Genomic DNA, 144,179 nt, shown 5'->3' with positions numbered 1-144,179 from the left:
GGCCCATCAATCTCACTTCCACAGCATATTCTGAGGGGTCTCAGTCTCAACCCCAGCCCATCTCATTGCAGTCAGGAATCTATCCCACCCATGCAGATACCTGCTGGGAGGTATGCCAGTATGAGCCACTGAGGCAGTCTTCTGGACTCAGGTATTTGTCCAGTGTGTGCTCACAGCCTTGGATCTTTCCCAGGTTCATTTGACTGCAAAGCCATGTCAACCTCAGATTTCTCATAAGACACATGGCAAGCATGGACTTAGAGGGTCCTTCAGTGCTGAGATGGCTGCAGTGTTCATAGGTTCAGAGAACTCAACAGTCAGTCTGCTCAGGATAGCTAGAAAGATGTCTGAAGAAGGATAGTCACAAACAAAGATAGACTGTGAAGACTAAAATAAATATTTAATCCTTCAATCCATAGACATTGTCACATGTCCATAAGCATCAAGAACATTCAGGGAAATATGACCTCAAATGGACCAATAAAGTAAGAGAGACTGAACCTAAAGTAATAGAGATGTGTGATCCCTGAAAGGAAGAATTCTAAACAGCTGTTTTAAGAAAGTTCAATAAAATTCAAGAAAATACAAATAACCAATTCAGAAATTTAGGAGAGAGATTGAAATAATTTCAAAACATCAAACAGAAATCCCTGAACTGAAAAAGACAATTAATAAAATAGAAAATGAAACAGAGAGAGAATCAGCAGGAAAATTTATCAGACAGAAAAAAGCATCAGTGAGCTCAAAGACAGATTATTTGAAAATGCAGTCAGAAGAGAGAACAGAAAAATAACACAAAGGAGTAAACAAAGCTTACAAGATATATGAGACCACATTAAAAGAGCAAACATTTGGGTTATTGGAGTGAAATACAGAACTGAGAAAGACAATGTGGTAGAAAGTTTATTTAAAAAAAAAAAAAAAAAAACAACAGAAAACTTTTAAACCGTACAGAAAGATGTAAGCATCCACATTCAGGAAGGTCAAGGGTTACAATCAGATGGAACCCAAACAAAAATTTCCCAAGATATTTTATAATCAAACTCTCAAATATCAAAGACAAGGAGATAATCCTGAAAGTAGAAAAAGAAGCAAATAATATATAAAGGAAGGCTGATACACCTAGCAGCAGACATCTTAGCAGAAATATTATGGCCTGAAGGCAGTGGGAAAATATATTGAGTGCTAAAGTAAAAAATTACCAATAAAGAATACTATACTTAGAAAATGAAAGATAAATTAAAACTCCCAGACAAAAAAAAACCTGAGGGAATTTATCGGTACCAGACCTGTTCTACAAGAAATGCTAAGGGCAGTTTTTTGAATTAAAAGGAAAGGACACTAAAATAGGGTGACACTAATACTGTAATTGTGATGTGTAAACCACTTGTATCTTTCCTAAGAAAACTAAAAGGCAAAATGATTAAGAATAAAAATAACTCCAACAATTTATTAACAGATAGGTAATATAAAAAAATCAGATTGTAAGACCCAATGGTATGTTGTCTTCAAGATACTCATCTCACATGCAATGATTCCTACAGGTTAAAGGTAAAGGGCTGGAAAAAGGTCTATGAAGCAAATGGAAAACAAAAAGAGCAGGAGTTGCTATTCTCATTTCAGACAAAAGAAAACTTAAACCAACAATGATCTAAAAGCACAAAGAATGGCATTATTTGATAATGACATTACTTGATAAAGGGTCCAATTCAACAAGAAGAATTAAGTATCCTAAATATTTTATGCACCTAACACTGGATACCCACACAATGATAGTGGGAGACTTCAACATCCCACTGATGGTACTAGACAGATCATCTAATGAAGATATTTGGGACCTAAACTTGACATCTGACCAAATGGACCTAACATATATCTACAGAACATTCCATCCAAAAACAATAGAATATGCATTTTTCTCATCTCCACATGGCATGTACTCTAAAAGTGACCATATATGTGGTCATAAAGCAATTCTCAGAAAATACAAGAAAAACTTAAAATTATACCAACCACATTCTCAAACCACAGTATAATAAAAATAAAAATCAATGCCAAGAAGCTCTCTCAAAACCATAACATGACATGAAAATTAACTTATTCCTGAATGACTCTTCGCTAAACAATGAAATTAAGGCAGAAATCAAGAAATTATTTGAAACTAATGAAAACAAATATGGAATATACCAGAATCCCTGAGACACAGAGAAGTGTTCAAAGGGGAGTTTATAGTTCTAAATGGTCACATCAAGAAGTGAGAAACATCTCAAATTAACAACCAAACCTCACACCTAGAGAGATATGAAGAATAAGAGCAAACCAACTTCAATGCTAGAAGAAAAAAATAAATAACAAAAATCAAAGCTGAACTGACTGAAATGAAGACGAGAAAAGAATCTACAAAAGATCAACCAAACTGAAAAGTGGTTCTTCAAAAGAATAAATCAGATTGGTAGATTACTAGCTAGACTAACAAAGAAAAAAAGAAGATAAAAATAAACACAATCAGAAATGACAAGGGGACAATTACCATTAACCTCACAGAAATACAAAAAACACTCAGATGAACGTAGACTATTGGGAACACTTCTAAGCACATAAACTAGAAAACCCAGAAGAAACAGACAAATTCCACAACCAAGTGGCTTTATTCTTGGGAAGCAAAGTTGGTTCAATGTACATAAATCAATAAATGTGATTCATCACATAAACAAAACTAAAAACGAAAGCTACATGATCATCTCAATAGATGCAGAAAGTCCTTTGATAAAACTCAACATCCTTTCATGTCAAAAACCTTCAAAAAACTAGATATTGAAGGAACATTACTCAAAATAATAAGAGCCATATATGACAAACCCACAGCCAACATCAGACTGAATGGGCAAAAGCTGGAAGCATTTGCTTTGAGAAATGAAACAAGAGATGGATACCCACTCCTATTACTTCTATTCAACATAGTACTGGAAGTCCTAGCCAGAACAATCTGGCAAGAAAAAGAACTTAAAAGGCATCCAAAGAGAAACCAAGGAAGTCAAATTATCTGTGTTCTCAGATGAGGTGATTCTATACTTAGAAAATCCCATAGTCTCTGCCCAAAGGCTCCTAGACTGATAAGCACGTTGGCACAGTTTTAGGCTACAAAATTATTGTACAAAAATTATTAACGTTTCCATACTAATAATTTTCAGGCTGACAGTCAAATCAAGAACACAATCTCATTAAAATAGCAACAAAAAAAATGAAAATCTAAGAATACAATAAACCAAGGAGGCGAAAGATCTTACAAAGCACTGCTGAGAATTTCTCACAGAGACAATACAAATGAAAAAATCTTCCATGCTTATGAATAGGAAGAATCAATAATGTTAAAATGGCCATACTGCCTGAAGCAATTTACAGATTCAACGTGATTCCTATTGTATTAATCCATCCTCATGTTGGTATAAAGAACTGCCCAAGAGTGGGTAATTTCTATAAGAAAGAGGTTTAATTGACTCTCAGTTCCACTGGACTGGGAGGCCTCAGGAAACTTACAATCATGGCAGAAGGGGTAGCAAACACATCCTTATTTACATGGTGGGAGGAAGGAGAAGAATGAGAGCCAAGCAAAAGAGAAAACCCTTTATAAAACCATCAGATTACATGAGAACTTACTATCACGAGAACAGCATGGGGGAAACCACCCCCATGATTCAATTATCTCCAGTGACACATGGATGTTATGGGAACTACAATTCAAGATGGGATTTGGGTGGGGATGTATCCAAAGCATATCATTCCACTCCTGAACCATCCCAAACCTCATGTCTTTACATTTCAAAACACAATCATGCCTTTCCAACAGTTCCCCAAAGTCTTAACTCATTGCAGAATTAACCCAAAGTCCAAAGTCTCACTGAAACAAGGCAAGTCCCTTCAGCCTATGAGCCTGTAAAATCAAAAGCAAGTTAGTTACTTCCTAGATACAGTGAAGGTACAGGCATTTGATAAATATACACATTCCAAATGGGCAAAATTGGCCAAAATGAAGGGGCTCTAGGCCCCATGCAAGTCCGAAGTCTAATGAGGCAGTGATTAAATCTTAAAACTCAAAATAATCTCCTTTGATTCCATGTCTCACATCTAGGTCACACTGAAGCAAGAGGTGGGCTCCATGGCCTTGAGTAGCTCTGTTCTTGTGGCCTTGCAGGGTACAGCCCCCATCCTGGCTGCTTTCATGGACAGGCATTGAGTAGATGCAGCTTTTTTAGTGCATAGTAAAAGCTATAGGTGGATCTATCATTCTTCGGTCTGAAAGACAGTGGACCTCTTCTCACAGCTCTACTAGGCAGTGCCCCAGTAGGGACACTGTGTGGGGCCTCTGACCCCACATTTCCTTTCTGCACTGCCCTGGCAGATGTTCTCCATGAGAGCTCTGCCCCTGCAGCACACTTCTGCCCAGATACCCAGACATTTTCACATATCCTCTTAAACTAGGTAGAAGTTTCCCAACCTCAATTACTGACTTCTGTGCACCCACAGACCCAACACAGCATGTATGCTGCTAAGGCTTTGGGCTTGTACCCTATGAAGCAATGGCCTGAGCTGTAATTTTGCCCCTTTTAGTCACAGCTGAAGCTGAAGCAGCTGGGACACAGGACACCATGTCCTGGGGCTGCATAGAACAAGCGTGCCCTGGGCCCAGACCATGAAACCATATTTTCCTTCCTAGGCCTCCAAGCCTTTGATGGGAGTGGCTGGCATGAAAGTCTCTGACGTGCCCAGGTGACATTTTCCTCATTGTCTTGGTAATTAACAGTTGACTCCTTTTTACTTATACAAATTTCTGCAGCCAGCTTGAATTTCTCCCCAGAAAGATGGGTTTTTCTTTTCTATTTCATAATCAGGCTGCAAATTTTCCAAACTTATGCTCTGCTTCCCCTTGAACACTTTGCTGCTTACAAATTTCTTCTGCCAGATACCCTAAATCATCTCTCTCATATTCAAAGATCCACAGAACTCTAGAGCAGGGGCAAAATGCCACCTGTCTGTATGCATAGCAAGAGTGACCTCTACTCTATTTCCTAAGAAGTTGCTCATCTCCCTCTGAGACCACCTCAGCCTGGACTTCGTTGTCCGTATCACTATCGGCATTTTGGTCAAAGCCATTCAACAAGTCTCTAGTATGTTCTAAACTTTCCCACATCTTCCTGTCTCCTGAGCCCTCCAAGTCTCTAGGAAATTCCAAACCTTCCCATATTTTCCTGTCTTCTGAGACCTCCATATTGTTCCAACCTCTGCCTGTTACCCAGTTCCAAAATCGCTTTCACAGCAGTGCCCTACTCTATGCGGTACTAATTTACTGGGTTAGTCCATTCTCACACTGTTAAAAAGAGCTGCCTGAGACTGGGTAATTTATAGAGGAAACAGGTTTAACTGACTCACAGTTCTACAGAGCTGGGGAGACCTCAGGAAACTTATAATCATGGTGGAAGGGGAAGTAAACATATCCTTCTTTACACAGCAGCAGGAAGAATGAGTCAAGTGAAGTGAGAAGCCCATTATAATACCATAAGGTCTTGTGAGAACTTACTCACTATCATGAGAATAGCACTGCGGAAACTGCTCCCACAATTCAGTTACCTCCCACCAGGTCCCTCCCACCACATGTGGGGATTATGTGAACTACAGTTCTAGATGAGATTTGGGTGGGGACAGAGCCAAACCATATTACCTATCAAACAACCAACATTTTTTAACCAAATTGGAAAAACTATTCTAAAATCAATTGGAACCAAAAAAAAGTCTGAATAGCCAAATCAATTCTAAGAAGAAGGAACAAAGATGGAGGTATCACATTACCCACTACTACAAGGCTACAGTAACTACAACAGTATGGAACTGGTGAAAAAACAGACACATAGACCAGTGGTAAAGGTTAGAACTCAGAACTAAAGCCACACACCTACAACCATATGATCTTTGATAATGCTGACAAAAAGATTAAAGGACTCTCTATTTAAAAAAATACTGGGATTACTGGCTAGTCATATGCAGAAGATTGAAGCTTGACCCCTTCCTTTCACCATGTGCAAAAAAAAAAAAAAAAAAAAAAAAAAAACCTCAAGATGAATTAAACACTTAAATGTAAAGTCTAAAACTCTAAAAACCTGAGAAGAATGTTGGGTTGATCAGACACAACACCGGGCCATGGGGGCTATGAAGTCTGGCGGAGTTCAACGGAATGAGAAAAGACAAGAGTAAAAGTGGGACCAAGGGGCCAACACTAGTATGGAATCTCTAAAGGCCCCAAACTCTGGAAGCCCACACTGTTTATTGGTGATCAAACAAAGAAGCAGGTGGTGAGGATGTGGGGGTTGAAAGAAAGTGGTGTATCAAGTGCATGACCTACAGCTGTGACAGTTCAGCATTTTCTTTGGCGCATACGGAGCATGTTTTGTTACTTGAGATAATGGGAAACATGTTCATCTAGTTTAAGATACAGTCATTTTATGAGCCTGGGAGTGCTAGAAGCAAGAAGCCAGCAAGTCTAGACACATTCCAAATGAAGGGTTTTATGTCCTAAACCCTGGATTCCATCCAAGCCATGAGGGATTTTATGCCCTGGGCTTAGACTCTGGTGTGGCAGGGCAGCCTTCCACCCTTTGGCACAGAGCTTGTTGTTCCAAAGGCCACGAGGGGTTTTAGACCCTGGACCCCGGACATGTTCCAAGACTGTTTTACATTATGTCAGACATGCAAGCCCTGCCTCAGCTTTTTTCCCAATACTTAGCTTTTCCCTGACAGAAGAAACCTAGGAAATATTATTCTGGACATTGGCCCCGGCAAAAACTTCGTGATGAAGACTCCCAAAGCAATTGCAATAAAAACAAAAACTGATAGGTGGTACCTAATTAAACTTAAGAGCTTCTGCAGAGCAAATGAAACTATCAACATAGTAAACAGACAACCAACAAAATGTGAGAAAAAATTTCCAAACTATGCATCCAACAAGGGTCAAATATTGAGTACAAATAAGGAACTTAAACAAATCAACAAGCCCAAAACAAACAACCCCTTGGAAAAGCTGAGCAAAGGACATGTACAGACGGTTCATTAAAAAAATACATGTGTCCAAGGAACATATGAAAAAAATGTTCAATATCACAAATCATTTAGGTAAATGCTTCAAAACCACAATGAGATAGCATCTTACACCAGTCAGAGTGACTATTAGTAAAAAGTACAAAAATAACAGATGTTGGCAAGGTTACAGAAAATAGGGAACATTTATGGACTGCTGTTGAGAATATAAATTAGTTCAGCCACTGTGGAAAGAAATTTGGAGATTTCTTAAAGAACTTAAAAACAGAACTATATTTTTACCCAGGAGTCCCATTACTAAGTATGGACCTAAAGGAATATAAATCATTCTACCATAAAGACACATGCATATGTTCATTGCAGCACTAGTCACAAAAGCAAAGTCATGGTATCAACCCAGATGCCCATCAATGGTATATTGGATAAAGAAACGGTTGGACATATACACCGTGGAATACTAGGCAGCCATAACAAATAATGAGATAATGTTTTTTGCAGCAACATGGATAGAGCTGGAGGCCATTATTCTAAGTGAATTAACACAGGAACAGAAAACCAAATACTTCATGTTCTCACTTACAGCTGCGAGCTAAACATTGAGTATACATAGACAGGAAGAACGGAACAATGGACACTGGGGCCTACTTGAAGGCGGAGGGTGGAAGGAAGGTAAGGACTGAAAAAATCTCCCTATCGGCTATTATTCTGATTACCTAGGTGACAACATTATATGTATTCCAAATCCCCACAAAATGAAGTTTACCCAACAATCCTGTACATGTACCCCTTGAACCTAAAATAAAACTTAGAAAGAAAAAAATCAAACCGTGATATTACAAATTCAAAATGTAGGTGGAGAAGGGAGTTAATTTGTACAGGTTATTTTTGGTTATTTTATTCTTTTTTTCACAGTCAAAGTTAAGTTTGTATCTGTTTTAAATAACTTGTTTTAACTATAGGATATATTTTTGTAAGCCTCATGATAACCACAATACAAAAACCTATAATAGATATGCTAAAAATGGAAAACAATGAATCAAAACACACTAACAAAGAAAATCACTTAACCAGAAAGGGAGACAGCAAGAAATGGAAAAAATGAAAGAGAACAGTTACAAAACAACTAAAAAAGAAGGTAACAAATGGCAATAGGAAGTTTTTACCTATCAATAATAACATGTATGTAAATAGGCTAAGTTCTTCAATTTAAAAAGATGCAGTGGATGAATGGATTAAGAAGACCAAATTAAATGCTCCCTACAAGAAACTCACTTTGCCTATGAAGCTATAGAGGGACTGAAACTGAATAGACAGAAAAAGATATTTCATGAAAATAGAAACCAAAAAACGAGTGAGGGTCACTTACTTGTATCAGATAAAATACATGTAAAGTCAAAAATTTTAGCAAGAGATAAGGAAGGCCATTATATAATGAAAAAGGGGTCCATTCATCAAGAAGATATTATAATATATGCATTCAACACCAAATCACCAAAATATATAAGGCAAATATTAATAGATATAAGGAGAAAGACGGCAAGATAATAATAATAATAGAGGATATCAATACCTCACTTTCAGAAAATCAGCAAACACTGGAGTTAAAGTTAAACTAGCCTAGACCAAATGGACCTAACAAACTACTACAGAATATTTCATCCAACCGCTGCAGAATATAAATTTGCTCATCAACACATAGACTGTTTTTCAGAATAGACCATATGTTAGCCACAAAACAAATCTCAAAAAATTTTTTAGAAGCTGGAATTATATCAAGTATCTTTAGTGACTATGATGGAAAAAAAAACTAGAAATCAATAACGAGACAAATTTCGGAAACTACAAATACATGGAAATTGAACAATATGCTTCTGAATAACCAATGAGTCAATGAAGAAATTAAGAAGAAATGTTCAAAATTTCTTGAAACAAACTAAAATGAAAATACAACATACAAGAACCTATAGAATATAGCAAAAACAGTAAAAAGAAGGAAGTTGACTGGGCACAGTGGCTCACACCTGTAATCCCAGCATTTTGGGAGACCAAAGTAGGTGGATCACTTGAGGCCACAAGTTCGAGATCAGCTTGGCCAACATGGTGAAATTCTGTTTCTACTAAAAATCCAAAAAACAAAAAAAAAAATTAGCTGGTTTGGGTGACACAAGTCTATAATCATAGCTACCCTGGAGGCTAAGGCATGAGAATTGCTTGAGCCCAGGAGATGGAGGTTGCAGTGAGCTGAGATCTAGCCACTGCACTGCAGTCTAGGCAACAGAGTGAGACTGTCTCAAAAAAAAAAAAAAAAGGAAAGTTTATAGCAATAAATACCTACTTTAAAAACAGAAAGACTTCAGATAAACCACCAAACAATATATCTCAAGGAACTAGAGAAGCAAGAACAAACCAAACCCAAATTAGTAGAAGAAAATAAGAAATGAAGATCAGAGCAGAATAAATAAACTTGAGACTTAAAAAAGTACCAAGATCAATAAAACAAAAAGTTGATTCTTTAAAAATGTAAAAAATATCAGCAAACCGTTGGCTAAATTAACTAAGAAAAAATAGAGAAAACTCAAATAAGTAGAATAAAAGATGAAAAAAATACAACTCATGCTACAGAAATACAAAGAATCATTAGAGACTACTATGAGCAATTATACAACAAAGTGGAATAACCACAAAAAGCAAATACATTCCAGGATGCATACAACCTACTCGAGATTGAACCATGAAGAAATAGAAAACCTGAACAAACCAATAAGAAGTAATGAGAGTAATGAGATCAAAGCAGTAAAAAAAAATGTCTCCCATCAAAGAAAAGACCAGGACCCGATAAATGAGCTCCTGAAGTCTGCCAAATGTTTAAAAAACAACTAACACCAATCCTCTTCAACTAGTTCAAAAATTGAAAATGAAGGAATTTTCCCTAACTTATTCTATGTGGCCAGTATCACCCTGAGGCCAAAACTAGACAAGTACACAACAAAAAAAGAAAACTACAACCTAATATCCCTGATGAACAGAGGTGCAAAAACTTACAAAGAAATACTAACAAATCAAATTTAACAACACATTAAATAGATGATTCACCATGATCAAGTGAGATTCATCCCGGGGATGGAAGGATGGTTCAATATATGTAAATCAATAAATGTGACACATCAAATCAACAGAATCAAAAACAAAAACAAAAGGATTATTTCAATAGATGCTGAAAAAGCATTTGAGAAAATTTAACATCCCGTCATGATAAAAAACTTTCAACAAACTGGGGATAGAAGGGATATATTTCAACATGATAAAGGCCATATATGACAAACCCACAGTTAATACACTAAATGAGGAAAAATTAAAAGCCTTTCTGCTAAGATTGGAAGAAAACACGGATATCCACTTTTACCACTTTTTTTCAACATAGTACTGAAAGTTCTAGGCAGAGGAATTAGACAAAAGAGAAATAAAGGGCACCCAAATGGAAAAGAAAGAGGACAAATTATAATTGCTTGCAGATGACATGGTCCTATATTTAGAAAAACTGAAAGACTTCACAAACAAAACAAAACAAAACAAAAAACTCTTAGAACTGATAAACCAATTTACTTAAGTGGCAAGATACAAAATAAACTTGCAAAACTTAGCACCCTTTATACACATTAACAGCAATCACTGAAAAAGGAATCAGGAAGGCAATTTTGTTTACCATAGCTACTCCCCCCAAAATACCTAGAAATAAATTTAACCAAAGTAGAAAAGAGCTCTACAAGGAAAACTATAATACACTGATGTAAGAAATTTAAGGGAACACAAAAAATGAAAAAATATCTCCTGCTCAAGGATCAGAAAAAATATTATTGTTAAAATGTCTATACTACTCAAAGCAATCTAAAAATTCAATGCAACTCCTATCAAAATGTCAATAATTTCACAGAAACAGAAAAACAATTCTAACTTTCATATGGAACCACAAAAGAGCCCAAAGAGTCAAAACAATCCTGAGCATAAAGAACAAAGTGGAGGCAGCACACCACCTGATTTTAAAACACACTACAAAGCTATAGTAACCAAAAGAGCATAGTATTGGCATAAAAACAGACACATAGACCAATGAGACCAGTGAACCCATTCATTAATGGGTTTTCTATGATGTTTCATATCTACAGCCAGCTGATCTTCAACAAAGGCACTAAGAACTCACGTTGTATAAAGGACAGTCTCTTCAATAAATGGTGCTGGGAAAAAATGGATATCCGTATACAGAAGAATGAAACTAGATTCTCATCATTTGATGTATATAAAAATCAATTTTAGATATAACACTTTAATATAAGACCTGAAACTGTGAAACTAATACTTTAAAAAGCATTGGAGAAATGCTACAGGACATTGGTCTAGGCAAAGGGTTTTAGGTAGGACCTTAAATGCATAAGCAGCAAAAGCAAAAATAAATAAATGTGATTATATCCAAATAAAAATCTCCTGCACAGCAAGGAAACAAACTAAGAAATGAAGATACAGACTACATAATTGTAGAAGATAGTTGAATTTCTTCATCTGACAAGGGATTAATAACCAGAATATATAACTCAAACAACTCAACAGCAAAAATAAAAATAATCTGATTTAAAATTAGGTGAAATATTTGAATAGACATTTCTCTAAAGAAGACATATAAATGGCCAATAGGCATATGGGAAAAAATGCTCAACACCACTAATCATCAGTGAAGGGAAAATCAAAACCACAATCAGACATCATCCTACCTTCGTTGGAATGGCTATTATCAAAAATACAAAAAATAATAAATGCTGGTAAGGATGCAGAGAATGGGGAATTCTTATACATTGTTGATGGGAACATAAACTAGTACAGCCATTAAGAAAAATAGTTACTGAGGTTCATAAAAAAACCACAGATATGATTCAACAATCCCACTGCTGGATATATAGCCAAAAGAAATGAAATCAGTATATGGAAGAGGTATCTGCACACCCACGTTTATTGCAGCACTGTTCACAATACCAAAATATTGAATCAACCTAAGTTTCCATCAACAGATGAATAAAGAAAATGTGGTACATATACAACAATGGAATATTATTTGTAGCCATATCTAATATAAGGACCTTTCAGATATTAACAAATAAAAGAGAAGATGTGTATTTTAAGTTTTCAAAAATTTTATAAACACCAATAGAAAGAAAGGGGAAGAAAAAATCTTGGTAATATATTGAAATAACACCAAAGTTGACCATTGCTGACTGCCTCAAACTGTGCTCCATTCCTCTGCATATAAAATGGACAGGATTATTATTGGATAGAAATCTGGTATTTATTCATTTACTTTTAAAACATTTTTCAAATGTTTAGTATATGTCAGGAACTCTGCTAGGCACTTAGGCTCTAATGAAACTATTTGTGCAATACATAACCCATCCATGGAAGTGATATATTTCATTTACTTGTATGTTTTTGCCTTGGGTCATCCTTAAAAGAAGTAAAGACTTTTAGTATGGATACAAAGCTCCGGATGGCAGAAAAGAAAGCAAACACATAAAACAAAAACCCACAGAAAGAGTTGTTAGGTGCTATGGTCTGAATGCTTGTATATCCCCCAAAATTTATATATTGACATCCTAACCCCTAGGTGATGTTATTAGGAGCTCAGACTTTTTGAGAGGTGATTAAATGATGTGGGTAGACTTGTATGATTGAGACTGGGGGTCTCATAAAGACAGACTGCAGAGAGCTAACTAGTCTCTTTCTTGAGGACACAGCAAGAAGTCACCATGTATGAACCAGGAAACAGGCCTTCACTAGACAACAAATCTGTTATCATCTTGATCTTGGACTTCCCAGCCTCTAGAACTGTGAGATATAAATTTATCTTGTTTATAAGCCATCCAGTTTATGGTATTCTGTTATAGCAGCCAGAATGAATTAAGACATTAGCTTATTGGGACAGGAGGTGCAGTGGTGTGGGAGTGGTGGCAAGAACTTCAGATTGTTCAAAACTTGAGGCAGTCTAGGTCAAGCTGGGAGTTACAAGCTAATCAAGTGTTTTGAGAGACTCTACGGGAGTTTTGTTAGGTCTGAAGCTCTAATTAATGATTGTGGGTTGCTGACCTAAAACAGGCAGTCCTTAAAGTGTAAAGGTAAGACTATAGCGTTGCACAGATTCAATTAGACAGTAGATTTGCCTGACATAGAGAAACAGGATTTGATGTTGAAAAGCTTAAAGTAGTGCTTCAATATACTGATTCTGGAGAAAATGGGCAATACTTTTTGGGTAGATAGAATGTGTTAGCTCAGGGGTTGGTCAATGGTACAAGGGGAAGGCATGCCCTAGTTTCCAATTCCAGGTAACAAAAAACGTAATTGCAGCAAATTCTACTAGGTTCATTTAGATGACAGCAGTTGCAATCTAAAGACCTGAGCATATTCTAAGGTAATGATTAGACTAGCAGACTGTAGTTTCAATGTTTATTGTGAGAATGAACCTCCCACAGCAGTTAGAGGATTTTATAAGCTAGTCCAATTGTATTGCAATTAATTCTCAGTCCTTTGGTAACTTCCTGTACCAGGCATCATGGTAAACACTGACTGAGGATTTATTTGTATGTGCACAAGCTGAAATATTCGCCTTTGCTATATTATTTTGAATAATATGGCATTAAGAGAATGAACTTGGTATCAGTCAGATTCCATATTTGAGTCCCACACCTTCTGGGTAGCCATGGGCATGTTATTTAATGAACTAATCTTTAGTTTCCTTATGTGTCAAATGAGGATAATAATGTCTGGTTCGTAAGGCTGTAGCAGAAGTCAAACATGACAATGGAGTACATAATGCCTTTGCAAGTGCTCAGTAATTTTTAGCTGCTATTATTATCCTTTAATATTTTGCAGATGAGAACACACAAATTGTTGAGGACTCCACTGCATGAGAAACTTGTTTCACATTAATTTATAGCTGATGGTAACTGAAGTTTCCTCCTGATACATTTCTAAAAAATACTATTACAGCAGAACTTGAGTATCTCATGTTCAGGAACCCATCAGCACATCCCTAATTGGTAAAGTTGTCATCTCAGTTAGAGATTATAAATGCAAAAATAAAGGAAATACAAATACATGTTGTACAGAATAGTTAATGTACTAAGATGCCTCCTAAAAACTCAGAAGAAAGGCACAAACATCAGTAGTGCAAAGCTTCAAGGTATAGAGACACTGAAGAAAGTCAGAAAGAAGCACAGAGAGGTCCAAATGGAAGATATGTCAGGTCACTTAGACGCATTGTATGTACATCTTTGTCATTTAACAATGATTCAATAGTGGGGGACAAGGATTCCTGTGAGGGTGTGCCATTGGGGTGAAATTAGACTGAAAAATAAATAGCAGGGTGGTAATAAACAGGGCTACAAATAAAAAGCCTATTATTGAATGTGGTTAGCAATGAGTGGTTACCACGAGCTCACAGATGGAGGGGACTCTCAGTAAGAACTGGCAATTCTTATGGGAGAATTCCAAAGTCTAAATTGGAACGAAATAGAACTTGACATAGTTCTGGTCAAAATAAGATAAATTTCTATGGATGTAAGAGATGAAGGCTTTTTCTGAAGGTCTCCTGTCTTCAGGGAGAGTCTCTCCAAGAAGAAGAATGTCACATCTAAGACAATGCTACTTAAGAACTTTTCTGAGGACCGAAATGACATTGATACTTTATATAGTAAATATATTAGATCAGTTTAACTTCAGAGGAAAACAGTAAATGAGGACCTCAGGGGGTAAGATGCTAACCAGTTCTAGATTTAGATTGATGAAAAATGTTTCTCTCTTACTCCTTATTACAAATTTAAAAGACTGGTCCCAAAAAATTACCCTTTGAAGGCTGAAGGTGATTTGTATGGAAATTGTAAATCAACAGAAATTCATAACAAAAACCTAGGACAAATGCATATCATTTTGTCTATCAGAAATACAAGATTTCAACATGGTATATGCATACCAGTATTAATAAAAGTAAAATATTTTACTATTAACCATATTCTTATCTATCTATCTATCTATCTATCTATCTATCTATCTATCTATCTATCTATCTATTTTACTTCAAATGGAAACAGATTCATATAAGTTTATATTATTCTAATAATGCAGAAAAACAATTAGAATTGGAAATAATCCCAGTGAAGTTGATCCTATCATATCAAGAAAACCTTTCTCAAAAAAAAATCACTCAACAAATGCAATTTTGGGCTTTTGGGAGTTCCCAGAAGAAGGAACAGAATTAAACTGACACGGAAAAAGGATCAAGTAAATACAGACCATGTAGATATTTCTAAATTTTCCTTCTTGGTAAAACTTTCACAAGCTCCATTAGTCAACCAAAAGAATTAAAGGAATTAGCCCATCTGTTGTTCAAACATAGCCCATCAAAAGAATCGCCTAAAACTACACTTCAGATACACTGAAAGAAAAGGTTTCTGAAACTTGCATTATGTCCCAATTTATTTGCTTTAAATAAAAGAAAATGGTCCTTATTCTATAAATAGAAAACTGTTCCACATTGTTATCTTGGTTTGCTCAAATAAGTCTAATCCATTATAACTTATTAGCAGCGTATGAGACTGGGGAAGAGGCGAAGGATCTGAAAATTTTTATACTGTTGCTGCTGCTATTGAAGTCACAAACAGAATTTGTTTTGCATCCTTTCATACGTTTGATAATAATCATAATGGATGTGCAAATATCCTGGAATCCTCCAGAATAATAAACGTGTATCAAACAGATGATGACCCCTGAAAGAGACAAAAAGCACAGGACAATTAAATAAATAAATTTATTTAGGCTGTTGCAATAGTAAGAATGTACCATAACGAGAAACATCTTAAAAGGTGGTGTGGTGGCAGGGATTTCATGAAGGCAGATAAACAAGGAAGTCATCAGTTAGTGAATGAGGGTCATGAAGAAGGATGGAGATGAGTCCGATCTCAGTCAACTGAGACAGAATGAAGATAGGTTATATGTCAGTCGTTAAAAAGGGATGGAGATGGGTCCTATCTGAGTCACTGAAGAAGGGTGTACATTGGTCTTATACATGAGAAAGAAAAGTTATTGGTCCTATCTGAGTAAAGAAGAAGGATGAAAACGGTTCCTCTGTGAGTCATGATTAAGGTTGGAAATTTGTCCTATTGTTGGAGTTACTGAGGAAGAATGAAGATGGGTCCTCTCCAAGGTATTGAGAAAGGACAAAGGTGGGTCTCAGGCTGGGTGAGGTGGCTTATGCCTATAATCCCAGCACTTTGGGAGGTCAAAGCAGGAGGATTTCTTGAGCCTAGGAGTTTGAGACCAGCCTGAGTAACATAGCAAGACCTCATCTCCAATAAAAATAAAAATAATAGCCAGGTGTGGTGGCACATACCTATAGTCCCAGCTACTTGAGAGGCTGAGGTGGGAGGATTCCTTGAGTCCATATTGGTTCTATATAAACCCCTAAGGAAAAATAGGACCATGTCCTCTCTGAGTCACTGAAGAAGAGTGGAGTAGTGTCTTATGTGTCACTGAGGAATGATGGAAATAGGTCCAATCTGAGTCACTGAGGAAAGAGAGAAGGGTCCCATCTGAGTCACTGAGGAAGAGTGAAATTGTTTCTATCTGAGTCATTGAGGAAGGATGGAAATGAATCTCATCTCAGTCATTCAGGTGGGGTGAAGGTGATTCCCTCCTCAGTCATTGAGGAAGAACAGATATGAGTCCTATCTGAATTACTGAGGAAAAGTCGAAATAGGTCTTATGTGAGTCATTGTGAGGAAAGGTAGAGATGCATCCTATCTGTTTTATTGAGAAGGAATGGAGACGAGTCCTACTGGAGTGACTGAAGAAGAATGGAGATAGGTTCCATCTGAGTCACTGAGGAAGGGTGAAAATTTGTGCCATGTGAGTCATTGAAAAATAATAAAGATGGGTTATATCTGAATCGCTAAGGAAAAATGAAGATGGATTCTATCTGAGTCATGAAAGAAATGTGAAGATAAGTTCTATCTGAGTCACTGAGAACGAGTGAAAATAGGTCCTATCTGAGTCTTCGAGAAAGGATGGAGTTGGCTTCTATCTGTGACACTGTAAAAGAATAGAGATGGGTCATATCTTAGTCACTGAGAAATGATGAAGATAGGTCTCAGCTGAATCACTGAGGAAGGATTGAGTCTGTTACTTCTGAATCATTGAAGAAGGATGGAGATAAGTTCTATTTTAGTCACTGAGGAACTGTGGAGATGGGCTCTCTCTATGTCATTGAGAAAGGGTGAAGATGAGTCCTATCTGGGTCATGGGGGAAGGGTGGAAATGAATACTATCTCAGTCACTGAGGAACAATGGAAATGGGTCCTATTTGAATCACTGAGGAAACATGGAAATGGGTCCTAGCTTAAACGTTGAGGAAGGGTGGAAATGTATACTATCTGAGTTATTTTAAAAAGATGGAGTTGCATTCCATCTGTCACTGAGGAAGGATGGAAATAGGTCCCATCTGAGTGGTTGATAAAGGGTAGAGATGAGTTCTCTCTGAGCTCCTGCAGATGATGGAGATGGGTACCATCTGAGTCACTGACAAAGGATGGAAGTACACCCTATAAGTCCCTGAGAAAGTGTAGGGTTGTTTCATCTGAGTCACTGAGGAAAGGTACAGGTGACTCTTATCTTGGATTATGTAAGGGCAGTAATGTGGCTTTTTTAGGTTTGCCATTTCTTAGAATAGAATATAGTGGAAGCACAGGGTTCAGATAAAGTTCAACATGGTTACCCCCTTTTTATTCTTTAAAAAACCCAAAAATTCAATTGGTAGGTTTAGATTTCAGTAAAAGTGATTTTTATTTTACATACTGCCAAGTTAGTCTCACAATTTGAAATCAATTGAAAGAGTAAGCAGTACTACAAATATTACAAATAGTATATGTAGAAACATTGTGATTGCAATGCTTTTAAGTTTCTAGTTATAAACAATTGAAATAATAAGAAAAAAGCAAGATCTTTCCAAATATATATTTAACGTCTGTAATTTTTTAAATAGATGCTTAAAACCAAAGTACTGAAGTAACAAAGCCAACATACATTTTTTTTTTTTTTTGTCAACTAGGACAAATAATCCTCAGCCTGTTCCTTGAACAACAGTACCTTTCTTTCAGTAACTTTTTTTTTTTTTTTTTTTTTTTTTTGAGACAAAGTCTTGCCCTTTCACCCAGGCTGGAGTGCAATGGTGCCATGTCAGCTCACTGCAACCTCTGCCTCCCTGATTCAAGTGATTCTCCTGCCTCAGCCTCCCTAGTAGCTGGAATTAGAGGTGCATGCCACGACACCCAGCTAATTTGTTTTTTTGTTGTTTTTTGTTTGTTTGTTTGTTTGTTTTGTATCTTTAGTAGAGACAGGGTTTCACCGTGTTGGCCAGGCTGGTCTCAAACTCCTGGGATTACAGATGTGAGCTACTCTGCCTGGCCTTCAGAGACTTTTTATTATGGAAACTTTCGAACGTACACAAGGTCAACATGATAGCATAATTAAGAGTCATGTAGCACCATTCAACTTCAAGGATTGTCACTACTGTACTATTCATATTTCATCTATTTCCCTGGGGAATTTTGCTGAAGTATTTTAAAGCAAAACCTAAGTATCATATCATTTAAGCAATACTTTAGAATGGATATTTAACAAAGATTTATTTTTAAACAAAGCCACAATGCCATTATTACAACCTAGTAAAGTCAATAATAATTCTTTTTGTGTTATTTTTATTATTAATATTTTTTTTAGAGATGGAGTTTCATTCTGTTGTCCAGGCTAGAGTGCAGTCATGTGATCTCGACTCACTACAACCTCCACTTCCCAAGTTCAAGCAATTCTCCTGCCTCAGCCTTCCGAGGAGCTGGGACTACAGGCACAGGCCACCATGCCCAGCTAATTTCTTTTGTATTTTTTAGTAGAGATGAGGTTTCACCATGTTGCCCAGGCTTGTCTCGATCTCCTGAGCTCAGGCAACTACCCTCCTTGGCCTCCCAAAATGCTACATGTATTATTTATAAAATAAATTATTTAAATTGCTATTTTAAATCATTTACATACAATTTTCTAAAAATCCTTCTGAAGCTGGAACTAGTTTTATTTGTATTTTACACATAAGGAAACTGGGACATAAAAAGTTGAACTTGCCAAAGTGAAATAGCTAATAACTACTCAATTTGGGAAGTGAACATATGTTGATCATTGCTAGGTCCGAACCTCTCAGTTGCTAGACTCTGCTTTGTGTCCACACAGTACCAGGTGTGCTCTGCATTATTCACAGAAGGCATTATCTGAATAGTTATTTAATAACTATTTCTATCAGGCATAAGATTTTGTCTTTTTATGTTCAAGGTGGGGCCTGCTTCATAGATAGAATAAAAACTCTTTCTTTAAATCTTCTTTCTATAAAATATGGCATGTAATTTTGGAGGAGAAAGCATTCCTGGTACATTTATTTTCAGGAAAAAAAAGGATAAGAGTGGTTCTCAAGAAGTAGAAATGTTCTTCCACATTTAGACCCAGAAGACAGAACTTCAAGACCTCAGTAGCCTCCAACATCATAGCTTCCTTTTCCACAGAGCAGCTCATTTTGGAAATAATTTCAGTGCAACACAACAGGGAGCAACATTATGCCGAAAGGAAAACCCAGATGTTGTACACAGATTTATTCAGGTAGTGCTGGGGTGTAGAACCATATTCAGTAAACATCTGCTATCATAGGATATATGTAGGTTGCTTATGGGCTTAAAATCAGAAGATAAAAAGGATTTTATTTATTATGTTTATGGTTATGCTAGGAGATTTAGAATACATCAATTTTGTTTCAATGGCAATGTAAGGAGGGATGCTTGGAAGAGTGATTGGGATGTTAACTAAATAACTTGCAATTATTGTTGCATTGCCTCATTTTATTTTGTCCAACATTGGGATGTTAACTAAGTAACATGCAATTGTTGCTACGTTGTCTCATTTTGTTTTGCCCATATTATTGAAGGGATAATGTAGAATCCATATATGATGAGGTACCCATCAAAATTGGCTTTCACTTAATAATCTGGGCAAAAATGAAGATGGAATGCAGAGATGCCAATATGGAGGCAAGATGGTATGTATGAGCACTGGGTTGAAAATCAGTGGACTTGGATTCCAGCCCTGCTACCACATTCATGTGTGACCCTCAGCAGACAATAGAGGGGCTGAAACATTGGGTTTTAACCCTTTTTTAAATCAGAAATTGCTCAAATAAAATCCTATCCAATTTGTGAATATATTAAGTACATTTTTAATTGATTAAATTTCCTGAAGCACAGGTAAACCTTTAAAACCCTCACCTCACTTACTGGGCCTCTCTTTTTCTCACTATCCAAAGTGAAATTCCAAGAAACAGTTCTGAAATTCTATGTCTCCATACGTAGAGAAAAGTATGAAAATACATGAGACTAGATGATCTTCCTTTAATTTGATGTAATAGGGTCTAGGCAGAGAGAGATGCACAAAGCTAAACTTCAAGAGAATTGATGCCCACATTCACTTCTAGAGGGCTGACTTGAGGTAAAAGTGGGCTTTTGTCTTCCAAGATAGTCATCGGTCCTTTACCCTGTTTCAATTTTTGATGTGAAAATCACTAGATATTCATCATTTCCTTTTGACAATTTATCCTTTTCAAATGTAGGCTCTCTTAGGTATACTCTGAAGCGTTGTATCCAAAAATTACTTCCAACTTCCAGATACTATTAGGCTTTAAAGTGATATGCATCTTGATGAAGGTAAATCAATACTTCCGACTGTGATAAGAGCACATTAGAGAGTCTCTAGGACAGATCTTTAGGGCAATGAGAAGGTTGCACCAGAAGGCAGGAATAAGAAGGAAAGGGGAGAGAAAAGACAAATCACAAGTTCTTCATAGGTTGGCCAAGGTTTGGCCACACAAATCTTTTATCAACTTGACTTGTGTAAACCCTTAAAGAACATCACTTTGTTGCAGAGAAATTTTAAGATTCATAAGGCAAGAACATCAAACAAGCACCCTATGCTTTTTATGGGATTCACAAATTACATCTGAGTAAACATGGGAACAAATATTCCTTTTAATTTATCATTTGTTAACATCTCTTCCCTCAGCATCAGCACTTTATTTTCTGAATAAATTTTTATTCCTTTTCTGTGCTTGTATATCAATTTAGATAATACTGGCATGACTTTCCATGCTAGCAAGGTCATTACCAGTTCCTGGTTCTATTTGTTTTGCTTTTCTATTTTATCCATTTCCCACAGAAAGACTGTAACATCTAAATCATTCATTGGTTTTGGTAGCAAGCTAAACCTTTGCTTTTTATGTAATTTTTTTTAGTTGCTTAGATTTTGACCAACTTTATTCATTAAGATGAATAGAATGTGGTAGAAGAGTTTTGTGCTAATAGCTAATAAAGCTAAATTTTATTTGTGCAAAATGATGCAGGGTAGAGCTCAAAATTAAGATCATTATTAAATGTCCTAGATTTTAAAACACAGAACATTGGTAGTTAACTTGCCAGAAACAGAACAAATGGCTGGTCAACATCGCTCCGATTTTAGACATTTATGGGTTGGTACATCTTGTTTGTTGAACCGAGAGACCACTTAACACTAATGGCTATTTTCAAGGTTGAATTTGTTTTAAAACTTCAGTCATGGAAATGCTGGAAGTAAATTTTTATAGAATGGTGGGCTTTTAAAATGAACACGGTAAGAAAAGAGGTGCCCATTTGACCTAATACACAAGGAAACCATAATGTTGAGCCTACTCTGAAGATCACCCGGCTTACTGTGACTATGCAACAGGTTTAGAGAGCTTTTGCCATTATTTGACTAAACCTACATAAGCAATAGATTTCTGATATGGATAAGCTTCAATAGCCTTACCATATTGGAGTAACTTGCTTAACGATCAATTCAATAATAATTAGCATTCTGTTTATGACATTAAGATACTCAACTAACAGAATTATTTCTACCCACTGGGAGAGTGAAAATGGCAACATTTTCGAATAAGAAACAAATTTACTTAAGTCGAGGGCATTTGGTATAATATTTAAAATACAGCTAAGATATTCTTATCTTCAAAACAAAAGTAAAATGCATAAGGAAGATTTAAAAGGAATTGAGGTCTTGAGATGAATTCTAATACTAAAATATTTGGCAGGCTATTTTGTAATTAGCATTTGATTGTGTTATCAAGACATAATTCATATAACAAAATTTATCCATTTAAAATATACAATTCAATGTATTTTATATATACACAAGGTTGTGCAAACATCAACACGATGTAAATTTAGAACATTCCATCTCCCACACAAAATAAAACTCATACTTATCAGCAATCACTCCCCATTTTCCCCTTCCCTCAGCCCCTAGCAACCACTAATCCTCTTTCCATCTCTACAGATCTGCCTATTCTGGATAATTCACGTAAATTAAATCACATTATATGTGGTGTTTTGTGACTGGCTTTCATTTAGCATGTTTTCAAGGTCCATCTATGCTGCAACATGAAACATTAATTCAATTCTCTTTATTGCTAAATAGTATTCCATCGTAAAGATCTAATCCATTTTGTTTACCCATTCATTAGTTGATGAAAACTTGCATTATTTTTACTTTTTGGCTATTGTGAATAATACCACTAAGAACAGCTGTAAAAGTTTGCAAATTTTTTTGTGTGTATATTTGTTTTCATTTCTCCTGGTTATATACCTATGTGTATAATGACTGGGTAATACGATGCCTCTATATTCTTAACATTTTGGGGAACTGGCAGTTTTCCAAAGTGACTGTGCCATTTAACATTCTCACTGCATTATAAGAGAATTCCAGTTTCTCCACATCCTTACCAACACATATTATTATGTATCTTTTTAATTACAGGCATACTAGTAGGTATGAAGTGTTACCGCAATGAATTTTTGTTTTCCATTTTCCTAATGACTAAGTATATTAAGTATCTTTTCATGTACTTATTAGCCATTTGTATATCTCCTTAGAATAAATGTCTATTCAAGTTCCTTGATTATTTTTCTGACTGAGCTGTTTGTCTTTTTGTTACTGAGTTTTAAGAGTTCTCTATATGTTCTGGATACAAGGCCCTTATCAGATACATGATGTGTAATATTTTCTCCCATTCTTTTTTTTTTTAATTTTCTTCAGAGTGTCTTTGATGCACAAAGATTTTTAATTTTGATGCAGTCCAGTTTATTTACTTTTCTTTTGTTGCTTGTGCTTTTCGTGTCATAACTAATACAATATCAAGACTTCCAATCCATGAACACAAGCTATATGGAATGTTCTTCCATTTGATTGTGTTATCTCTGATTCTTTGAGCAGTGGTTTGTAGTTCCCCTTGAAGAGGTCCTTCACTTCCCTTGTTAGCTGTATTTCTAGGTATTTTATTATTGTGGCAATTGTAAGTGGGAGTTCATTCATGCTTTGGCTCTCTGCCTCCCTGTTGTTGGAGTATAGGAATGCTAGCAATTTTTGCACACTGATTTTTTATCCTGAGACTTTGCTGAAGTTGCTTATCAGCTTAAGTAGCTTTTGGTTTGAGATGATGGAATTTTCTAGATATAAGATTATGTCATCTGAAACAAAGGGAGTTTGACTTCCTCTCTTCCTATTTGAAAACTATTTGCTTCTCTTGCCTGATTGCCCTGGCCAGAACTTCCAATACTGTGTTGAATAGGAGTGGTGAGAGAGGGTATCCTTCTCCTGTGCCAGTTTTCAAGGGCAAAGCTTATAGCTTTTTCCCATTCAGTATAATATTGGCTGTGAGTTTGTCATATATGACTCATTATTTGAGGTATGTTCTTTCAATACCTAGTTTATTGAGAGTTTTTAACATGAAGGACTGTTGAATTTTATCAAAGGCCTTTTCTGCATCTACTGAGATAATCATGTGATTTTTGTCTTTAGTTCTGATTATGTGATGAATCATATTTATTGATTTGTGTATTATGAAACAACCTTGCATCCTGGGGATGATACCTCCTTGATTGTGATGCATAAGCTGTTTGATGCGCTGCTGCGTTCAGGTGGCCAGTATTTTACTGAAGATTTTTGTATTGATGCTTATTAAGGATATTGGCCTGAAGTTTTCTTTTTTTGTTGTATCTCTGCCAGGTTTTAATATAGAACAAGGCCAGCATCATTCAATTTTCAATTTTTTGAGATCATTTCAGTAGAAATGATACCAGCTCTTCTTTGTAACTCTGGCAGAATTCAGCTGTGAATCCATCTGATCCTGGGCTTTTTTCTTTTCTTTTTTTTTTTTTTTTCTGTTGGTAGGCTATTTGTTGTTGCTTCAATTTTAGAACTCATTATCAGTCTATTCAACATTTCAACTTCTTCCTAGTTCAGTCTTGGGAGGCTGTACGTGCCCAGGAATTTGTATATTTCTTCTAGATTTTCTAGTTTATGTGATTTTCTAGTTTATGAGGAGATGTTTATAGTATTCTCTGGTGGTTGGTTGTATTTCTGTGATAGGCTGAACTGACTGGGAAACCTGAACAGCCACAATGGTGGCCTGCCCCACCCCAGGAACTTTTTCCCAGGGGGAAATTAGAGCTCTGTTCATGGAAAACTGGCCGGAGTGACTGAAGCCCTGGCTGGGAGGTCTTGTCCAGTGATGAGGACTGAATCAGGGTCTCACTTAAAGAAACAGTCTGGCCATGATCTGGAAAAACAGTTGTGCTGTGTTGGGGGAGACCCTTCCTCATCTGGGCCATTTGGACTCTTCAAAGCCAGCACGCTGGAAAGGCTGAGTGGACCAAACCACAGAGATGACGGCTACACCTCCCACTGGGAACTCCTACCAGCCTCAGGCAAATTCCACCCTGTTGCCATGGGCTGGCTAGAATTTCAAGCCAGTGAGTCTTATCTCGTGAGGTGACATGGAAGGAGGTACCACAGAATTATGTTGCTTGGCTTCCTGGATTCAGCCCCCTTCCTAGGGGTATGCACGGACCTCCTGCCTTGTCTGAGTTGCAGACACCATTGTTGGGGATCCCCGGGATGGAGTATGTAAAGCTCCTGGGTCTCTGTGTGTGCCTGGTCAGCTGCTCTGCTGAGACTCCACACAGCTCTGTGTGTCAGACCCAAGGCCCTGGTGGCACAGGATCATAAGGGAATCTCCTGATCTGTGGTTGCAAAGATGTGGGAGGAGCGTGGGTTCCCAGGTGGGGTCGCACAATCACTCACCATTTCCCTTGACTGGGGGTGGGGGGGTGCCTTGGCTCTGTGTTGCTCCCGGGTGTGCCATCGCCTCACCCTGCTTTTCTTCCTTCTTCATAGGTCGTGGGTCAACTTGTTTGGCTAATCAGTCCCAATGCAAGAACCTCGATATTTCAGTTGAAGGTACTGTCTTCACTTTCCCCTTTCGTTCCTCTCCATGAGTACCGTGGACTGCAGCTGCTTCTCTTCGTCCATCTTGACCCGCTTCCTAGTTCAATGTTTAACATTAAAGTGTTTTGGGTCTTTATTTAGAAGTTTGGTGATGATTTTTTTGACCAAAAATATGATGTGGGAACTTAAATCTTGTTTACATCAATTAGCCTATGGTAAAATTGATTTTGTTATATGTCATTTCATTTAAACTTACAGCTTTCAAGAACTTATCAGTTATGTTAATGAGGACTGACTGTCCTTTTCCAAATCTATTGAGATCATCATGAAGCCTTTTTCTTTTATTAATATGATGGATCACACTAATTAATTCTCAGGTTTTAAACCAGCTTTGAATTCTTGGGATAAATCTCACTTTGTTATTGTGTAAATCATTTTTATATGTTGCTAGATTCAATTTGCTTATGTTTTGTTGCAGATTTTTGCTTTTATGTTTATAAGAATATCAGTCCATAGTTTTCTTTGTTGAATTTTTGCATAAGGGTACTAATGGCCTTGTAGAATGAGTCGAACAGTGTTCTCTCTTCTTCTGCTTTTTTAATAGTTTGTGAGTAATTGATATTAACTTTTCTTTAAATGTCTGATAGAATTCACTATTAAATCTCTCCGGTCCTGGGTTTTATGTGTGTGTGTTGGGAAGAGAAAATTTGTTTACAATTACTAACTAAATATCACATTTTGTATTTCATATTTTATCAGATTTCTATTCCTTTTGAGTCAGTTTAGTAGTTTGTGTCTTTCTAGTAATGTCTCAATTTCATCTGGGTTATCAAATCTGCTAGCATATAGTTGTTAACAGTATTTTCCTATAACACATTTTATATCATAAATTTTTTTTTTCTATATTTCTTGGTCTGGTATGCAAAAAGTTTATCAGTTTTGAAGTTTTCCGAAAACATCTTTAATTTCATTTTTTTCTATTGTTTTTCTATTTTATATTTTTACTTATGTCTGCTCTAATTTTTATTATCTTCTTTCTCTTTATCTGCATTGGGTTTGGTTTGCTCTTTTTTACCATTTCTTATGGTGAAAGATTGGCTTATTGATTTGAGATTTGCCCTCTTTTTTGACATAGACATTTCCAAATACAAATTTCTTTCTAAGCAGTGATTGTCTGTATCCCATAAGTTTTTATGTATTGTGTTTTTATTCTTCTGAAGGGACTTCCACTGTGACTTTTTCTTGACCCATTAGTTGTTTAGGAATGTCTTGTTTAATTCGCACATATTTATAGATTTTCCAAATTTTATTCTGTTATTCTATTTTAATTGTTACTCTGCTCTGAGAACAAATTTTGTATAATTTTAATCCTTTTATATTTGTTGAGGGTTCTTTTACAGCCTCACATATGATCTTTCCTGGAGAATGTAACAAGAATGTCTATTTTACTGCTGTTGGATGAAGTATTCTGTAGATGTCTGTTAGGTCTAGATGGTTTATAGTGTTCATGTCTTCTGTTTGCTTGTTGATTTATGCCTAATTCTATTTTTAAGTAAAAGAAGACATTGAAGTCTTCAACTATTATTGTTGAATTATATATGGATCATATTTTTCTATTTTTATATGTGTTTTAATTTTTTGTTTTAAACTGGGTATTTAGATAAAATTTAGCAACTTCCCCTCAGTAAAGAGGAAGGATACTGTTGTTGATGGTTTGATCATTTGTTTATTTGTTTAGTGACTTCGCTGAACTCTTGAACTCCTTCTGCAAAGTCTATTTTCTCTGTCATGTGGATTCTCTGTTGTCCCTATTCAGATATTTTCCCACTTGTTTTACCCTTTATCTTGGGCATCTAAGAGTTATTCCTAGGTTACAGGTTGTGTTTAAGCCTCATTACCTAATTATGTTTTTACTCTTTTAATGCTGGATGTGTGTGTTCCTTCGAGGCTACTATTGCAGTTGAGAGAGTTTATTTTGTTTGCCCAATGTCATCCAGGGACTATCAGTTTGGATGCCCCCACTCTCATTGCTCCAGAGAGGAAACAGTCTCAGACACGCAAACAGTCTTTCAGACTCCCAGGGATACATGTGATTTTAATTTTAGGTCTGGCTTCTTAGGAGTTGTCCCTGCATTTGAGTATCTAATTGTTAGTCAATATTTTGTCAGAGGTTATGTTTAACCCCCTTTGCCAGTGAGGTTTTTCCCCTTTGTGGATGGATATACGTGTGGCTTTGGGAATGCTATCTTGGCTGCCCCACATCATGCTATAATTTCTCCCTAGTGTGTAAAGCCTGGGACATAGTACATAGCCGCTCAAATCCCCAAGGTTAGCAGTTGTCATGGGCAATTATGTCCCCCACAAATTCATATTTGAGGTCCTAATCCCAAGTACCTCAAAATGTGACTATATTTGTAGATATGACCTTTAAAGAGGTAATTAAGGTTAAATGAGAGCATTAGGGTTGGCCTTAATACAATATGACTGGTGCCTTTATAAGAACAAGAGATTAGTAAGCAGACAACCCAGACAAAGGGATGATCATTTGAAGACACAGCAAAAAGTTATCTATCTGAAACTCAACCCTAATAAGGAACTAATTCCACCAACACCTTGATCTTTGACTTTTAGCCTCTGGAACTGTGAGAAAATAAATTTTGTTTTTCAAGTTGCCCCGTCTGTGTATTCTGTAATGGCGGACTAATACAGTAGTGATAGTAGGAGGCTGTATCTTTCTCTGATTCTATTAAACTTCTGGCTGCTGAGCCATTTTTCTCTTATCATTGTGCTGTTAGCCACCTCTTAACTGCTCTTCACCAACCTCTCTATTGTTTTTGACAACATTTTTAGGTATTAAGTTCTCTGAGCTCTGTTCCTAATAAAGTCATTCTTCCCAGGCAGAGGTATGAAACTTCTTCATCTGTACTTATGCCTGCCTTTACCCCTGGGCAGAACTCCTATGTACCAGAGATGGGGGAAAGACCCACTATTCCCAAAGTGAGAGCTCTTCTCTATAAGAAGGTATTGGGGGTGGTGTCCCTAGTCTTCTTGGATTGACTCTCCTGGCATGGAACCTGTGCCCTATGAGTAAATTGGGATAATTTGGACCCCAGTATTTTTGGCCTGTCATGCCTGGGGTAGAGCTTTCACCTTATAAATAGGGGCTGCATTGGAGGGAGGTGGGATCTTTTTCATCATGTCGACTTAAAATAGGCTTTCTGCAACACAGAGCTACAGGGGTGAAAAACACTTGGAAGACTCCTCTTCCTAGGGTGAAACCATAATCCAAGACTAGGATCTGGGATAGAAGAGCCCCCATCTTCTTGGCCACAGCTGGAGTAACTCATCGAAGTAGAGCTAACAAAGAGCTGGGGGAAGTTTATAAAGGAGGGGGTCACGGCTCAAGTTCCATAAAATCTTACTAGTCTTGCCAAAGGTTAATAAGTTTTCTTTCTTTCTTTCTTTATTATTATTTTTTCTTATTATACTTTAAGTTCTAGGGTACATGTGCACAACGTGCAGGTTTATTACATATGTATACTTGTGCCATGTTGGTGTGCTGCACCCATCAACTTGTCATTTACATCAGGTATAACTCCCAATGCAATCCCTCCCCCCTCCCCCCTCCCCATGACAGGCCCCTGTGTGTGATGTTCCCCTTCCTGAGTCCAAGTGATCTCATTGTTCAGTTCCCACCTATGAGTGAGAACATGCGGTGTTTGGTTTTCTGTTCTTGTGATAGATTGCTAAGAATGATGGTTTCCAGCTGCATCCATGTCCCTACAAAGGACACAAACTCATCCTTTTTTATGGCTGCATAGTATTCCATGGTGTATATGTGCCACATTTTCTCAATCCAATCTGTCACTGATGGACATTTGGGTTGATTCCAAGTCTTTGCTATTGTGAATAGTGCTGCAATAAACATACGAGTGCATGTGTCTTTATAGCAGCATAATTTATAATCCTTTGGGTATATACCCAGTAATGGGATGGCTGGGTCATATGGTACATCTATTTCTAGATCCTTGAGGAATCGCCACACTGTTTTCCACAATGGTTGAACTAGTTTACAATCCCACCAACAGTGTAAAAGTGTTCCTATTTCTCCACATCCTCTCCAGCACCTGTTGTTTCCTGACTTTTTAATGATGGCCATTCTAACTGGTGTGAGATGGTATCTCATTGTGGTTTTGATTTGCATTTCTCTGATGGCCAGTGATGATGAGCATTTTTTCATGTGTCTGTTGGCTGTATGAATGTCTTCTTTTGAGAAATGTCTGTTCATATCCTTTGCCCACTTTTTGATGGGATTGTTTGTTTTTTTCTTGTAAATTTGTTTGAGTTCTTTGTAGGTTCTGGATATTAGCCCTTTGTCAGATGAGTAGATTGCAAAAATGTTCTCCCATTCTGTAGGTTGCCTGTTCACTCTGATGGTAGTTTCTTGTGCTGTGCAGAAGCTCTTTAGTTTAATTAGATCCCATTTGTCAATTTTGGCTTTTGTTGCCATTGCTTTTGGTGTTTTAGACATGAAGTCCTTGCCCATGCCTATGTCCTGAATGGTATTGCCTAGGTTTTCTTCTAGAGTTTTTATGGTTTTAGGTCTAACATTTAAGTCTCTAACCCATCTTGAATTAATTTTCATATAAGGAATGAGGAAAGGATCCAGTTTCAGCTTTCCACTTATGGCTAGCCAGTTTTCCCAGCACCATTTATTAAATAGGGAATCCTTTCCCCATTTCTTGTTTTTCTCAGATTTGTCAAAGATCAGATGGCTGTAGATGTGTGGTGTTATTTCTGAGGGCTCTGTTCTGTTTCATTGGTCTATATCTCTGTTTTGGTAGCAGCACCATGCTGTTTTGATTACTGTAGCCTTGTAGTATAGTTTGAAGTCAGGTAGCGTGATGCCTCCAGCTTTGTTCTTTTGACTTAGGATTGTCTTGGCAATGCGGGCTCATTTTTGGTTCCATACGAACTTTAAAATAGTTTTTTCCAGGTATGATCTTATGTTTGGGAAAACCTAGACTCCTCCAAAACTTCTTAAAATTGGTAAACAAATGCTGTAAAGTTGCAGAACATAAAATCAACATACAAAAATCAGTAGGATTTCTATATGCCAACAGTCAACAATCTGAAAAAGAAATCGAGAAAGCAATCCCATTTATAATAGCAACAAATAAAAAACCTAGGTGTAAACTTAACAAAAGAAGTGAAAGACCTTTATAATGAAAATTATTAAACATTGATGCAAAAAATTAAAGAGGACACAAAAAGTTGATAGATGTTTTATATTCATGGATTGCAAAATCAATATTGTTAAATATCCATACTACCCAAAGAAATCTACAGATTCAGTGCAATTCTCATCAAAATACCAATGACATTCTTTATAGAAATAGAAAAAAAATCTCCTAAAGTTGATATGGACCCAGGAAACACCCAGAATAGCCAAAGCCATCCTAATCAAAAGGAACAAAACTGGAGGAAGTACATTACCAAACTTCGAATTATACTACAGAGCTATTATAACCCAAACAACAAAACGCGTGGTGCTGTCATAAAAGCAGACACATAGACCAATAAAACAGAATAGAGAACCAGAAATACATCCATACATCTACAGCAAACTCATTTTTGACAAAGGTGCAAGGAACATACATTGGGGAACGGACAGTCTCTTCACTAAATGATGCTGAGGAAAATGGATATCCATATGCAGATGATTGAAACTATATCCCTATCTCTCACCATATACAAAAATCAAATTTAAATGGATTAAATACTTAAATCTAAGACCGGAAACTATGAAACTTATAAAATAAAACATTGAGGAAACTCTCTAGGAAACATGCCTGGGCAAATATTTCTTCATTAATACCTCAAGAGCACAGGCAACCAAGGCAAAAATGGACAAATGGGATCACATCAAGTTAGAAAACCTCTGCACAGCAAAAGAAGCAGTGAGCAAAGTGGAGAGACAACCCACAAAATGGGAGAAAATATTTGCAAACCATCTAATAAGGATATATAAGGAACTCAAAAACTCTATAGGAAAAAATCTAATAATCTAATTAAAAATGGACAAAAGATCTGAATAGGCATTTCTGAAAAAAAAAGACATGCAAATGACAAACACGTATATTAAAAGATTCTCAACATCCTTGATCATCAGAAAAATGCAAGTGTAAACTATAATGAGATACCATCTCACACCTGTTAAAATAGCTGTTATCCACAAGACGGGTAATACCAAATGCTGGTAATGATGTGGAGAAAAGGCAACCATGTACACTGTTGGTGTGGATGTAAATTAGTACAGTCATAATAGAGAACAGTATAGAGGTTCCTTAAAAAAAACTAAAAATTTGAACTATTTTATGATCCAGCCATTCCACTGCCAGTTACACATCCCTAAGAAAGGAAGTCAGTATATTGAAGAGCTATCTGCACTCCCTTTTTTATTGTAGCACTATTCACAATAGCCAAAATTTGGAAGCAACGTTAAGTGTCCATTGACAGACAAATGGATAAAGAAAATGTACATATACTCAGTGGATTACTATTTCGCCATAAAAAAGAATGAGACTTAATCATTTGCAACAACATGAATGGAACTGGAGGACAATATGTTGAGTAAAATAAGCCAGGCACATAAAGATAAATTTTACATGTTCTTATTTATTTGTGTGAGCTAAAAATTATAGCAATTGATGTCATGGAGATAGAGAGTAGAATGATGGATACCAGAGTCCGGGAAGGGTAGTGAGTGGGGGATAGGGAAAAGTGAGATAGTTAATGGGTACAAAAATATAATTAAATAGAAGGAATAACATTTAATATTTGATAGTGCAACAGGGTGATTACAGTTAATAATAATTTCTTACATGTTAAAAAACTAAAGGAATATAATTGATATCCTTGCACCATAAAGAAATAAGTTTGTGAGGTGATGGATACCCCATTTATCCTGAGGTAATTATTATATATTATATGCCTGTGTCAAAATATCTCATATATCCTATAAGTATATACACCAACTATATACCCATAAACATTTAAAAAATTTAAATCTAATTATGCTACACTTTATACTCAGCATAAGGAATAAATTCTTTACTATGAGCTACTGGACCTTATTAATCAACTTTATTTCATGCCAGCCTCTCAAGACATATTCAATAATATATTCCTTAAGTAAGTGTTCAAGACGAATTTTCTAGTTCCAATGGGTTTTTCCCCTAAAATCAGTATAAATTGAATAAGACAAAAGGAAAAACAAGGCTCAATGGCACTTCTGGATCTTTCTAGATGAAGTGATTTTATGTCCCATTTTCCTGGGGTAGTATTTGTTTACATCCATTTTATCATGACTTAAAAGAGGATAGCTTGTTTCTAATGTACATTTTACGTTCTTATTCCAGCTTTGAAAATGGATTTTTTATGAATTAAAAGAAATATTAAAATATAGATTATAAATGTATTATGTGGTTCAAAAGTGGCTACAGAGAGAAACTACATAGGAAATACAGAGCATGACATTATGAAAAAGCAAAAGTGAGATAGAGATCTAAATTTTTTACCAAAAGATTCAGAATATATCAATTGTTTGTATCAAATAATGGGGGGGAAATGTAGCTAATGAGAATGAAAGCTAGGATATTAAGCCCTGCATCCTATCCGTTATGTTGCTACTGAAAATATAGCCACCCAAAAAATCATATGATGATAAGAAGACAAAAGATGTTCTACAGCATTTGACATCTAAAGTGCTTAGAAAGCTAAGAATATCAATTTAAATGCAACAGCTGCATCATGCCTACTAGCAGAATACTGGAGTCAGTCCTATTAATATCATTTATAAAAGAAGGAGCTTGCTCCCATCATTACCATTTAACATAGTATTATATGCCCAGAACACAAAAGAGTCAACTACAAAACTGTTAAAATTTATTTAAAAGTTTAATGAAGTGTCTACTATCAAGATAAAAGTTTAAAAATCGATCATTTCCTTCTATCCCAATAATAACTAGTTACAATAAATGACAGGCAGGATAATATTTCCTTTACAATAGTAACAAAAATACAAATAATATAGGAGTACATCTATCAAGACATATGTAGGACTTTATTAAAGAAAAGCTTTCTAATGGTTGTAAATTGTTTTACTAAGTGGCAGGTATACTTCCTCATAGGAAGACTAAATATTATAATATATCAGACCTTCTCTAAATAAATTTCTAGCCTTTCCACAGTCCTATCAAGGCCTATAGGCCTTTACAAAATGATTCTAAAGATATTGGGAATAAAAATTGCTAAAATAGCTAAGCATATTCAGGAAGAAGAGAAATATGTGAAGAGTTTCCCCAGTAAAAGCCAAAATATAAAATTGTAGTGTTCTATATCACTGTAGGATGACTATAGTTAATAATAAATTATATTGTTTCAAATAGCTAGAGGATAGCAAATGTCCCCAGCACACAAAAAATGATAAATATTTGAGATGATGGATACGCCAGTTACTCTGATTGATCACTATATATATATATGTATTGCAACATCACTATATACCCTATGAATATGCACAATTATTATCTATCAATTTACAATTAAATTGTTTAAAAAATAAAATAATTAGAATGTTATAACTTGGCACAAGAATTAATAGTCAAATAAATGGACCAGAATATCCAATATCCAGCCCTGAAAACAGTCCAACAGTTATATGTATACACACACACACACACACATGAGTATTCCCCTTCCAAGATCCCTAGTAGATGCCTGAAACCATAAATTATCCAAACCCTATACATATACTATGTTTTTTCTTAAACATAGATACTTAGGATAAAGTTTAACTTAAATAAATTACACACAGTAAGAGACTAACAACAACAAATAATAAAATAGGACAATATGGCAACATCATTACTCTTGCATGTTGGCAACATTAGTGAGTAAAATAAGGTTTATTTGAATACAAGCACTGTGATACCCTGACAACTGAGATGACTAAGTGACTAACCTGCAGGTGGTGTATACAGCATGGATACTGCTGGACAAATGAATGATTCAGGTTCTGAGTGCGATGGCACAATATTTTATCATGTTACTCAGACCAGCAAGCAGTTTGAAACTTACAAATTATTTATTTCTGGAATTTCCCATTTTATATTTTTGGACCACAGTTGACCACAGGTAACTGAAATTGTGGAAAATGAAACAGTAGATAAAGAATGACTACTATATGTGTTTGTGTACATATACCTATACACACAGAAGTTACTCTGGTTGGAAAGTGGAAAGTAGCAAAGTAACATATAGATTATTTATTATATACTGCTTAAAAATTGGCTACATGATGAAAAAATTATGCTAGATGTTTACTCCACATGGTAGATGAAAGTACATTCCAAATGGATTGAAGAGCTAAACAAAAATATCAAAATCATTAAAAAATAATTAGAAGAATGACCATTAAGCTAATTTTAAGATGATATTAGTAATAATTATTGTATCCACAACTATCATCTATTAAAGGATTACCATGTGCCAAAGTATTATGCAAAGCAATTTACAGATATTATAATACCAAATTACGTGTTGTAGGAGCAATTAACATCTCTATAGGAAGGCCATGTGGGAAGGCCACAGAAGCAACAAGATGTTAGTTGCAGTTTGAAACGAGAGCTGTATACCTCTAAATCAAGCCTCATCACCACTTAAGGTTTGTTTGTTTGTTTTTAATAGGATTAATAGAATTATTAGATGCAAAATGCCTACAGCTCTGTCTGGTCCTGTATGAACATGAGCAATTATTCATTTAGCTATAGTAGCTAAGAATGCAGACTCTTGACCATGTGCTTGACAGCTTTATCACTTTGCTTTTTCTTGAAAATGCTGTACCTTAGTTTATACCTCTATAAATAGGTATAATAGTATTTCTTTCATATAATTATTGGAGAATTGAAAAGCTAATATATATAGAGAAAAGAGTGCTTAATCTGTGTCTGGCATGAAGTAAGTGCTCTGTCAATATGTGGTACTACTAACTGTTGGGCTTTACTATCTTCCCTTATCAAAAGAGTAGAAAAAGAAGGACCATAAATGGCCAAGAAAGAGGTAATGATGGATTTAAAAGACTATAACCCAATATCGGAATACTATTCTACCATTAAGAAGCATGGTTATAAAGATTACATGAAGACATAAGACAGTTCTCATGATAGAATGTTAAATGAAAAGCAGGATTCAAAAATCTCAGGGGAGTATTTTCAATATTGTTATATGTACATTATTTGTATGGTTGTACATACAAACACATAGACATATATAGTGTATAGAAAACAGATAATTAAAGAAATATACTTCATGTAAGTGGAATCATGTAGCATTTGTCTTTCTGAAACTGATTTAATTTACTTAGCATAATGTCTACCAGGTTCATCCTTGTGGTCACATATTGCAGGATTTCTTTCTTTTAAAGGCTGGATGACATTGCATTGTGTTTGTGTGTGTGAATATATATATATATAAAAAATATGTTTTTTATATATATAGATATATATCACATTTTTTAAATCTATTTATTGGATGGACATTTTTGTTGTTTTCACATTTTGGCTATTGTAAAGGGTGTCTCAATAGACATGTAAGTGCTAATATCTCTTTCAGGTCATGATTTTAATTCTTTTGGATAAATACCCAGAAATGGAATTGGTGGATTATATGGTAGTCTTATTATTAGTTTTCTGATAAACTTCCATACTATTTCCCATAGTGATTGCACCATAACTGTTGCCCATGAACAGTGTGCAAGGGTTCTAGTTTTTCCACAACCGCAACACTGGTTATCTTTTGACTTTTTGATAATAGCCACCCTAATAGGTATGAGATAATACCTCATTGTGGTTTTCATTTGCATTTCCCTGCTGATTAGTGACATTGCACATCTTTTTATATGCCTATTGGCCATTTATGTTTTTTTGTTGGAGAAATGTCTGAGTCATCTGCCCTTTTTTAATCCCTTATTTTGAAGAGAGAGCCTGTAAGTTGCCTTTTCATTTTGTTGATTGTTTCCTTTGCTGTGCAGAAGCATTTTAGTATAGTACAATCCCATTTGTCTATTTTTGTTTTTGTTGCCTGTGCTTTTGGTGTCATATTCATGAAATCATTGCCAAAACCGTCAAGAAGCTTTTCCCATTTTCTTCTAAGAGTTTTACTTTCAAGTCATGACATTTAAGTCTTTAATCCATTTTGAGTTTATTTTTGTGTTATGTGTATATACCATACAGTGTAAGAGCCCAATTTTATTATTTTGCATGTGTATATACAATTTTCCCAGCACCATTTGTTGAAAAGGCCATCTTTTCCCTGTTGTATATTCTTGGTACCCTTGTCAAAGACCAGTTGACTATATGTGGTGGATTTCATTCTGTTCCACTGGTCTATATGTGCCTCTTTATACCATACTGTTTTAGTTACAAAAATACTGTTTTAGTTACTGTAACTTTGCAAGATGTATTGAAATCAGGAAGTATGATGCCTTCAGCTTTTTTCTTTTTCAAGATTGTTTTGCCTAATTGGGGATCTTGTGTGCTTTCATATGAATTTAAGATTTTTTTTTTAATTTTTTTTTTTTTTGAGACGGAGCCTCACACTGTCACCCAGGCTGGAGTGCAATGGCATGGTCTCAGCTCACTGTAACCTCTGCCTCCCAGGGTCAAGTGATTCTCCTGCCTCAGCCTCCCGAGTAGCTGGGACTGCAGGTGCGTGCCACCACATCCGGCTAATTTTTGTTTTTTTAGTAGAGGCAGGGTTTCAGTATGTTGGCCAGGCTGGTCTTGAACTCCTGACCTCATGATCCACCTGCCTTGACCTCCCACAGTACTAGGATTATAGGCGTGAGCCACTGCACCTGGCCTGAAATTGGTATTTTTATAGGGATTGCATAGAACCTTAGACCACTTCGGGTATTATGGAGATTTTAACAATAGTGTTTTACAATCCAGTAACACAGGATGTCATTTTGTTTGTGTCTTCTCTAATCTCTCTTACCAATGTTTTAAATAATATCCTTTGAAAATCTGTTATGCCTTCAAGCACCTTTATAAATAGTCTCCAAAATTTCAAAAGTGAAAGTATTTACTTCTCAGTTTGCCACACCAAGACATTTGTATAACTTAAGTAGAAATTTTCTTTGTTATGATCAATTTTTTGCCTGACATCAATATAAATAAAAAATTATATGAATGCAACTATTGAGAGACAAAGAAGTGGCTTTTAAATGTGACAAACAGAGATTAATTTATTAAAATACTAAGGGCTTTTTGACAAGGAATTTCAATATTATTTATATTTTACTATGGTTATAAGTGACTTTTCTAGCTCACTTAAATAGTTATTTCCAGGATCATTCATTTGAGAAGTATACATTTACAAAAGTCAAGGAACATTTCAAGTTGCCAAAATAAAATTGCTGATGCTGTTTAGCTTGATTCATGTCAAATCAGTAAATTATACCTTTGGTATTTTTTACTCCTCTGTTTTCAGTTTTACACCACCTCAGAAACAGATTCTCAAGCACTTTGCTGCCTCACTATACCTTCTGTGGCTCAGTGACTTTGTTTTGCTCCAAATTACACAAGGTTTATTTTTGCCACAACTACCGGTGCTCAAATTTATTTGTCTTGCATCTCCACATCTGGGATATCAACCAGAACATGTGGCAAAGCATGTCTGCATCATTATGGTATCAGTAAAGATGAGAGAATTAGCGGAAAGAATGTTGGATTTGGAAAGTGATCATGGGTTCTCCTATGGAAGCCTTCATTTTCTCATTATAAGATTAAAAACAACAAAATGTGTTCTTTCTTGCGGGGTTAGTTATGAGTATGCAATAATAAAGTATTCGTAAGTGCGTTTTGTAAGGCTAAATATTTTTTACAAATATAAGATGTTATAACTTATTTATAATTTTTAAAGCTTTTATTTTAGGTTCAAGGTATATGTGCAGATTTATTATATAGGTACACGTGTCACAGGGGTTTGTTGTGCGGATTATTTCATCACTGCTGCTAAGCCTAGTACCTTATGGCTATTTTTCTGCTCCTCTCCTTCCTTCCACCCTCTACCCTCAAGTAGGTCACAGTGTCTGCTGTTCCTTTCTTTGTGTTCGTGAGTTCTTATCATTTAGCTTCCACTTGTAAGTAAGAACATCCAATATTTGGTTTTCTATTCCTGTTTTAGTTTGCTAAGGATAAAGGCCTCCAACTCCACCTATGTTCCAACAAAACATGTCATCTCATTCTTTTTTATGGGCTCAACAGCGAGCTCTCAGGAGCTAACAACCCCAGCAGCAGGGAAAATTGAAATGGAACCGAGTTCCCTGATTCCCACTGCAGGATGTGCAACAGGGGTGTGGCTCGCCTGCTTGATCACCTCACAGCTCAAACCCCTGGGGGAAGCATGCAGACGGGCAGGTGCAGAGGCCAGGGCGAATGCTTTTGGGCTCCAGCCCCATTGCAGAGTCTAGGGATGGCTGTCTGCAACTCCCAAAGCTCAAGTGGGCATGTGTTACCAAGCTCTTTCAGTTTTGCCATCTGCAGATGGCTTGTGTATTAATCAGCTCAATAGATCCTCTGCCTTATCCCAAGGGCAGAGAGCCAGTGTGACAGCCTTCTGTATCCTGAGCTCTTGCCCAGTGTCCCAAAAGAATCGGAACACATGCAGGTTCGAAGGATGAGTACAAGGTTTTGTTGAATGATGGAGTAAGAGTTCTGCGAGATGCATGGGGAGCCAGAAGGGAGGATGGAGTGGGGAGGTGGTCCTTCCCTGGAGTTGGATCGCCCAGTGGATGGACTCTTCTCCATCCTCTTCTCCAACCCTGGCCAAACTCCCCTCAATGTCCCAACATCCCTCCTTTTCTCTGTTTCTCTGCCAAATCGTTCTGCCACCTCTGGTCTGCTGGTCTGCTGGTCTCAATATTCAACTGCTTGTATGTGTGCCTGATAAGGTTTCAGGTTTATATGGGCACTGGATGGGGGGCATGGCAGGCCAGAGTGGTCTTGGAAAATGCAACATTAGGCTGCAAAAAGAGAAGTGCCTGTTCTCACTTAGGTCCGTGGACACAGGCCCAAGGGTGGAGCCCTCTCCAGGGACTCAGCCCTTCTGCACCGAGCACATGGCTGGCCGGCTCCCGCATCAAAATGAGTGCCTCAGTTTAGAAAGGAAGCATGATGGCACACTATAGCAACCTCTTGATTGCTCAACCAAGATTTCAAAGGCTTGTTAAATACTTCTAAATATAAATTATCTTATAAGTAGTGGATCTATAATCTGAACTTAATATATAAAGTGAGGTTGTCTGAACTGTTGTGAGGGTTAAGTAAAATAATGCATGTAAACTTCCTGACATATGTGAAGTGCTAATTAAGTTGCAAATATGATTATTTTGTTCACATATGCAATTTTCTAGGCATGATTTCAACAAAACAAAGCCAAACAGGTTTATACTATACTCTTCAGGTTATCTAACCACTTTTTTTCATTGCTTAGTAATGAAGAACAAAAAAAAGAAGCTACCAGTGTGACTAAATACCTAATTCATATGATTGGAATTTCAGACCTTAGAAGTTTTTCAGTAGTAGACGTTTTCCTAATTGTGAAAATGATAATAAACATTCCAAATTTGACCTTGCACTCATATTGAAATACGTTCCTAGGTATAAAGGCTACCCTACTCTTTTGCAGTATTAACTTATTTGGAAGGTATTTTCATAAAATAAAAATTTTGCTTATCATTGAATAAATTTAGACTTTAATTTTCCATTTTAAAACAATAAAATGCATCAGGATCATGTGTTGTTTTTATTTTAATTATTTTGAGTTAATGGGTAAAAAGCAGAGGCAACTTTCATGTGTTAATAAATATTTGACAAAGGTGAAAACAATGGTTTCAGAGTACTTCAAGGAGAGATGAGTAGAATTGAGCAAAGGGGAATTGAGTGATTAGAGGGCACATAGTACCATAAGCAAGCTCTACTCAAAAAGACTGACATTATGTTAATCAATCCATATACTCATTGAGAGCAGATATACTATACTGATTCTAGCTCTGCAGGTACCAACTTGAAGCATTCAGTAGCAGTAAGTGTAGTCATGAGAATATGAAGAATATTTTGTTGTAGGTTGTTAAATTATTTTGACATTATAATATGGAGTATGACATTGAATTGATTGGCTCATTGAAATAATGCCAGAGTAGTTTTAAAATGGTGTAGTGTTTAAAAGAAAAAAATATCAACAGTGTTAATGACAGTGACTCAGAGGATGGTCCAGAATAATCAAAATTTAAGGATTCAAGTTAACCACAAGTAAAATAGAAACTATCTAACCACATTTTTATAACACTAAACTAAATTTTAGCAATTAATTAAAACATCATTTGTCATGCCAAATTAATTTGAGTGTTATTAATTTTGGAGTTTCCATTGGTACCAATTTACCAAAGTACTTTGTTAAAGACTTTTAGTAAAACTAACTTTAAATTCAACCAGAATATAGAATACTATTATTTATGGCCGGGTATAGCAGCTCACGCCTATAATCTCAGCACTTTGGGAGGATGAGGCAGGCAGATCATGAGGTGAGGAGTTCGAGACCAGCCTGGCCAACATGGTGAAACCCCATCTCTAATAAAAATACAAAAAATTAGCCAGTCATGGTGGCGGATGCCTCTAATCCCAGCTACCCGGGAGGCTGAGGCAGGAGAATCACTGGAACCCAGGAGGCGGAGGTTGCAGTGAGCGAAGATCACGCCATTGCACTCCAGCCTGGGTGACAGTATGACTCTGTCTCAAAAAAAAAAAAAAAAAAAAAATTCATGTATTATATTGTAAGGAACTCTCATTAGAACCCTCCAAATTTGTTAAAAAATTTTGAAAACTTTTTGTTAAAGTATGACATATGTTAAATTTGCTTCTATTTTAAAGCAATATATGAGCTATAACCATAATAGATATAAAACATTAATATATATTTTAGCATTATTACAATAAACATAATTTAAGTCAAAGCTAGGAGTTCTCATGGATATTTTCTTTTGAAAAATAGTCTGTTATCTTTATGTAGGAAAATTTTAGGAAACTTAAATGCGTTATATTACTAATATTAAAGCACATGTCAAAGTTGATGCTTGTTTTCCTTTAACAAAAAGTACAAAACTGCTGACAGCCTCAAGATTTAGCTTAAAATCCACCAACTCTGTGAAGCTTTTCCTGACATCCACACCACCACAGTTAACAATAATGAGTTCATCGCCTGCTGTGATTCCTACTCAAATTTTACTTCTCACCCTTAGAATCCATCAGCATACATTGTTATGCTTTGATAACAAAGTACCACCAAATCCTAGCAGCTTAAAACACAATGGTTTCTTTCTTTTCATATGAACGTCTGTCAGCCAGTAGTTTTGCTCTGTACCATCTATTTATTCAACCCTCAGGCTAATGCAGCAGCTCCTTTCTAGAACATGCTTCTCACCCTGGCAGAGAGCAAGAGAGCTCTGGATGGTCACCAGTCAACAACTAAATGCTCTAGCTCAAAAATGACAGGTGTAATTTCTGCCATCGGTGACCCCACCTAACCACAAGGCGGCAGACACAGACATGCTAACCTGTGCCCAGAAAGGGTTGAATTGAGCACAAACTCCCACGCTGCAGGTAAACTCCTCTGGGAGGTAGGCCTTAAAGGAATCACCAGAATCTTGTCAAGGGAATTATCACACTGATTAATTTTTTACTTAGTAAGAACATTTAACATGAGATATACTCTCTTAGCAAACATTTAAGTGTACATTATTGTTGACTACAGGTACAATGTTTCACAGTAAACCTCTCGAGCTTATTCATCTTGCATAGCTAAAATTTTATGCCTGTCCTTTGTTCATTGCAGCACCATTATTCACAATAATCAAGATGTGAAAACAACCTAAATGTCCTCTGACAGATGGATGAATGAAGAAAATGTGGTATATAAATGCAGTGAAATAATCTTCAGCCTTTAAAAAGAAAGAAATTCTATAATACACAGCAGCATGAATGAACTTTGAGGACATGATGCTGTGTAAAGTAAGCCAGTCATAGAGACAAATACAGCATGATTCCTCTTATATGAAGTATCTAAAATAGTCAAACTTGTAGAAGCAGAGAGTAGAATCGTGGTTGCCAGAGGGGGGAGGGAGGGGGGAGAGGTTGCCAAGGGGGGAGGGAGGAATAGGAGAGCTTTTTTTTTTTATTAGAGAGGAGAAAAAACCAAAAACCTTATTTTTAATCTCTCATATTAAATAGTCTGTATTTGCCTTAAAGAGATGAAATAGCTTCTGCATACAGCCAATATGTAAAGTGAAAGAAGACAGACACAGGATGACATACTGTATGATAACATTTAAGAAGTTCAGCAAGACGTAAACTTCATGGATGGTCATAGAACACGGAGAGGTGGGCAGCTCAGGCTCAGGGCTGATTGGGAAGAACAACTTGTGAGGAGCTAAGACAGTTTTGTCTCTTGATCTTAGTGGTAGTTACATGGGTATATACATACATAAAACTTGATCAACCCCTTTAAGAATGTACTTTTAAACATGTTCTTCCTTAAAATAAAGGCTTTTACAGCTACTCAGGAGGCTGACACAGGAGAATAACTTGAACCTGGGAGGCAGAGGTTGCAGTGAGCCAAATTAGCACCACTGCACTCCAGCCTGGGTGACAGCAAGACTCTGTCTCAAAAAAAAAAAAAGGTTTTAAAAATTTCTCATGTGTAGAACTTGGGCTGAGGAGAAACAAGAGATCCCTGTGAATCCATTTCTCGTCTAACACATTGTTAAGAAAAAAACCAAAAACACTGAATTGGTAGCTCAAAGAAGAAAACTCTTCAACAAGAATTAATATAAGAAAGTAAAAATTGGTGCACTTGGGATGTTTCCATAAATTCTATAAGCAAGCTTTTTCTTAAGTGGTTTCAAATCACTCTCATCTTCAATAGAAAGCTATATTCTGCTGATACATTTAGTCAACTGTAAAGATACTCTAATGTAGTTGAAATGAGATGCTTCCTGGAATAGGCTAATAGAAAAAGCCTGCTTGTCAGGAACCCTTCTCAATAGACATAAAGTTTTAAACAAAATTATTGATTCATGTGCAGGACTAAAATGCACATGTTGAGGGGACATACAGTTCTGTTTTTTATTAATAACTGGGCAATATCCTCAATAATTCTTCCTTATTATGAAATGTTTATTCCATATACCACTATTTATTGAAGTCCTTGAAAATCTAACCTTTCATCCTGCGTGGTCTTTGTAATTACTCAAGAAAGTAAGAACCATATTTGGAGATTAAGTCCTTCTGGAGAAGTATCATTTACTATATAATAATTTTTATAAAGAAATGTGCATTATTTTAGAAATTAAATATATTGTGCATATAAAAAACAGCCTAGTCATTTTTATGTGCCAAATAAAACTAGCTGGTTTCTTCACATTATATAGTAGTTTACAAACAATGATCCATCTTAATGGTTCTCAAATGTGTTCACATGGTAGCAACATCATGGGACTCTTCAAAATATTATTATCTTTGTACAGCACTTTGAAATTTTGATATTTAATTCCTTAACACAAACCAGGAACTACTTTCTTAGAAAAAGAAACAAAAACAAAAAGCACTAAAATTATATTATATATATGTAATAGATAGTCATAATCATTAGTACGCACACCCTTTGAAAAGAAAAATGAATTATCAAGTCTAATATGTTGAATTGTTTTCAAGTTTTTCTATATTTACTCATTTGCTACTTTTAACTTTTAACTCTGTTGATTATCATATTATTTATCAAAGAATGAGAAAATTGATATCATTCAATTTTAGCCTCAGAACATTTTGTTTCAACTTATGGAATACCAGACTGCTCTTGCTTGGTTTCATGGTCAATAATAACAAGTGGAAATCTTTTTCAGGTATACCATAACCAGTGGGGTTTTCTTAAGATTTAATTTTATTTCAGTTTTATTACTGCAGTGAAGTTAAGGGAGTTTAGCATATGTTTACATATAAAGGCTCTACTAAGAAATATCATAGGAGAATGGTCTCCAGTATTTTTCGTACTCCTATACTAGCATAAAGAATTTTGGCAAACTGTGTACCTCTGCACATTTTTAACTTACCAACTAAGACGTTTTATCATAAGCTTAAACAATTGCAAACAGTATAATTTCTGGTATATTTAAACATTGACATGTAAATAAAACTGTTAGATCTTTCTTTTAAATATATCCAAAAAAGATATAAATATCATTGTCTGTTTTAATAAATACTTGAATTAGCTCTTTTATGAGTCAAAAATTTTACAATGCTCCCTTTTCTGCTTACACCTTGTATTTCTACTAACTTTGACAGTAGAATTTTACCCAAATCCAATCTACTTTCATATTTGAAATTATTTTGTTAATCAATCTATCTTCTTTGGCACTAAAATCTACACACACACACACACACACACACACACACACACACACACATCTTTTATAATTTTAGACTATAAAGCTGTATTAAAATATTTCTTCTAGATTCAATTACCATTTTAATTAGTAAAAAATAATTATATAACAAAATTATAAATACTGATAATTTTAAACATAGAAAAGTAAAATTTTATTTAAAAACAGAAGTCATCAGATGTGGCTGTTTTCTACAATTGGTTCACTATAGTTAAATATTAGCCATTTCTAGAATGAGCTAGAGTTGAACAGACATTTCATTTCTATTATTCACTTTTATAGACATAAGTGCTGAGAAATTATATAGATGGAAATGAAAGGAATTTTGTGTAGCAGTATCACTCAATTATTTGAACTGCTTTCAAGTTACATGGTGAAAGTCACATATTGATTGTATTAGTTAACTATCACACTGATCTATCAACAAAAATTATTTTTAACAATATCATTTAAAAACAAGAATTAGAAACCACTTGGGTTGCAAATGAAATAGTTACACACCATGACAGCAATATAGGTTTTCCAGTTCTGTAAAGTATGCTCAGATGGGCTTATCAAGACTATAAAATGACTCTTAATTGTACTTTTACTTTTTTACATAGAAGCAAATTATTTGAATTGACACACTCAAAAAGAGTTGGGAAATAATTTTTAAATGCTAATTTCAATACACCTTAGCTAGTATAATTTTTGATCATACATTTTTATTTTGTCATGTGTTTTAAATATATTTTTGCCAAAACCTGGCACTATAGATTTAACTCTTTCAAATTATGGAAAATGTCTGTCATATAACCTAATTAGCAGTCACTGTACTACTTTCTTCTTTGACTGTTCAAAATTTCTATACTTTGGATTTTCTGTCAACCTGTGTCCTCTTTGGTGAACAAATATAGATATGGAGTATGGGAGAAAAACAAAAATTTGAGGCAATATTATTTGCAAGACATTGTGCTAACCTATTCCTTGTCTCTCAATTTATCGACCTTCTCCTAGCTCACTCTGTTGCAGTGTGATAGGTCTCTTCACTGTTCCTTACCAAGCAGACACCTTCTACCCTGTCAGGAAATAATCCCTCATTTCATAAAGACTTCCACTCAGTTATCACCTAATCAAATATAGCACCACACTGTTCACTGTCTTTTTTACTGTGCTTTGTTCGCATTATGTTCACCTGATGTATACTTATTTCCTTATAGCTTGATTCTACTGTCACCAGTGTTTAAGATCCATGAGAGCAAATATTTTGTTGTTTCCTATCATATCCCCAAGACCCAAACCAGTGCAAAGAATAGGATCTCAATAGATATTTGATACATAAGTAAATGAATGAATGAGAGTCTGACCTCAATTAACAGTCATATATTACAGGGAAAAAAAGAAGCAAACAAGCACAAGATTAGTCATAACCTATTTTGCCAAGTATGAGCATTTTAAAAATTGCTAACTAATAATGACTGATTTTCTAAATCAAAGAAGTCTTTAACACTAAAAACCATCAAGAATCTATTATATCAGAAACAAGTGCATATATTTAGCTGTTCTAGAAATTCAATGTATTTTTCATATTTTCTTTCATACTAGTAAATATTTCAGCAAGGAAATCACCACTCCAGATACACTGGCTGTCAATCCTTACCTGGGCCACACCACAGTGCTAACTTATTGTGCCTTATCCTTGAGAAACGATCTGAAAATCTGCCTCCGCTAAGACATCAGTAGCTGATAACTGGATAAACGCACTAAAATATACTTGAACGCTAAAGAAGAGGTTGGGTGATTGATTCAAGAAGAAACTGGAAAATGTCTAGTGACACTAGAATTTTTCACCTAAAAGAAAGAGGGAGTGTATTCTATTGGTGGGATTTGGGGCTTTAGAAACCAAATGATGAGAATAAAAGTATTTTTCACAGCATCCTTCACATTACCTGCATAAGTAGGTAAGCAGCCACAGGGAACCTAAAGGAAATTGTGACATTTCACCGAGCATAGTACCTGAGATTTGGGGCAAGTCTGAAGCGGAATTCTCTGATGACTGCGTCTTTCCCATCCTACCTCATTGAGGGGTCCCACTTACATGTAATTTCATAAGAGATATCATTTTATGCTTTGCCTCCTTGCTGTTTCTTTTGTTTTTAGTCTTCTGCTATATGGTGCATATATTCATTGATATCTTTTACCTCTAGAAGTTTGGAAGGTACTTGTGTTGTTTTACTTGTAAGTCTTAAAATCAAGCCATTAGCCTCTAATTATCAATGTCAAGAATAAAACAACAAGTGTTTGCTTTTTCAGCCATGAGATAATTAGTATGTTTGTGCCTTCCTCAACACCAACACTTTTTTTGATGTTGTTTTGCTTTTTAATTGTGATCTGTTAGGTTCAATTATGTTTAAATTATAATCTGAGATCATTTTAAATGTATCATCACTTTCAAAAATTATGGTTTTTTAAACACACAACAGTTGTTCATACTGTCTTTGAATGATTTCAGTGCTTAACATCAGTGCTTTCCTATCATGATATTGATTATGAGTTTTTATTCTGAGGTACCTTTCATATAACTGACTATGCCTTCAAGTAATGCTTATTGTTAGGAACTCCAATAAAAATGGTTCTTATCTTGCCATACTCGTCTTCACTAATAACTTGAACTCCTCCAAATTAGAAGGTATTAAAGGCCAGGACTACCTTGTTTCCTACAAAGGCTGCAATACTTCATTACCTTCTTAGAAGATAATGGCATCTTTGATGACTCCATTAATCTGGTGCCATCTGTGCTATATATACCAGAAATCCATTGATGTTGTATTCATAGTATGCCAATGCCACTACTCCCTATTATTCACTTACGATTTCGATCAGGTTTGGGGGAAAAAGCAGTTCTGAAAGAAAGACTTAATCACATCACTCCTTTGCTTCAGATAGCCCAGCTAATTCCTTATCTAGAAAATAGTATTCAAACTGTACAGAAGATCCTTCATTACCTGGTCTAGGCCACCTTGAATTTGCACCTGAGTAAGTGCCCACCTTGCCCTTGTCCTGGTCTTGTTCATATGTATAGATAAAAAGACAGCAAAATTTTTGTCCTAAATTGGTTTATTTAAGGCCCCAAATTTAAACCATCCCTTATTTTACTTATTTTTTTTTTTTTTGGTATTTTATTTAGCATTAAAAGTCTGAATGAAAATCAACTCAGAGCAAGCAAACACATCAATAGTGATCAAATATGGAAACATATAATGTAAATAAACATGGGACAATTATCTATGAGAGAGTTATCTTTGTATTTTGACAAATAGCAAGGGAAATATCATCCTAGGCAAAGCCATGTACAGTGCAAGCCAAAAAACACTTTGAAAAAAACATTCCCAGTGCTTTTGGCTATAAATATTAGCTTCTCAATGTTAATACACATGAAGAACTATTCAAATCAACCAAGGAGAATCACTGGGAACTTCTCAGAAAGTTTTTAGTCATTCATGACTGTTTGACTGTATTGATCTCCAGGTCAAGTATTTTTTTTTTAGTAGTAATATCAAATAAAGAACATCTTTTTATAGTTTTTTTACATTCTCCTCTAGAAATTGCTTATTGCAAAGTTCTATGAGTTCCTTTAACATTTATACATAGAGTAACTGTTAAACCTAAGTTAAATTTCACAAGACATTACTGTGTTTTATGAGGTCAGCTTTCCTGATCTATGTTAAGCTTGCTTTCAAATTACACTCAACCAGCTAGGAACGTTAGGTCATGAGTTCTTCACAGCAAAGAATAAATATGCTTATTTTGACTAATTAACTGGGATCAAAGGATAGGCCTTCAGTATGTTGAAATATTTGCTATAAATATCTAAAACTACGTAAGGAATTGCACTCACCTCCTTTAGTTTTATAACCATAAAAAGCTGTTTATTGAAGAAATCTGTGGACTTCTTAAAGTTTGGGTAACAAATCAAGAAAAAGATTTTTTTTGGATAATGGTAAATCAAGGTAATTTTCATTTTCTAGTTTATTCTAGTCATATCTTTAATTAATCCAAGTTTTTTATACTTAGAGTAATAAAATAACTGGATTTGTACTTATGCACATCTCTATCTTTTTTATTTAAAGTACATGTATTTATGAATTATTAGCCACTTTTTACCATTAGATGAAATCAAGTTACTACTAATTTTACATGCACATTTCTATCAGGCATAAGAAAAGTTGTTAACCTTCATTTCTAGTGAATCTAACACAGTCTTTGGATGACAGATGCCTTTTATCATCCCAGAGTCAGAGAATTTAAGAAAAATTAGGTGCCAGAGGCTGGTGCTGATCATCATTCCTAAAGACAGTCTTGAATGCCACAATCCTGAATGTTGAACTACAGAAAGATCAACATCTCTAAAGATCAAAATCCCTAAAGTCTAAAATCACTAAAATCTAAAATTTCTAAAGTCTAAAATTCCAAAAATCAAAATTCCAAAACATTAAAATCCCAAATATTGAAATCCTGAAAACCAGATTCTGGGTAAGGGATTAACGTGTTTTCGGTTGTAGGCAGGATGGTTCATATTAGTTGCATCATGTTAGGTGGGACTATTTCCTTGCTATTGTCTTTATTTGGAAATTAAGTATGATTTGAGGAGGTACATATGAGTGCCAAGCTGAGAAGGGGTGGGCTTGTAGGCTGATTAAGGAATACCTAGAAACCTGATACAGCATTATTTTGGGTGTGTCTGTCAGGGTGTTTCTAGAGGAGATTAGTGTGTAAATTTGAGTTGAGGAGGTGGGGAAGATCTGCTGCCAGAGTTCTGCTGTTACTAAAAGTGTTAGGAACTGGATTACTGCCTAAGGAAAAATTTTAATGGGCTTTTCAGATAAAAAGCTTTCATTACAGTTTTCCTAGCATTAAACTAAAAGATTTTTTTCTTTAATTTCTACATATGCTTAAAACATGTCTTCCCTTTGGTACATTTTTTTCCACTTTCCAACTTTTAGGATCAAGGGGTACATATACAGGTTTGTTAATTGGGTAAATTGCGTGTCATGGGAGTTTAGTGTACAAATAATTTTGTCACCCAAGTAATCAGAATAATACTCAATAGGGAGGTTGCTAATCCTCACCCTCCTCCAACTCTCCACACTCAACCAAGGCCCCTGTGTCTATTGTTCCCTTTTTGTGTCCATACATACCCAATGATTAGCTCTCATGTATAAATGAGAACATGTGATATTTGGTTTTCTGTTCCTGCATTAATTCACTTGGGATTATGACCTCCAGTTCCATCCGTATTGCTGCAAAGGCCATGATGTCATTTTTTAATAGCTACCTAGTATTCCATGATGTGTATGTACCACATGTCCCACCCCCCCTTTTTTTTTTCTTCCTTGAGACAGGTCTTACTCTGGCCCACAGGCTGGAGTACAGAAGCACAATCACAGTTCATGTCAACCTTAACCTCTTGGGCTCAAGCCACCCTCCTGCCTCAGCCTCTACAGGTACATGCCATCTTGCCCGGCTAATTTTTTTTTTCTCGAGACAGGGTTTTACCATGTTGCCCAGGCTGATCTCAAAATCTTGGGTTTAAGCAATATGTCTTGCCTTGGCCTCCCAAGATGCTAGGATTACAGGCATGAGTCACTATGCTCGGTCACCACATTTTCTTTCTCCCGTCCACCATTGATGAATATTTAGGTGGATTCCATGTCTTTGCTATTGTGAATAGTGCTGCAATGAACATACACATGCATGTGTGTTAAGGTAGAAAAATTTATATTCATTTTGGTATATAACCAGTAATAGACTTGCTGGGTCAAATGGTAGCTCTATTTTTCGTTCTTTGAGAAATCCCTAAACTGTTTTCTACACTGGCTGAACTAATTTACTTTCCCACCAGCAGTGTATGAGCATTCTCTTTTCTCTGCCACCTCTCTAGCATCTATTATGTTTTGACTTTTTAATAATAGTCATTCTGACTGGTGTCTTATCATTTTGATTTGCATTTCCCTAATGATTAGTGATATTGAGCATTTTTTCAAATTTTTTTGCTGTGTGTATGTCTTCTTTTGAGAGTGTCTGTTTATGTCCTTTGCTCATTTTTGGTTGGGTGATTTGTTTTCTGCCTGTGGATCTGTTTGAGTTCTTTATAGGTTCTGAATATTAGACCTTTGTTGGATGTATAGTTTGAAATATTTTCTCCTATTCTGTAGGTTGCCTGGCCTCCCCAGTTGCTGGAGCTACAGCCACTGTTGCCAGAGATCCAAGGTCCCTGGGTCTCTGCATGTATCTGAGCTATGGGTCTGCCCAGACCCCATGCAGTTTTCTTGTCAGTCTGGAGGCCCTGGGTTGGGGGATGTCAGTGGGGATCTCCTGAGCCCAGGGTTGCTAAGGCCTGTGGCAGAAATGTGAGTCCACAGAGGCTCTCACTCACTCACTGTTTTCTGTGGTGGGGATCCTGCCCTGGCTCTGTGTCAATCCCATGTGGGTGGCTGTCCTGTCTAGCTGTTCTGTGTTCTCCATAGGTCATTTTCTTCCTCAGTTAATCCCAATGTGTCTACCTGGGTGATCCAGTGAATGAGATAGAGTTTATGCCCCACTCATTCTCTCCATAAGAGCAGCATGCACTAGCTGCTTCTAGTTAGCCATCTTGGCACCCCCTCACCTTTGGTACATGTTTTGAGACCAAGGTTATTATTATTATTTTTTGCCAGTGTTGCATAATTTCTATTTCCTCCTGCAGGTGAGGAGATGACTTTTATTAGGTAGAGCAAACACTCTTTGAGACTTACCAACATTAACCAGTTTTGAAAATGGAGGGAGTAATTGTGCTCTTCTTCCGTCCTTCAGTAAACCTCCCCTCAGTCTCCTTCACTTTGTTTTCAAATTCTGCCCAACCTTTCAATTTTTGAGCATCTCAGAACAGACTTGGTCCTCTTCTTTCGGTATCCTCACTGTCTCAGTGATTTCGTCCAGGCTTGAGCTTTGATCCTCCATCTCTCTGTTAATGCTCCCAAATACTTACCTCTAGTCCGGACCTTGCTCCCAAACTCCAGACTCATACATCCAACTTCTGACTTGCCATCTCCACTTGGATGTCCAATAGTTTGCCAACGCACCATGTCCAAACTAAACTCCTACCCTTCTCCACAGAGCCTTTGCTCTGTCTCTTCCTTCTGCTGCAACACTCCCCCAGAAAGCTGATTGGCTAACTTCATCTCCTACAATCTTTGCTCAAATATTACCTTTTCAATGAATCCTGCCCTGACTGCTTTATTTATACTGTAACCGGCTTCTCTCTCTAACCCTAGGCACCTAGACACCCTAATCCTCCTTACTGTTCCTGCTCTACCTTTTTTGCCCACAGCAATTATATAACCTACTCTTTGATTTCCCTATTTATTTTGTATTGCATCTCCCATCCCCACTCCCCAGGATATAAGTTTCTTAAGGGCACCATCTTTTTCTCTTTAGTCCATGGTATATCTCCAGGACCCAGTACACTGCCTGGCACATAGTAGTTACTCAATAATTTATTTATTGAATGAATGTGTGCCAATAAACAAACCCATTTCTAAACTCCCAGGACGCGTAAACTTGTGTATACAATTATGAATGAATCTTTAGCATATGAAAAAATCTATCTTATTGCCCTCCACACTGCAGTATTTTCTTTTCCTCCATGTATTAACTCCTTCTCTCATTTAGTTACTTCTCCTCCCTTTCTTCTCTTCCCTTGTCAAGTGCCCAGTGGTCTTTTGCTGCATCTTGGCTTATACTCAGTGAACCGTTGAAAAGTGGCTTAACACAGAAGTGAAAGCCCTATTTGAATCTCTTTTCCTTGAATTAATATCTCTGGACCTTTGTTCTCATTATTATGTGTGCAGAAAATTCAGGAAATATTCTCTGAATTTAACTGAGATCAGCAAAACTATATACCCAATTTGCCCACACTTATCTATATTGTTGAATGAATATGTAAAGTAGCTTTAAAATGAGGGTGTGTGTGTATTACAACATACAGTGTTGTCAGCCAAACAGGTTCTAAGACTTACAGAAAATGACATCATTTGAACTTGACATTCTAGAATGCATGGCTTTTAAATGCTGGATTTTTTCAACTCAATCAGAATTTAACAGGCATAGATTCTGTGAGTTAGGGTACAGAATTGACCAATTTTTTCAGACAAGAACATCATCGTACAGCATGCTAGATCTAAGGTAGCTATTAAAATATTAAAACCACAATCCTGTTTATTTTTCTCTTCTAGTATGTGAATGAGAATTTCTATACTGCTGTCTCATATCCTCAGCCTGGACTAGGAACTCACAAGTTCAAATGTCATTCTAGATCCATGTTGAATTCAGGTGTGTTTTGCTGAAGATATTTCTGAGTGGCCAACACATTCCTGCTCTTTCATAAAATCTAAAGAACTGATTACTCCAGTATTTATTGGCACTTTTACTAATAAGTATAATACTGAGAGGTTTTTTGTTTGTTTTTCTTTACCAAATATATCTTTTGTGAATATTTTCTTCCAGTCTGTGTCTTGCCATTTTATTGTCTTGACAGTGTTTTTATAAAGCAGAAATTTTAAATTTTAATGATGTTCAATTTATTATTTTTGTCATTGATTATGCCTCTGGTATTGGGTCTAAGAAGTCATCACCAAACCCAAGTTCATCTAGATTTTTTTCTTGTGTTATAGTCTAGGAGTTTTATAGTTGCTTGATTTACATTTAGGTTTTTGATCCATCTGGGGTGAATTTTTGTGAAGAGTGTGAGGTCATTGTCTAGTTTCATTTTTATTTTTTTTTTTGCATGTTGATATCCAGTTGTTCCAGCACCATTTGTTAAAAAGTCTATTCTTTTCTCCATTGTATTGTGTTTTTTTTTTTTTTTTTTTTTTTTTTTGTCAAAGATCATTTGACTATATTTCTGGACTCTATTCTGTTACATTTATGCATTTGTCTACTCTTTCACCAATACCACACTGTCTTAATTACAGTGGCTTTAGTGTGAATCTGGGTATCAGGTAGTGTCTGTCTATCTTGCTCTTCTCCTTTAATAATATGTTAGCTATTCTGGAATGTATGCCTCTCCATATAACCTTTATAATCAGTTTATTGATATTCACTAAATAATTTGGGGGATTTTAACTAGTATTGCATTAAATTTTTAGATCAAGTTGGCAAGAACTGACATTTTGACAATATTGAGTCTCATTATTCATGAACATGGAGTATCTATTTACTTAGTTCTTTCTTTTATTAGCGTTTTATAGTTTTCCTCACATAGATCTTACACATATTTATTAGAATTATACCTAAGTATTTTATTTTTGGAATATGCTAATGAAATTGTATTGCGTTTAATTTCAAATTCCACCTGTTCATTGCTGGAACACAGAAAAGCAGCTGACCTTCTATGGTAGCCTTGCATCTTGCAACCTTGTTATAATCACTTACCAATTTCAACATTTTTTTGTTGATTCTTTCCAATTGTCTAAATAGACAATTATGCCATCTGCACACAGTTTTATTTCTTCCATCTCAATCTATATACAGTTTCTTGTCTTTCACAGCAGCTAGGACTTCTAATATAATATTGAAAAGCAGTAGGGAGAGGGAGTATCCTTGCCTTGTTCCTGATCTTAGTGGAAAACCCAAGTTTCTTATTATTAAGTATGGTGTTAGCTGTGGGATTATTTGGTAGACATTCTTTATAAAGTTGAGGAAGCTTCCCTCTATTTCTAATTTACTGAGAGTTTTATAATGCATGAATATTTGATTTTCTCAAAGGCTTTTTCTACATCTATTGCTTAATCATGTCATTTTTCTTCTTTAGTTTGTTGATATGATGGATTATATTAGTTGGTTTTCAAATGTTGAAACAGTTTTGGATACCTGGGATAAATCCCATTTAGTTTTGGTGCATATTTTGTATATATGGTTGAATTCTATTTGCTAATATTTTGTTGAAGATGTTCATGTCTATGTTCATAAGGATATTGGTCCGTAGTTTTCTTTTGTTGTAATGTCTTTATGAGGTTTTCGTATTTGGGCAGCTGTGATCTCATAGAATGAGCTGGAAAATAGTCCTTCTACTTCTGTCTCTGAAAGAGATTACAGAGATTTGATATGATTTCTTCCTTAAACATTTGGTAAAATTCACTTGTGAACCCAGCTGTGGCTGATGCTTTTTATTTTAGAAGGTTATTAATAATTGATTCAATTTCTTTGAAAGATGTAAGTGTATCCCGATTATTTTTCTCACATGAGTTTTGGCATATTGTTCTCTTCAAGAAACTGGTCCATTCTATTTTATCTAGGTTATCAAATGTGTGAACACAGAGTTGTCTATGTTATTTTTTATTATCTACCTAATGTCCTCTGTTGTAAGGACGTTCATTTCTTTCTTTATTTCCTTTATTTTTATTAGCCTTGGTTTTGACTTTGTTAATTTTTCTCTATTATTTTCCCATTTTCCATTTCACGGATTGCTGCTCTAATTCTCACTATTTTTTCTTCTGCTTTCTTTGAATTAATTTGCTGTTGTTTAAGTTTACGAAGGTGGAAGCTTAGATGACTGATTTAGAGTTTTCTTTTCTAATATATGCATTGTGTCTAAATATTCCTCTGAGCATTGCTTGCACTGCATCCTAAAAACTTTGATATATTGTGTTTTCATCTTTATTTAGCTCAAAATATTTTAAAATTTCTAAGATTTCTTCTTTGATTGATGTGCTATGTAGAAGCGTGTTGTCTAATCTCCAGATGTTTGAGGATTTTCTAGCTATCTTTCTGTTACTGAATTTTAGTTTAATTCTATTGTGGCTTGAGACCAGACATTGTAAGATTTCTGCTCTTTTGAATATGTAAATGTGTGCTTTATGGCCCATAATGTGGTCTATCTTGGTGAATATGTCATGTGAGCTTCAGAAGAATGTGTATTCTGCTATTGTTGGATGAAGCAGTCTTAGATGTTAATTATATTCAGTTGGTTGATTTGTATTTTTTAATTCAACTAAGTCCTGTCAGGTTTTCTGTTTGTTTTTTGTTTTTTATCTTTATCATTTTATTTTAATCTATCTTATCTTTTATTATTATTATTATTATACTTTAAGTTCTAGGGTACATGAGCATAATGTGCAGGTTTGTTACATATGGATACTTGTGCCACGTTGGCGTGCTGCACCCATCAACTCGTCCTGTTCGGTTTTCTGCTAGCTGGAGCTATCCATTTCTGATAGAGGGAGTGTTGAAGTGCAAATACGATAGTGGATATTTTCCCATGCAGTTCAGTTTTTGTCTCACATATTTTTATGCTATGTTAGGTAATACACATAAAGGATTGCTATACCTTCTTTAAGAATTGACCACCTTACTCTTCCTCATGGTGTTGTTCAGATATGCCACTTATGATATCTGGGAGAAACTGACCCTTAATTCATGTGCGAAAATTGCTAAAAGTGTAAGAAATTAATTCCACATTTCATATATAAAATTTCCTATTGACATTGGACAACAGTAAAGTTGTTGGTTGCCTAAAATTTAGTTTTTCATAAACAATTGGACTATATTTTTGAATAGTGATCTGAAAATAACTGCAAACATTTGTCATTACCGTCCTGGTCTCCCAATTCTCTCTTTCTCTTTGGCTTGTTTTTCCCTTTTTCATAAGTTTTTGTTACTTAGGTCATTCGTTGCTTGAAACAAAGAGAATATCTTGTTCTTCTGATTAGGAGATAGTAACTTAAAACTAAAAGTGGCCGGGTGCGGTGGCTCACGCCCGTAATCCCAGCACTTTGGGAGTCCGAGGCGCGGGAATCACAAGGTCAGGAAATCGAGACCATCCTGGCTAACTCGGTGAAACCCCGTCTCTACTAAAAATAAAAAAAATTAACTGGGCGTGTTGGTGGGTGCCTGTAGTCCCAGCTACTCAGGAGGCTGAGGCAAGAGAATGGCGTGAACCCGGGAGGCGGAGCTTGCAGTGAGCAGAGATCGCGCCACTGCACTACAGCCTGGGCGACAGAGCGAGACTCCATCTCAAAAAAAAAAAAAAAAAAAAAACTAAAAGTATGATAGTTATAGTAACTGGTTTCTATGAGCTTTGTGTGAGACATATACTGGGCCTTTTATGTATATTTCTCATATAAATATAACAATTCTCTGGTATAGATGCAATTTTTACCCATCTTACTTGTTAGATGACCCAGTGCCTTGAGCATGGCTACACTGCCAGTAAGTGACAAGGGTGTATGTCAATACTGTCAGTCTAACTAAAAACCTGTACCCTTCACTATGATTATGTAGTGTGCTAAAATCATTTTATTAGAACTTGTTCATTGACTGCATCAATTATACTACTAACATCAATATTTAAAATTAATATGATAGTATAGTGGCTTGCAATATAAGAAACACATGTTATACACAAAACTGAAACAAAAGTTTCACAAACCCATGTCAACCTTACTCTCTTAGGGTATGCAATGCAGTCTGATAGTTTCAGTATTGTTCTAGTCTAGTCCAAGCTAGTGTTTTTTAAATATTATTCATTCACTAAATTGATTTTATAACCCACTGAGTTATAACCCATATTGGTAGAAACATTAAATAATACTTAACTTTTACCTTTCTTCTATAAGATATATCTAATGATTTATCAAATTAGATGCAAAAGCAAATTTTTAAATTTCTGATAATTTTATTTTTTAAAATAAATTCATAAAATTTTCAGACTGTGTCTAAGGAAGAGAAATTCAGAATTCAGTTCTTCAGAGGGTCTGGTAAGGTGATTAACTGTTTTCTTAAACAGCAAAGATTAGAGGAAAACTATATTTGTAATCATGATAAAGCTGAGCAGACAATAGTCTCTCCATACACATTATAATAAAAATAATTATGGAGCTTTAAAAAAGTTTTTCTTCTGTTGTTCATATTTTTTGTTTCCACATTTTATAAATCTAAATATTGCATTATGGTCCCTAACAAAAAATGTAATTTATTAATACTGCTTTATTATTCAAAGGGCTTGATATACAAAAAGAAAACCAAATCAATAAGGAACAAAATGGATATTAACATTTAAAAACAATATTTGATTTATCAACAAATATATTTTTAGCTATACAAAAGAAGTAATCAGTTTCTTTTACACATTTCTTTGAGGAAATCTAAGACTGGCCTCTCCACACAAGAGTTTTTAATTATAATTTTGTAACTGTCTTTGTCTTGCTAAATAAAATAAATCACTTAGGCATAATTTTCTTATCTAAAATATGCAGAAGAATCATTCCTCTCACAAATGAATATATTGCCATAATTATAGTTGGAATGATTTGAAGGCATGGTGTTTTTAAAAAATATATTTAAAAAATTCTAAATTGGAGAAACATCATTTTTTCCCCAAACTTCACTTAATATTGGGCACAAGATGGAATGAAAATTTTTAAAGATTAGTAAGATTAATTCTCACCCCAAATTAGGGTCAGTCTTTGCTTACTTGGGTAGACATGTATTCAGGGATTGTGTCAAAAGCCCTACTGTCTTGTAGGGTTCCTACTCCTAGCCACAAGCACAGGTCCAGGAATATGTAATTGTTCTACCCTCAGTGAAATCTGAGAGTAATTGCAAACAGAAAAAGGCAAAAATGGATTAAAGACCTGCAGAGGAATCAATCAATTTAAAGGAAAATTAGAGATGAATCTTCACATCTGTGAAATGCTTTTGTATCATAAATTACTCACACTCTTTCCCAATGTCATGTAGGTACTTCTGAACATATGGAAGCCACATGCTCAAAGCATGGTTAAAAAATTCTTTTTCAAAAGTATGCTTTCAGGGAAAAACAAAAGCTTCTTAGTCCTGAAAACTTGATTTCTGAAAGGCCTGCACAGGGTCATCTAATTTGCACATACCCTTTTCCACATTCAAGGAGTCAAGATAATTGTGAGACACGATAGATATTTAGCAAATCTCTCTGAGGCACAGCTCTGAGAAGGACACAGGAGGGCTTCTCATGAGTTTGCCTGTTTCCTCCTGGAAGTTCAGAGATTGCCAATAAAATTCAGTGATTTAAATCTAACAGTTTGTATTAACAGCCTTGAGTCTCTGTGCCAGCAGTGTCCCAGGCAGAGGAACCAGGTGAGAATACTCTACCAAACTGAACTGAGTCCGGCTAGGAACACGAATGTTTATTAGAAACAAACAAAAGTAGCTAAGGGAGTTCCAACCCATTCTATAGACCTCAAAATTTGTTTTCCAATCTGAAACTCTAGATATTTCTAGATCAATGATCATAGTGTGTTGGGGATTGTATGTGCAAAGAAGTTTTATATCTTCTGTTCATTTTGGAAAAAGCATAAAAAATATTAAAACTGTAGAATGTATTTACTGTGATTTTTTTCTAATAAGCATTCTGTGCCATGGGTTGTAATTAATCTGTTTCTTATTTTCTGTTTCTTATTTTCTGTCCTTTGGGAAGCGAGATTGCTTGTAAACCTCCATTGTTAAGGTATTGACTGACATAATTTTCTCTTTTGCTGAGAGCTAAGTTCCTCTTAAGATAAAAATTGAAGAAATAAAAAAAAATTCTTTTGTGGGAAACTTGGAAATACAGAAGTCAGTTGAGTGACAGAGAAAACAAAGAAGTCAGAAGAACATTATTATTCATTTGTTGAACAAATACATATTAAGTATTTATTATGTTCCAGGTTCTCTTCTAAGCAGTGCGGACAGAGCAGTAAACAAATGAGACCAAAATAGTTGCACTCATGAAGCTTATACCACAGTGGGGAAAGACAATAAACACACACACACACATTATAGTATTTAAAATATAAAAGGTATATGGGTTATGAAGAGAAACGAAGTGGCAAAAAGGGACAGAGAGGGTAGATGGGGTACATCTTACAAAAGGGAGGTGTATTAGTCTTCTACTGCTAGGTAACTAATTGTCACAAACTTAGTGGCTTAAAACAACACCCACTGTCCAGCCTCAGTTTCAATGTGTGCTGTGCTCAGGATCTTACAAAGCTGCAATCAAGTACTCAGCCAGAGCTGGGTTCATCTGAGGCTCAGGTTCCTCTTCCAAGCTCATGTAGTTGTTAGCAGAATGCATTTCCTCCCAACTGTGGAACTCAGGGCAGGATGCTTCTACACAGCCAGAGGAAAAGATTCCCTGTAGTTTAGAGTCTCTGAGCTCCGGGAAAATCTAGGCACTCTTTTAAAGGACTCACCTGATTAGATTAGACCTACTAGTATAACCTCCATTTTTATTAACTTAAACTGATTTGGGCTCTTAATTATACCTGAAAAATTCTTTTCAGCTTTGCCATATAAGTAACGTTATCATGGAAGTACTATCCCATCTCTTTCGCCATATTTTTTCAATTCATTGCAAGTCACAGATGTGCCCACACTCAAAAGGAGGAGTTTCTACAAGGCTGTGATTTATTTGAGGCCAGCCTAGAGTACGCCTGTCACCAGAAGTGATAGGAGTCTTCACCAAAATAAGGAGAGAGAGCAAATGGATATTTAAGGGAAGAACATAACTGACGAAGTAGAAACAAGTGCATAGTTCCACAGGTAGGAATATGCCTGGGAAGTTTAACATCAAGCAAAGAGTCCAGTGTGATTGGAGCAGCAATACACAAGGATCGTGGGGAGGTGGCCCAGAATGGGAACGGGTTGCCAGATTTTACAGAGCTGTGAGGAACATTGTCAAGATATTCTACATATTATATTTTTAACATTTTCATGAAGTCTCACTCCTTCAGCAAATCTGAGGACAAATAACAAGAAATGAAAGATACTTATGTATTTTGTGACACCATCAAGTGTCACAAAAAAGGACAAGTTGCGATTATTCTCATGTTAGAGAATTTAAGCTCAGTTTTAACATAGCTGCATGTTGCTTTTCCGCAAAGAACAAGGTCACTTTACTATACTGGGGCTCTCAACTTTGTCCTTACAGTTAGAATAAAATGGAACTCCCTCCTGAATAAAGCCATAGGAATAACATATAACTAAGGACAATCATTTTATTCAAGGAAAGAGGGAAAGCATTGGGACCTACATCTTATAGAAAATGAAAAGGAAGATGTATTGCTCAAGTAAACAGAAAGTAGAGGCAAAAATAAAACCAGTTCCAGAAGATATCGTGTTAAGTGAAATAATCTGGATACAGAAAAACAAATATTGCATGTTCTCACTTATAATGTGGGAGTCTTAAAAATGAATTCATAGAAGTAGAGAGTGCAGTGATGATTGCCAGAAGCTGGGAAGGGTAGCGGGGAGGAGAGCATAAAAAGGGGTTAGTTACTAAGACTGAGTACTTAGTAACACAACAGGATGACTGTAGTTAACAATAATTTATTGTATGCTTTCAAATAACTAAAAGTGTAGAATTGGAGTGTTCTTAATACAAAGAAATGATAAATACTTGAGGTGATAGATACCACAATTACCCTGATTTGATCATTACATACTGTATGCTTGTATGACAACATGACATGTACACCATAAATATATACAATTATCATGTACCCATAATAATTAACATAAAACTTTAAAAAATAAAATAGAAAATAAAACCAATTCCTGGAATGGTTTGTAGTGGAATATCATTCTCTGTTAAGTTCTCTGCTTCAACTCTCCTTTTCCCTTTTATGGAAACAATTGTTTAATGAAAACAAGATTAAGCAATGATTATAGTATAGACTGGCACTTGCAAATCAATCCATAACTGCTTTTCCACTTTAATATTTTTAATTAAAAGGTGTCATCTTGCTTTGTGGTGAACAGAATATGAGTTATCCCTCACCAGATAAGGCTCATGTCCCCAGTCCTACCCACCTATTTTCTCCACTGGGAGAGGGGAATCGATGGCATGCTCTACCTGAGAATGCAAGGCAGCAAAGTGCTCCTGGAAAGGTCACAACACTGTCTTTTAAATGGGCACGCCATCAAGGAGATACCATGCCTCATTTCCTTACTATTTGAATTCTGAAAGGGTTGCCCATGCTTCTGTCATAGGACCAACTGGTTTGTTTGCCTGCTTTGCAGTAACATACCAACACACCAAGACAGCAAGGTTTACAGCAGAAGAGGAGTTTAATGATGGCAGGGTTCTGAGCAAAGAGATGGGAGGAAACCATCAAATAAATCTCCCCAAGGAGTTCTGGGCTGGTATTTTTAAGGGGATTGTGGATTTTTAAGGGGATGGAAAATTGAGGTCATTGATTGGTTGGGGTTAGGAGGATGAAAACATGGGGTCGTGGAAACTACATTCTTTGTCGCATCAGCTTCCCCTGTGGCCCTTCAGACCAGTGGATGTCAGTAGTTTCACTGTTATGCAGAACATGAAAGAATATCTCAAAGGGAAAACTCAACATTTTAAAATGTTTGAGTTGTTATCTATAGAGCAGTGAAGAGGAATTATAATCTTCTCACAGAGTCTACGTGATTCTGAGGCAATAGGCAAACAACTATGAGGATGTGGGTCAGAGAACAAGTTGACCTAATGATTAATGCTGAATGTACTGCAAGCTTAATTTATTTTTGTTTTCCCCCTCCCTTCTTCCCTGATTCACTTTATAAAGTTTGTAGGGATGGTTTCAGTTCCTCTAATTTGGCAGTGCAATATGCTTAGGTTTTATGAAGCGCATTCCATTTTTAGGATTCTTTCTATCAGGGCTAGAAATAAGGGGGAGCGGGGAAGTGCTTAGCTAGAAACATACCTGCTCATAACCTTGCCTCTCTTCCTGCAAGTGAGTACTCAAATAATCCCCTCAAATAATGTTGCCAAGGTAACGCCTACAAAATAAAGAGCTCAGTTTTTGTGTACTTCTATTGACACAGATACTATGAGCTTAAATAAACTGATTAGTGAACTCCAATTGTAGTGAGCATAAATAATATCTCCAATTCATAGAAGCCATGCCAAAATAGATTCTTTAGGTTTTCCTTTTAAAAAAACAAATCTCTGAACCAAGTGCTGGAGAGCTCTCCCTTTTCTGCGAGGAAAGGGAAATTAGGGTGGAGCTTCCCAGTACACCCAAGAAACAACTGATGACTGAGGAGTTTTATTAGCCTTTCTTTAGTACCCTCCCTTCCAAATATTCCCTAGACATCTCAGACCATCATATTAAGATGATAAAGTTCTTTACTCAAGGATTAGGTAGCTTTCAAAATGCCTATAGTATGTGAAGAAAAAAAAAAGCTTGTAACACTGTCTACCTATGGTAGAAAGGAAGTCATTTACAAGTTTGTATCACATATTTTGCTCCTATCTCTGTCTCTTCTCTAACCCTTCCAATCTTTCCTTCTTGTTCTCCAGTCCTGCAACTCACCACTTATCCTCTGGAAACTCCAGCTTTCCCCATCAAAGGTGACTCTGTTCCCTCAGGCCCTTTGTGTATATTATAAACTTAAATTCCCCAAGATAGGGCTGGATGCAAACAATGCTACTCAAAACCTTTTGGTAAATGTTTGAATTTCACTCATGGTTGATTTTCTCTGTATTTTAGTTAAGAGGTAAGTACATTTATCTAAGACAAGAGCCAACAACCTTTTTATTTTAAAGGGCCATAGAGTAAACATTTTTGTCTTTGCAGGTCATGTGGTCTATGTGCTGTTTTCCAATCAAACTTTTTATCAAAACAGGTAGCAGGAGGGTACTAGTTTGCTGACACCTATCTAAGCCTTTCTTTTTTCTCAGTAACAAGACTAATCTCATATTCTAATATGCTACTTCTTCTGTAGACATAACTTTACTTTTGTCCATTTTCCCCACATACCCATCCACTAAACATGCAAAAAATAAAAAATGAAGAGAAGAATTTGATTATTTTACAGATTAGGCTCCCATCCCAAAACTTCCACTTAAATTTATGGTTTTTACTTCCAAAATTCTAATTTCTACCCCAGTGGTTCTCAATGTAGTATCTGAAAAACACCAGGAGTATATGAGACTGTTTTAAGCAGCCTGCAATGTCAAAACTATTTTGATAATTATACTAGGATATTATTTGCCTTTTTGACTGTGTTGACCTTTGCACTGATGGCACAAAATTAATAGTGCATAGAACTGCTGTCACCTTACCACAAATCAAGGCAAGGTCAGTTTAAACTCAGTTGGTATTTTTTTAAAGGCAAGTTTCAGTTAAAAATGTCCTTAATGAGTCAATAAAAATACCAGTTTTATTAAATCTTAACCATTCAGTACTTCTCTCTTTAATAGTCTGTATGACAAAATGGAAAGTGCACATAAAGCACTTTCACTGCATACCAAAGTACAAAAATTGCCTCTGGGAAAAGCCCTTGCATGACGGTTTGAGCTGCAAGCTGAACAAGCCTCTTTTCTCATGGAACACCATTTTTATTCGTAGGAATGCTGGCAGACAAACCATGGTTCTTCAGACTTGAGTATCCGGTAGACATTTTCTCAAAAATGAAATAAGCCTGTCATTAAAAGGAAAACAACTGATAGTAATCCATTGCCAATGACAATGTATAACTTTTAAAGAGAAAATCAGAATTATAGAAAGTTTTTACCTGCAACTATGAGATTAACAGTTTCCCAATAGTTAAAAATGCTTCTGATAAGATTGGTTATAGTATTAACCAATGCTGGAAGCATTCCCTTTGAAAATTGGCACAAGACAAGGATGCCTTCTCTCACCACTCCTATTCAACATACTATTGGAATTTCTGGCCAGGAATATCAGGCAAGAGAAAGAAATAAAGGGCATTCAAATAGGAAGAAAGAAAGTCAAATTGTCTCTGTTTGCAGACAACATGTTTCTACATTTAGAAAATCCCATCATCTCAACCCCAAAACTCTTTAAGCTGATAAGCAACTCCAACAAAGTCTCAGGATACAAAATCAATGTGCAGAAATCACAAGCATTCCTATAAATCAAAAACAGACAGGCAGAGACCCGAATCATGAATGAACTCCCAGTCAAAATTGCTAAAAGAGAATAAAATACATAGTAATACAGCTAACAAGGGATGGGAAGGAGAAATAAGAGAGGACACAAACAAATGGAAAAACATTCCATCTTCAGAATCAATATCAAGAAAATGGTCATTCTGCCCAAAGTAATTTATAGATTCCATGTTATTCCCATTAAACTAGCACTGACATTCTTCACAGCATTAGAAAACAACTATTCTAAATTTCACATGGAAAAAAAAACAAAAAGAGCCCACATAGACAAGACGATCCTAAGCAAAAAGAACAAAGCTAAGAGGCATCACATTACCTGACTTCAAACTATACTACAAGGATATAGTAATGAAAACAGCATGGTGCTGGTACCAAAATAGGCATATATAGACCAACAGAACAGAACAGAAACCTCAGAAATAACACCATACTTCTGCAACCATCTGATTTTCGACAAACCTGACAAAAACAAGCAATGGGGAAAGGATTCCCTATTTAATAAATGGTACTGGGAAAACAATCTAGCCATAGGCAGAAAACTGAAATAGGACCCTTTCCTTATACCTTATACAAAAATGAACTAAGATGCATAAAAGACTTTAAGTAAAGTAAAATCCCAAACCATAAAAACCCTAGAAGAAAACCTGGGTAATACCACTCAGGACATAGGCATGGACAAAGACTTCATGATGAAAACATCAAAAGCAATTGCAACAAAAGCCAAAATTGACAAATGGGATCTAATTAAACTAAAGAGCTTTTGCACAGCAAAAGAAGCTATCATCAGAGTGAACAGGCAATGTACAGAATGGGAGAAAATTTTTGCAAACCACTCATCTGACAAAGGTCTAATATCCAAAATCTACAAGGAACTTAAACAAATTTACAGGTAAAAACAAACAAATCCATCACAAAGCAGGTGAAGGATATGAAGAGACACTTCTCAAAAGAAGACATTTATGCAGCCAACAAACATGAAAAAAGCTCAACATCACTGATCATTAGAGAAATGCAAATCAAAACCACAATGAGATACCATCTTACTCGAGTAGAATGACAATTATGAAAAAACAAAAAACAGCGGGGGCGGAGCAAGATGGCCAAATAGGAACAGCTCCAGTCTCCAACTCCCAGCGCGAGCGACACAGAAGACCGGTGATTTCTGCATTTTCAACTGAGGTACTGGGTTCATCTCACTAGGGAGTGCCGGACGATCAGTGCTGGTCAGCTGCTGTAGCCCGACCAGCTAGAGCTGAAGCAGGGCGAGGCATCGCCTCACCTGGGAAGTGCAAGGGGAGAGGGAATCCCTTTTCCTAGCCAGGGGAACTGAGACACACAACACCCGGAAAATCTGGTAACTCACACCCCAATACTGCGCTTTAAGCAAACAGGCACACCAGGAGATTATATCCCACACCTGGCCGGGAGGGTCCCACGCTCACGGAGCCTCCCTCAATGCTAGCCCAGCAGTCTGTGATCTTGCAGCAAGGCAGCAGCGAGGCTGGGGGAGGGGTGCCAGCAATTGCTGAGGCTTAAGTAGGTAAAAAAAGCCACTGGGAAGCTCGAACTGGGTGGAGCTCACAGCAGCTCAAGGAAACCTGCCTGTCTCTGTAGACTCCACCTCTGGGGACAGGGCACAGCTAAACAACAACTAAAGCAGCAGAAACCTCTGCAGACGCAAACGACTCTGTCTGACAGCTTTGAAGAGAGCAGTGGATCTCCCAACATGGAGGTTGAGATCTGAGAAGGGACAGACTGCCTGCTCAAGTGGGTCCCTGACCCCTGAGTAGCCTAACTGGGAGACATCCCCCACTAGGGGCAATCTGACACCCCACACCTCACAGGGTGGAGTACACCCCTGAGAGGAAGCCTCCAAAGCAACAATCAGAAAGGTACACTCGCTGTTCAGAAATATTCTATCTTCTGCAGCCTCTGCTGCTGACACCCAGGCAAACAGGGTCTGGAGTGGACCTCAAGCAATCTCCAACAGACCTACAGCTGAGGGTCCTGACTGTTAGAAGGAAAACTATCAAACAGGAAGGACACCTACACCAAAACCCCATCAGTACATCACCATCATCATCAAAGACCACAGGCAGATAAAACCACAAAGATGGGGAAAAAGTAGGGCAGAAAAGCTGGAAATTCAAACAATAAGAGCGCATCTCCCCCGGCAAAGGAGCGCAGCTCATCGCCAGCAACGGATCAAAGCTTGACGGAGAATGACTTTGACGAGATGAGAGAAGAAGGCTTCAGTCCATCAAACTTCTCAGAGCTAAAGGAGGAATTACGTACCCAGTGCAAAGAAACTAAAAATCTTGAAAAAAAAGTGGAAGAATTGATAGCTAGAGTAATTAATGCAGAGAAGGTCATTAACGAAATGAAAGAGATGAAAACCATGACATGAGAAATATGTGACAAATGCACAAGCTTCAGTAACTGACTCGATCAACTGGAAGAAAGAGTATCAGCGATTGAGGATCAAATGAATGAAATGAAGCGAGAAGAGAAACCAAAAAAAAAAAAAAAAGAAGAAAAAGAAATGAACACAGCCTGCAAGAAGTATGGGATTATGTAAAACGACCAAATCTACATCTGATTGGGGTGCCTGAAAGTGAGGAGGGAAATGGAACCAGGTTGGAAAACACTCTTCAGGATATCATCCAGAACTTCCCCAACCGAATAGGGCAGGCCAACATTCAAATCCAGGAAATACAGAGAATGCCACAAAGATACTCCTCGAGAAGAGCAACTCCAAGACACATAATTGCCAGATTCACCAAAGTTGAAAGGAAGGAAAAAATCTTAAGGGCAGCCAGAGAGAAAGGTCGGGTTACCCACAAAGGGAAGCCCATCAGACTAACAGCAGACCTCTCAGCAGAAACTCTACAAGACAGAAGAGAGTGGGGGCCAATATTCAACATTCTTAAAGAAAAGAATTTTCAACCCAGAATTTCATATCCAGCCAAACGAAGTTTCATAAGTGAAGGAGAAATAAAATCCTTTACAGATAAGCAAATGCTAGGAGATTTTGTCACCACTAGGCCTGCCTTACAAGAGACCCTGAAGGAAGCACTAAACATGGAAAGGAACAACCGGTACCAGCCATTGCAAAAACATGCCAAAATGTAAAGACCATTTACGCTAGGTAGAAACTGCATCAATTAATGAGCAAAATAACCAGTTAATATCATAATGACAGGACAAGTTCACATATAACAATATTAACCTTAAATGTAAATGGACTAAATGCTCCAATTAAAAGACACAGACTGGCAAACTGGATAAAGAGTCAAGACCCATCAGTCTGCTGTATTCAGGAGACCCATCTCACACGCAGAGACATACATAGGCTCAAAATAAAGGGATGGAGGAAGATTTACCAAGCAAATGGAGAACCAAAAAAAGCGGGGGTTGCAATACTAGTCTCTGATAAAACAGACTTTAAACCATCAAAGATCAAAAGAGACAAAGAAGGCCATTACATAATGGTAAAGGGATCAATTCAACAGGAAAAGCTAACTATCCTAAATATATATGCACCCAATACAGGAGCACCCAGATTCATAAAGCAAGTCCTTAGAGACTTACAAAGAGACTTAGACTCCCATACAATAATAATGGGAGACTTCAACACCCCACTGTCAACATTAGACAGATCAACGAGACGGAAAGTTAACAAGGATATCCAGGAATTGAACTCATCTCTGCAGCAAGCAGACCCAATAGACATCTACAGAACTCTCCACCCCAAATCAACAGAATATACATTCTTCTCAGCACCACATCACACTTATTCCAAAATTGACCACATAATTGGAAGTAAAGCACTCCTCAGCAAATGTACAGAACAGAAATTATAACAAACTGTCTCTCAGACCACAGTGCAATCAAACTAGAACTCAGGACTAAGAAATTCAATCAAAACCGCTCAACTACATGGAAACTGAACAACCTGCTCCTGAATGACTACTGGGTACATAACGAAATGAAGGCAGAAATAAAGATGTTCTTTGAAACCAATGAGAACAAAGATACAACATACCAGAATCTCTGGGACACATTGAAAGCAGTGTGTAGAGGGAAATTTATAGCACTAAATGCTCACAAGAGAAAGCAGGAAAGATCTAAAATTGACACTCTAACATCGCAATTAAAAGAACTAGAGAAGCAAGAGCAAACACATTCAAAAGCTAGCAGAAGGCAAGAAATAACTAAGATCAGAGCAGAACTGAAGGAGATAGAGACACAAAAAACCCTCCAAAAAATCAATGAATCCAGGAGTTGGTTTTTTGAAAAGATCAACAAAATTGACAGACTGCTAGCAAGACTAATAAAGAAGAAAAGAGAGAAGAATCAAATAGATGCAATAAAAAATGATAAAGGGGATATCACCACCGACCCCACAGAAATACAAACTACCATCAGAGAATACTATAAACACCTCTACGCAAATAAACTAGAAAATCTAGAAGAAATGGATAATTTCCTGGACACTTACACTCCCCCAAGACTAAACCAGGAAGAAGTTGAATCCCTAAATAGACCAATAGCAGGCTCTGAAATTGAGGCAATAATTAATAGCCTACCAATGAAAAAAAGTCCAGGACCAGATGGATTCACAGCTGAATTCTACCAGAGGTACAAGGAGGAGATGGTACCATTCCTTCTGAAACTATTCCAATCAATAGAAAAAGAGCGAATCCTCCCTAACTCATTTTATGAGGCCAACATCATCCTGATACCAAAGCCTGGCAGAGACACAACAAAAAAAAAGAGAATTTTAGACCAATATCCCTGATGAACATCGATGCAAAAATCCTCAATAAAATACTGGCAAACCAGATTCAGCAGCACATCAAAAAGCTTATCCACCATGATCAAGTGGGCTTCATCCCTGGGATGCAAGGCTGGTTCAACATTCGCAAATCATTTGCAAATCAATAAACATAATCCAACATATAAACAGAACCAAAGACAAGAACCACATGATTATCTCAATAGATGCAGAAAAGGCTTTTGACAAAATTCAACAGCCCTTCATGCTAAAAACGCTCAATAAATTCGGTATTGATGGAACGTACCTCAAAATAATAAGAGCTATTTATGACAAACCCACAGCCAATATCATACTGAATGGGCAAAAACTGGAAAAATTCCTTTTGAAAACTGGCACAAGACAGGGATGCCCTCTCTCACCACTCCTATTCAACATAGTGTTGGAACTTCTGGCTAGGGCAATCAGGTAAGAGAAAGAAATCAAGGGTATTCAGTTAGGAAAAGAAGAAGTCAAACTGTCCCTGTTTGCAGATGACATGATTGTATATTTAGAAAACCCCATTGTCTCAGCCCAAAATCTCCTTAAGCTGATAAGCAACTTCAGCAAAGTCTCAGGATACAAAATTAATGTGCAAAAATCACAAGCATTCTTATACACCAGTAACAGACAAACAGAGAGCCAAATCATGAATGAACTTCCATTCACAATTGCTTCAAAGAGAATGAAATACCTAGGAATCCAACTTACAAGGGATGTAAAGGACCTCTTCAAGGAGAACTACAAACCACTGCTCAGTGAAATCAAAGAGGACACAAACAAATGGAAGAACATACCATGCTCATGGATAGGAAGAATCAATATCGTGAAAATGGCCATACTGCCCAAGGTAATTTATAGATTCAATGCCATCCCCATCAAGCTACCAATGACTTTCTTCACAGAATTGGAAAAACTGCTTTAAAGTTCATATGGAACCAAAAAAGAGCCCGCATCTCCAAGACAATCCTAAGTCAAAAGGACAAAGCTGGAGGCATCATGCTACCTGACTTCAAACTATACTACAAGGCTACAGTAATCAAAACAGCATGGTACCGGTACCAAAACAGAGATATAGACCAATGGAACAGAACAGAGTCCTCAGAAATAATAGCACACATCTACAGCCATCTGATCTTTGACAAACCTGAGAGAAACAAGAAATGGGGAGAGGATTCCCTATTTAATAAATGGTGCTGGGAAAATTGGCTAGCCATAAGTAGAAAGCTGAAACTGGATCCTTTCCTTAATCCTTATACGAAAATTAATTCAAGATGGATTAGAGACTTAAATGTTAGACCTAAAACCATAAAAACCCTAGAGGAAAACCTAGGTAGTACCATTCAGGACATAGGCATGGGCAAAGACTTCATGTCTAAAACACCAAAAGCAATGGCAGCAAAAGCCAAAATTGACAAATGGGATCTAATTAAACTAAAGAGCTTCTGCACAGCAAAAGAAACTACCATCAGAGTGAACAGGCAACCTACAGAATGGGAGAAAATTTTTGCAATCTACTCATCAGACAAAAGGCTAATATCCAGAACCTACAAAGAACTCAAACAAATTTACAAGATAAAAACAAACAACCCCATCAAAAAGTGGGCAAAGGATATGAACAGACATTTCTCAAAAGAAGACATTCATACAGCCAACAGACACATGAAAAAATGCTCATCACCACTGGCCATCAGAGAAATGCAAATCAAAACCACAATGAGATACCATCTCACACCAGTTAGAATGGCCATCATTAAAAAGTCAGAAAACAACAGGTGCTGGAGAGGATGTGGAGAAATAGGAACACTTTTACACTGTTGGTGGGATTGTAAACTAGTTCAACCATTATGGAAAACAGTATGGCGATTCCTCAAGGATCTAGAACTAGATGTACCATATGACCCAGCCATCCCATTACTGGGTATATACCCAAAGGATTATAAATCATGCTGCTATAAAGACACATGCACACACATGTTTATTGAGGCACTATTCACAATAGCAAAGACTTGGAATCAACCCAAATGTCCATCAGTGACAGACTAGATTAAGAAAATGTGGCACATATACACCATGGAATACTATGCAGCCATAAAAAAGGATGAGTTTGTGTCCTTTGTAGGGACATGGATGCAGCTGGAAATCATCATTCTTAGCAAACTATCGCAAGAAGAGAAAACCAAACATCGCATGTTCTCACTCATAGGTGGGAACTGAACAATGAGATCACTTGGACTCGGGAAGGGGAACATCACACACCGGGGCCTATCATGGGGAGGGGGGAGGAGGGAGGGATTGCATTGGGAGTTATACCTGATTTAAATGACGAGTTGATGGGTGCTGACGAGTTGATGGGTGCAGCACACCAACATGGCACAAGTATACATATGTAACAAACCTGCACGTTATGCACATGTACCCTAGAACTTAAAGTATAATTTAAAAACAAAAACAATAGATGCTGGCGAGGCTGTGGAGAAATAGGAACACTTTTACAATATTGGTGGGAATGAATGCAAGTTAGTTCAACCATTGTTGAATACAGTGTGGTGATTCCTCAAGAATCTAGAACCAGAAATACCATTTTACTCAGCAATCCCATTACTGGGTATATACCCAAAGGAATATAAATCATTCTACTATAAAGACACATGCACATGTATGTTTATTGCAGCAGTATTTACAATAGCAAAGACATGACCAACCCAAATGCCCATCAATGATAGGATAAGGAAAATGTCACACATATACACCACTGAATGCTATGCAGGCATAAAAAGAATGAGATAATGTCCTTTGCAGGCACATGGATGAAGCTGGAAGCCATCATCCTCAGCAAACTAAAATAGGAACAGAAAACCAAACACTGCTATTTTCACTCATAAGTGAGGACATATGAACACAGGAAGGAGAACAACACACGCCAGGGCCAGCTGAGGGGTGGGAGGCGAGGGGAGGGAGAGCATTAGGACAAATAGCTAATGCATACGGGGCTTAAAATCTAGATGACAGGTTGATAGGTGCAGAAAATCACCATGACACACGTATACCTGTGTAACAAACTACACGTTCTGCATTTGTATCCCAGAGCTTAAAGTAAAATTTTTTAAAAAATCTCACCACCGAGGGCTACAGTGTCCTGTGTGTCTAAGTGGACCTGAAAAGCAGCCTAGGACACAAGGACTGCAACTCTTAGGCGACTCCTAGTGTTGAACTGGGACAAGAGACAGTGGACTGGGGTGGGAGGTAGATGCAACCTGCTAAGATGCCAGCTGTGGAAGCTAAGGGAGTGCTGGCATCACCCCTCCCCCAACCCCAGGCTGCACAGCTCACAACTTCAAAACAGACCTCTTCCTTCCACTTAAGGAGAGGAGTGGGAACAGTGGGGAGGTACTTGTTTTGCATTTTGGAGACCAGCTCAGCCACAGCATGATATGGTATCAGTCAGAGTCATCAAGCCCCTATTCCAGGCATTTCTAGACACAAGCTGGGCCAGAAGGGAACTGGCTGCCTTGAAGGGAAGGACTTAGGTCTGACAGCGTTCATCATTTGCTAATTGAAGAGCCCTTGGACCCTGAATAACTGGCAGTGATACCCAGGCACTATGTTGATGGCTTTGGATGAGCCTCTGAGACCTGCTGGCTTCAGGTGAGACTCAGCACAGTACCAGCTGTAGTGGCTATGGTGTAAAACTCCTGTTGCTTGAAACAGAGGGAAAAGCAAAAGGGGACTTTATCTTGCACCTTAGGTACTAACACAGCCACAGGGTGGTAGAGCACCAAGTGAGCCCTTGGGATTCTTGATTCCAGAAACTGAATGTTGGATGGCATTTCTAGACCTGCCCTGGGTCAGAGAGGAGCCCACTGTCCTGAAGGGTAAGTCTCAGGTCAGGCAGCATTCACCATAAGCTAACTTAAGAGACCTTAGCCTTAAGGGAATGTTGGCAGTAGTCTGGCAGTAGTTCCCATTGTCTATGATAGTGGGGGCTAAGAGGTAAGGCTTCTCTGCCTTGGGAAATGGGAGGGAAGAGTGGGAAGGACTGTGCCTTGTGAATTGAGTGCCAGCTCAGTTGCAGCGCAATAGAACACCAGGTAGATTTCTAAGGTTTTTATTCTAGTGCCTGACCCCCAGATGGCACCTCTGGACCCACCCAAGACCTGGGGGAACTCCCTAGACTGCAGGGGAGGACATAGGCCTTCCTAGCTTTGTGATCTGCTTATTATAGAGCCCCAGGGCCTTGAGAAACATAGGCAGTAGCTAGAGGGCAGTCACTGAAGAACTAGGGTGAGACAGTGCTGTGCTGGCTTCAGGTCTGACCCAGCACAGACACAGTGGTAGTGGGCACAGGGGTGATTGTGTCACTCCACCCCCAGCTTTTTACATGGCACACACACACACACACACACAGAGAGAGAGAGAGAGAGAGAGAGAGAGAGAGAGACTCCAGTTGTTTGGGAGAAAGTAAGGGAAGAGAACAAGAGTCTCTGCCTAATAATCCAGAGAATTCTCCTGAATCTTTTCCAAGGTGGTTCCTCTATAAGTCTGCAAGAACCACAGTGTTACTGAGCTTAAGATGCTTCCTAACGCAGATACAGGTTAAATTACAGCACTCAAGTCTTATTGAATATCTAAAATGCCTTCCCAATAAGGACATGTACAAATAAGCCCAGACCATGAAGACTACAATAAATACCTACCTCTTCAATGCCCAGACACTGAAGAACATCTACTAGCATCAAGACCATCCAGGTAAACATGACCTCACCAAAGAACTAAATAAGGTATTCACGACAAATCCTGGAAAAACACAGATATGTGACTTTTCAGAGCATTAGAAATATCTACGTTGAGGAAACTCAAACAAAATTCAAGATAACACAGAGAAGGAATTCAGAATTCTATCGGATAAATTTAACACAGAGATTAAAATAACTTAAAAGAATCAAGCAGAAATTCTGAAACTGAAAAAAATGCAATTGGCATACTGAAGAATGTATCAGAGTCATTTAATAGCAGAATGAATCAAGCAGAAGAAAGAATTAGTGAGCTTGGAGACAGGATATTTGAAATACATGGTGAGAGGAGACAAAAGAAAAAAATAAAAACAATAAAGCACAGCTACAGAATCTAGAAAATAGCCTCAAGATGGCAAATCTGAATTATTGGCCTCAAATAGGGGGTAGGGAAAGAGATAGGAGTGGGAAATTTATTTAAAGGGATAATAACAGAGAGTTTCCCAAACCTACAGAAAGATATCAACATCCAAGTACAAGAAGGTTATAAAATATCAAGCAGATTTAACTCAAAGAATACTGCCTCAAAGAATTTAATAATAGAATTTCTAAAGATCAAGGATAAAGGAAGGATCCTAAAGTAGCAAGAGAAAAGAAACAGATAATATACAATGGGGCTGCAATACGTCTGGCAGCAGATTTCTCAGTGAAAACATTGCAGGCCAGGAGAGAGTGGCACGACATATATAAAGTGCTGAATGAGAAAATAGCATATACAGTAAAAATATTCTTCAAATGTAAAGGAGAAATAAAGACTTTCTGAGGCAAACATAAGCTGAGGGATTTCATCAATACTAGACCTGTCCTACAGGAAATACCAAAGGGAGTACTTCAAAAAGAAAGAAAAGGAACATAATGAGCAAAAAGAAATATCTGAAGATATAAAACTCACTGGTAATAGTAAGCATGCAGAAAAACACAAACTATTATAACACTAACTGTGATGTGCAAACTACTCATCCTCTGTATAAAGACTAAACAATGAACCAAATAAATAAATGACTACAACAACTTTTCAAGACATAGACAGTACAGTACAAAGAGATAAAAATAAAAATTAAAAAAGTTAAAAAACAAGAGACAAAGTTAAGGCACAGAGTTTTTTTTAAGTTTTCTTTTTTGTTTGTTCGTGCAAACTATGTTAAGTTGTTATCAGGTTAAAATAATGGATTATAAGATAGTATTTTCAAGCTTCATGGTAACCTCAAACCAAAAAAGGTACAATGGATACGCAAAAAAATTAAAAGCAAGAATCAATGGATACACAAAAAAATTAAAAGCAAGAATATAAGTCATATCACCAGAGAAAATCATGGTCACAAAAGGAAGACAAGAAGGAAAGAAAGAAGGAAATGATTACCATGAAACAACCAGAAAACACATAACAAAATGTCAGGAGGAAGTCCTTACTTCTCAATAGTAACATTGACTGTAAATGGACTAAACTCTCCAATAAGAGGTCATAGAGCAGCTGAATGGATGAAAAAACAAGACCGATTGATCTGTTGTCTATAAGAAACACACTTCACCTATAAAAACACACAAAAACTGAAAATAAAGGGATGGAAAAAGATATTCCATGCCAATGGAAACCAAAAAAGGGCAGAAGTTGCTATACTTCTTTCAGACAAAACAGATTTCAAGACAAAAACCATAGGAGGAAACAAAGAAGGTCAATATATACTGATAAAGAGGTCAGTTCAGCAAAAGAATATAACAATTTTAAATATGTATGTATCCACACTTTAGCCCCAAGATGTATAAAGCAAATATTATTAGAGCTACTCCAATACAGTAATAGCTGGAAACTTCAACACCCCGTTTCAGCATCGGACAGATCTTCCAGACAGAAAATCAACAAAGAAATATTAGACTCAATGTACATTATATACCAAATGGATCTAATAAGTATTTACAGAATATTTCACCCAGTGACTGTAGAATACACATTCTTTTCTTTAGCACATGGATCCTTCTTAGTGGTAGATCATATGTTAGTTCACAAAGAGAGTCTTAAAACATTGAATATATTGAAATAATGCCAAGCATCTTCTCTGGTCACAATGGAATGTAACCAAATGTCAAACAGCAAGAAGAATTTTGGAAACTATACAAACACATGGAAATTGAAGAATAGGCTCCTGAATGACCAGTGGGTCAATGAAGAAATTAAAAAATGATTTGAAACAAATGATAATGGAAACACAACATACTAAAACCTATGGGATACAGCAAAAGCAGTACTATGGGGGAAGTTTGTCACTTATCAGTGCCTACATCAAAAAACAGGGAAAGCTTCAAATAAACAACCTAATGAGGTGTGTTAAAGAATTAGAAAAGCAAGAGCAAATCAAACACAAAATTGGTAGAAGAAAAGAAATAATAAAGAGCAGAGCATAAATAAATGAAGTTGAAATAAAAAAATACAAAAGATCAATGAAACAAAAAGTTGTTTTTTAAAAAGGTTAAACAAAATTGGCAAACCCTTAGCCAGACTAAGAAGAAAAAAGAGAAGATCCAAATAAAATCAGAAACAAAATAAGAGATATTACAACTGATACTGCAGAAATTCAAAGGATCAACAGAGACTACTATGAGCAACTGTATGCCGATTAATTGGGAAATCTAGAAGAAATGGACAAATTCCTAGATACATACAACCTACCAAGATTGAACTAGGAAGAAATCCAAAACCTGGACAGAGCAATAACAAGTAATGAGATCAAAGCTATAATAAAAAGTCTCCCAGTAAAGAAAAGCCCAGGACCTAATGGTTTCACTGTTGAATTCTACCAAACATTTTAAGAATAACTAATACCGATCCTACTCAATCTATTCTGAAAAACATAGGAGGAGGGAGTGCTTTCAAACTCATTCTATGACGCCAGCATTACCCTGATACCAAAACCAGTCAAAGACACATCAGACAAAGAAAACTACAGGCCAATATCTCTGATAAATATTGTTGCAAAAGTCCTCAACAAAATGTTAGCAAGCTGAATTGAAAAATACATTAGAAAGATTATTCATCATGACCAAGTGGAATTAATCCCTGAGATTTAAGAATGGTTCAACATATGCAAGTCAATCACCGTGATAAATCATATCAGCAGAATGAAGGATAAAAACCATATGATTATTTCAAGTGATGGTGAAAAAGCATTTGATACAATTCAACATCCTTTTATAAAAACTGGGTATAGAAGGAATGTACCTCATCATATTGAAGCCATATATGACAAACCCTCAGCTAGTATCATGCTAAATGGGGAAAAATGGAAATCCTTTCATCTAAGATCCAGAGCACAAGAATGCTCATTGTCACCACTGTTATTCAACATAGTACAGGAAGTCCTAGCTAGAGGAGTCAGAAAAGAGAAAGAAATAAAGGGCATCCAAGTTGGCAATGCAGGAGTCAAATCGTCCTTCCTTGAAGACGATATAATCTTCTACTTGTAAAACCTAAATACTGCACACACAAACCTAGAACTGGTGAATAAATTCAGTAAAGTTGCAGAACACAAAATCAGCATACAAAAATCAGTAGCATTTCTATATGCCAACAGTGAACAATCTGAAAATGAAATAAAAAAGTAATGCCATTTACAATAGCCACAAGTGAAGTAAAACACCTAGGAATTAACCAGAGAAGTGAAATATCTCTATAATGCAAACTATAAAACATTGATAAAAGAAATTGAAGAGGACATCAAAAAATGGAAAAATATTCCATGATTATGGATTAATGAATCAATAATCTTAAAATGCCCATAAAACCCAAAACAATCTACAGAATCAATGCAATTCCTATCAAAACACAAGTGACATTCTTCTCAGAAAGAGACAAACAATACTAAGATTTATATGGAATCACAAAAGACCCAGAATAGCCAAAGCTATCATAAGCAAAAAACAAAACTGAAGGAATCACATTACCTGACTTCAAATTATACTACAGAGGTATAGTAGTTAAAACAGTATGGTACTGGGATAAAAACAAACACAGAGGCCAATGGAACAGAAAAGAGAAGCTAGAAACAAACCTGCACACCTACAGTGAACTCACTTTCAACACAGGTGCCAAGAACAAGTACTGGGGAAAAGACAGTCTCTTCAATAAATGATGCACAGAAAACTGGATGTCCATATTCAGAAGAATGGAACTAGATTCCTCTCTCTCTCCATTCACAAAAATCAAATCAAAATGAATTAAATACTTAAATCTAAGACCTCACACTATGAAACTACTACAAGAAAATGCTGGGGAAAATCTCCAGGACATTGGTCTGGGAAAAATTTTCTTGATTAATAGCCCATGAGCACAGGCAACCAAAGCAAAAATGAATAAATGGGATCACATCAAGTTAAAAAGCTTCTGCACAGCAAAGAAAACAATCAACAAACTGAAGAGACAACTCACACAATGGGAAAAATATTTGCAAATTACGCATCTGACAAGGGATTAATAACCAGAATATATAATGAACTCAAACAACTCTACAGGAAAGAAATTGAAAATCCAATCAAAATGGGCAAAAGATCTAATGCAAATCAAAACTACAATGCGATATCATCTCACCCAAGTTAAAATGGCTTATATCCAAAAGACAGGCAGTAACAAATGTTGGTAATGATGTGAAGAAAAGGGAACCCTATGCACTATTGGCAGGAATGTAAATTAGCACAACCACTATGGAGAACAGTTTGGAGCCTCCTTAAAAAAAAAAAAAAAAAAAATAGAGCTACCATATTATCCAGCAATCCCATTGTTGAGTATATACCCAAAAGAAAGAAAATCAATATATTGAAGAGATATCTGCACTCCCATATTTGTTGCAGCACTGTTCACAATAGCTAAGATTTGGAAACAACGTAAGTGTCCACCAGTAGACGAATAGATAAAGAAAATGTGGTACATATACACAATGGAGTACTATTCAGCCATAAAAAAATAATGAGATCCTGCCATTTGCAACCATATGGATGGAACTGGAGGTCATTATGTTAAGTGAAATAAGCCAGGAACAGAAAGACATAACTTATTCTCACTCACTTATGGGATCTAAAAATCAAAACAATTGAACTCATGGACATAGAGAGTAGAAGGATGGTTACCAGAGGCTAGGAACAGGAGTGAGTGGGTGATGGAGAGGCAGCGATTGTTGGTAGGTCCAAAAAATTTATAAAGAATGAATAAAATCTACTATTAGATAGCACAACAGGGTGACTATAGTCAATAACTTAATTGTACATTGGAAAATAACTAAAAGAATGTAACTGGATTGTTTGTAACACAAAGGGTAAATGCTTGAGGGGATGGATACCTCATTTTCCATGATGTGATTATTATACGTTGCATGCCTGTATCAAAACATCTCATGTACCCGGTAAACATATACCTGTATTAGGTACCCACAAAAATTAAAAATACGAAAATACAAATTTTTTTTTAAAAAGAGTATGGCATTGTTTTCAGTTCATTCTATTACACAGACAACCAATATTTTTCAAGTTCTTATAATGTGTTTATCATTATGACTACCTTTTAGAAAGATATAGGCAGTATAGTACATATTCTTTGTCTTCAATGAGCTTATAAATTAATTGGTGACACACACACATAAATTAAATAACAATAATTCAAGAAGTAGCTTGAGGCAGTATTAGATTAAATGTTCATGTAACAGTACAGAAAATAAATGCAATGAGCTCAGAAGACTATTAGTGAAGGTTGATGAAGAAAGAATTTTAACTGAGACATAAAGGATAAAGAGAATTTAGATCAATAGTTTTACAATAAATGTAAGGGACCAGTAAGGTTGCAACCTAAGCCAAAGCTCCGAGCAAAGAGTGCATGTATATATACAGCCAACAACCAGCAAACCTGATAAAAGGGGAAGGTTTGAGTGTGGAGGACAGCAGTGTTGGCCACAATTTTCTTTGTTGTAAGATGCAGATAGTCGGCTCAAATGGGAACTGATACATTCTTGTAACTTAAAACCCCAGGGCTGGAACTCCCTTCAAATGAGGGCTCATATTATTATTTCAGGGTTTGCTATTATTCTCCCATTTCTCTGCTTTGCTCTTGTTTGTGGTGTGACTTCAATTTGCAAATTGGTTGTTTGCACATGCTGGGGAAAATGGCCATAGACATTTCCACTTTCATATCCACTTAGCTTAGACACTGGATGGGAAAAAAAAAACTTTCTCACAGCAACTGTATAATAATTTAGGAAAGAATGACTGGCTTAGTACAGACCATGTGCCCAAATAGAATACCTATTGTAGCTAGAGAGAAATAAAGCTACTAGGATTGTCTCAGAGTTCATCATTTGCCCAAACCCTGTGATGGTTGTGAGGAATCATCAGGTTCACAGGCATTGAAGGAGGTGCGTTCCCCAAAGGTAACAGAGATGCTAAACAGGAAAAAATTAACAGATTACACAATAACAACAGATCTCAACCCTCTTGGTAGGTTTCTCCAAGCAATATGTTTGAGATGTATATCTTCATACTATGTGCTATCTATGAATGATGAATCTCAATTCTATTATAACAATTTTTTAAATAATGTCTGAAATTTACAAAACATTCCCCAGGTTGCCCATGCATTTGGTCCTAGAAGATTGGTGCACTTCTCTTCTCACCACAGTCCCAAATCATTATCGTAGTCAGACAATGGAGTGCATCAAATGTTAAAAAAGAACATTGTTCTTTATTATGTTTATATGTGATATTGGCACTGTTACATAGACATCATTGTAAAATTGACATTTGTATTTCATTTTTTAAATCTTGTATTTGTTTGAATTATCTGTTCGCAAAATAATCTGAGCCTTTCTTTCTTGCTTACGTTCTCATGGAGAAAACTAAAACAAGAGTATCCAGATAATCTGAAGTCTCTTTTCTCCCTCATCTCCACACTCTCATACCACTCACACTTCAGCTGTCATATATCTACAAGCCTAAACAGTCTGGAGAGTGTTAAAAGACCATGTGATTTTATTTCCCCACTACACCCACTATACACTTCTACTGTGTGAGTAAACAAAAATATCCAACCTCACTTTGGAATACTGAAGCATGTAACTAATTATGTATATAAGATATGCTGTCTGTCAGGGACACCTTTAGAAGGTACTCATAAAGAATTATTAAAATCAGAACTTCATGGGGAGCCTGAAAAAGAATTGTGGTAAAATAGCATCAGAATAACGGTAGTAAATAATTAAGAAAAACAGGACTACAGAGTAAGCTCAATGTAACTATTGTTGCAAATTGAATATTTTCTGGTTATTTAATACAAGCAGAATGATGTATAACAACTTTAGCTTTACTTTCATATAAATAAAGCTGAAAATTCACCATAGTTTTGTAGCCACTTACTGGGTACTTACAATTCATTTAGGGTATTTACTTTGCTCAATAATAAAATTGGCTTATTCAGTGTATATGAATTGGCATGTTCCTTAGGGGCTGTTCTCTTTTTCTCCAATGTCTGCATCTATTTGCTTAGAAATTCCAGTGGATTTGTGGGGAAGCCACTTTAAGAAGGTAAAGGAAGGACATGTCGGAAGAGTGAATGGACACAGTCTGCGGCACACAGTGGACCCAGAGTCCCACACAACTAATTTAAGCCCTTCTTACGAATGAGATCATCTGCAGGCTAAACCAAGTGTTCTCATTCAGAATGACGTACCCAAAGTGTTTCCAAAGTTAATCCAGACCATGAAAGAAACCAAATCTGAGTTTTTGTTAGCTTTTCTTAAAACTTAATATAGTTTGTCCTTGCTCCCACCATCAACAGGAGTAATTAGATCAATGTAAGAAAAGTGTGAAGTAAATATAGTAAAGCATACATTTTTTTCCTGCTATATGACTCATGATTTTATTCTTTCTCTGTTGCTGTTCTTCAGCATTCTGTCTCTTTAAAAATATGTGCATGAAATGAAAATACACATTTTAAAAAATTACATAATACCAAATGAGAAGCGACAGTCTCCTACCCAATCTCACAAACTCCAGTTCCTTTATATGGGGAGAAATAACTTTTAACTAATTCTACTGTTAATCTTCTGGTAATCACTACCGAATTCTAAGTGATATGTTTAACCTATAGATTGGAAAAAAATGGCTGTTATGTTGATGACTCTAAATTTTTTAACTGTAACCATGACTTCTTGACTGAACACCAGTCTCATAGAGGCAGCTGCCAGCTTGTATGTTCAATGAACGTTGCAAACTTAACACCTCTAAAACAGAATTGTAGATTCCACTCCATTATCTGTCCCAAATTTAGTTCACCACGAGTCTCTCCAATTTCAATGACACCATGATCTAAAAGGGTACTCAAATCAAGACCTAGGAGTCATCTCTGATTCTTCCATTTCCTTCTCCCTCTCTAGTCAATTAATCGCCAAGTCATAGGAATGCTGTCTAACCAAAATATATCTTGAATCTTTCCCATTGTATCCATGTCCATTCCACTTAATCCAAGCCACCACTGGTTCCTAACCAAACAACTGGAACAGTTAACTGGTTTCCTTCCCTCATCTCTTACCCCATTTTAATCTATTTTCTATATAGCAGCCAGAGAAGTCTTTAAAATGCTATCAGATCCTAAAACTTTTCTGTTTAAAACTCTTACACTACACTTAGAATAAAAATCATAATGCCTAGTTGTGACCTACAGGACCCTGCGTAATCCGATTCTTGCCTTTCTCTCTAACCTCACTTCATGTCATGCTTCTATTTGCACCCTGTACTCCAGTTGCATTAGGCTCCATTCCTGTCCTTGAGCATTCCAGGAAGGATCTTCCTGGAATGCTAATTTCCTAGTTTTTACCTGGATTCCTTCTCATCTTTAAGGTCTTAGTTTAAATATCACTTCCTGAAGGAACAACCTGTGGCTAACCCATTCTAACCTCCTTTCCCTTTCCTTTCTCAAGTGGGTATTGGAAAGATAAAGACTTCATTTCTCAGTCTCCTTATACTTAGTGGAGGCCATACTACTGGTTCTGGCCCATAAGACATAAGATGAAGTTGGCCATGGTTTCTTCTATTTCATTCTTCCTCCCTGGAATGCAAAAGGAAAGCTGGATGTAGAGCAATTCCTGATAAGCAGGGCAGAATAGAGCGAAAGGAGCCTGGTTCCTAATAACACCATATTGACTGTGAACTGAAAAATCAAACTTTTTTTTTTTTTAATACTTTAAGTTCTAGGGTACATGTGCATAATGTGCAGGTTTGTTACATATGTATACTTGTGCCATGTTGGTGTGCTGCACCCATCAACTTGTCAGCACCCATCAACGCGTCATTTACATCAGGTATAACTCCCAATGCAATCCCTCCCCCCGAACCCTGTGATAGGCCCCGGTGTGTGATGTTCCCCTTCCCGAGTCCAAGTGATCTCATTGTTCAGTTCCCACCTATGAGTGAGAACATGCGATGTTTGGTTTTCTGTTCTTGCGATAGTTTGCTGAGAATGATGGTTTCCAGCTGCATCCATGTCCCTACAAAGGACACAAACTCATCCTTTTTTATGGCTGCATAGTATTCCATGGTGTATATGTGCCACATTTTCTTAATCCAGTCTGTCACTGATGGACATTTGGGTTGATTCCAAGTCTTTGCTATTGTGAATAGTGCCTCAATAAACATGTGTGTGCATGTGTCTTTATAGCAGCATGATTTATAATCCTTTGGGTATATACCCAGTAATGGGATGGCTGGGTCATATGGTACATCTAGTTCTAGATCCTTGAGGAATCGCCATACTGTTTTCCATAATGGTTGAACTAGTTTACAATCCCACCAACAGTGTAAAAGTGTTCCTATTTCTCCACATCCTCTCCAGCACCTGTTGTTTCCTGACTTTTTAAAGATTGCCATTCTAACTAGTGTGAGATGCTATCTCATTGTTGTTTTGATTTGCATTTCTCTGATGGCCAGTGATGATGAGCATTTTTTCATGTGTCTGTTGGCTGTATGAATGTCCTCTTTTGAGAAATGTCTGTTCATATCCTTTGCCCACTTTTTGATGGGGTTCTTTGTAGGTTCTGGATATTAGCCTTTTGTCAGATGAGTAGATTGCAAAAATGTTCTCCCATTCTGTAGGTTGCCTGTTCACTCTGATGGTAGTTTCTTTTGCTGTGCAGAAGCTCTTTAGTTTAATTAGATCCCATTTGTCAATTTTGGCTTTTGTTGCCATTGCTTTTGGTGTTTTAGACATGAAGTCCTTGCCCATGCCTATGTCCTGAATGGTATTACCTAGTTTTTCTTCTAGGGTTTTTATGGTTCTAGGTCTAACATTTAAGTCTCTAATACATCTTGAATTAATTTTCGTATAAGGAGTAAGGAAAGGATCCAGTTTCAGCTTTCTACTTATGGCTAGCCAATTTTCCCAGCACTATTTATTAAATAGGGAAACCGTTCCCCATTTCTTGTTTTTCTCAGGTTTGTCAAAGATCAGATGGCTGTAGATGTGTGCTATTATTTCTGAGGACTCTGTTCTGTTCCATTGGTCTATATCTCTGTTTTGGTACCAGTACCATGCTGTTTTGGTTACTGTAGCCTTGTAGTATAGTTTGAAGTCAGGTAGCATGATGCCTCCAGCTTTGTTCTTTTGACTTAGGATTGTCTTGGAGATGCGGGCTCTTTTTTGGTTCCATATGAACTTTAAAGCAGTTTTTTTCCAATTCTGTGAAGAAACTCATTGGTAGCTTGATGGGGATGGCATTGAATCTATAAATTACCTTGGGCAGTATGGCCATTTTCATGATATTGAGTCTTCCTATCCATGAGCATGGTATGTTCTTCCATTTGTTTGTGTCCTCTTTTATTTCACTGAGCAGTGGTTTGTAGTTCTCCTTGAAGAGGTCCTTTACATCCCTTGTAAGTTGGATTCCTAGGTATTTTATTCTCTTTGAAGCAATTGTGAATGGAAGTTCATTCCTGATTTGGCTCTCTGTTTGTCTGTTACTGGTGTATAAGAATGCTTGTGATTTTTGCACATTAATTTTGTATCCTGAGACTTTGCTGAAGTTGCTTATGAGCTTAAGGAGATTTTGGGCTGAGACAATGGGGTTTTCTAAATATACAATCATGTCATCTGCAAACAGGGACAATTTGACTTCTTCTTTTCCTGACTGAATACCCTTGATTTCTTTCTCTTGCCTGATTGCCCTAGCCAGAACTTCCAACACTATGTTGAATAGGAGTGGTGAGAGAGGGCATCCCTGTCTTGTGCCAGTTTTCGAAGGGAATTTTTCCAGTTTTTGCCCATTCAGTATGATATTGGCTGTAGGTTTGTCATAAATAGCTCTTATTATTTTGAGGTACGTTCCATCAATACCGAATTTATTGAGCGTTTTTAGCATGAAGGGCTGTTGAATTTTGTCAAAAGCCTTTTCTGCATCTATTGAGATAATCATGTGGTTTTTGTCTTTGGTTCTGTTTATATGCTGGATTACGTTTATTGATTAGCATATGTTGAACCAGCCTTGCATCCCAGGGATGAAGCCCACTTGATCATGGTGGATAAGCTTTTTGATGTGCTGCTGAATCTGGTTTGCCAGTATTTTATTGAGGATTTTTGCATCGATGTTCATCAGCGATATTGGTCTAAAATTCTCTTTTTTTGTTGTGTCTCTGCCAGGCTTTGGTATCAGGATGATGATGGCCTCATAAAATGAGTTAGGGAGGATTCCCTCTTTTTCTATTGATTGGAAAGTTTCAGAAGGAATGGTACCAGCTCCTCCTTGTACCTCTGGTAGAATTCAGCTGTGAATCCATCTGGTCCTGGACTTTTTTTCATTGGTAGGCTATTAATTATTGCCTCAATTTCAGAGCCTGCTGTTGGTCTATTCAGGGATTCAACTTCTTCCTGGTTTAGTCTTGGGGGAGTGTAAGTGTCCAGGAAATTATCCATTTCTTCTAGATTTTCTAGTTTATTTGCGTAGAGGTGTTTATAGTATTCTCTGATGGTAGTTTGTATTTCTGTGGGGTCGGTGGTGATATCCCCTTTATCATTTTTTATTGCATCTATTTGATTCTTCCTCTCTTTTCTTCTTTATTAGTCTTGCTAGCGGTCTGTCAATTTTGTTGATCTTTTCAAAAAACTGACTCCTGGATTCATTGATTTTTTGGAGGGTTTTTTGTGTCTCTATCTCCTTCAGTTCTGCTCTGATCTTAGTTATTTCTTGCCTTCTGCTAGCTTTTGAATGTGTTTGCTCTTGCTTCTCTAGTTCTTTTAATTGTGATGTTAGAGTGTCAATTTTAGATCTTTCCTGATTTCTCTTGTGGGCATTTAGTGCTATAAATTTCCCTCTACACACTGCTTTCAATGTGTCCCAGAGATTCTGGTATGTTGTATCTTTGTTCTCATTGGTTTCAAAGAACATCTTTATTTCTGCCTTCATTTCGTTATGTACCCAGTAGTCATTCAGGAGCAGGTTGTTCAGTTTCCATGTCGTTGAGCAGTTTTGATTGAGTTTCTTAGTCCTGAGTTCTAGTTTGATTGCACTGTGGTCTGAGAGACAGTTTGTTATAATTTCTGTTCTTGTACATTTGCTGAGGAGTGCTTTACTTCAAATTATGTGGTCAATTTTGGAATAAGTGTGATGTGGTGCTGAGAAGAATGTATATTCTGTTGATTTGGGGTGGAGAGTTCTATAGATGTCTATTAGGTCTGCTTGCTGCAGAGATGAGTTCAATTCCTGGATATCCTTGTTAACTTTCTGTCTCATAGATCTGTCTAATGTTGACAGTGGAGTGTTGAAGTCTCCCATTATTATTGTATGGGAGTCTAAGTCTCTTTGTACGTCTCTAAGGACTTGCTTTATGAATCTGGGTGCTCCTGTATTGGGTGCATATATATTTAGGATAGTTAGCCCTTCCTGTTGAATTGATCCCTTTACCATTATGTAATGATTTTCTTTGTCTCTTTTGATTTTGATGGTTTAAAGTCTGTTTTATCAGAGACTAGTATTGCAACCCCTGCTTTCTTTTGTTCTCCATTTGCTTGGTAGATCTTCCTCCATCCCTTTATTTTGAGCCTATGTATGTCTCTGCGTGTGAGATGGGTCTCCTGAATACAGCAGACTGATGGGTCTTGACTCTTTATCCAGTTTGCCAGTCTGTGTCTTTTAATTGGAGCATTTAGTCCATTTACATTTAAGGTTAATATTGTTGTGTGTGAACTTGATCCTGCCATTATGATATTAACTGGTTATTTTGCTCGTTAGTTGATGCAGTTTCTTCCTAGCCTCTATGGTCTTTACATTTTGGCATGTTTTTGCAATGGCTGGTACCGGTTGTTCCTTTCCATGTTTAGTGCTTCCTTCAGGGTCTCTTGTAAGGCAGGCCTAGTGGTGACAAAATCTCGAAGCGTTTGCTTATCTGTAAAGGATTTTATTTCTCCTTCACTTATGAAACTTCGTTTGGCTGGATATGAAATTCTGGGTTTAAAATTCTTTTCTTTAAGAATGTTGAATATTGGCCCCCACTCTCTTCTGGCTTGGAGAGTTTCTGCCGAGAGATCTGCTGTTAGTCTGATGGGCTTCCCTTTGTGGGTAACCCGACCTTTCTCTCTGGCTGCCCTTAAGATTTTTTCCTTCGTTTCAACTTTGGTGAATCTGGCAATTATGTGTCTTGGAGTTGCTCTTCTCGAGGAGTATCTTTGTGGCGTTCTCTGTATTTCCTGGATTTGAATGTTGGCCTGCCCTACTAGGTTGGGGAAGTTCTCCTGGATGATATCCTGAAGAGTGTTTTCCAACTTGGTTCCATTTTCCCCCTCACTTTCAGGCACCCCAATCAGACGTAGATTTGGTCTTTTTACATAATCTCATACTTCTTGCAGGCTTTGTTCATTTCTTTTTCTTCTTTTTTCTTTTGATTTCTCTTCTCGCTTCATTTCATTCATTTGATCCTCAATCGCTGATACTCTTTCTTCCAGTTGATCGAGTCGGTTACTGAAGCTTGTGCATTTGTCACGTATTTATCGTGTCATGGTTTTCATCTCTTTCATTTCGTTTATGACCTTCTCTGCATTAATTACTCTAGCTATCAATTCTTCCCCTTTTTTCCCCAAGATTTTTAGTTTCTTGGTGCTGGGTATGTAATTCCTCCTTTAGCTCTGAGAAGTTTGATGGACTGAAGCCTTCTTGTCTCATCTCGTCAAAGTCATTCTCTGTCCAGCTTTGATCCGTTGCTGGCAATGAGCTGCGCTCCTTTACTGGGGGAGATGCGCTCTTATTTTTTTAATTTGCAGCTTTTCTGCCCTGCTTTTTCCCCATCTTTGTGGTTTTATCTGCCTCTGGTCTTTGATGATGGTGATGTACTGATGGGGTTTTGGTGTAGGTGTCCTTCCTGTTTGATAGTTTTCCTTCTAACAGTCAGGACCTCAGCTGTAGGTCTGTTGGAGATTGCTTGAGGTCCACTCCAGACCCTGTTTGCCTGGGTATCAGCAGCAGAGGCTGCAGAAGATAGAATATTTCTGAACAGCGAGTGTACCTGTCTGATTCTTGCTTTGAAAGCTTCCTCTCAGGGGTGTACTCCACCCTGTGAGGTGTGGGGTGTCAGACTGCCCCTAGTGGGGGATGTCTCCCAGTTAGGCTACTCAGGGGTCAGGGACCCACTTGAGCAGGCAGTCTGTCTCTTCTCAGATCTCAACCTCCGTGTTGGGAGATCCACTGCTCTCTTCAAAGCTGTCAGACAGAGTCGTTTGAGTCTGCAGAGGTTTCTGCTGCTTTTGTTGTTGTTTACTGTGCCCTGTCCCCAGAGGTGGAGTCTACAGAGACAGGCAGGTTTCCTTGAGCTGCTGTGAGCTCCACTCAGTTTGAGCTTCCCAGTGGCCTTGTTTACCTACTTAAGCCTGAGCAATGGCGGGCGCCCCTCCCCCAGCCTCTCTGCTGCCTTGCAGTTAGATCGCAGACTGCTGTGCTAGCAATGAGGGAGGTTCCGTGGGCATGGGACCCTCTCGGCAGGTGTGGGATATACTCTCCTGTTGTGCCCGTTTGCTTAAAGCGCAGTATTGGGGTGGGAGGTACCCGATTTTCCAGGTGTTGTGTGTCTCAGTTCCCCTGGCTAGGAAAAGGGATTCCCTTCCCCCTTGCATTTCCCAGGTGAGGCGATGCCTTGCCCTGCTTCAGCTCTAGCTGGTCGGGCTGCAGCAGCTGACCAGCACCGATTGTCCGGCACTCCCTAGTGAGATGAACCCAGTACCTCAGTTGAAAATGCAGAAATCACCGGTCTTCTGTGTAGCTGGTGCTGGGAGTTGGAGACTGGAGCTGTTCCTCTTCGGCCATCTTGCTCCTAGAGATCAAATTTCAACATGAGTTTTAACAGGGACAAATTGCATCCAAATCATAGCAAATATGCAGATGAAGACATTATTCTAGCCCACCAAGAAAAATGTATTCATAGCCATCAGGATAGAACACAGGGACACAGGAAGGGGAACATCACACACTGGGGCCTGTCACTGGGTGGGGGGTTTAGGGGAGGGATAGCATTAGGAGAAGAAATACCTAATGTAGATAATGGGTTGATGGATGCAGCAAACCACCATGGCATGTGTATACCTATGTAACAAACCTGCAGGTTCTGCACATGTATCCCAGAACTTAAAGTATAGTTTAAAATAAAAGAAAAAGAAAGAGCAGAAAATAATAAATCTTGGGCCAGGATATGGGAAAATCAAAACTCGTGCATTGCTAGTAGAAATGTATAATGATGTACCCCCTATGAAAATCAGTATGGTAATTCCTCAAAATATTAAACAGAATTATCATATGATGCAGCAATTTTACTTCAGGGCATATACCTAAGATAATTGAAAAGGACTCAAACAAATATTTCATAACCCCTTTGCTCATAGCACCATTATTCACAATAACCAAATGGTAGAAGCACCACAAGTGTCCATCAATGGAAAAATGGATAAACAAATGTGATATATACCTAAAGTGAAATATTATTCAGTCTCAGAAAAGAAGAAAATTCTGACATACTACAGCGTAGATGGACCTTGAGGACATTGTGCTAAGTGAAACAAAAGAGACAGAAAAGAACAGAAACTGTATGATTCTACTTACCTACGGTACCTAGAGTAATCAAATTTATAGAGACATGAAGTACAACCGTGGTTATCAGACAAAGAAAGGAAGGGAAATTGGGAGTTGTCATTTAATATGTATAGAGTTTCAGTTTGGGAAGATTTAAAAGTTGTGGAGATACATACATGGTAGTAATAATTGCATAACAATATGTATGTTCTTAGTGCCACTAAACTGCAAACTTAAAAATGGTTGAAATGATAAATTGATGCTATTTAATTTAAAAATTTAAAATTTAAACTAAAAGGAACATTTAGTCTGCTATGGGAGAAAGACTTATGAACAAGCAATTATGTAACAGTCCAGTGACTGATGAGACAGAGATGTACAGCATCATTGCTCTGCCCCACAGTCACAGACTGCCTGTGCTAAACATGTTCCACAAGTAGTCATTTTACTTAAAGTCAGAAAATTCAAAAATCGTTTTGAAATAAGCTCCACTCAGCCCATTGTGATTCAGTCACTTGTACCCCTAGCCCTAGCAGTTCAAATTCAGATAACAAAAGTAGAAACATTTTCCAAAGCCACAGTCTAAAAGAGGGATGGAAAATATTTAGAAGATTGAAGTCCCCTCTGCTCGCGCGCGTGCGCGCACGCGCGCACACACACACACACACACACACACACACACTCCAATTCCCAGAGTAGGTAAAGCTTTCACGGGGTAGGGGATGAAGAGAAAGGAAACCAAAGGAACACAAGAGTTAAAGTCTAGACATTAAAGAATTGGCCTGGCTTTGTCAGACATGGATTATTAAACAGACTAGGGAGAAACAGGGAGCCAATGAGAGCAAAGTCAGCAGCCAGATCAGGTGTTAGTGCTTGGAAATATTGCAGTCTTCATTAAATGATAACTGCACAGCACCTGCCCTGAAGCACTGCCTCTGTTGCCCTTCCCATTGACAGTAGGTAGGAGATTACCTATTGAAAGTCTAGCAGGAATGATACCTATATGCTTTCAAAACTTGCTTAACCTCCATCCTATCTACCATACATAGAACAATCTCCCTTTCAATGGTCCATAATACTTGTATCTCTCTAGAAAAGAGAAAATGGCAGACCTCTGGGCAATAGATGGTGATCTGGGAAGGAAAGAAAACCCTTGCCTGGCCTAAGACACAATAGGTGGAACCAGTTCATGCTCTCCCATCAATCTGGGACAGTGTTGGGACAGAGATTAGCTTGCTTTTACAGTCAATAAAACATAATTAGAGATCTAAAGCGTCAAATACTAAAAGTTCAAGTATCACACATTAAAAATTCAGCAAAAATGTTATGGAGTTTTGAAAAACATGATAATTTTAATGATTAAATAATGAAATCCATGTTAAGGCACTTCTGGACAGGAGAATTAAGATATTCCCCTCCCACATACACACACAAAGGTAATATAACCAGGATCATGGGTGTGATTCCTATGACTCTTAGTTAGACATGTCTGTAAGCACAAAGTCTTAGGGCACAGAGGAGCTGGGGTCACAGTCAGGACCATAGTCAGTTGGAAGAAATCAGTACAGAAATCTGGACAGGGATCCACGGTGCATATCAAAACAAATCCCCTGAAACATTTTCAACCATCCTGCCCAAATTTAGCCTTAGAAGCTCTGGCCACAGACTTTCCTTTTCTGGAATCAGGAGGAAAAACAGAAAGAAATCAGGCTGGTATGTCTAGCTCCCTAAAACTCCAAACAAGAGTCACAGTCATGCAGCCTTGGTACCTCAATACTTTGCTCCTCAATGAAACAGGTTAGCTTAATGTAAGATAATGGAACACCCTTCACCTCTTGATTTTGTTGCATCATTAACTGAAATTATCCCTGGGCAAATATGTGTCCAATGTATTTCCCATTATTGGCATGTTACCCAGTAGACTCTACTTTCTCTGGATTCCAACTCTCTTAGCAATAACTTAATGGTAACATCACAATGTCTCACTGATTTTTAATGAGAGTCATCTTCATGTGATTCTTCCTGAGTCCATTATTAATTGTTTTTCTTTTCTTGTGGCTGTTCTTTCCCTTCTCTGTACCTACTCCAAATTATTAACTGTCTCATGATCCCAAATGAAAACAAATGACTAGAAAAAAAGTTTTGCTTGAGTAGATCTTTTCCTATATGAATACTAACTAGGGAGCAGCTCCTACTACCACCCAATTCTAAAAATATTTGGGATTAGTCTACTATATGTTGGCGCCACTCCACCAGTAGGATACTCTTACTGTTCAAGTACAAAAAGACATAATATTTTATAGTTTTGAAATAATGTTTGAATATATTTAAAAAACTATTGATGCCCAATGAGTTGGATCACCTAACAATCAAACATTTATTAGCTCTAGGTGAAAATGAATTTTGCATTAGAACTATTAACATTGTCCACCTATGAAAGCTATAGAGATTAAGCAAGGGACTGGGTACTCAGATTAATCAAGGAGTGTTTGCAATAGAAAAGTTTTCTCCCTCAAGAGTAACACTTATCTATGGATAATATGTAGTTAGTAGTTATTAAATACTGTGTCTGAGAAATAGAAAGAAATAATATGTATTTCTGCCCCTGAATAGTTTGCAAATTTACAAGTCTTAGAAGATGGCTAATACTTTTTAATTTATTTTTAATACAAATTATTTGCAGATCTTTACAGCTCAAAAGAGGCTAAGAATCTAAAGTCAATTCATAGGCAGTAAAAATGTGATAAAAATGAAAATATCCTAAATCATTTATAAAAAGTACAATATACATTGTTTCATATTATTTGTTTTTTAGAGACAGGGCCTCACACTGTGTCCAAATGTCCTTTTTTTATAAAGACATCAATAACATCAGATTAGGGCCCACCCTAATGACCTCACTTTAACTTGATTACTTCTGTAAATATCTACAAGTAAATTTCCAATAAGATCACATCCTTAGGTAGTTGTGAGGCTTAGGACTTCAACATAAGAATTTGGGTGAAGGGAGGCAGTTCAACACGTAGTAAGTATTGGATCCCCCAAAAATATATATAATATTGAAATATTGAAATATATAATGTTTATGTATATATGTCATGTTTATATGTGTCATGTATACACACACACACATGTTTTATATATATATATATCAGCATGAACCTTAGGAATGTAGACAAAGCTCCATTTTGCAAATGTTTTATCTTAAAGCCTTGGCTATATTCCGCAAAGCATTTCTTTGTGTATCTTCAACAGAACCAAAGTGAAGGAGAATCACAATTAATTACTCTGAAACTGATGGTTTGCCTAAAATTTCTCTATTACTACCCAATTTGCCCCCAGCAATACCTTCCATAACCAGTATCAAACAAAGGCTATTAAGACCCTTCTTCCTTTCTTCCTTCTCAACTTTCTTCAAACTTCATATTTACACATTACTTGATGGGTAACAGTTTAGACAGAACTTGACTTTTTAAATGTAATTTTGCTGTACTTTAAAAAGAAATTTACTTATTGCTATATACTATTTCCCACTCCATGTTGCCAAGGTGTTTAGATTATTTATATATTATTTTATATGAAGTAACTGCTAATTGGTTTAACTGTTTGTAACCTAATATAGTTCTTGCTTATACATAGGTACTTTGATATGTTGTAGTAACATTTCAGAAATTAATTGGGGGTCCTTGGCATGATATAAAACATATTACAGTTTTTCTCCTTTAAGATAATAGAAAATAAATTTTGGTTAGCATTTCCATGAAGAACTTCTGGTTTTTAAAAATTGTTTACTGACGTTAAGAGGAAATGTCAATATTTCTTGACTAGTGAGATGATAGAAATGTAGTAATTGAACTGTAATTTCATGAAACTGATTTTATGAGAACTCAGGTGGTGCTTTAAGCTTAGGCTAAGCTAAGCTTTTGTATTTGTGTACCTCAAAAATATGTCAACATATGTCAGTATATTTTTGATGTGCATAAATACAAAAGTGCCAAACATTTGGTAACACTAGTTACATGATAGCACTCAATATGGAAAGAGGGGAAGAGAGGCAGTGTTTCATCAGTAAATGTTAGGTCACAGGGGACCTTAGGATCCAGGCTAAGGGGTTGAAAATTTACTGATAGGCAATAGAGGGTCACTGTTTTTTTTTAAATGGGAAATCTAAAAAGTTTGCTTGGGTGATAGAAGAGGAGGTCAAAAACAAATAGATCTTGATCATTGTGGCTTCTTTGATATAGAAATGAGTTTAAAAGACTTGGTTAAAAATTCTCAGTTGCCCCCTACTGGTAAGGAAGAGGTGATACAGCACAGACGGCTGATTTGATAATTCCTGTGCAGCCGGAATGAAGCATGGAGGAAACCCTCAGAATGAAATAATGCCAAAAATACCTTCAAGCTAAGTTATCCCAACAGATAAGAGCATTATTCTCTGAAAAGTAGCCAATATGCAATAAAAGTTCAATTGTAGGACTGAGAATGAGAAGAGAGATTTCTTCAGTGATTAGAGAATATCAGCTGAGCTGGGAACTTGTGGAGAAAGGGAAAATAGAAATCTTCATTTTAAACACCTTCAAAAATCTGAAAATGGTTTGTAAATGTATTTATAGTCTTTCACTTCAATTGGCTTTCAAAATAAGCCAAGTTGGAAGCACTGCATTAGAGTGCAGTTCAAAATCCCTCGTAAGAACTGTGTACGTATAGCCATCACGAAGTATACTTATGAGGCAAATAAAGTTTATAATTTGAACTTTGAACAAGGGAGAACAAGATAAAACTCTGTTTCAATTTTTTAGAAAGCGCTTCACTGTTGTATTACGTCAGAGGATGAGTCCTCTGCAGCAACCCTCATGTTCTCTGGCTGTATCTTCTCTCCTCTACTTCACCTTCCTCTTCCAAGATATTTTATTTAGAATAAAATATTACATGGAACAGGAATGGCTGAAAGTTCGGAGATGATGAGGTGAGAGAGAAGCATTATATTATCCATCCCCCTGCAGCAAGTTTTCATCACTTGTTTCAGGCAATTTGCTAACCAGTGTTGAAAATAACCAGCTATGTGTTCATTTAGATCTGTCAGTCAATGCCTCTGTCCCTCAGTTTCCACATCTATACGATGAAGAGGATGAAAAACGTGGTTTTTAATGTCCATTCCAACTGTAAATTCCAAAGCACCACTACGAATTGTAGAGCCAAATGTAAGTTGACCCTACCTCACCACCACCCATTCTACAGAACAGGAATTTGAAGCTTAGAAACTTCGTGTATATGTGTGAGTGTGTGTGTGTGTGTGTGTGTGTGTTTCCTTACAGCAGAAGTTGAACTGGAATCAAGACTGTGTGCTTTATGCTTAGTCCTACTCAATTCTAATTCCTTTTTATCTGAAATAGAAAAGACAGCCTATATGTCAGAGAGGCAAGAGCTTTGAATCTACACAAGTGACCAATTTTTCAAAACCAAATAATTTTTTTCCAGTCCTAATGATTTTTAAACTTATATGTATTATTCTATGGTTTTATGTATTTAAGCATTTCTGCTACTTTTGTTCATTAATCAATTTAGTATTACATACATTATTTTAGGATTCTAGATCTCTTAAATAGACTTAAAATTCTTTTTACCTCTCAAATATACCCACCTTTATACTTCTACTCTTCACCTTAACAAAATTATCCACTTTCTCTCACATATATTATTTTGATCTTTTGTTTCTTAATTTAAAATCAACAAATGTAATGCTTGTGAAAGTTAAATTTGCCAAAGATATCACAATATAATCGTTAAGTTAAAAAAAGTTTCAATAGGTAAGACTGTTTCCAAATGCAGAAGTATGTGTGTGGGACACTGGAGGAAGGAAACGGGTGATAGAAAAACATAGAACAAATGATTTTATAAGGAAGTGTCTATAGAAATACAGAAACCTTGTGATAGTTTGCTCAGAATAATGGATTCCAGCTTCATCCATGTCCCTACAAAGCACATGAACTCATCCTTTTTTATGGCTGCATAGTATTCCATGGCGTATATGTGCCACATTTTCTTAATCCACTCTATCATTGATGGACGTTTTGGTTGGTTCCAAGTCTTTCCTACTGTGAACAGTGCCGCAATAAACATATGTGTGCATGTGTCTTTATAGCAGCATGATTTATAATCCTTTGGGTATATACCCAGCAATGGGATTACTGGGTCAAAAGGTATTTCTAGTTCTAGATCCTTGAGGAATTGCCACACTGTCTTCCACAATGGTTGGACTAGCAAGGACAAAAAACCAAACACCGCATGTTCTCACTCATAGGTGGGCATTGAACAATGAGAACACTTGGACACAGGGTGGGGAACATCACGCATCGGGGCCTGTCGTGGGGTGGGGTGGGGGGGGAGGGATAGCATTAGGAGAAATACCTAACATAAATGACGAGTTAATGGGTGCAGCACACCAACATGGCACATGTTATACATATATAACAAATCTGCAGGTTGTGCACATGTACCCTAGAACTTAAAGTATAATTTAAAAAATAATAATAAAAATAAATTTAAAAATTAAAAAAAAGAAATACAGAAAGCAAAATTACAGGCATCTGTGGTAATAAGCTAGCTAGATGGTACAATGTTCAGCTATCATTTTTACCAAGCCAACATTCAATTCCTCTTCTGAAAACAGTACCACATTTTCATCGGAATAACTCTTCCCTCCTTCGTTCTTAGTCTATGGAGTTAAAAAAGTCCATGGTAACTCTTATGTGTCAGGTCTGGCCAATTACAGCACTGCATCCTTCACCACACAAGGGGTGATCCCAAGATGAGCATGTAACTCAAGACAAAGTGAAGTGTTAAATCTCTATTTTTGCCTCAATTCCACAACTTATCTAAGTCTATTATTGTTTGAGTTGCTTAAAGTTACTTAGTTCATTTTTCTCCTTTGAAAAGACTTTACGATCTGTATCATCTGTTTAGTTAAATCATTCTGAGGATAAAATGCATAAACACACAACTTATGAAAATGTTTCTAAGCAGGATACGTTACGAAAACATATCCAATTATAGTATGTATAACTGGAATCACAAAATACATGCCCAACATATATTATGCCATTATAGAAATACAGTCTAAATGTGCTTCATAAGTCAAAATGCAAAATATGAACAAAAGGTGATGGTGATAATATCTCAGCAAGTTTGCTTCTAAGCACCAGGACATGAGTATACTGAAATTGAAGAAAAATTTTTATTATCTGAGCCTATTCATTTATTTAGTTTTTCAAGGATTTATTGAACACCACTATGTGTCAAGCACTCATTTGGGTACACATGAAGGCAACATTGAAGACATAGATAATATAGATAGATATAGATGATATAGATAGATATAGATATAGACAGATGGTATAGTAGAAGATATAGATACAGAGTAGCGAAAAGGAAAAAATGTTATTTAACACAGACACATGTCTTTTATCACATATGCAAAAGTAAGCAGGATCTAAAAGGTTATAGCTACTTCTACCTTCCATAGAAAATTATATTAGGGAAAGAAATCCTTGAATAAACATCTTAATTGGGCAATCATAAAAGGAAATGTCTTAATTTCAAAGTTCCTATTGATGGTTTTTACTGGTATATGATTGAGTCTTCAAGAGAGATCTCTTTGTTGATCAAAATACTTTAAACAACTCGAAGATATAACAAGGTGAGGTTAAGGTCATCACAGTAAGAGCCACTCTGAAATGGTGCTCATTGTGTGGCAGGCACTTGTTTAATCCCTGCACTACTATAACTTTTTTTGTGTACACAATGACCCTCTGGGAAAGAGGTATTATGATCATTCTTACTACATTGAGTAACCATAGGCATCGTCATTCCGTAGCATTCTTGTTTTTAACCAGTACTTTGGGTGGCCTGTTTACAGATGACATGATCATTTATGTAGACAATCCTAAAGACTCAACAAAAAAAGAACCTATTATGATGAATAAATAAATTCAGTAAAATTGCAGGACACAAAATTAACATACATGTTTAGTCATGTTTCTAAACACAGACAACAAACTATTATTTAAAAAAAATTAAGGTGGCTGGGCACAGTGGCTCATGCCTGTAATCAGCACTTTGGGAGGGTGACGCGGGCAGATCGCCCGAGGTCAGGAGTTCGAGAGCAGTCTGGCCAACATGGTGAAACTTTACCTCTACTAAAAACACACACACAAAAATTAGCCAGCCGTGGTGGCACTGTAGTCCCAACTACTAAGGAGACTAAGCAGGAGAATCACTTGAACCTGGGAGGCGGAGTTTGCAGTCAGCTGATCTCATACACTCCAACCTAGGTGGCAGAGTGAGACTCCGTTTCAAAAATATATACATAAAAAATTTATAAAACAAAAAATAAAAAAGTAAGGTACAATCCCATTCACAATAGCAACAAAAACAATAACATACTTAGGAATAAACTTAACCAAAGAGGTAAAAGACTTGTACTTTGAAAATTACAAAACACTGTGATAGAAATAAGACAGACATAAGTGAAAGACATTGGCCAGGAATGGTGGCTCACACCTGTAATCCCAGCACTTTGGGAGGCCGAAGGGGGTGGATCACTTGAGGTCAAGAGTTCAAGACCAGCCTGGCCAACATGGTGAAACCCCGTCTCAACTAAAAATACAACAAAATGAACCGGGCATGGTGGCCCATGCCTGTAGCCCCAGCTACTCAGGAAGGTGAGAGAGGAGGATCATTTGAACCTGGGAAGTGGAGCTTGCAGTGAGCTGAGATGGTACCACTGCACTTCACCCTGGGTGACAGAGCAAGACTCCGTCTCAATGAATGAATGAAGGAAGGAAAGACATAATGGTTTCATGGATTTGAAGAATTTATATTGTTAAAATTTTCGTACTATCCAAATTGATCTAGAGAGCCAATGCAGTTCCTACCAAAATTCCAATGACATTGTTTACAGAAACACAAAAACAATCCTAAAACTGATATGGAAGCACAAAAGAGTCTTAATAGCCAAAAAAATTTCTAATAAGAAGAGCAAAGCTGAAAGCATCACACTTTCTGATTTCTAAATGTATTGCAAAGCTATGGTAACCAAAACAATATGCAATGGCATAAAATCAGACATAAATCACTGAAACAGAACGGAGACCCCAGAAATAAGAGCATACATTTACAGTCAATTGATTTTTGACAAAGATGCCAAGAATACACAATGGGGGAAAGATGGTCTCTTCAATAAATGGTTATGGGAAAACTCAATATCCACATGCAGAAGAATGAAACTGAATCCTTATGACACTATGTACAAAAATTAACTTGAAATAGAGTAAGTACTTAAAACAACTAGAAGAAAACATAGGGGAAAACCTTTTGTCATTTTTTTGTCATTGTTCTTGGCAATGATTTTTTGGATATGACACAAAAACACAGGCAACAAAAGCAAACAGGAAAATTAGATTGCATCAAACTAAAAATCTTATGCAGAGCAAGGAAAACAATCAGTAAAATGAAAGGCAACCTATGGAATTAGAGAAAATATTTGCAAACCATATATTCAATAAGGAATATTCAAAATATCTAAAACAAATATTTCAATATCTCAAAAACAAGTAACACAATGAAAACTGAACTCAGGAACTGAAACGATATTTTTCTTTTTTAACATTTCAACTTTTAAGTTAGATACAAGGGGTACATGTACAGGTTTGTTAAATGGATAATTTATGTGATGCGGAGGTTTGGGGTATAGATCCCGTCAGGCAGATAGTAAGCATAGTGCTCAGTAGGTCATTTTTCCACCCATGTCCCCCACCACCCTCATCCCTCTAGTTGTCCACAGTGTTCCCTTATTTATGTCAATATGTACTCAACATTTAGCTCCCACTTATAAATGAGAACATGTGATATTTAGTTTCCTGTTCTTGCATTAATTGACTTAGAATATGGCCTCTAGCTGCACCCATGTTGCTGCAAGGACATGATTTCACTCTTTCTTATGGCTACCGTTTGTTGGCTGCCTGTATGTCTTCTTTTAAGTAGTGTTTGCTCATATCCTTTGCCAATTTTGAATAGGGTTATTTGCTTTTTGCTTGCTGATTTTTTTAAGTTCCTTATAGATTCTGGGTATTAGACCTTTTTTGGATGCATAGTTTGTGAATATTTTCTCCCAGTATGTAGGCTCCCTGTTTATTGATGGTTTCTCTAGCTGTGCTGAAGCTCTTTAGTTTAATTAGTTCCCACTTGTCATTTTTTGGTTTTGTTGTGAATGTTTCTGGGAACTTAGCAAAAAATTATTTGCCAAGGCCGATGTCAAGAAGAGTATTTCCTAGGTCTTCTTCTAGGACTTTTATAGTTTGAGGTTTTACATTTAAATATGTAATCCATCTTGAGTTAATTTTTATATGGTGAAAAGTAAGGATCCAGTTTCATTCTTCTGCATAGGGCTAGACAGTTATCCCAGCACCATTTATTGAATAAGGAGTCCTTTCACCATTGCTTGTTTTTGTCAGCCTTGTGAAAGGTCAGACGGTTTTAGGTGTGTGGCTTTCTTTCTGAGTTTTGAGAACTGAATAGACATTTTTCTAAAGAAGACATACAAATGGCCAACTATTATATGAAGACGTGTTCAATATCACTAATCATCATGGAAATACACATCAAAACCACATTGAGATATCACCTCATACCTGTTAGAATGGCAATTATCACAAAAGATAACAAGTATAAGGATGTGAAGAAAATAGAACACTTGTACATGTTAGTGGAAATGTAAATTGGTACAGCCATTACGGAAAACAGAATGTAAGTTCCTCAAAAAGTTAAAACTACACTACCATAAGTTCCAACAATGCCATTTCTATTTATATCCAAATGAAATGAAATCAGTATCTTAAAGAGATATCTGTGCCTTATGCCTTCTCCATGTTCATTTTAGCATAATTAACAATAGCCAAGATGTAGAATCAACATAGGTGCCCATCAACAAATAAATGGATAAAGCAAGTGTAGACTATTATTATTTAGTGAAATGTTATTCAGCCTTAAAAAAGAAATAAATTCTGCCATTTGTGACAACATGTATGAACCTAGAGCATTTTGCTAAGTGAAATAAGTCAGAAACAGAAAGATAAATGCTGCATGATATCACTTATATATAGAATCTAAAATAGTCAAATTCTTAAAAGCAGAGAGTATAATGATGGCTGCCAGGGCCTGGGGAGATGAGGAAAATGGGGAAATGTTGGGTACTGTGATGGTTAATAGTGAGTGTCAACTTGATTGGCTTGAAGGATGCAAAGTATTGATCCTGGGTGTGTCTGTGAGGGTGTTACCAAAGGAGATTAACATTTGAGTCAGTGGGATGGGGAAGGCAGACCCACTCTTAATCTGTGTAGGCAGCATCTAATCATCTTCCAGTGAATATAAAGCAGGTAGAAAAATGTGAAAAGATGAGACTGGCTGAGCCTCCCAGCCTACAGCTTTCTCCATGTTGGATGCTTCCTGCCCTCTAACATCAGACTCTGAGTTCTTCAGTTTTGGAACTTGGACTGGCTCCCCTTGCTCCTCAGCTTATAGACAGCATGTTGTTGGACCTTGTGATCATGTGGCTTAATGTTTAATAAACTACTATATATATACACACACACACACACACACATATACATATATATGTTATATATCATTATCTCACCCATTAATTCTGTCCCTCTAGAGTACCCTAACGAATAAATACATCTTTTGGTACCAGGAGTGGTTCTAGAGGAACAGAATATTAAGGATGAAGTTCTTTCACTGGTTTTGGGGTTTCTGGAGTTGGCTGCTTAATATTATTAGACCCAAAAACGCTAATGTCTCTGCTTCTAATAGTATGGAGAACACTGAGAGTCCTTGGGATTAACTGTTTACAGAGTTGTGCAAAATAAACGCATTTGACACTCCTGATTCATGACCTGTGAGAGGCAATGAGTTTAGCAACTTTATATATAATACCTTTGACCATATATGGTCCATATGTAGTCTATATGTGAACTAAGAAACATAACGAAGCTGGATAGCTGCTCCTAAGTTCAGTGGAGAAAGTGAGGAAAGAACTAACTCCCGGCTTCAGAAGCAGATACTGAGCCTCAAATCTGCTAAGATTGCCCTGAGTGAGAGTCTTACCTCCTGTAGAGAGAGAGAGAGCTGAAATAGTGAGAGTCTTACCTCCTATATACAGAGAGAGAGCTGAAAAGCTCTTATCATGTGAGTGACTGACCTGCAAAGAAAGATGTATGCACAGTTTCGCCAGGTGTCTACGGTTAAAGTGAGGGCATTGATTGGAAAAGAATGGGACCCTGCCACTTGGAATGGGAATGCCTGAGAGGACCCTCCTGAAGCTGGGGACACTGAGTTTGTAAACTCTGATGAACGTATTTTGGCAGAAAAAACAGCTTCCCCATCTCCAGTAGTGACAATGTCCCCTCCCAACCCATGCTGCCATCAGCCTTTCCACATTTGTCTGAGGAGATAAACCCTGCACTGCCTGAGGCAAGAGTGATGGCCTCCCCTGAGGAAGTTGCCAGGCAAGATAATATTGATTCTCCTCAGGAGCCACCCCAAACACCCGTGTTTGCTTCTAGACTTATAACTAGGCTAAAGTCCCAGCAGGCTGCTAGAGGTGAGGTTGAGAGTGTGACCCATGAGGAGGTGTGCTACACTCGAAAGGAACTGCTTGAGTTTTTTAATTTATATAAGCAAAAATCCAGAGAACAGACATGAGAATGGATATTAAGGGTATGGGATAATTGTGGAAGGAACATATTGTTGGATCAGGCTGAATTTACTGATTTGGGCCTACTAAGTAGGGACTCTGCATGCATTTAATGTTTCAGCTCATGAAGTTACAAAAGGTTCTAATAATTTATTTGCTGGGTTAACTGAAAAATGGATTAAAATATGACCCACTGAGCTAGCTGGAAATGCCTGATCTCCCTTGGTTTAATGTAGAGGAAGGGATCCTAAGACTTAGGGAGATTGGATGATGGAGTGGATTAATGACTTTAGACCTACTCCTCCCAGCTGGGAGGGTTCAGGAGATATACCCTTAACCAATGCCTTTTGAAATAGATTTTTGAGGGCAGCACCTGTATCTTTGAAGGCCCCTGTAATTGCTCTTCTCTGTATATCAGATCTAATGGTGGGAACCACAGTCACTCAACTACAAAATTTAAATACAATGAGAATAATTGGATCACGAGATGTCAGGGACCAAGTGGCAGCACTCAATCATCAAAGAAAAGGTAGACATAGCTACCATAATGGACACCAGAGGCAAAGTGACAATCAGAATAGTCTGACTCATGCAGTGCTTTGGCATTGGCTAATTAATTACAATGTTCCTAGAAGTGAAATTGATAGGGAGCCTGCTGCATCCCTACTTAAGTTGTATAAGCAGAAAATTTCTAGGTCAAGTGAATGAAAGACTAAATTGAATTATAAAAACAGAGAATCATGGCCCCTCAATTAATTTCTAGACTTGAGCCAGTTTGTACACCTAGAACCCCTTGAATGAAGGGGAAGTTGGGTCCCCTTGAGGAAGGACCCCACTACACTACCAACAATTTATGTTGTTAATCTTTCTCCCATTCTTCCTCAAAGAGACTTCCCAGCATTTTACCAGGGTAATTGTGCACCAAGTGACCATGGTGACAGGGACAGAGGTTGCACATGGGCTCAGCAACAAGGATTTCCACTCACCAAGGCTGACCTGGCTATGGCCACTGCTGAGTGCCTGATTTGCCAGCAGCAGAGACCAACACTGAGTCCTTGATATTGCACCATTTCTCAGGGTGATCAGCCAGCTACCTAGTGGCAGCTTGATTATATTAGACCTCTTCCATCATAGAAAGGGCAGAGGTTTATCCTCTTTGGAAGAGACACTTACTCCAGGGATGGGTTTGCCTATCCTGCACTCAATGCTTCTGCCAAGACTACCACCCATGGACTCACGGAATGCCTTATTCACTGTCACAGTATCCACACAGCATTGCCTCTGACCAAGACACTCACTTTACGGCTAAAGAAGTATGGCAGTGGGCTCATGCTCATGGAATTCACTGGTCTTACCATGTTTCTCATTATCCTGGAGCAGCTAGACTGATAGAATGGTGAAATGCCCTTTTAAAGTTACAATTACAGTGCCAACTAGTTGACAGTACTTTGCAGGGCCTGGGAAAAGTTCTCCAGGAGGCCGTGTATGCTCTGAATCAGCGCCCAGTATATGGTACTGTTTCTTCCTTGGCCAGGATTCATTGGCCCAGGAATCAAGGGGTGGAAATGGAAGTGGCACCACTCACCATCACCCATAGTGATGGTGCAAAATTTTTGCTTCCCGTTACCACATTACATTCTGACGGCCTAGAGTGTTAGTTCCAGAGGGAGGGACGCTGCCACCAGGAGACACAACAATGATTCTTAACTGGAAGTTAAGATTGCCACCTGGACATTTTGGGCTCCTCCTACCTTTAAGTCAACAGGATAAGAAGGGAGTTACAGTGCTGACTGGGGTGATTGACCTGGACTATCAAGATGAAATCAGTCTACTACTCCACAACACAAGGCGTTACAGTGTCTCTTAGTATTACCATGCCCTGTGATGAAGGTCAAAGGGAAACTACAACAGCCCAATCCAGGTAGGGCTACAAATGGCCCAGACCCTTCAGGAATGAAGGTTTGGGTCACTCCACCAGGAAAAGAACCATGACCTGCTGAGGTGCTTGCTAAAGGCAAAGGGAATACAGAATGGGTAGTAGAAGAAGGTAGTCATCAATACCAGCTACGACCACGTAACCAACTGCAGAAACAAGGACTGTAATTGTCATGAGTATTTCCTCCTTCTTTTGTTAAAAACATGTTTGTGCGTGTATACACTTGTACTAAGGAAACATCTTCATTTTATTATTTTTTCTTTATCATGTGACATAAGACTTTTTGAGTTCGTATCAGCATTTAGTATTGTTAACTTTATGTAATAGAATTTGGTCTGGGGATTGGTGCATTTCCAGTTGTACGAAGGATAGTTGTATTATGTTAGGCATAATTACGACCTTATTATTGTCCTTACTTGAAGATTATGTATGATCTCAGGAGACGTGTATGGGTTCAAGTTGACTAGGAGTGGACTTGTGATGGTTAATTCTGAGCATCAACTTGATTGGATTGAAGGATACAAAGTACTGATCCTGGGTATGTCTGTGAGGTTGTTGCCAAAGGAGATTAACATTTGAGTCAATGGGCTGGGGAAGTCAGACCCACCCTTAATCTGTGTGGGCACCATCTTATCAGCTGCCAGCAAATATAAAACAGCCAGAGAAATGTAAAAAGACTAGACCGGCTTAGCCTCCTAGCCTACACCTTTCTCCCATGCTAGATGCTTCCTGTCCTTGAACATCAGACTCCAAGTTCTTCAGTTTTGGAACTTGAACTGGCTCTCCTTGCTCCTCAGCTTGCACATGGCCTGTTGTGGGAACTTGTGATCATGTGAATTAATACTTAATAAATGCCCCTTTATATACATATACATATATATAACAAGATATATATGTATACATGTGTGTACTTATACATATACATATATACATATATGTATATATGTTATATAACATACAACATACATACATAATGATATATACACATTATTTTATATATAACATTATATATACACATATATAACAAGATATATGTGTATATGTATCTATTAGTATATATATTTATTAGTTCTGTCCCTCTTGAGAACCCTGACTAATATGGTACAAAGGTTCAGTTACATGGGATGAATAAGTCCTGAATATCTGATGTAAGCAAGGTAACTGTAATTAACACTGAATTATATAATTGAAATTTGCTAAGAAAGTTGATCATAAGTTTTCTTACCACAAAAAAATGTAACTATGTGAGATGATGCATATGCTTAATAAAGTGATTTCAGTAATCATTCCACAAAGTTTTTGTGTATCAAAACACTATCTTCTACACTTTAAGTACATGTAACTCTTATTGTCAAATATATATCAATAATCTGGGAAAAATTTTAAGTACTTCATGCAGAAATATAAAAAGGGAAAAAAAGTTGCAACACAGCTGTATAAGAAAATATTATCAAGCTTCACGAAGAAAGGTTTTGTATATTTTGTTCATTGCCTTACGCTTGTCACCTGATAAGCAGTAGATGCTCAACAAATACTTGTTAAATGAATTTATGAAGGATAGAAGGTACTGTAGTCACTAAAACTAATACTACTAAGTAACATGTCTATTAAAAAGGGATTACAATATGTTTTTACATTTAAAAGCAAATTAAAAAGTAGTGTTTATAATGTGATCACAATTTTCTCCTCTCAATTTTATCATTCTCCACTTAAAAGAGCATGACTTACAGTTGAAAAATGCATTTATTTCTTAAAAATCAGCATACAAAACATTTAGAAGCTGATAGAATTCTATAACTAGAAGTCTTGAAATCTGGCAGTAGAAAGAATAAGGCAGCATACTTGCTGAAAAGATTTTAACTCAATTTTTAAATTCTAGAAATCACTTATTTGATGAAGACTCTTCAAGATTCCTAATCAATTGCAAGCATATTTTTAAAAAGGAAAAATTCCAGAACACTTTTACATAACAATTCAAATCTGAAAATATCTCCCCAATGAAATAACCTGCCATTGTAATTTCTTTAGGTAAACTTTTTGATTGACTGTCTTATCAATAAAATAGCTTTCTAAAGACCATTGCTGTCCCCAAACAGTCTACCAACGTTTGCCTTCAAAAATAGAACTCAGAAACGTTAGCTCTGGGATTATAAGTTTGGATAAGGGACCCCACTCTACTTCTTCTGTGCTTCTCCATTTTTCTTTGTAGCAATGGAAGGTAAGGGTAAAAAAACTGTTTGGGTTCATGAAGATTCCCAACAGAAAAAATTTATTTTTAAGATTCCTAATAAGCCACACCAGACCCTTGATTTTAGCCCCAAAGTCCTCTGATCCACTAAATGTTTATAAACCATCATTGCTCATGTACTTCAAATAAACAAAGACTTTATACTTAATTTCATAAGTAAGGTTTGGATTGACTGCTTACACTATTATTAGTTTTAATAAACCAACTAGTAATGTGTACTACATTCCAGTAGTATAAAAAGAGCTAGAGAAAATCTAAATAAACCAGTGTGTTATTTATTATATAAGAGTACAGATGTTTCTTCCTAAGAGGAAATAGATGAAGGAATATATATATATATATATATATATATATATATATATATATATATATATATATATATATTTTGAGACTGAGTTTAGCTCCTGTTGCCCAGGCTGGAGTGCAATGGCGCGATCTCGGCTCACCACAACGTCCGCCTCCTGGGTTCAAGCAATTCTCCTGCTTCAGCCTCCCGAGTAGCTGAGATTACAGGCATGCGCCACCACGCACGGCTAATTTTGTATTTTTAGTAGAGATGGGGTTTCTCCATGTTGGTCAGTCTGGTCTCGAACTCCCGACTTCAGGTGACCCGCCCTCCTCGGCCTCCCAAAGTGCTGGGATTACAGGTGTGAGCCACCACGCCTGGTCGGAAGGTATATAAATACTTAAGGCACAAAAAGTTGAGGAAGATCAAGCAGTATATATTCTTAAATGCCTCTACAGATTAGGAGATAAAATCACCTTCTGTGAGTTAAAAGGCAGAGCTGGAGTTAAGGATTTTAGGAGGGAGCAAAAAATTTTACAATAGTGGAAATATACCAGAGTCCAACATAAATGTATACCAGAATTATTGAGTAGCACTGAAGACCCATTTGAGTTTGATAGCAGGACTCTGAAGAGACAAATCAGCATGGCTTGGTTATTTCTCAACCAATGTTTAGGAGCCTAGAAAGGAAATCAAGGAATGTATTTGGGGTAAGTTAATCAGGCTTACGCTTTCACAAAAAGACCTCACAAGTTTAAGCAGGGAAAAGACCAGTAATTTCTGAGGAGGATATCATCAGCCTAGTTTTAGGTTAGGAGTAGATTCAAGCTTTAACAGAACACAGCCAGGAAATTGGGAGAACATAATTGGATAATTAACTGCCACTTTGGTAGGAATAAGAAAGTTGGTGGACAGTAAATAGGTTGTGGTTGATATTACAAAGGTTATGGTTTAAAATTCTGAAGAAGAGTTTTAGTGATGCTCAGCCCCAGGGTATCATCATGGAAGGCTTATTTTGATTAAATGGTCAGCAGGTGGGGATATCCCCTCTGGTGGGGATATGGATATAAGAGTGAGAGAGAGAAAGTGACGTTAACGTGAATGTTGACTCACCCTGGATAGTGATGAGACAGAACCTGATATTCTAAGCAACCTATCATATTTCATTAATCTAGACTTTGGCTTTTGTCCTTAAGATGTGGCAGAACAACGTTCATGACAATGAGGATGAGAAAGGGCAATATAAATGTAGACTACGAAAGGGAAGGAGTTTTACTCAGCAGTGGGAGCAGAAAATGCATATTCTTTGCTAGTGAAGAGCAGGAACTTCTTCCATAAAAGTTCAAAGTTGCCTGGCCTAATATTAAAATTAATAAGTCCAAAGCCAAGAAAATAAATAGTAGCTGTTAAGACATTTTTTTTTTAATTTTTGCTTTACTTTTCCTCTCTTCTTCTCTTTCCATGGTCTAATAAAAATGCTATTAAAGTAATATTATTACCCAACTTAGATAAAAAATAGAAAACTATCTACAATGCTGTCCAAAATGATAATAACTAAAATTTGCAATTATAAGAGTTTTAGGGAATTGGTATTAATCCTGGAGCATTAGTCAGACATTGAGGGAGTTCCCTGGTTAACTTCTACATTTTAGATCTTAGCTCAAACATTTTTTTCTCAGAGAAGTCTTTTCTGAAATTCCCACCACCAATATTTTTTCATAGCAGTCATCACTGTTGTTCTATTACATTGTTTGAACTTTGATGAATGTGTCCCCCCATCCACCACATGAATACACAATAGACTGTAAATTCCGTAAAGCGATGACTGTGAATCCTTTATTCTGTATAGGCTCAATATCTGATAGATTACCCACCACAACGAACTGTTTTTTGAGTGAATTACTGAATTGCATGTGTCTAAATTTCCTTAGGATTCTAAACCAGGCAGTATTCCAAAGTTTTAACATTCAGTTTTAGTGCATGGGTTACATAGGATCTCAAACATGCAATCATTGAATGAGTCAAAAGATCAAATGAGATTCATTGAAATCAGAAACTATCTGTGTGAGGTGTAAAATTATTTAGTAATATATTAAAATTATGAATGTAGCTTTATGATGATGGTATTACTGCACAAATTAAGGGAAGGACTCAAGATGCACCCCAGGTCTAAATCCTACTTCACAGATTACTATCAGAACCTACTAGGTCCCTCTAAAATCTATGTGCATCCACCAGGCATATATTCGGTCCCTGCCCTATTTCCCCTCCCCTAGTTTTGGCGAAACTGTTGCAAAATCTTAAACTGCTAAATAGACCCAGAAGTCAGGTAGCCAATAGATATGCTTCCTAATTATAAGCATTTAATTAGTAATCTTTGGTCTGAATCTAAGGTGGAATGTTTGAACTAGGATGAATGAGGAGCAGATGATAGGGTTGGCAGCGGGGAGCTGTTTTGGGATGATACTTCTTGAATTAGCAAATCATTACATGGTAGACATCTTTGACTTGAGCAATTCAACAAATATAATAAAGAAATAACAGTAAGCATATAGAGCACCTGACTACTGCTGATCTTTTAATTGGGTGCACACACTCATCTTCAAACTGTTCAATTGGATCTGCAATAATATTTCAAGACAAATATATTTTAATGTATACAAATGGAGTTTTAAAATAAATTACACTAATAACTTTGCAACTTAATGCTTTTTCTCATCTTTCTCTATAGTAACTTGCTAAGATCGTAAAGGAATATAGTTATTATTTTTATCATAAAATAATTTAGATTGCTAAGTTCTATGCTAAGTTCTCAATTAACAGTCATTTTGGCTTTAAAATGCCACTGTAAACTTAATTACATTAATTATACATATATGTTTACTTACATAGAAATTAGTCACCCCTTGACTGCTGATATTTGAATCTACTTTTTCATAATCATTTCTTATTAAGTATATCAATGATAATATCTAATTAATTTACAAGCTACCCTGCTAAGGCAAACTGAAAATTCTTTAGGGTAAAAGGGATATATCAGGTTCACTGGTATTGTGTTCACTGTTAACATCATTGTGGCCTTTTTTTCCTTAAACATTGAACTTATTCAACTGTGATCAGAAATTATGCCCCAAATGATTTCAATTATTTGAAATTTGTTCAACTTACATTATGATCTAAATTTTGCTAAGAATTTATGTGCCTTAGAAGGAAAGTGAATTCTATTATTTGTGGTTAAGTGCTTTCCACAGCTTTGTTAAGTTAGCTTGATAATTTTGTTTTCAGATCTTCTATATCTTTTATGGTCTTTTAGATAAATATATTTTAAAATCAAAATCATTTCTGAGTTTTGGTGAAGCAATATAAGAAGCTTGAAAGTCATCACTCTGTCCTGAACACAGGTAAAAGCTGAATAAACCAAAATGTCAACAACTCTTACTAGATCCTAAGAGAAGTGAGATCATAGGGCAAACTGCTACACCCCAACTGGAAAGACTGACGGGAGAATAGAGAGAATCACAGAGCTCATCAAATCAGAAACTCATGAGCAGCAACCTCCATGAAAACCAGTGCCAGGGTAGGAAAACCTAAACTGTAGTTGATGAGTAATTGCTGGAGTCTCAATGCAGACAAGTATGAGAATTTAAAACATCCAGGGGACCCAGTCATCAAGGCCCCAACACTTTTGTGAGTTCTACCTCCTCGAGCTCTACCGTGTTCTCACAGTGAATATCATAGAAAAACATCCTCATACTTTGAGTAGTGGAAAGGAAAAATGAATCATTTTTAAGTATACTCTTCAAAAAGATGAAGAGCATTCCCTTCTTCCTAACAAGATCTGCCCTCAGTAGAAATTATTTAACCAGAGCCTAACCTGCTGCTATTTCCCACAATCTAACTGACCCGGGGAAAGGAAAATACCCAGCTGCAGCCCACTTTAGCTATCCCATGCCACACAAGGTGGTTGGGGAATGAGAAGGACATGTGAAGTTCACAATCCAGAGATACTGGCTCACCAAAAGACTAAGACCTAAACATAGGTCTATACAACGTTTTTCTCTCCCCCTACATTTTACCACCACATTACTAAAAGCCGAGTGTAACAGTTCATTTTACCTATTACATCCTTTCTGACTGTCAAGTAAAAATTACAAGACATACTAGAAGCAAAAAACACAAGCTGAAGAGTCAGAGCAAGCATCAAAGCCAAAATCAGTATGGCAGGGCCATTGGCATTATCCGATCAGGAATTTAAAACCACTATGATTAATATGGTGAAGTTCTAATGGATAAAGTGGACGGCATACAAGAACAGACAAGTAATCTATGGGGAGAGATGGAAATCCTAAGAAAGAACCAAAATGAAATGCTAGAGATTAAAAAAACTGTAGTAGAAATGAAGAATGCCTTTGATGAGCTTATTATCAGGTTGGTAAAAAAGTAATTTTTATTTTTGCCATTACTTTCAATTGCAGGAAGGTGGTAAAAAGCACACAAGCAAATATTTCATTAATTAATTTGAAACTTGAATATTCTTAGCATATACCATACTTTTCAATACACTCATGCTGCAAAAAGGCATGATAATGAGATGCCACGCAGGCTTGTATAAATGTTGGGAAGGTGTAAGATCATTTCTCTACAGTAATATTCCTCACAAGGAGCTTATTACAATTATACTTCTCTATGGTTTTTCATTTCTAAGGTATTTCAATGCCTAAACTGAACTTAGAAATTTGAGAACACCCCAACTGAAGATGGGTATATGCAGGCATGCAGGAACAGAGATTTGATCAAATCCTTTGAAAAATTATTTAACTTCCCAGGTTAGGGGAGGTCAGTTCAACACTGGTGGGTAAAGATATCTGTGAAGGGCCAGAAGCTGAGAAGTCAAGTTTGGAAGAGAGATGGTTGCATTATATTGCAATGAAATTAATATTTATTATTTCCATTTTACTTAAGATAAAGCTTTCTAAATGAACATGTTGTTATAATCTCTAAGAAAACCAGGTCTAATTGCCTCTCATTAAGATTGCAATCTTAAAGGCCTGATTTTTCTAAAAACACTGTTTATTCTTAGATTATAGCATGTTCATAAACAAACTCCTGTGCGTTATTTGTTTCATCTTTTATTCTTAGGCAGAATGTAGCATTTACTTGCATGAATCTGAACTCAGGCATTAAAGTTAAATGGATTTAAACTAGAGGACATTTTGTTCTCTATAAACAGCTGGATGACTGTAACATTTCCACATTAAGGCAACAACAATGAAAATAAAAACAAATCACAACAATTTATATAAATTCTAGAATTCTGTTGCTTTATCCACCTAAAACCTATCTTACTTTTTGCATGAGAAAAGGAACAACAGAAGTTTTTTAAGGATTCACAAACCTTATCCTTGTATTTAGAACATGTTTGCATTTTTGTGGTGTTATGCCTTCTGAGAGGTAATAATATCATAATTTGGGGTCTTTTGCTATCTTGCCTCAAGTTAGCACTTGAGTGAAAGAGCAAAGTTCAAAAGTTCACATAAACATACCAAACGATTTGGAGAAAGGGAACACTCTTTTGAAGCGCCCTCTGTGTTTAGTACATAAATACAAACGGTAGCATCACATTTTGTTCTTTGTCCTTAAGCTCATTGAAATTCAATTATGTTTCAGAATGGAAGAAAGTGAATAGTAGGCTAGATGTGTCCTTAAACCAAATAAATTCCCTGAAAATAACTCAATTCTTCCTTGTTTTTATATCTTTTCTCCACCTGCTCCACCTGTGCCTCCAAGTGAAAGCAATTTTACAGTCAATAGTTGTTGTGGGGTTTGGATTTGTTTTTTATTTTACCTCTCTCTTAGTCAAAAAGATGGTAAATCTTTCTTTGAGTGGGGCCAAACAATGGGGCCTAGAAGGAAGGAAAACAGATAGTAGGACCAGAAAAACAATTTTAAGTGAAATGAGGGCTCTTATGTCACAATGTAGGTGGAACCTGCCTTTAAATTCTCTTTGAACTACTTCAAGGATGGGGACTGCTCTCATCTAGCCTTATGCAATACTTTATAAACTTATTTTTTAAGTTACAGTTTCAATGATTATTACTACCATAAGTGAATTCTGATTTTGAAGTGTATTTTATGAGTCAAATGTCTAACCTAAGGGAAAAAAGACAAGAGTCGGAAATTTTAAACAGAAAATTTGAAATCAATGAGTGTAAGATGACTTATTCTCTCTATTTTTATTTTAACAGTTCAACTTTTCCTGCAGACTAAGGAACAGCTAATGGCTTATGTCATTCAACTCTCTTTTACAAAGTTAGCAAAAAGCTAACAGTTTTCTCTTTTGAGGTTAAGAATAATAATAAAATTAATAGCTATATTTTACTGAAAGCTTATGATGTTAAGCTCTTAAATGAGCTGGGTTAGTTTTCAGCCTATAAGGTAGATTCTAGTAATAACTATTTAGCCAAGGAAACCAAAATCTCAAAGAAGTTAGGTAATTCTCCCAAGTTAGTAAGTGAAAAAGTCAAAATTATAATGCAGGCTGACTTCCTTAAAAACACACTTCACCTCTCTCCTGCACAGCCTCTAACACTAAAGCCTATATTCTTCCTTTCTACTACCTCACCAAACCTGAACATTTTCTTTTCATTCTTTAAGCTTTATTTTAAATAGGAACCATCCCTTAGTAATTATAAAACTTCCAGGAAGTAAATTGGAAACTACTTTCTGATATTGCTGCTTTTCTATTACTAACTTTGTTTACCTGTGCCTCCTAGTCTTATTTCTTTCAATGTTGCACCTGAACACAATATTCACCATTGGCAAATCCACAAATATTTACTCATATTGCCTAAAAACATTCATTTAGCAGATATAATGTTCTAGGCTCTGTTGAATACGTTAATAAAGAGATGGTTTAGTATGAGAGTGTGAAGGGAATTATGCATTTGGCCACACCATCCCCTTGAAGGCAATGGTAAGCATTTAGAATATTTAGTAGTATAATGGTATACTCTGATTTGGTGATAGAAAAATCACAAGGCTGGATGTTTGGAGAAGAGCTTAGAAAAGAGTGTGTGAGACTGAATGCAAGGATATCTGTAAAGAGGATTTTGTTGTCCAATCTAGGCAAGAAATAATGAAGGTTGGATCTGTCATGATATGAGAAATTGAGAAGTAGGGTAGTTAGAAGTTCTCTATTGAAGAGAACCCAACTTAGGGAGAATCAGGTTCTAACTCTGTGCACTAACAGCAAAGTTGTGCACTAACAGCAAGAAGGAAAAATATCTAATACACTTGAGAATAAAAAGTCCCTCCATACAACTCAGGGTGTCAACAGAGACAGAACCACATCAACCCTGGAGTTTTCATGCATAGAAGGAACGCTGGGCTGGGAAGATTGGCTCACACCTGTAATCCCAGCAGTTTGGGAGGCCAAGGTGGGTGAATCACTTGAGGTCAGGATTTCAAGACCAGCCTGGCCAATATGGTAAAACCCCATCTCTGCCAAAAATGCAAAAATTCACAGGGCATGGTGGTTTATGCCTGTAATCCCTGCTACTCAGGAGGCTGAGGCAGGAGAATCAATTGAACCTGGGAGGTGAAAGCTGCAGTGAGCCAAGATTGCACCACTGCATTCCAGCCTGGACAACACAGTGAGACTCAGTCTCAAAAAAAAAAAAAAAGAAAAGAAAAAGAAAGAAGGAAGGAGAGAAAGAAAGAAAGAGAGAAAGAAAGAAAGAAAGAAAGAAAGAAAGAAAGAAAGAAAGAAAGAAAGAAAGAAAGAAAGAAAGAAAGAAAGAAGGAAAGAAAGAAAGAAAGAAAGAGAAAGAAAAGAAGAAAGAAAGGCAAGCTGGACAAAAAAGATGAAGTGATTGCAATCACCCGGAGTTAATTTATTTTTCAATGCAGAGATTTCACACGTAAGAAGATGAAAACTCAGATAAATAAGAGCCATTTATTGTTCTCCTACCTGCATTTCAATCTGGCAACTTGGGTTTTACTTATTTTCATACACTCCTGGCCAAATGAGGAATGAGATCTGTTGCTCTGTAGAGCAGAGAAAACAAGGGAAGAAAAGTATGGAGCTAATTGTTTCTGCCATAAAGGAAAATTTCCTGACACCCCTTCAGAAAGAAAGATGATACAAAGCCTGAGAGTATAAGTGAGATGTCAGAGAGTGAGCCCTTATATCCCTGTAATGTAACACATGACCAACTACCACAAATAACTACAACCCTAGCTGAGCTACCCCTCTCACACTTGCCATATTTTACATCACTTTTTGAGCTCTAGAGAGTTAATTTAAAGAAGTGGAGGTGAATTATTTAGGCTGCATAAAAGTAAATTTGAAAGATTTTACTTTGTGTTTAGCTAACATTATAAGATTGACTAAGTTCTCTTTTTTCATTTTCCAAGTAAAATGCTTATAAAAACACAAAAATATAAAATAATAGCAACATTAAAAACTAAAATTGACAGGAAGCTGATTGTTAGAAACTATTACAAATGCCATGGATAAACTTTGCTAATTAAAATGAATAGTAATCTCATATTATCCAATGTGGGTTACTATATTTATTTACTATTTGATTTACTATTTTTAATTTACTAGACAGTTTTATTCACTATCTCTGTCCTGATAGGCTGTATTATGAGAAGAGCATATGAAATTATGTTAGCAATGATGATAGGCAGAGTTATGATAAACAGAAGAGAAATAAAATGTGGCCGAATAATGAGATTTACAACATGGGGAATCAAATGATAATATTTAAGTATTGAGTCTGACAATTAAATAAAAACTAAAATATATATAATTTAAATATAACACTAGTAAAATTTTAAAATAGGGCATTTACTTCCACAAATACTGGAGAAACATATGACATATTTTTAAAAACTGAAAAGGAGAAGTATCAAATAATTATTAACAAAAGAATCAAAGAGAAATATAATGAGCAGACATAGCAATTTCAATGGCTTAAATTCAACATAAAATCAGTTTGCCTAAAAACAATTAAACAAAATAGCACAGATACATTAAAAGAAAAATGATGGGCCAAGACATTTAGAAAAAGACCAAGGAAAAAATTCAGGTAAATAATTAAGTTATATAAGGAAAATCATTTTATGTTGAAAAACATTTCAATTCATAATAAAATGATGACTATCACAAAACTTGTTGTACTGAATAATGCTCTCTTGTAATAGCAAATATGAAAATTAGAAAATGCTAAAGTCGACAGAAATGATAGTATTAGAAGTGCATAATAATCCCTCTTTCACATTTTAGCAAATTTGGTAGGCAAAAATTAGCATATAAAAGATATTAATTACACATTCATTTAATTTATATCATATAGACAATACACAGTATGTTATATAATATAGGTATCATTCCTTTAAAAGTAAAATACAAGATTATAAATCATTCTACTATAAAGACACATGCACATGTATGTTTATTGCAGCACTATTCACAATAGCAAAGACTTGTAACCAGCCCAAATGCCCATCAATGATAGACTGGAGAAAGAAAATGAGGCACATATACACCATGGAATACTATGCAGCCATAAAAAAGGATGAGTTCACGTCCTTTGCAGGGACATGGATGAAGCTGGAAACCATCATTCTCAGCAAACTAACACAAGAACAGAAAACTAAACACCACATGTTCTCACTCATAAATGGGAGTTGAACAATGAGAACATGGACACAGGGAGGGGAACATCACACACCAGAGCTTGTTGGGGAGGTGGGGGACTAGGGAAAGGATAGCATTAGGAGAAATACCTAATGTAGATGACGGGTTGATTGGTGCAGCCAAACACCATGGCACGTGTATACCTATGTAACAAAACTGTGCATACTGCACATGTAGTCCAGAACTTCAAGTATAATAATAATAAAATAACATAATTGCAAAATCAATAAATTTGACTACATCAATTATCACAAACAGAATTAGTAGGCAGATTAGACTATTTGGCATCAACAATACAGATCGATATGATTTTGTAAATAAATATTTATATAAATAAACTTTTTCAATGTTAGCAACCCAATAGAAAAATGAGCAAAGGACTGACTACCAACAGAAGTGATACAGATATGTAATAAAAATATCAAGAAATTTTAAGCTCATTATTCATGAAATATATGCAAATTAAAACAGCAATGAAATTAGAAGATACTACCAAATAAATAAATTTTTAAATTATTAAACCAAGAGAGGATGTCATAGGCTGAGCAGTTTCATACACTGCTGGTAGTAAAGATTTCTGGTAAATAATTGAAAAACTATAGCCTTAACAATGTTCACATATTTTCTTTTTATTCAGTAGGGCATACATTATGGAAATAATATAAAGTATGCAAAAGATTTCTGCATATCAATGTTCACTGAAATATTAGCAATAAAAAGAAAAAAATCCAAACCGAAAAAATCCATAATCTTCTATTTTGGATCATTGGAGGGCTTTTTTCTTAATTTACCATTTAAAAAAATAATTTCAGAATGCATATACTGAACCCCTGCAGGTTTCAGGCAATACCTCATAATCAATTTTGTTAATATTTTGGTTGTGAAATATCTCACCTCTAACTGGGATAAATTAACTAATAAATAGCCTCAACTAAGTTCAGTTGAATCTTGCCACCAAATTAAATCAAACCAGCTCAGGTGCCCACCAAATGAGTTACAAAGATACTTTTCATAGCTATTCGAATTTTAAATTATACATACAGGATTGATGAATTGTAATGATATAGTATTAAGTTATGAAGTATCCATATGATAGACTATGACTCAGCAGATAAAAATTACAGAATTGAAATATTTTAGAGTACAGGGAAAGGCTCTTATATATATCCAGTGAGGATGTTAGTATTTGAAACTGTATAGAGAGTGTATTTCCAATTTTTAATAATATTTATGTATATAGAAAAGGTCTAAATGACATACGATGAAATGTTAGCAGTAGTTCTCTACAAGTATTAGGGTTACAGTTGATCAGTTTTATTTATTAATCTTGTCTATATTTTCAGATTTTTAATAATGAGCATATATTCTTTTTATCTCAGAAAAAAATACTTGGGTTAAAAGAAAAAAAAAATCATCTAAAGTGTAACCTAAAATGGTTCTCATATATTTAAGATGCTATTGGATAAATCTAAGTAAATGCTCTTTAATTCACAGAGAAAGGAATGCATACATTTGGCACGAAAAAAAATCATAAAACATACTTTTTTGGCTATAAAGGTGATTAATAGCAATAATAGTTTATGAAGGAATATTTTGGAATCACAATCCCTAAGAAAATTTAAATAATTTACAACTGCTGCCTGTATGCTTTTATTTATCATAAGGATGTTTCTTATGTTCCAATTTCCTCCTTTAGAAGAATGTTGATAAATTCGTGATAGTGTGCTATATGGAGATTAGAGAAAAGGGAGTAAGAAATGAGAAATTAATTAACTTCAAGATTCTTTCTATTCTTTTTTATTCATTTCATCCTGGAATATGGAGAAATGATAACACAAGAAAGTATTAACCTATGTGTTTGCTCACTAAAATTCATTATTCCAAATGTTATCCTGAATATATACTGGAGACTTTCTATGAACCTTCCTTGTCTCTTAGTATTTTAGTTCTCAGTCAAAAGTCTTGACGAATAGATTCTGTAATTTTTTTATCTAACACATACCCCTCAAAGCTTTTTACTTTAACGTTACCATGAGTGGCTCAGTCTCTTCGTTCCCTAAAAAGACTGGAATTAAAATATTCTTAAGAATCTTAAGACTATCCTTGTATTAAGTTTCCACTAAGCCCCCAGGTTAGGACAGCCTGACCTCCTCCTGGCTGTTACAAACAAGTTTTAACTGCAAAATAGATTGATGCATCTCTTTGTTTTGTTTTGTCTTTAGATTGATTCATGTAGGCTTAACACAAATTGTTATAATTAAGCCTCTGGTGGTATTTTTGAAAGCAGAAAGAAAGTCTATGAAGGGCATAGGATCATTTTAAATGTACCTGAAGTCTTTAGCAATAAGAGAGGATACACTTTAGCAGAAAGGTGAAGCACGTTGTTGTTGCAGACTTCCTGGATAACAGAAAGCCTCAGAATTTAAGGTTGTAGTTTCTAGGAATATAAATAGTAACCAAAAACCAAGGACGCGTCCTAGCCATGCCAGGGGACCTGCTGAGCTTAACAGTGGTATGCTGGCACCAGTTTCCTCTGGCTCAGAAAAGCCACTGTGTTCATTTTTTCATACCTCCACATTGAGTGATGTCATGTTGCTAGTTTGAAACTGGCCATGTCTGGAGTGGTTAAACCACAGATAACATCAAACACTACAAATCAACGTTTGTTTGTCTTTTCCTGAGAGGTGATTGTTAAACATTAGCTAACACACAGTTAATGAGGGGGTATAGTTTTGAGAATTTTAATAACATAATCAGTGGTAGATATGATTGTGCCTTATTTAAAAGTTAGTGCTGTATAATGAAAAAACAAACCGAGGTTTTGATTCCTCAAGTAGAATATTTAATAGCTGTGCTATTTCAAGCAACATAATTAACACTGGGTAGAAATAAGTGATAAAGGCAGAGACATAAGAAATGTGGATAGATTGTCACCTTTTAATAATGAGAAGCAATAAGACCTCTGGGGTACTGAAGAACACAATCCTGCCTGAAGACTTTAATCCAACAACTTGAGAGAGTTCTATGACCTATGGTTGTCTGGACAGCAATACAATTATGCAGATTCACACCAATTAACCAATCTTACCTTGAGAGTAGTGGGCTACAAACTAAGACATAAGGGCAAAATCCAGGCATTGCTTAAACATTTTGAAATAAAGTTTTATTGCAACACATTAATGCTCATTTATGCATTGCCTATAAAAAGACTATACAGTCTACAAGGCTGAAAAAATTTACCATCTAGTGTTTTACAAAAAAAAAATAATAATAATAATAATTGCTGACACCTGCTTAAGAGGATTAATACCTTTATCCCAACAGAATTAAGGCTCTCATGGAACGTGTCAAAAGGGCTTTGCCCTCAACACCAAGTTCTGAGAATAGAAGCATGATGTATGATGGAATGAAGATTAAAAGTAAACTCAGGAGTTTGGAATCGTGGTCAAAGCCCACAAATTTAAATCAAATAAAAATAAATGTAAAAGATTTGAGGTTAAGGTTTTTTAATGAATAAAAATATATATTTATTTTATTTTGAAAGAAAAAAACTTGGGAAAGTTAGGTAACTACAGATTATACATGAGAAAAACCTGGCCACTAAATAAAGCCAACACAATCTAATACAATATCAGTTGAAGTTTAGTAAGTTAAAGTGTCGTTCAAAAATTATTTTCAGAATACTACTTAAGAAATGTATACAAACTTAAGTATTTAGAAAGAACCCTAAAAATCCCACTTACCAAAATGTTTAACGTGGTTCTATCTGGGTTTAGAGATTATAAATGCTTTTCTGTTTTCTTCTTTCTATATTTTCTTCATTTCACACTTTTTTAAACAATGCGTTATTGAGTTTTTAGTACTTTTATAACTTTCTAAGTAATAGAGTTTGAATGCTTGTTCCCTCCAATTCTCACGTTGAAATATAATCTCCAATGTTGGAGGTGTGACCTGGTGCAAGATGTTTTTTTCATGGGGATAGATCCCTCATAAATGGTTTTATGCCATCCCCTTTACAAAGTGGTGATGAGTGAGCTCTTGCTCTTATAGTTCAAAAGAGATATGGTTGTTTAAAAGAGCATGGCATCTCCCCATCTCTATCTTGCTTCCACTCTCACCATGTGACATGCTGGCTTCCCATCATCTTAGGCCATGATAGTAAGCTTCCTGAAGCCCTCACCAGAAACCGAGCAGATGCTGGCATGATGTTTCTCATTCAGGCTGCAGAACTGTGTGCTAATTAAGCGTATTTTCTTTATAAATGACCCAGTTTTAAGTATTCCCTTATAGAGACACAAGAATGGACTAATATTGAAAATTAGTATCAGAAGTGGGGCATTGCTATAAAGATACCAGAAAATGTGGAAGCAGCTTTGGAGCTGAGCAATGGGCAAAGGTTGGAAGAGTTTGGAGGGCACTGAAGAAGAAAAGAAGATGAGGAAAAGTTTGGAATAGTTTAGAGACTGATTAAATCGTTGTAACCAAAATTCTGATAGAAATATGGACAGCGACCAGGCACGGTGGTTCATGCCTGTAATCCCAGCACTTTGGGAGGCTGAGGTAGGCAGATCACCTGAGGTCAGGAGTTTTTTGAGAAATATGGACAGTGAAGGCCAGGCTAAGGAGGTCTCGGATGGAAAAGATAAATTTATTAGGAACTCAAGCAAAGGTCACACTTGTCATGCATTAGCAAAGATCTTGGTTGCTTTGTGTCCAGGCTCTAAGGATCTGTGGCAGTTTGAACTTAAGAGTGATGACTTAGAGTAACTGGCAGAAGAAATTTTTAAGCAGCAAAATGTTCAAGAGTTAGCCTGGCTGCTTCTAACAGCCTGCAATCAGATATGGGAACAAATAAATGACTTAAAGTTGAATCTTATATTTAAAAGGGAAGCAGAGTGTAAAACGCTGGAATATTTGCAAGCTAGCCATGTGGCAGAGAAAAAAGAAGCATTTTCAGGAGAGGAATACAAGCAGGTTGTGGAGGAACCACTTGCTGAAGATATTAGTATGACTAAAAGGGAGCCAAGTGCTCATATCTAAGATCAATGGGAAAAAGACTTCAAAGGCATTGCAGAAGTCTTCAAGGCAGCCCCTCACATCACAGGTTTATAGACCTAGGAAGAAAGAATGGTTTGGGGGGCCAGATCCAGGGTCCCATTGTCCTGCTCAGTCTTAGAACACTACTCCCCACATCACAGCAGCTCTAGTTCCAGCCTTGGCTCAACAGGGCCCAGGTACAGCTTGAGCCACAGCTTTGAAGGTCACAAGTCACAGAATTTACTAGCTTCCATATAGTGTTAAGTGGCAGGCACACAGAATGCAGGCATGAAGGAGGTTTGACAGCTTTCTTATAGATTTCACAGGATGTATGAGAAAGTCTATGTGCCCAAACAGAACCCTGTTACAGGGCTGGACCCCTCACTGAGAATTTCTACTAGGGCATTGTGAGGAGGACATGTAGAGCTGAAACCCCAATAGAGACTTGGCCTACTGGAACTGTGGGAAGGCGGCCACTGCCCTTCAGACTCCAGAATGTTAGTCATGGGCAGCCTGCATCCTGAGCCTGGAAAACCTGCGGGTACACACCTCCAATTCATGACAGCATCCACAGGGGCTTCACCCTGCTAAGTCACAGAAGCAGAGCTGCCCAGGGCCTTGGGAACACACCCCTTGCATCAGTGTGCTCTGGATGCAGTACATGAGATCAAAGGAGATTATTTTGAAGCTTTAAGATTTAATGTCTGCCCTGCTGGGTTCCAGACTTGCATGGGGCCTATTACCCCTTTCTTTTTGGCCAATTTCTCCCTTTTGGAATGGAAATATCTACCCAATGCTTATAATGCCATTGTATCTTGGAAGAAAGTAACTTGTATTTGATTTTATAGGTTCATCAGTGGAAGGAACTTGGCCTTGAGCCTCAGATGAAACTTTAGATTTGAACTTTGGAACTTTTAAGTTAAGTCTAGAACAAATTAAGACTATGTGAGACTAATGCAAAGGCATGATTCTATTTTGAAATGTGAGCAGGACATGAGATTTAGTGGGTCAGGGGATGAATGATATAGTTTGGACATTTTTCCCCCCAAATCTCAAGTTGAAAAGTAATCCCCATAGTTGGACATGGGGCCTGGTGGGAGATGTTTGGATCATAGAAACAAATCCTTCATGAATGGCTTAGCACCGTCCCCTTGGTGATGAGTGAGTTCTCATTCTGGTAGTTCATGTGATATCTGGTTATTTCAAAGTGCATGGAATCGCTCCCCTCTCTCTTTCTTGCTCCCACTCTCACCATGTGACATGCTGTATCTTCATCTCCTTCCACCATGATTGTAAGCTTCTTGCGGCCCTCGCTAGAAGCCAAGTAGATGCTGGCACCGTTCTTCTCATACAGCCTACAGAACCAGGAGCCATTTAAATCTCTTTTCTTTGTAAATTACCCAGCTTCAGGTATTCTTTTATAACAATGCAAAAACAACCTAACACACTAAGTTTAATTGTAGTGTCCAGATCAAAAAAGTTTATAAAATGTGAATGTAGATAACACTACTAAACTATACACTTAAAAATGGTTAAGATGTTAAAATTTATATTATGAATATTTTGCCACAATTTTTTAAAAGCTAATAATAAGAAAAGTAATATAGTATAGTGAGGTACCAGCTTATTACTTACTATGAATGGTTCCCGTACGATTTTTAGCCCTTCTGAGCCTTATTTTCTCCTCTGTAAAATAAGATTAGCAATAGAACTATATACCATATATATTCTAATGTAGTTAACCAGTCCCCCTTTAATACACATAATATTCTTTCTATTGCGCAAACTTACTTTAGATCTCTTGCTTCAGTATAACAAAGCAACAATGGAGTCTAATAAACTCTGGCTTCTACCGTAGATTAGAGAGAGCTCATTCTAACAACATATGCTGGGCAAATTGCAAATTCATGACTCTTAAATCAGTGAGCTGAACTCATACATCAATTAATTAGTCTGAATTCAATGGAAAGACAACTGCAGCAGGAAGAAATAAGATATAAGCACTTGCTTCCCTGGGGCAGATGAAGCCAGATGTGAATAAGAATAATTCAGCTAGAATCGTTAATTAATTAATAGAAGCTGAGTGTGGGCTAGTGAGAGACCATAGAGTCCTAGGGACTGCAGATGAAGGTAAAGTTCTCACCTTTTCTCCATAGACCCCACCAGCACTCATGAAAAAGACTGGCAAGAGTCCTAAGAAAGTAACTTTTATGGTGCTAGCCTGAAGATAGGAACTGCAGCTACTGCAGAATGGCACTGGGGCCATAGCAGAAACAAACTTCAAACTCAGCCTGCCTCCTAAATAGATTAACTCATCCCTGACACTAAAGGCCTAGCAGGAAAAAAAAAAAGATACACCCATTTCTAGAAATAAAAACCATTCTTTCCTACATAACATGACTAGTATTGAACAAAAAATGATGAGGAATACAAAAAGTAAGGAAAATAAAACACACACACACATACACACACTACCAAGAAAAAAATCAATCACCAGGAACCAGATTCAGATATGACACAGATGTTGAAACTAAATGACAAGAAATTTAAAATAAATATGATTAATATGTTTTAAAGTTCTAAGGGAGATGAACAACATGCAGGATCAGTCAGGTAATTTCAGCAGAAGGATGGAAACACAAGAATGAATCAAATGGAAATATTAGAAACATATAGCGCAATAACAGTGACAAAGCATGCCTTCAACCGAGTCATCAGTAGACTTAGAGGAATCTAGCAAAAGAATTAGTAAACTTAAAGATAGATTGACAGATATTACTCAGACTGAAACACAAAGATTTTTCTCTTTCCCATACTTGGGAAAAAAAATCCAAAAAAAAACAACAAAAAATAAAAAGAAGAAGAAGAACAGAGCATACAGGAGCCGCGGAACAATATCAAACCATCTAACGTACATGTAATTGAAATTCTAGAAACAGAATTAGAGAAAAAGGCAACAGACATACTTGAAGGAAAAGAGTGAAGAATTCTCCAAAATTGATGACAGACACCAAACCACTATTTCAACAAGCTCAGAGAATACCAGGAAAGATAATTACACAAACATACATACCACCGACCAAGGATACCATCTTCAAACTGCTGAAAGCAGAAGACAAAGAAGAAATGTTGAAGACATCAAAAGAAAAAGGAGGATACATATATACAGAGAAAGTAAGATAACAATTAGAGGGATGATACAAGCCAGAAGACCCTAGTCTAGCACTGTAAGTGCTGAAAAAGAAAAATTCTCAACCCAGAATTCTATCCCTAGTAATAATATGTTTCAAATAGAAAAATAAAGACTTTCTCAAATAAACAAAAACTAGCAGAATTCATTGCCAGCAGGTTTATATACTACAAAAATGTTAAAGAAAATATTTCAGGCAGAAATTGCTATATTTTAATTGGCCTAAAAGATAATCAGCTATTTAAAGCAAAAATATTAGCTTTAACCCATTATCGACCCATTATGTATGAATAGCATATGTAAAAATAAAAAGAATTACAATAGCAACAAAAAATTGAATGTGTAAAAAGTAATGGGATTGCTAGGTCGAATGATAATCCTGTTTTAAGTTCTTTGAGAAACTGCCAAACTGCTTTCCACAATGGTTGAATTAATTTACATTCCCACCAACAGTGTATAAGGGTTCTCTTTTCTCTGAAATCTTACCAACATCTGTACTTTTTATTTATTTATTTATTTAATTATTTATTTATTTATTTATTGACAGCATCTCACTCTCTCACCCAGGCTGGAGTGCAGCTGCATGAACACAACTCACTGCAGCCTCAACCTCATGGGTTCAAGCAATCTTCCCCACTCAGCCTCCTGAATAGCTGGGACCACAGACATGCACCATGATATCTGGCTAGTTTTTATTATTATTATTTTTTTGTAGAAACAGGGTCTCACCATGTTGCCCAGACTGGTCTCAAACCCCTGGGCTCAAGCAATCCTCTCACCTCAGCCTTCCAAAGTACTGGGATTATAGGCATGAGCCTATTTTAATAATAGCCATTCTGATTATTGTGAGATAATATCTCATTGTGGTTTTGATTTGCATTTCTGTAATGATTAGTAAGGAGGAACGTTTTAAATATGCATGTTGGGTGCTTGTATGTTGTCTTTTGAGAAGTGTCTGTTCATGTCCTTTGCCCATTTTTCAATGAGGTTGTTTGGTTTTTGCTTATTGTTTAAGTTCCTAATAAATAGTAGATATTAGATCGTTGTCAGATGTATAGTTCAAAAATATTTGCTCCCATTTTGTAGGTTGTCTGTTTACTTTGTTGATAGTTTCTTTTGCTGTGCAGTAACTCTTTAGTTTAATTAAGTCCCACTTGTCAATTTTTGGTTTTGTTGCAACTGCTTTTGGAGTCTTCATCATGAAATCTTTGCCAAGGCCTATGACCAGAATGAGATTTCCTAGGTTTTCTTCTTGGGTTTTTATAGTTTTTGGTCTTACATTTAAGTCTTTCATGCATTTTGAGTTGATTTTTGTATATAGTGAAAGAAAGGGGTCCAGTTTCAATCTTCTATTTATGGCTAGCCAGGTATCCAGCACTATTTATGGAATAAGGAGTCCTTTTCCCATTGCTTGTTATTGTCAGTTTTGTTGAGGATCAGATGGTTGTATGTGTATGACTTTATTTCTGGGTTTTCTAGCCTGTTCCATTGATTTTGTGTGTCTATTTTCTTACCAGTACCATGCTGTTTTGGTTACTGTAGTCTTGTAGCATAGTTTGAAGTTGGATAATGTGATGCCTCTGTCTTTCTTCTTTCTGCTTATGATTGCTTTAGCTATTCAGGCTTATTTTTGGGTTCCATATGAATTTTAGAATAGTTGTTTTTAATTCTGTGAAAAATGTCATTGGTGGTTTGATAAGAATAGCATTGAACCTGTACATTGTTTTGGACAGTATGGTCATTTTAACAATATTGATTTTCCATTTGTTTGTATCATCTCTGATTTCTTTCAGCAGTGTTTGGTAATTTTCATTGTAGAGATCTTTCACCTCCCTTGTTAGCTATATTCCTAGGTACTTTATCTATTTTGTGGCTACTGTGAATGGCATTATGTTCTTGATTTGGCTCTCAGTTTGGACATTACTTCTGTATAGAAATGCTACTAATTTTTATACATTGATTTTTGTATCTTGAAACATTATCGATGTTATTTGTCAGTTCTAAGAACTTTTGGGCAGAGACTATGGGATGGGGTTTTTTAGGTATAGAATTATATCACCTGTAAAGGGAAATAGTTTTACCTCCTCTCTTACTATTTGGATGCCTTTCATTTCTTTCTCTTGCCTCATTGCTCTGGCTAGGACTTCCATACTATACTGAATAGAAGTGATGAGAGTGGGCATCCTTGTCTTGTTCACATTCTCAAGGGGAATGCTTCCACATTTTGCCTGTTTAGTATGATGTTAGCTGTGGGTTTGTCATAAATGGTTCTTATTACTTTGGGGTATAGAACTGAGAAATTATGATTCAGCCTTTGAAAAGAGAGTAGGAAAAAGATGTGCATGTTTTTGAAAATACATATTTATAAAATGAAATAAGTAGGAGTGTAAAAAACCTGTTCACAATTATTGACAGCCATCTGCACATAAATTCTTTGTAATTTATTTTAATCAATCTATTTCTTCCTTTAATAAGCTAAACATAATATAACAGAGAAGAAAATGATAGAACCAAAACTGTAAAATGCTAAAATAGAGAAAGAAATACTTTACCTCTTTTAAGATTCATACTAAAATGCACACAATCAGGAAAGAAGATGAGGACACTAGATGATTTATGACCCTATGGAGTGGTCTTTATAATAACAATCAAGGCAATCATTATTTCCAGGAAGATTATCTAGCATATGAAATGCTAGTCATGCATAGAATTATTATTAGGCCAAAAATATCTTTGTTTTATATCTTAATTCTTAGCAGGAAATACACTCCATTAAAAAGTAATCAGTTAACAAAAAGTAATCAGTTAAATTGGGTGACTTTTTATTATATTGTTTGTACTTTTAAAAAGTACAGTTACAGAAGCAGCACATGTGCACTATAGGAAATTTTTGAATTTAATTAAATCAATTTAATTACCATCAGTGGGCACCAATGCGAATTACCTTAATGTTTACCTTTCCAGGTCTTTATACACACACACACACACCTCTTTCTAGTTTTACATCAATATAAATTTTATTGTACATACCATTCCTCAATCTGGTTTTGTTTTTTGGTAACTTTCTCTTTCAGTACATTTTATCTCACCTACTGCTGAGACGATGTTCAAAATTCCCCCAGTTGATCCAAAAATTACATGCAGTTCATTTGTCCATTCAAATATCAAATGTAAGATCCAATCTTGCATCTGGCTTTTATATTTGTTAAATTTCTTACAATTGATTACAATCTCTTTTTCATAATACTAACTTTTTAAAACCCCAAGCCAATTACATTCTGTAGAATATTCCTGAATTTGTCTAGTTGCTTTGCTATGGTATTATTGAACTTGTTAGCCTGTATCCTGTATCCCCTGTCTATAGTCTATATTCTGTATTGTTTATTATGTTAGAAGCTTAATACATTTATATTATTTTTTCCAATAACAATTCAAAGTGATGGTGTATACTTCATGTAGCATCATATCCAAAGTCACATAATATGGGGTTAACCATCATTGGTGGCACTATGAATGATAAATTCCTACACTAAGTTATTTTGTTTTTCCCTTTCACTATACAGATAAGCATTTTTCCTTGAGATTAAAAAGTAATCCATTAGGGTTTTTTTTTTAACAATTAACCAATGACCAGTTTCTCATCAATCATTTACTTAATGATTTTGATACCAATTAATATTGTCCTCTTAATCTAATAATATCATTTGGGCCAGTAAAATTATATTTTCTATAATTTCTTGCATATTTTATAACTGGCTTTCTTCTGTAATACAGAATTTTTTCTCAATTATTAGGAAAATTGGTTAACAGGTGAAGATATAATAAATGGAATTCTCATACACATTTGATGGAAATATTTGTACCACCCCTTTGGAAAACAATCTGCCATTATCTAGCCAAGGTAAAGATATACAGAATCTATGACCCAGCATTTTCATTTTAGGTTTAGCATTTTTCAATTTCAGGATACCCCACTTAAAATCAGAAATCTACCTCTGTAAATTAGGCATCTACAAGTGCTAATAGAGAACCAATTTCTCAATATTTTAAATGAGAAAAATTATAATGTTTTATGTATCAACTCAAAACTTCAACCAGGTGAGTAGAGAAGATGGCCAAATAGGAACAGCTCCAGCCTCCAGCTCCCAGCATGAGCGACACAGAAGATGAGTGATTTCTGCATTTTCAACTGAGATACCGGGTTCACCTCACTGGGTCCTGTTGGACAGTTGGCGCTGGTCCCCAGGTGCAGCCTGACTAGTAAGAGCGGAAGCAGGGTGAGGGATCACCTCACCTGGGAAGTGCAAGGGGAAAGGGAATTCCTTTTCCTAGCCAAAGGAAATTGAGACACACAACACCAGGAAAATCAGGTAACTCCCACCCTAATACAGCACTTTACCAAGGGTCTTAGCAAACGGCAAACCAGGAGATTATATCCCACACTTGGTCCAGAGGGTCCCACGCCCACGGAGCCTCCCTTATTGCTAGCACAGCAGTCTGAGATCTAATTGCAAGGCAGCAGCCAGGCTGGGGGAGGGGTGCCCACCATTGCTGAGGTTTAGGTAGGTAGGTAAACAAAGCCCCTGGGAAGCTTGAATTGGGTGGAGCCCACCACAGCTCAAGGAGGCTGGCCTGCCTCTGTAGACTCCTCCTCTGGGGACAGGTCATAGCTAAACAAAAAGCAGCAGAAACCTCGACAGAGGTAAATGCCCCCATCTGACAGCTTTGAAGAGAGCAGTGGATCTCCCAGCATGGAGGTTGAGATCTGAGAACAGACAGACTGCCCGCTCAAGTGGGTCCCCGACCCCTAAGTAACCTAACTGGGAGACATCCCCCACTAGGTGCAGACCGACATCTCACACCTCACACGGCAGAGTACACCCCTGAGACGAAGCTTCCAGAGCAAGAATCAGACAGCAACACTCGCTGTTCAGCAATATTCTATCTTCTGCAGGCTCCACTGCTGATACCACAGCAAACAGGGCCTGGAGTGGACGTAAAGCAAACTCCAACAGACCTGCAGCTGAGGGTCCTGACTGTCAGAAGGAAAACTAACAAACAGAAAGGACACCCACACCAAAACCCCATCAGTACATCACCATCATCAAAGACCAAAGGCAGATAAAACCATAAAGATGGGGAAAAAGCAGTGCAGAAAGGCTGAAATTCAAAAAATTAGAGCGCATATCCCCCTCCAAAGGAATGCAGCTCATCGTCAGCAATGAAACAAAGCTGGATGGAGAATGACTTTGATGAGTCGAGAGAAGTCTTCAGTCAATCAAACTTCTCAGAGCTAAAGGAGGAACTATGGAACCAGTGCAAAGAAACTAAAAACCTTGAAAAAAAAAATGGAAGAATGGATAACTAGAATAATCAATGCAGAGAAGACCTTCAAAGAACTGATAGAGATGACAACCATGACACAAGAACTATGTGACAAATGCACAAGCTTCAGTAACTGACTCAATGAACTGGAAGAAATGGTATCAGAGATTGAAGATGAAATGAATGAAATGAAGTGAGAAGAGAAGTGTAGAGAAAAAAGAGTAAAAAGAAATGAACAAAGATTCCAACAAATATGAGATTATGTGAAAAGACCAAATCTACATCAGATTGGTATGCCTGAAAGTTACAGGGAAAATGGAACCAAGTTGGAAAACACTCTTCAGGATATCATCCAGTAGAACTTCCCCAACCTAGTGAGGCAGGCCAACATTCAAATTCAGGAAATACAGAGAATGCCATAAAGATACCCCTCGAGAAGTGGAACTCCAAGACACATAATTGTCAGATTCACCAAAGTTGAAATGAAGGAAAAAATGTTAAGGGCAGCCAGAGAGAAAGGTTGGGTTACCCACAAAGGGAAGCCCATCACACTAACAGCAGATCCTTGGCAGAAATTCTCCAAGCCAGGGCCAATAGTCAACATTCTTAAAGAAAGAATTTTCTACCCAGTGTTTCATATCCAGCCAAACTAAGTTTCATAAGTGAAAGAGAAATAAATCCTTTGCAGACAAGCAAATGCTTAGAGATTTTGTCACCACCAGGCCTGCCCTACAGGAGATAGTGAAGGAAGCACTAAACATGGAAAGGAACAACAGGTACCAACCATTGCAAAAACATGTCAAAATGTAAAGTCCATCGATGCTAGGAAGAAGCTGCATGAACTAGTGAGCAAATTAACCAGCTAATATCATAATGACAGGATCAAGTTCACACATAACAATATTAACCTTAAATGTAAATGGACTAAATGGTCCAATTAAAATACACAGACTGACACATTGGATAAAGACTCAAGACCCATCAGTTTGCTGTATTCAGGAGACTCATCTCACATGCAGAGACACACATAGGCTCAAAATAAAGGGATGCAGGAAGATCTACCAAGCAAATGGAAAACAAAAAAAGCAGGGGTTGCAATCCTAGTCTCTGATAAAACAGACTTTAAACCATCAAAGATCAAAAGAGACAAAGAAGGCCATTACATAATGGTAAAGGGATCAAGTCATCAGGAAGAGCTAACTATCCTAAATATATATGCACCCAATACAGGAGCACCCAGATTCTTAAAGCAAGTCCTTAGAGACTTAGAAAGAGAATTAGACTCCCATACAATAATAATGGGAGACTTTAACACCTCACTGTCAACATTAGACCAATGAGACAGAAAGTCAACAAGGATATCCAGGAATTGAACTCAGCTCTGCACCAAGCAGACCTAATAGACATCTATAGAACTCTCCACCCCAAATCAACAGAATATACATTCTTCTCAGCACCACATCACACTTATTCCAAAATTGACCACATAGTTGGAAGTAAAGCACTCCTCAGCAAATGTACACGAACAGAAATTATAACAAACTGTCTCTCAGACCACAGTGCAATCACACTAGAACTCAGGACTAAGCGACTCAATCAAAACTGCTCAACGACATGGAAACTGAACAACCTGCTCCTGAATGACTACTGGGTACATAACGAAATGAAGGCAGAAATAAAGATGTTCTTTGAAACCAATGAGAACAAAGATACTACATACCAGAATCTCTGGGACACATTTAAAGCAGTGTGTAGAGAGAAATTTATAGCACTAAATGCCCACAAGAGAAAGCAGGAAAGATCTAAAATTGACACTCTAACATCACAATTAAAAGAACTAGAGAAGCGAGAGCAAACACATTTGAAAGCTAGCAGAAGGCAAGAAATAACTAAGATCAGAGCAGAACTGAAGGAGATAGAGACACAAAAAACCCTCCAAAAATCAATGAATCCAGAAGCTGGTTTTTTGAAAAGATCAACAAAATTGATAGACTGCTAGCAAAACAAATAAAGAAGAAAAGAGAGAAGAATCAAATAGATGCAATAAAACTTGATAAGGGGGATAACACCACCGACCCCACAGAAATACAAAGTGCCATCAGAGAATAATATAAACACTTCTACATAAATAAACTAGAAAATCTAGAAGAAATGGATAATTTCCTGGACACTTACACTCTCCCAAGACTAAAACAGGAAGAAGTTGAATCCCTGAATACACCAATAGCAGGCTCTGAAATTGAGGCAATGATTAATAGCTTACCAACCAAAAAAAGCCCAGGACCAGACGGATTCACAGCCGAATTCTACCAGAGGTACAAGGAGGAGCTGGTACCATTCCTTCTGAAACTATTTCAATCAATAGAAAAAGGGGGAATCCTCCCCAACTCACTTTATGAGGCCAACATCATCCTGATACTAAAGCCTGATAGAGATAAAACAAAAAAAGAGAATTTTAGACCAATATCCCTGATGAACATCGATGCAAAAATCCTCAGTAAAACACTGGCAAAACGAATCCAGCAGCACATCAAAAAGCTTATCCACCATGATCGAGTGGGCTTCATCCGTGGGATGCAAGGCTGGTTCAACATTCACAAATCAATAAACATAATCCAGCATATAAACAGAACCAAAGACAAAAACCACATGATTATCTCAATAGATGCAGAAAAAGGCCTTTGACAAAATTCAACAGCCCTTCATGCTAAAAACTCTCCATAAATTCGGTATTGATGGAATGTATCTCAAAATAATAAGAGCTATTTATGACAAACCCACAGCCAATATCATACTGAATGAGCAAAATCTGGAAGCATTCCCTTTGAAAACTGGCACAAGACAGGGATGCCCTCTCTCACCACTCCTATTCAACATAGTGTTGGAAGTTCTGGCTAGGGCAATCAGGCAAGAGAAAAAAGTCAAGGGTATTCAGTTAGGAAAAGAAGAAGTCAAATTGTCCCTGTTTGCAGATGACATGATTGTATATTTAGAAAACCCCATTGTCTCAGCCCAAAATCTCCATAAGTGGATAAGCAACTTCAGCAAAGTCTCAGGATACAAAATCAATGTGCAAAAATCACAAGCATTCTTATACACCAGTAACAGACAAACAGAGAGCCAAATCATGAATGAACTCCCATTCACAATAGCTTTAAAGAGAATAAAATACCTAGGAATCCAACTTACAAGGGATGTAAAGGACCTCTTCAAGGAGAACTACAAACCACTGCTCAGTGAAATAAAAGAGGACACAAGCAAATGGAAGAACATACCATACTCATGGATAGGAAGAATCAATATTGTGAAAATGGCCATACTGCCCAAGGTAATTTATAGATACAATGCCATCCCTATCAAGCTACCAATGAGTTTCTTCACAGAATTGGAAAAAACTGCTTTAAAGTTCATATGGAACCAAAAAAGACCCCACATTGCCAAGACAATCCTAAGCCAAAAGAACAAAGCTGGAGGCATCACGCTGACTTCAAACTATACTACAAGGCTACAGTAACCAAAACAGCATGGTACTGGTACCAAAACAGAGATATAGACCAATGGAACAGAATAGAGCCCTCAGGAATAATACCACACATCTACAGCCATCTGATCTTTGACAAACATGACAAAAACAAGAAATGAGGAAAGGATTCCCTATTTAATAAATGGTGCTGGGAAAACTGGCTAGCCATAAGTAGAAAGCTGAAACTGGATCTTTTCCAGGTTCCTTATATGAAAATTAATTCAAGATGGATTAGAGACTTAAATGTTAGACCTAAAACCATAAAAACCCTAGAAGAAAACCTAGGTAGTACCATTCAGGACATAGGCATGGGCAAGGACTTCATGTCTAAAACACCAAAAGCAATGGCAACAAAAGCCAAAATTGACAAATGGGATCTAATTAAACTAAAGAGCTTCTGCACAGCAAAAGAAACTACCATCAGAGTGAACAGGCAACCTACAGAATGGGAGAACATTTTTGCAATCTACTCATCTGACAAAGGGCTAATATCCAGAAACTACAAAAATCTCAATCAAATTAAGAAAAAAACAAACAACCCCATCAAAAAGTGGGCAAAAGGTATGAACAGGCACTTCTCAAAAGAAGACATTCATACAGCCAACAGACACATGAAAAAATGCTCATCATCACTGGCCATCAGAGAAATGCAAATCAAAACCACAATGAGATATCATTGCACACCAGTTAGAATGGCAATCATTAAAAAATCAGGAAACAACAGGTGCTGGAGAACATGTGGAGAAATAGGAACACTTTTACACTGTTAGTGGGACTGTAAACTAGTTCAACCTTTGTGGAAAACAGTGTGGCGATTCCTCAAGGATCTAGAACTAGATTTACCATATGACCCAGCCATCCCATTACTGTGGATATACCCAAAAGATTATAAATCATGCTGCTATCATCTGAGATGTTCTATCAGCACAAAATTGATTAAGACATAGGGATACTTCCAGGGTGGAGAGATAGAACTGTAATTAGGGAGAACGGCATGAATAGACTGGATATGTGTTTTGGAATGCTGCCAGTTTTACTTTTTGACTTAGATTACACAAGTGTTTGTTTTATAAGCACTCATTCAACTACAAATATATTTTCACGAACTCTTCTGGAAATGTATATGTTTCAGAGTAAGACAAGGAAAAAGTGAGTGGAAAAAGTAAGCTTAGGTATTAATAAAGGAGACAGGATTGCAGGATGTTGCTAAGGGGCACCAACCCTTGGCTGCTCTATCTGACCATATGTCAACAAATATATGACAACTGTAGAATATAAAAAGAAGGGTACCTAATGTAAGACAGGAACAAATCCATTTGCAAAGGAGCTTACACTTAGAAAAATGATACATTTGTTGGATTGGAACTTTATGGATTAAAAAAACCTTCAATATAAATAACAAGCTTTAAAAATATCTAGAAGATAAAAACTGAAAGTTTCCATGGGAACAGAATGGGCATTCATAAAATCATAAAATGTAAGAACACCGTGAACTGTGGCTTTGTGCAACAAATCCTGCAATTTTCAAAACATGAGGATGTCAATGAAATTCAAAAGAAATCATTTTCAACAATTAAAAAAAATTTTACATAGAGGGTAGTAACTTTTTAATAATTCACTATTATTACATATTCTTAAATTTTGATATGTAACAGAAAATAAAAATCGAATACTTGGGCACCAAGTCAAAATTTTTTTAAAACTTGTTTAATTATTTCATAACTAGTTGAAATTTAGTTTAAAATGGATGTTTTTCAGAACTTTGACTAGGCTGGGACGCAAAGGCAAAAAAGTTTAAAATCAGTGTCAGCCTAGCGCGGGCACCGGCGCAGGACTCTGGCTGTGACTTTCCTCATGTCAGCGTTGGCCGCCCACTGATCCAGCCTGCTCAGAGCTGCCGCCTCTGTCCTCGCCTTTTTCACTTCGTGGCAGTTCCTTTGAACTTCCTCAGGGAAGAGCTCTTACTGGTTCCAATAACTCTCACTGCTCTTATGAGCTAAGCTTTTGCACCAACTGAACAGCTGGCCAACCTAAAAATTGTTGCCTTTGCCCTCATATACTCACTCTTGGTCTGTCAGCTTTGGATGAAGCAGTGGGGTTCTTAGGATGAACCCATTGCCAACTAAATGAAGCTTTTGTCAGGAAACTGGCCAGGTGGATGAAGCAGAAAGTGTGGCAGGAGGTGGAGGAGTAGCTGGCCTCTGGCAAAAAATGGCCATGCCTATGCTTGACTCTGGTCAGCAAAAATCCTGCAAGTCACTCCTATATCCTCAACAAAACCAGGGCAGCTTCAGATGTGGGAATCAACAGTGAGACAATTGTGAAACCAGCTTCAATTTCAGAGGAAGAATTGTTTAATTTAATCAATAAATTGAATAATGATGGTAATGTAGATGGCCTCCTTCTTCACCTGTCTCTTCCAGGGCACATTGATGAGAGAAAGATCTGCAATGCTGTTTTTCCAGATAAGCATGTTGATGGCTTTCACGTAATAAATGTAGGGCGAATATATCTGGACCAGTATTCCATGTACCAGCTACTCTGTGCGGTGTGTGGGAAATAATTAAGCAAACTGGCATTCCAACTCTAGGGAAGAATGTGGTTTGGCTGGAAGGTCAAAAAATCTTGGAATGCCCATTGCAATGTCACTGCACACAGATGGGGTGCATGAACGTCACGGAGGTGATCCCACTGTTGTAATATCTCATTGATATACCCCCAAAGAGCAGTTGAGGAAACATACAATTCTTGCAGATATTGTAATATCTGTTGCAGTCATTCCAAATCTGATCACAGCAAATATGACCACGGAAGGAGCAATAGTCATTGATGTGGGAATAGATACAGTTCAAGATCCTGTAACGCTAAACCTAAGTTGGTTGAAAATGTGGATTTTAAAGGAGTTAGGCAAAAAGCCAGTTATATCACTCCAGTTTCTGGAGGTGTTGGCACTATGACAGTGGCAATGCTAATGAAGAATACCATAATTGCTGCCAAAGAAAAGTGCTGAGGCTTGAAGAACGGAAAGTGCTGAAGTCTAAAGAGCTTGGAGTAGCCACTAACTAACTGTTGTGACTTCTGTATCACCAACAGCACTCCAAGTCAGCTCAGGAAGAAAAGCAAGCCAAGAGAAATGCGATATGTTTTTATTTATTCTACTGAAATGGTTTAAAATAATGCTTTGCATTTATTGAAAGCTTTCATGGGTGTATATGCATGTAGCTCTGCAGTACCTCACCAGGAAGCATTCCAGTATCATGCAGGGTCATGTGATCTAGCCAAGAGCAAGCCATTAACCATGTGACTAACATGGGAGACATTGTTATATTGAGAATGAATGCTTAACTTTGTCAAGCCACCTCTGTTAAAAATTTGCCTTTTCTAGGATTGCACTTCTCGAGTGCTATAAGCGTTGGTAATCATTTTAGGTAGCAAACTTTTTGAGTTCAACTCATCAAACCAAAGGAAAAAATAGGGAAAAGATGAAAAATTTAAAAATGGTAGTAACTAAGTAGAAAAAAAAAAAAAAGAACTAATCTATATATGTATTGACTGGTAACCAGATCTATCTAAGTAGAACTGAATTGGCTAGGAAAAAAATAAAAACTGCATGTTAATCATTTTCCTAAGTTGTCTTTTTGAGGTTTAGTCAGTCATTGGGAAAATGTTAAGGATTGTTCCCTGCTTTTAGTCCTCATTTTATGTATGTTACCATTCAGTAAGATCTCCCCACTTTAGTTTTCTAGGATTTAAAGGCTTATTTTATAAATTATTCATGTGTATTGTCATACTTGGCTTTTGCTATATAGTTTAACTTCATTGCTAAAGTTTTGTATTGTTAGGGAATATCTGTATAGCTTCTTTGGTGTATCTTAAAATCTGTTTTTGGAAAAAGAAAAAAAACCTCGTTTTCATAATCATTTCAGCAGCTTGGATAAGTATGCAAGTTACTTTTCCACCAAAGAAGTTTTAGCAGCTGCCTGCTTTTCTGTGATGTATCCTGTTGACTTTTCCAAAATATTTTTAAGAGTTTGAGTTAATATTGAATTTAATCAGACTTTCTGATTAAAGGTTCTTTTTTCTTTTTTATTAAAACACATCTGTCTGCTGTGGTATGAAAAAAAGAGAAATCACTGTAAGTTGTTAATAAGGTGAAGATGCCTATGATATACTTTCAAGTAAACTAAAAAAAAATCAACCTCTTTTTGCATTTACAAAGAAAGCAATAAAATGGCAAACCATATATTATCAATTGGCATTGGATTATTCAGAGTACAAGAAAGACTAAAATCTGAAATATTTTAAAGTAATTTTAACAACAAATGTTCAAGACTGTATACATGAGCAATGAAAATATATTTTAAAATTACAGCATTCTAGATATTTGCTTTTTATTTACTACTCATAATTAAACAGTCACCATCAGAAGAATTTCCTTATTCCAATGATGCTGCCATCACTTAAAATCAATTTTGAATTGCCTTCAAAAGGTATCTAGAAGAAGCATAAAAAGTCATCCGGGCTGGTCTGGGTGCAATGGTGTTTACAACTAACCGATCACAACCAGTTACAGATTTATTTGTTCTTTTTCCACAACCACTGCTTCACTTGACTAGCCTTTAAAAAAATCATCCCAATTATTTCATTACAGTTGACCTGTGAACCATGTAGGTTTAAACTGCACAGGTCCACTTATACATGGACTTTCTTCCATCTCTGCTACCCCAAGACTTCAAGACCAACCCTTCCTCTTCCTGTTCCTCCTTAGCCTACTCAATATGAAGACAATGAAGATGAAGAATTTTATGATGATTCACTTCCACTTAATGGATAGTAAATATATTTTCCTTTTCTTGTGATTTTCTTAATAACATTTTATTTTCTCTAGTTTTTTAATTATAAAAATACAAAACAAAATACATATACAAAATACATGTTAAGTGACTTTACATTATCAGTAAGACTTCTAGTCAAAGTAGGTTATTAGTAGCTAAGTTTTGGGAAAGATTTTTAACAATGTAGGGGATCAGCCCTAACCCTCTTGTTGTTCAAGAGTCAACTGTACAAAAAACATAATTAATCACCACCATTATTTATAAACTTTGTTTTGAATGTCACTCTAATTTTAGAGCAGATGTAATTTTGGAATTAGTGAAAGATTTCTTACCACCGGAGGTATTAAAAAAGAAAAGATGAATACCTCCAATACATTCTAAAAGAATAATTTCAAAAATATTTTTAATCAACATGTATAGCATATATATTATATGTAGTGTGTGTATATATAGTACATATATATGTATACATATGTTGAAAGAGAAAAATTATCATTTATATGTAAACTATCAGGTATTACCTTCTGCTTAGAATGTAAAAAGTCACAAGAAAATGTCATTCCCATCCTAACAACAGTAACCAGCCAGACAATATGTAAAGTCACGGTTTGAAACAAATTTATCAGAGTGCTAAGAATGAGGGATTAAACCTAATGACTTAAAATCCAAAAAAGTTATACACCTCTCTTTGGAGTGAAGAAATCTAACAGTTTCTGTCATTTTTGGTGAATCAGTGGAAAAGGGAGAAAGCTGTCAGAAAAATGGGAAATGAGAAAATTGATGAATGTTTAAGGAATTTTTATTGACCAAGTGTGGGATGGCATGATGATTTGGAGTCCCCAGAACAGAGAGTATGCCACTTGCCAACACTTTTTCAGAGGCATTCACAGAGTACTCATGAGAAATATTGGACCGGGGTAGGAATGTTAAGAGAAACCTTCAAGTGTTTGAACTTCACACCCAGTACAAGGTAGCAGGCAGTTACCTTTGGTGGAAAAGGGTCAGGAATACTGGAAGAGACTTGCTGCACTGAGACACAGTGTGCAGGACCTCATGAAATCTAAGGGCAAGGCATAAGAATGAAGATAAACCCTCTGGGCTTTACACTGAGTAAGAGACTGTGATGACCTGTTGCTAAGAGAAGAGCAGGAAAGCTAAGATAAACTCTCCTATGAGATGCGAGTGTAGGGGGATTGCTGGAGTCTTCAGGCAACACAAAATCCTGAAAGAAATTCTCTAGGTACTCAGGGCCCCCACTGATGCAATGGTTGATTTTGGTGGAGACTAAGGCAGGATAGGTAATAAGTATCCCTCTGAGATGCAGACAAGCAGGGATTGAGAAAGACTAAAGGCAAAACAAAAAAATGGAAACAAATTCTTCAGATGCTGAGGTCCCAAATCTAGCTAAAACGAAGGCACAGATCCAGTTCCCAAATTATTTGCAGCCTGTGGTAAAATAAATCTAACTAAAGAAACTTTCATATGCATTTATCAAAACATCAATCAAAATGGCAGAGTAGGTGGTACCAGCCTTCATTCACCTACAAAGTAACAAATACAGGCCGCTAGCCACAAACCAAAACATCCCAGAGAAGTTTGAAAGGCCCACTAAAGAGTCTGTGGCAACAGAGTGGAGCAAAAATATTGGGAATATGCACATAGAAAAGATTGCTGGTGAAATTAGCATACTTTAGATGTCAGGAGAGAGCAAGGAACAAATAAGAAAGACAAAGGTTGTTGCTATCAGCTGCATGGCAGGAACCATTGAGTTTCCTAACAGTCTGCTCCATAGGGGACACTGGCTACTTTTGCTAAAGAGGCAACAAACAGCTATTTTTGTCCAGGATCCCCAGAAAGGGAGATGTGTCTACACACTTCTCTACCACCCGAGAAGCTGAAACCTCTCCCAACCATACAAGTGCCCTGCCCATAAGTCATATTGAGCTAGTTAGCACTCTGGGACCCAGAGTCAAACTGTTTCTGCCCATAGTTTCATTCCAGGTACTGGCTTAGATACCATAGAGATCTTGTCTCTACCTTGACTTCAGAGCCACTTTAACGCTGCATAAGCCTGTGCTCCCTTGCTTAACTCTATGACTGCTGCACAAGCACCCGCACATCACATGCTGTTACTCACAGGGGAGCAGGGGTCCCTGAGCCTTAGATACCTGTGCCATTATCACTCTGGATTCCAGAACCATAGTCCCTCCAGGCATGCTCATGCTTCAGGCCTCAACTTCATGGCTACACCATGAGCACCATGATCAGACACCAGTGCCACTGCCAACGTGAGTGGGACTGCAAAGTAGACCCAGTGTCAAGAGGGATCTCTTCAGCCACTACTTCCCCACTGAGAGAAAAAAAAGATTGGAAGTACCTTAGCAGCCATCACCATCAAACACTGCAATAACTTTCACTGCTGCTATGGATATCCACACTATTGGCCGCTGAAGGTGCCTGTAACCTTTATCAATATTGACCTCAGCAGACAGGTGTGTTGAGGTGAATACACAGTTTTGATCTCATTGGCGACAAACCTCTGCACTCCACCCAGAAATGGCCTCAGATCCCCCTATAGGGAGAAATCTTTCCACAGAAAAAAATAGCACATAAAGTCAGGAAGAGGGAAATACTCCACCAAATCTGCAGACATCAATAGAAGGCAAGAAGAACCAAAACAACCAAGGAGACATAACACCATCAAAAGAACACAATTTTTCAGTAATTGCCCCAATGAAGATATATGAACTCCAAATGTAGATATTCAAACTTGTCTAACAAATAATTCAAAACTATTATTTTAAGGAAATTCCATAAACTTCAAGAAAATACAGAGAAATAATACAATAAAACTTAAAAAAAAGTAAGACCAAAATGAAAAATCTATCAGAGATTGAAATTGTAAAACAAAACGAACAGAAATTCTGAAGCTGAACATCACAATGAATGAAATGAAACATGCAATAGACAACATCAACACCAGAATAATTCATCATGATCAAACAATAAATGTGATATTACACATTAACAGAATAAAGGACAAAAACCATATGATCATCTCAATAAGTGCAGAAGAGGCACAAACAGAATTCAACATCCTGTCATCATAAAACTCCCAACAAATGAGATATATAGAAGAAATGTACCTCAACACAATAAAGACCATATATGAGATGCCCACAGCTAATATCATACTCAATGGTGAAAAATTGAAAGTTTTTCCTCTAAGATCAGAAATAAGGCAAGAATGTTCATTATTGACACTTCTGTTCCATATAGTACCAGAATTTATAGACCAAACAAGCTAGACAAAAGAAAAAAATAAAGGCATCCAAGTCAGAAAGAAAAAAGTTAAATTATTTCTGTTGATAGATTACATTATATATAGAAAACCCTAAAGACTCCACCAAAAAAACTGTTAAAACTAATAAATTCAATAAAGTTGCAGAATAGAAAATCAACATACAGAAATCAGTAATGCTTCCATACATTAACAAAAAGTGGTAAATAAAAAAATCAAAAAAACAATTCCATTAATTATAGCCACCAAATAAATAAAATACTTAGGGATATATTCACCTAAGAAGGTGAAGGTGAAAGATCTGTACACAGAAAACTATAAAACACTAATGAAGAAAATTGAACAATGCACAAATAAATAAAAAGATATCCCATGTTCATGGATTGGAAGAATTAATGTTTTTTAAATGCCCATTCTACCCAAAGTGATCTACAGATTCAAAAAAACCCTATACAAATTCCAATGACATTTTTCATAGAAATAGAAAAAAAAAATCCTAAAATTTATGTGAAACCACAAAAGACTGAATAGCCAAAGCAATACTGAGCAAAAAGAACAAAGCAGGAGGCATCACACTACCTTATTTCAAAATCTACTACAGAAATATAGTAATTAAAACAGCATGGTACTGGCATAAAAACAGACACCTTGACCAATGAAGCAGAATAGAGAGCCAGGGAATAAATCTGCTTATTTATTGTCAATTTTTGGCAAAGATGTCAAGAACTCACAATGGGGAAGAGCTTCTTCAATAAAGAGTGAATTTTCACATGCAGAAAAATGAAAGTAGGCCAGGCGCGGTGGCTCAAGCCTGTAATCCCAGCACTTTGGGAGGCCGAGGCGGGTGGATCATGAGGTCAGGAGATCGAGACTATCCTGGCTAACATGGTGAAACCCCGTCTCTACTAAAAATACAAAAAAAAAAAAAAAAAACTAGCCGGGCGTGGTGGCGGGCGCCTGTAGTCTCAGCTACTTGGGAGGCTGAGGCGGGAGAATGGCGTGAACCCGGGAGGCGGAGCTTGCAGTGAGCCGAGATCACGCCACTGCACTCCAGCCTGGGAGACACAGCGAGACTCCGTCTCAAAAAAAAAAAAAAAAAGAAAAATGAAAGTAGACCATCGTCTCAAAGCACATACAAAAATTGATCTAGGCCGGGCACGGTGGCTCAAGCCTGTAATCCCAGCACTTTGGGAGGCCAAGATGGACGGATCACAAGGTCAGGAGATCGAGATCATCCTGGCTAAGATGGTGAAACCCTGCCTCTACTAAAAAATACAAAAAACTAGCCGGGTAAGGTGGCGGGCGTCTGTAGTCCCAGCTACTCGGGAGGCTGAAGCAGGAGATTGGCGT

The 144,179-nt window shown here is 36.6% G+C and overlaps 1 pseudogene; it reads left to right on the top strand.

Annotated features, from left to right (window-relative positions):
- The first annotated feature begins 24,802 nt into the window (after positions 1 to 24,802).
- LOC102124617 (bifunctional methylenetetrahydrofolate dehydrogenase/cyclohydrolase, mitochondrial-like) lies at positions 24,803 to 137,759 on the top strand (annotated as a pseudogene).
- Positions 137,760 to 144,179: the final 6,420 nt, after the last annotated feature.

The sequence above is a fragment of the Macaca fascicularis genome, chromosome 6 (genome assembly GCF_037993035.2).
Source record: "Macaca fascicularis isolate 582-1 chromosome 6, T2T-MFA8v1.1".
NCBI lineage: Eukaryota > Metazoa > Chordata > Mammalia > Primates > Cercopithecidae > Macaca > Macaca fascicularis.
This window is presented reverse-complemented; position numbering and strand designations above follow the sequence as displayed.